The following is a 144,179-nucleotide window of genomic DNA, read 5'->3' on the forward strand; positions in this document are numbered from 1 at the left end:
ATGTATATATATATATATATATATATATATATATATATATATTTATATATATAAAATTTCAAAGATTTCTTTGAAATTGTACATATATATATATATATATGTAATTTATATATATATATATATATATATATATATATATATAAAATTTCAAAGATTTCTTTGAAATTGTACATATATATATATATATATATATATATATATATATATATATATATAAAATTTCAAAGATTTCTTTGAAATTGTACATATATATATATATATATATATATATATATATATATATATATATATATAATTTATATATATATATATATATATATATATATATATATATATATATATATATATGTGGGTGTGTATATCACTTACGTTACTAGTCCATTGTAGTACAAAGTCCTCTAACATTTCCTTCCACTTGCGTCTGTTTATGGGCTTTTCGTGATATTACATACCCTCAAATTTTATTAGTTCGGCAAGCCATTGCCTTCTCGTCCTTCCCCTGCTTACTTTACAATCTCAAGGGACCCATTCTGTTACTCTTTATGTCCATTTATTAGCTGTCGTTTTCATTATGTCCATTTCTTTTTTTTTTATGTTAAAATATTCTATACTTCAGTTTGCTCAGGTATCCATTTATATATATATATATATATATATATATATATATATATATATATATATATATATATATATATATATAATATATAATATATAATATATCATGTATCATGTATCATGTATCATGTATCATGTATCATGTATCATGTATCATGTATCATGTATTGTAGTATTTTATAGTATTGTAGTATTTTATAGTATTGTAGTATTTTATAGTATTGTAGTATTTTATAGTATTGTATATGTATGTATAGATATATATGTATGTATAGATATATATCATCATCTCCTACGCCTATTGACGCACAGGGCCTCTGTTAGATTTCGCCAGTCGTCTCTATCTTGAGCTTTCCATTCAATTCTTCTCCATCCATCATCTCCTACTTCGCGCTTTATAGTCCTAAGTCATATAGGCCTGGGTCTTCTAATTTTTCTAGTGCCTTGTGAACCCCAGTTAAACGTTTAGTGAACTAATCTCTCAGGGAATATATATATATATATTATATATATATATATATATATATATATATATATATATATATATAATATATATAATATATATAATATATAATACACTATATACATATATATACATATACACACATATATATATACATATATATACACACATATATATATATACATATGTATATATATATAAATATAAATATAAATATATATATATATGTATATATATATAGTGTATTATATATATTTATATATATACATAAATATATATCTTATACATATATATGTATGTATATGTATATATATAGATATATATATAATATACATATATATATATATATATATATATATATATATACATGCATATATATATTTATATATATTTATATATATATATACATATATATATATATATATATATATATATATATATATATATATATATATATATATATAGATGCACTGTATATGTGAGAGATCTTACAAGTTAGAAATCGAATCATAATGCTCCCAAGCACGTGTCAGCATCCTGACCTTAACGTTTATAGAGAACTTTCCCACGCCAAGTGTAATGCCAGGTGGCAGTCGCAAGAATTGCTCCCATGCTTAATTCATGATAGAACTAAGCTGAGCTGACATTTCAGCATCAGTTGCTATATTTTCATAGTTTTCTTTTACCCTTGTTACCTTACACATACTCGCATTTAATCTCATACTTCTTTTGCAAATGCTGTCAAATTCTTTTACTAGCGTCTGTATTTCTGTTTCCGAACTCCATCAGAAATTATTTGCAAACATCCATTCCAGTCTCCATTCACAAATTATTTTCTTGTTATCAAATATCTTTATACCTAAATCCAGGTGTATTTTCTGACTTCTCATGGTGCTGCATCAAAATCACATTACATCTTCATTTCCACCCTAACAACTTCATCTCTCTTCAACTTACCTTGCCTCTGTATTCACTTTAATTGTAATCTTTTAATGGGTACATGTGCCACATAAAGCTTTACTTTTTATCTTCAAATTTCTGACTTAACTGTTTCATAACACACTTGGTCCACTTACCACTTACCTCTTTTAGTCCTCTATTACTCCTAACTTAGTCCCAGTCAAGTTCCCAACCCTGATCTCCATATCACCTCTAGCCTGATATGGAAAGATCGTCAGTTCCCTCCTAAACTCCTAGTAGGTCTCCAAGATTATATCGGCAAACATAGTGTACAAAATCCACAGGTACTACTTATGCAACGTGCTTCGAACCTTTATGCTTGATATACTCGCTATGTGATATCTGCTTTGCACACAATTGCTTGGTTGTTCATTGTATATAACGTGTTCATGCATGTGCATGATCATCACTCTTCTAGCTTCTCTCGGCATGATCTGTTCATCTTGAAGAGTCCTTACGTATATGCCATGTTGCTGTATGAAATAAAACAAACCTTGACTCGATATCTTGTTTCTCCATCCCTGCAGTCATCTGTCTTCTTATGTAAGACATCATCTCATATCACCACCATATATATACTCTATCCATGGAATATGTAACCAGATCCTGGTTTATGGCTAGCCCGTCCCAAAATTTTAGAACGGACGTAAAATCATGTTGATGGCTCCTCCTTCCATCCTACACCGACACTGGTCTCAGGTAGCACTGATATTGGATTTTCGAAGCATAAGAGAATAACTATAAGTAGTATTTTTGCCAGCTGCTGATAGAAGGAAAATACTTTGACCATTGTTGCAATTGTTTCTCTCTCCTCTATTCTTACAGATATGAATGTTCATGGAGTCTATCCAAAAATGTATTCCTTTCTCCTCCATAAGGCAAAAATACTCTTGTGCAGCTGGTTTTTGAGGATATAGCCCCTTTGCTCAAAATTTCCCCATGAATGCCATCAAAACTGCAGATTTTTCCTTCATTGGTGCTTTGTACAGTTCTTGAAGCTTTTTAAGGTCCTGGATGAGCGGTAAGTTAGGCAGAGCAACAACAACCAACTCGTCTAAATGACATGTTGGCTCAGTGTAGCATAATTTTTGCTGGGTTCCTCTCATGTGGGAAATAAGGTACTAAGGTAGTGAACATGAAAGCTAACGAAGCTAACATAAATGGTCACCGTACATTAAAAACGAAAATTAGGTTATATAATTTAAGGAAATGGCAAAACAGGTTTCTGTATCTGCTCCTTGCCAATAATGAGAAGTATTAAGGTATTATGGTTTACAAATGTATACCAAATGTTGTCGTTTCAACGAGATTGGGAACTGTTTTTCTTGTTGCTTTCATAATTACCTCCGCCAACAAAACTGGAAGGAGGTTATGTTTTCGCCCCTGTTTGTGTGTGTGCTTGTTTGTTTGTAAACAGCTTTCTGACCACAATTTTAGTCGTACAGTAATAAAACTTGGTGCAGGTGAGGTTTCATCAGTAATTCTACAACTGAAATTTAAATGTGACGATGACAATTATTTTGTCTTTTTTCATCGTGGGTCAGCCACCTGGTAAGGTTTATAAGTACTCAAAGATTGCCAGATATACATAAGGACTAGCAAATACTGATATTTAGAGTTCTCTGTTTTTTCCATAAGCTTTAACTTAAAACGTTATAAGTAAAGTGTCTTGTCACTCCCATGATAATGCATTTACCTTGTTCACATGAAGGATAATCCGTATGTAACTTCTTTTTTTTTTTCAATTTCCGCCTAACTCTTACGAAAGGCGTAGTTGATTATTATACTTAATTAGACATTTCCTTAGGTCAAAACTCTTATGCCTGGAAATTTACTAACTATGAATAATAATCAGAAGGCAGGATTCCCTCTTTAAGCAGAAAATGGGAGTGGTGGCTGATGGGACCTATTGTTTAAATTGTTGGAATCCTATGGATGTAACAGTAACTGCCATGATCTTGAGAGAAAGGGGCTTTTGATCTATTTATGTATGGAGCATATTCTATGAAGAGGCACGCAAGAAACTCTTAAAGGAAAAAGGATCTGCAAATACCCACATTTCAGTCATGTGATAGATTTGACATTGATAATACTGTAGATTTTCCAACGCAGGCTCCTGCAGAATAGCAGGGTTAGTGTAATCATTAAAATCTGAAAGTGGGACACCGCACCCAATATAACATTTTTTTTTTTCAAGGAAGTTTACCGGAATGGACGTTATATAAACATGTTTTCAAGGAAAATTTCTCTTAATCTAAGTTTGATTTTGAATTTCTTTACCTTGACGGCTGCTTTTCCGGTCCCATACAGCAGGGGAACCCCACTCTCTACGGGACCTCCGCTGTCGTTTTACCTTGTTCATTCAGAGTATTTAAAATTTCATATCGCGTATTGTTCATTTACTGTTAAATCGTCACTGTTGTATGACTGTTTAAATAAGAGAGTCTTCAGTTTCCTCTTGAAAGCCTTAATGTCTTCAATCATTCGGATGTTTGGTGGGAGCTTATTATATAGTCTCGGGGCCGCATATCTAAAGGCTCTGGAGCTTAAAGTAGACATATATCTAGGTTCCAATAGTGTGAAGCCATTTGTAACTATTCTCGTGTCGACATGATTTGTTGGCTGCGCAATATGTAGCAATTCTCTTAAGTATTTTGGACTACCGGTTCTGATAACTTTGTGGGTTATTGTGCATATTTTAGATTTAATTCTCGCTTTTATCGCAGCCAGTGTAAATCAATTAGTATATTATGGGTGATCCTTTCTCTAGGTGGGACACCTTTTATCAGTCTTGCTCCTCTGTTTATTATGTTTTGTAATTTCTTAAGTTGCACTTTTGATAAATTGTAATAGTTGCAGTAGTCAATCCTGGTAATAACAGTTTATCACAAGTTTCTTTACAGAAATTTTTTCCAGGATCTTTTTAACATACATAGGCCTACATATACCAAAGGCACTTCCCCCAATTTTGGGGGGTAGCCGACATCAACAAGAAACAAAACTAGAGTGCGGGAAGCAGTCACTCTCCCCCCAGCTCCATCTCTTTGATGATGTCTTTTTAATAAATGCAATATTTCTTAGATGGTAACCAGCAGTTTTTATTACATTATTTATTTGGGCATTTAGAGACAGGTTACAGTCTAGATCTCGAACTTTACTAGATATCGGCAGTGAGTCATTATTTATGTTCATTTGAATATCACCCAAGTTTCTTACGCTGTTTCTCTTACCCACCACCATGAATTCAGTTTTGTTCTCATTTAATTTTAGTTGTTGAAATATCATCCATTCTCTAACACTATCAAGGATTCGGTTTAGAGTTTTTAGTAGTGTCATCTATATCATTTATGGAGAGGTATAATTGTATGTCATCCGCAAATAGTTTGAACTTCACACCATGACTTTGTAGTATTTTCGATGGACCAATAGTTTAGATGCAGAATAAGGTTGGGCCAAGTACACTCCCCTGGGGTACCACTCTGTTTAAGGGTTCATATGTTGAATAAGAGTGTCCAATTTGTACAACAGTAATTTCTACCAACCAAGTAGTCTTTTAGGTATTCAAAAGCTTGATCTTCAACGCCGATGGACCGTGGATCATTTAGTAGCAGTTCATACACAACTGTATCAAAAGCAGCACTGAGATCGAGCAATATTAAAATACCACATTTATTTTCATCCGTCATTTCCAGCATATCATTTAAAACAGGGCAGATGGCTGTCTCCGTAGAGTATAGTTTCTGTAAGCAGATTGGTTGTCAGGCAAAGCTTCTATTGCTCTAAGTGACTGACTAGTTGTTCAAGAATTACGTATTCAAGCACTTTTGAAACAAAGGATAGATTCAAAATAGCTCTATATGAGCTTAAATTCCAGTGTTTCCTGAGTCACTCCAATGGATTTTCAGTTGCCAAGCAAGTACTCGTGCACAACAGTATCAAAAGCAGCACTAAGATCTAACATAATCAAAATTCCACACTTTCCCTCATCAAGAAGACCTATAATATCATTCATTATTGAGCATAAGGTAGTTTCTGTAGAGTGATTAGCTCTGTAGGTCGATTGATTTTCCGGGAATACCTCTAACTCATCAATATGCGCCCATAATTGCTCATTTATGACTTTTTCAATAAGCTTCGACATGTAGGATAAATTTGAAATGGGCCTATATGAATTTAGTTCGTTTACATCACCTTTTCCTTTGTATATTGGTTTGATCAACGCAGTTTTTTTCACAGCTAGGAAAACAGGATTGTGATATACTTAGGTTAATTATGTTCAGGTAAATATTATATAAAACTTGCTTGTTTGGAGCTTCACTTATTGAACTGTTTTGGAAAGGGTCGTTTCCACAATATGTATTCATCTCTCTCATAACCTTTAACAAGTCGCACATATTTATTTCCTTAAATTTTATTAACTTCTTACCCTCTTCACTGGCATAACTGACTGCCCTTCCTAGTGATTTTGGGGGAAACCTCTAAAAATTTTATCAATTTTTTCATTGAAGAATATAGCAAATTTCTCTGCACAAACATTATCAGGCAAGATATATTTTTTCTTTATTCCCATCAAATCATCTAGGTTTTTGTGTAACTCTCTCATGTTATTAGTTTTTTACTTTCGAGGTTGTAGAATTTTCTTTTTGTTTTTTTTCTAAAAGGATGTTAGTCATTTCTGGCCTTATTATATAGTTTTCTGGCTTGTGAGGATTTGGCTCTTTTCCATCTAACTTCCATCTTACGTCTGTCCTTTTGCCCTTAATAGTCATTTTCCCAGATTTGGGAAACTTACATTCATCAATACTTGCATTTGCTATTCTCATTATCATTTCGGCTAGACTAGAAAAGTTTCTCTCCAATTACTTCCGATATTGGCATAGGATCGATCGCACAGTTTGTTTGCTCTCTTGATAATCCTGGTTATATCATCTTGTGTTATGTTGTTAAATCTTATTAATTTTTGCCGTGTGCCTGGTGTATCATTAATCTTATGTTTAGTATTTACAAATGACCTGGTTATATTTTCAATTTTGTTTTTAAAGAATACTAGAAAATTATTTGCTAGTTCCTGGTTACTGTATCGATCAGGTAGCTTCTTTTCTTTTACATTTCCCATTATACCTTTCAATAGACGATGTAACGTATTTATGTCTGTTGCTGCTTCGAGGATCTTTCTCTTATAGTATTCCCTTTTTTCCTTCCTAGTTGGTAGTAATATTGACACGTAGCAGTTTTGTATTCTACCCAAGTACTTTTAGTTTTTAACCTATTCCACTTTATTTCTTTACGTCTTTTTTTCACTCTATTTCACCAGAAGTCTCTCCATCAAACCAAGGAGATTGGTCTTTTACAGTTAGTCTTTTCCATCGGTGGGCGCATGGTATCATATTCACTTTTACGTACTTTATTATAAGTGGTCGTAAGACAGTAAACACACTTAGCTCCCAACAGGTCATCATGATCACAGGGAATGTTGATGGCATCATTTATTTTCTTTGTAACTTATTCAATAAATAAGGTAGGAGAAAAATTTGATTTATGTCTGTAGGGGTAGACAAGTTTGTGTACTGGGAGATAGTACATTTCTCTTCAACTTTTATATCAGGTACAATATTATTCATGTCATCACTTAAAACTAAGTCCAACGTATGCCCAGTAAAAGTAGTTGTACAGTCGACATTATTCACTAGTCGATATGGTTCTAATAACTGGCTAAATGCCAAAGCGTCAGGATTTGTAGCGTCATCCATCCAAAAATGGAAGTCTGCACAGATAACTTAATTAGTTTTTCTCCATGATAATCATCTCAATGAGAGCACGAAATTCTTCAAAAAAAAAAAAAAAAAAAAAGTTTGTTCTCGGAGGTTTGTAGATAACAAAGGATATATTTTTTTTTTTTTTTTTGCGTAAAGTTTATTTCTATACATTCAAAGCTTTAAAGCTTTCTATATTTATGAATTGATAAGATGATTTCTTTCTTATTGGAAAATATATTTTTCTGAAAAGATTGGTGCAGTTATAAACCAAATTAGATTCCCCATATCCTCATTCATTTCTTGCCTCGCTTCTTTTCTTCGCCTAATGATAAGAAAATCACGTGTCTCAGTTCCCAGAGCTATCTGTGATAGTTAAGCTAAAGAGGGATTATATACGTGTGGGATGTTGAGTTTTAAAGTAGTGTAAATTTGGCATACAGCATCAGTCAGTTTCTTGGGGTGAATATTTGGTTCCTGGAAAGTTGCCAAGAGGTCAAAAGCTCTGACATACAACGTGGCCTAGGCGCATTTTGATGACCGTAGTAGGGTTCAAGAAGGCAGGCACACACTTATAATAGTGAGTAAAAGGCAGAAAATTCTTTGCAGCTAAGACTGGGATTTGGATGAATTGTTGTGTAAGGTTGATTTTCAAGCTATTTATTTTTTTTTCTTAATAACATTAAAAAGTCAATGGTACCAGAACAACTCTAATCTCATGGTTTTCCCTGTTCTCACCCCTGTTCTTTCAATAAGGTACAGTAGGCCTACTTGATATTGGAGAAAGGAGACAGCTTGGCAATGCACTAATTTTGCACTAATTCGTAATATTCATGAACTAATTTGTAATAGTATATTTATGACTATCGGTTTGTGTGTATTTTGAAATTTATTAGTGTAAAAAGAAGGCATTGTTGAAAGTTCATAATTTGTTGTTCCATGTTTTTTGTGTTTAGGCTATTTGCACTTGCATGCACTCCAGGCAGATATATAAATTTCCAATAAGTCATTAAAAATTTTGTGGAAATAATAAGCTGTATTGTTGGCGTTACTCAGACAGAAATTGATCACAAGGATATAAAATATATGAAGATTCATCAAAGATATTTATGGCACTAAGAAACAGATTTAATTAACTTGACAAAAAAAGATGTAAGAGGAATATTTATTTTAAGTCGAGAAAATTACACAATTTTGTCAGTATCACATTATTCTTCATTTTTATCTAATTGCAGAACAGAATGTTTAAAGCAATTACGGTTACATGCATCTTGGCTCTTTTGGTTGAAGTGCATACTTTAGATAATGGTCTAGCTCTTACTCCGCCCATGGGATGGATGGCTTGGGAAAGATTTCGCTGTAACGTAGACTGTGAAAACGACCCAGACAACTGCATCAGGTAAGTTCGTTCGTTCGTTCGTAGTGTATTACAGCCAACTCTTCTTGTTGGCACGGGCTTTCCCTTGGTCGGCCCGTAGGTAACCTGTATAAAAATATAAGGTGGGTTATCACATTAAAGGAAAATTTAAAAGTTTTTTAGTGGTAGAGAAAGTTGTGGACAGGGTAAGGGTGATGGTGGCGGTAGTAGAGGGCCATCATTTCACGGATAGTAGTAGTATGAAAGTTGGGGGCGTAAGGCCTTTGAATGGTAGGGGAAAGGAGGCAGGTGGGGTTATCCAACCCTTTATTCCCTAGCCCTAGGGTTCCTGCGGAGAGATTTTAGTTGTAGGTTAAGTTTAGAAAGTACAGAGGATGATGTGAATAGGGCCTTACAATGAGGGGATGAGATGGTATGATGAGAATTTGAGGTCTTTACCTTGGTGGAGGTAGTCTTGAAAGCAATTGTGTGTGTCTATGCTTTCGACAATTGCCTTTGCCAGTTTGGCCGCAGCTTGCCCGGCCTGTGGTGTGTTGGTGTCTACTAGTACATCACCTCTCGCCTGTGCTGTTTCTCTGCATTCTAGTAAATGGTGCAAGAGGGCGTGTTGTGGTGTGACATCACAGTGATCACATGGTCTCTGAATGTTGTCTCTGATTTCCCAGTTTGTCTTGTATCCCAGTCTGAGCCTGTGTATACATACAGCCTGTTTCCTTGGGGTATATCTGTCTATGGGTGGAGGTTCTAGCTCCGTGGCCCATTTGTACCATGTGGCAGAGGGAGAGCCATTCTCTATCCACTTGTGTAGTTCCTTGATTAGGTTGTCCTTGACCTGTCTTTATTTTGTTTTTGATTTGTTGCAGTGCCGGCTGTATGTGCACCTGTACATTTTGGATGTGTCTGGTGCTTTTGGCTAGCTCATCAGCCTTTTCATTCCCTGGTATCCCGATGTGACTGGGGATCCAGCTTAGTGTTACAAGTCTCTCTTTCATTGTGCTGATATAGGAGGGATTTGATATCAGCTATCAGGGCCTTGTTTTCTTTATTTTTGTCCTGTTGCAGGGCTTGCATTGAGGATCGTGAATCAGTATGTATGACTACTGGTCCTTCATAATTTTCAATAGAATATTTTAGTGCTTGTTGTATTGCAACGAGCTCTGTCTGCAGGGTGGAGACATTGTTTGATGTTCTCCAGCATGCTGTGAATTTGCAGGTGAACTGCAGCTCCCGCTGTTTGGGTTCCAGGGTCTACTGTACCATCTGTATAGTAGATCTGTGCCCCTATTGTGTCTGCAAAGTGAATTGCTGCTTCTGCTGAATTTCCAAGTTCCTCTATTGTGGAGTTTTCTTTTGCCGTTGGGAGCTTGGTGTCAGGTAAGAAAAGCTCATCTCGTTATCAATGGAAGAAGGACTTACGGTAAAAAGTTGTCATAGGGTCACCGAATTTGACCCCGCAAGAAATTTCTGCCACTGATTTTGTGCCTTTGGTATTAAATTGTAAGCTAACAAATTTTGTTGACAAGAGTTGTTTTCTTTAAATAAGTATTTTTTCTGCTTAAAGGACCACAGCTTATCAGCTTAATTATGGATTATTTTTTTTCTAGACTACCTATTTAGACATGGTGAGTTTTGCTAAGCAATCTCTTGAAATGACAGATGAGTGTGAAATGCTGTTTAATTTAGACCGAGGAAATTTTCATTTTGTTGAATATCAGAAGCCTCAAACTATCTGTGGTGATTTATCAAACGGAAGTGGAAGCGCCACAGCCCTAAAACCATATGTTTAACAGTAGATAACTTTGAAAACGTTTGATAAATATATCAACCAAAGTTGTGTAAGCAGTTCAACACCAAATATCTGTAAGTAAAAGCTATTAGACATCACTTTATCCATCTTACTATTTAGTCTAGGGGCAAGTGTCATCCCGTAGGCTTCTTCAGTGTGCAAGTATGGGAGATATCTCATTTTCTTAGTTTTGGTGTCTAAAAAAAAATGAAATGGTGAAAGGGCCCAGAAATTTTTTTGAGTTGCCAAACCAAGATGGTTGCCAAAACGGCTACAGTAATATTTGAAATATATAGAAATTACTTATTTACGAGAAAATTAAGCATTTCAGAGGCTTTAGATTCCTTGCTACAATGTACCAATAATAAAATCTTAGATTGAAAGCAATTAAAGTTTTTTTAGGAATCGAAATCGAAGATAACGACCAAAAACAAAAAAGCAGGTAAAACATAAAATATGATATAAACAATTTTTCAGCAAGCAAAATGTCTTAAATCACAATATTCTAATAGATAGTTTGCAAAATTTTTAGATAAGACTGAGATATTCTCCTGGAGATCAAAAACCATATGGCACCCAGAATGGTTGCCCTCATGAAAAAAGCTAAGAAAAATTGAGCCGTCCTAGAGCGTGAAAGGCTAATTCTGTCCGAGGTCATCTATGTTGTAGTTTTATCACAAATCTAATAGGTTTTTTTTTTTTAATTGTAATCCAAAATCAAGATGGCTGCCATAATGACAGCATGAGAAAAAAAGAATGTAAAAAGCTAAGGATTAGGCGCAATTACAATATTATTGTCGCACGGATGTATTCATAAAAAATAAAATAATGTAATGAAATGAGCATTTCAACCCTGCCAAAGGTCTCATCAGGTGATTACTGGATTAGCCTAAAGGTCCATGGCTATTACTATGAACTCAAGGCATTTTTTTACTAAAAAAAAATTATAGAAATAACTGAAGCACCTACTTACAATAATGAATGAAAATATGCTTTTACCAAAGCAAAACCGATAGCGACACGTAAATAACTTTCAGGTTATAAATGTTCAGAGATTATACAAATTTAAGGTTATTCTTAAAACCTTTCTATTAAAAGATAAATATGTATTTGGTTGATAACGATGACGAGTCAGTAACTGAAAGGTCATCAAGCAAGTGAAAAAAAAATTAATGTTATATGAAAAGGAAAACTTACAAGGAAAAAACAAAATAATGAATTTATAAAATGTCTGAGAGGATATAAACATACTTATGACACTGTATCTGCGAGAATATGTGGCGTCGTTTTCTTAACTAATGTCAAATTCGCAAAGGTCATGATCGATGGTATTTTGGCAATAAATATCATCATCACCTTCATCATCTCCATTGAGGGTATCAACATTGTCACAAAATTCTGGATCGGCATTACAATAGCACATGTCAGTGTGTCTCAGTTTGTTAATACCGTAACATAAATACAGTTCTGAATAAATAGTTTTTGCTTGCAACCACACCCACTAATTTCTAAAATGGAAGACGGTTTTCTTGTCAATTAACAATAAACTTCCTTCAGTGTTCAATGCCACATTTGATAAAATCTTCAAAAATGTATCTGGTCAATTCATCTTTTGTTTTTCATGTAACAAGAACTTTCTTATTGTTGTATTAGAAATATTAGTCGTTGGTAATATCTTGTACCGAGTTCTACCAACAAATCTTTGTCTGTGGTCTCTAAAGCAGCTTTCGAAATTCCATCTATGTACGGATCAAATATAAGATGAACTTTTGAATACTGTTTGTATTCATCATCAATGACTTGGTAGAACAAAATTTAAAGTAAATCCTCAAATTCTTCACAAGAGATGACAGATGTTACTGGAGCTTGATGAACATAAACTGACTGACAGCTAGTGGTAGAGTTTGTATTAGTGCGAGTGTTGTAGGAAGATTTTCTAATATCGAGCACGTTTTTATTTGGCAAAGCAATGATGAATGCTCCTATCTTGAAAGAAGAAAAAAATGTGGAGAATTCATATTGAATTAGTCTTTGATCTGGAGGCTATAACATGTCAGGAGAACAAGGAAATGTTGGACTTTATTTCAATGACCTTTCATTCAAACCATAACTCTACCCTTTAGATCTTGAACTTTAACTTGAACTGGTTAGATGTTTAAGGTCCTGTTGGGACCTGTTCATCATTCTAAATAAATTTTATACTCTATTGAGTGGCATGCATGGCATTGAAACCTAGGAATTAACACTGGCAGGATGGGCTGTAAACACCTGGCAGGAGTCTCCAGTGGGCGTCAAGTCTACTCTTGAAGGTGTTCACCGTTGGTGCTTGCACCACAGTGTCTGGGAAATCATTCCATGTGTTGACCACCCTCTGGGAGAAAGTTCCTCTGCGGACATCTAGCCTACAGTGATTTTTGATGATTTTGAGACTATTACCTCTTGTTGCACTGTCTCTGGTGATTTCAAACTTTGGCCTGTCTGAATCATAGATCTTGTGTATGAATTTGTAAAGATCGATCATATCACCACGACATCTGCGAGGCTCAAGAGTGGGCAGTCCCAGTATTTCCAGTCTCTCAGAGTATGGCTTATCCCTCAGTGAAGCCAACAGCTTGGTTGCTCAACGCTGAACATCCTCTATTTCACTAAACAGGGTTTTGTGGTGCAGCTGCCATACTGAGTGGCCATACTCCAGGATAGGGCGCACAAGGCTTTTGTAGAGTTGTACGAAGAGATCATTGGTCTGGAAGTTAAAGGTACGCCGAATGATACCGACAACTCTATTGGCTTTTGCGGTTGCTTTAGCTACATGTTCTTTAGAGCTTAGCTTGTTGTCAATGTAGACGCCTAGATCTTTTTCATGTTCGTGCTCCTCCAGTGTTATTTTGCCAAGTGAGTTGTCATGCATGGTGTACTTTGCCTCAGATCTTTTGCTCCCAAGCTTCAGGACGCTGCACTTCTGTGGGTGGAAACGGAGCAACCAAACCTGTGACCAGTGTTGCAAGCTGTCAAGGTCAGCCTGTAGGTTGTCTGTTGCTCCGGAGATGTCACTGCGGGTAAACAGCTTTGTATCATCTGCAAACAACTTCACATCACTTGTGCAGACATTGGGCAGGTCATTGATGTAGATGACAAATAGAATCTGACCAATCACGCTTCCTTGTGGTATCCCACTCGTCACTGGTGCTGGTCATGATGTTGCTCCATTTACTGCTACACACTGCTGCCGATCTTTCAGAAAAGCCTGTATCCATTCGAGGACTTTGCCCTGGATGCCACACGACTTGATCTTTAACAAGAGGCGACGGTGTGACACAGAGTCAAACGCCTTCATAAAGTCCATGGATATAACGTCAACACTTCCTCCTGCATAGAGAGTTTCTGTCCAGGTATCCATAACATCCAGAAGTTGAGTTACACAGGATCTCCCTTGTACAAAGCCATGTTGCTCTCTGCTGATGAGTTGATTTTCCTCCAAATGTCTGATGACTACTTCTCTGAGTTTTCCCATCACCTTACAGAGTATGCATGTGAGGCTGACTGGTCTGTAATTGCTTGCTTGTAGGCAGTTTCCTTTCTTGAAAATAGGTGAGACCGTCGCTTTTCTCCAGTCCTGTGGTACTTGTCCCTCGTGCAAAGACTTGCGAAAGAGCAATGTTCCTGGGTGAGCCAATATGTCTGCAGCCTTTGAGAGAACAAGAGGGCTGATACCATCCGGTCCTGAAGCTTTGTTGGTCTTTAGAGTGTGGAGTAACTTCCGTACCTTTTCTTCGGAGATCTCAAAATTTTGCAAGGGTGTGTTGTACTCAGCAGTTGGTGGGTCGGGTAGCAGGCCATCATCTTGTGTGAAAACGCTCTGAAAGAAGTCGTTCAGTATCTCTACCTTTTCTATATCTGATGCTGCTGTGCTACCATCTTTCTTCTTTAGATCTCTTATTCCTGATTTTGTCGTTGTCTTGCTTTTGACATATGACCAAAAAGCTTTTGGATTACCTTTTGCTTCGGCTGCTACTTTAGCTTCTAATCCTCCTTTTGCTTTTTTGCATTTCTTGCTAGCTCTGTTCCTTGCTATGTAGTCTTCCTTTTCTCTGGTTTGTTGCCACCTTCTGAAGAGTGTGTTTCTTCCTTCCTGATTCCAGTGTTTCTGTCCATCCATTTTTTCGCATAGGCTCGGCCTACGGATTTGGTTGGTACTGAGTGTTGGATTGCCTGGTTGATTTTGTCTTTAATCAGTGTCCACATGTCATCCACATTCCTGCCCTCCAGCTCACTGTCCCAGTCTGTCTCCTGCAGTTCACTTCTAAGTTTGTCAAAGTCTGCCTTTGGGAAGTAGTCTTTTTTGCTGAGACGGAATTGCTTTGCAGTGATTTATTTTAATAATGAGCGTGTGATGGTCTCTTTTCCCCATTCCCGGTGCCACTGTGATTTCTTCTATGAGGTCTTCACGGTTTGTAAAGACCAGGTCCAGCACGTTGGATTTCTCCCCCTCTATACCTTGTAGGCTCTTTCTGATGCTGTACAAGGAAGGCATCCTGAGTAGCTTTCAGAAATATTGACGCTGGTTGGTCTGGGCCAACTGTGCTGATTTCTCGCTTCCAGTCTATGCTGGGGAAGTTGAAATCGCCAATCAGAAGTAGGTCTGGTGTGGTTGCCTCTGTAGCTTACCCCAACAGTTTATTTAGTTCCTTGTATTTTCTTCGCTGTTGCTTGGGCTTCTGTAGAAAAGACCTACAAGGAGGGAAGAGTTATTTGCCATGTTGCAGTCAACAAAAAGTGCCTCATTGAAATAACTAAGTGTCCACTCGATCACAAATGACTGGCTTCAAATCTTTCAAGACCAGCAAGCATATGCCTCGCCCATCTTGCTCAAGGGTATGGAACAGTTCATAGCCTTCTATATTAATTTCACACTCTTGAAGATTATATCTTGATCTTTTCAGCTTCAGTTCAGTTATGCCTAGAACTGCTGGCTGGTGCAACTCAACCACTGCATGAATTTCAGAAAGTTTTATAGTCACTGTATCCACATTGCAATAAATAAATGTTAAATCACCAATAACAGACTGCTCAAAAGAAAAATTTGGAGAGATGTTCATGTTTAAAACTGTACAGATTTGCTCTTTCTTTGTCTTTTATTGTTTCATTGGGCTCCGCCTTGCGGGCAGGGCCGGGTACTTCCAATGTTTACTACCCATCCGTCTCGTCGGACCCAATGGGCATGTGCGTCCCCCGAGTTTTTTTAATCCTCTCTCTTCTGCTTCAGTTCTTGGTAAAGGCCTCCTCCTCCTCTCTCTCCCTTGGTGTAAGGTCCTTCCGCAGTGTGATTTTGCCGACAATTTTTCTGATTGTCATGTCCTCTCCTTCAGACTGTTCTTGTTTCTTTGTTTTGTGAAAAGCTTTGACGATTTCATAGCGTGCGTTTTCTGAGGGGAAGGTCAATCTCAGAGGTCTTGTCTTTTTTGTGCTTCCAGCACCCTTATCTTCTTGTGGCCCATCTTTCTTTGTGTTGTAGAGTAGTTTTCCCAAACGACGAATTTCTGTTGGTTGATGCGCTCCTTTGATCACTCCCAGGATCTCCTGCACTGATTTTTCATCTTGTGCTTGACCATGTTCTTTCCCCTTGGATGTGTTTTCCTCAAGACCAAAGATAACTGTTGGTAACCCTTCTGGTACGGTCCCGAAACTCTGCTAATTCTTTCTTGGTTGCCTCGTTTGCTATTTCCTGCATAGTCGCCTCGTTTTTCACTCTGTCCTCAGTTTGTGGTTCATTTAGAGCCTTGACTGCATCACGCAAACCTTAAGGGAGGTCGCCCTCTTCCATTTTTTCACCCTTACTTTCAAGCTGTCAACATCCTCTGTCAGGTTATTCACTTTTCTTTCAAGATTAATCATGTTCAGCAGGAATTTGCTTGCTTGCATGGTCTAGGGCAGCTGATGTGCAAGTATTTAACGTCATTTTTTTGTCTTATCAAAATGGTTTGTAACTGGTTTCAAAGCGTTCTGTTACGAAATTCAAGGAAATTTTTTCACCAGTAGCTTTGACTTATCCCATATCATACTGTACTTCTGCAAGAAAGACTTCATGAGTGACTAAGTTAACCAGTTTGTTAGTTTGTTTGCGACAGCATTTATGGTAATTCCAAAGCCCTTTTCAGTACAATCACATTCTTATATTTATGATTCTACAGTTTCATAGAAGAACTATGATGTTGATTCCTTTCTACAGATGGACGTATCCCTACAAGAAAATAATCGGTCTCATTAACAATAAGCGTGAGTACTATATTAGGAAAAATGTTACCTGTGCTGACTCGTTAATAGTCAATCCTTCTTGCATTCTTATTACCCCATTTTCCTGTTCCAATATTTCATCAGTACCAAGGATGGAAAATGGAACAGTATACTTAATCACTATCCAATTTCCTTGCATGAACTCATTTCAGTTTAAAGGTGCTAGAGTTTCTAGATGAGCCATCTCTGAAAGTTAGAGTAATCATCTTTGCATAATTTTTTCGATCCATGGAAAAAAAATCACAAAACTTTTAAGAGCAGCTAAAGACAACAACTAGTCTGATTCTCGAACAGCTTTCACAAATAGTAAAATTAATCTCCACCATGTCCATTTAGGTACGAAAGAATTTAAACACTGGTTCATTCTTCGCCCGTCCATCACAAAATAGATGCAATTTTTTAGTAATCTTTCGAATTTGATAACAGCCTAGCATGAGCTTCCTTTGTGTCAGATTAGTCTTTCTTCAAAAAATCTTGATTTGCAACATGTTGTCGAATGAACTCTTTAAATAATAGCATTGTCAAGGCAGAAAGTTACAATATGATCTTTTAGGCCCTACAGACCTGCTTAATTTCAGAGATTTGCTAATGAGTAACTCTACTATAGAGATTGCTTCAATACACATTTCTGGAATATCATCACCTCGAATAAAATCTCCAATTGTGCACAATTTGGTAATGTTAATATGCAGTTTTCAGGGCTTTAGTATCCATATCCATTGTCTCTTCTGGCCGTTTCATGCTGTTTAAGAGGCTTATATTATGTTATTTCTACAGTAACTTTACTGCCAGATCCAAAAACCAGGTTATTGGCCTTCTTTATACACATCATAATAATGAACTGAACAGAATGATCTGTAGGCGAGACTGTGATCAATGATAGCATAGACACTTTTGATACAAGTTTCATTTCGTCTATTATTGACATGTATTTTGAGCAAGTGGGAGTGGAAATAAAATTCCTCTTGGAACAACCATAATCATCTTTATCCATTTCTTCAAGGATATACAATAAAGTTTCTTCTGAAATGAACTATACTCATTTTTTTTTTAATGAGACGCATTTGCACCGACTCGCTGTGGTGTCCTTTTAGCTCGGAAAAAGTTTCCTGCTACCCGATTGGTTAGAATTATCTTGTCCAACCAATCAGCGATCAGGAAAAATTTCAGAGCTAAAAGGGCACAGTTGCGAGTCGGTGCAAATCTGCCTCGCTAAAAAAAAATTGACTATAGTAACCAAGCAAGAATAGCGAGCCTTGCTTCATACACTATTGTTAAACCATATGGTTTCTCTTTATGAACTTGAGGTTCTGGTCAGCAAGCTGTCCAATTTAAGAGTTAATGAAAAGGAACCATGTCTGGTAGAACATCATTTACATTTGATAAAGACCTGTTGTTTGAGTATTTCAAAACCAAGTTATACAATATCATCATTTTCCTCCTTGACCTGATACATTGTCATTATAGCCCAATGTAATGTTATTTTACCATCCACTGTGTCCACACAAAACCTAAATTGTCTTCTGCACAATGTATAAATCTACCTAGTACTATATCTTGAGGCATGTATATTTCAGAATTTTCTCTTATCTTTTCGAGAACGCTTGATGAGTTCTGAGTTTCTTGTTCTACAGTAGAACTCTCAGATAATCAACAGAGCAACCCAATCCATGAAGCATTTCGATTAGTTTTCATTTCTGTTTGAACCATGTGTTAAGCCAACAGCCACTTGAAGAGGAGTTTCATTTATGGTGTGGAACTGTGAACTAGACATATGTGCAAGTTGTCTATCAGTGAGACATGATAACATTAAAAGATGAGATAACACTTCACTTTTATTCGTAATACCTTTACATTTCCACCTTCTGGTTTTGATATGTCAAATTGCATCAGGATGCACCATTTGAAAAACGTTTGCACTTCCTCTGGTATACACACTTTCATATCAAGAAAAATAGAGCCCGCAAAATATCAACGTTTGCTAAGCATAATTTTCTTTTTTAAAATGGTAGCTGCTTGATATAGAATAACTGACTCTTGTTCGTGTTATCAGTTTCATATTCAATATTTTCTTAGAGTCCGTCCCTCATACGTTTAACTGAAACTCTGTTGCTCATTCACTCTATTGGGATGACTAAACTCAATACCATCTTCTGATGATTTTATTTCTATGAAATTCTTGATTCATTTTCGATTCGTCATTTTGGCTTTACTGGCATCATTAACAGAGCAAAGGGACTTCAATACCTCCAAAGTTCCCATATCAAAAACATTCCCTCTCAGTTAAAACATCCGATAATGCTTCGATGAATGCAACTGTAGAGGTGGCATAGGTAATATTAATATCTATTTTAACTCCACCATCTTTAATTGTCTCTCTCTTAAGCACATTGATTACATGCTTCGTTCAACATTTATGATGGTACATGACATCTACTGCATGGGTATCTATTGGGTTAACCGCAGCATTAAGTCTGACACAAGTTCCCATTTCCACTTAACTGCACAGGCTTATTCAAAGTTTCCCTGCATTATCAGTCGTAACTTGCCAATTTTCTTCTTATATATGTCTTCTCTATCGCAGAAGAAACATTTAGATTTTACATAAAGTGGTATTTGAGTACGTGCTGCTATGTTTCCTTGCCTTTGTGAATGACCTGGCTCCTGTTCTTGTTCTCTTTCTTTTCTTTGAATATTATCTAAGTACTTTCGTAGCTTATCACAAACTTGCTTATGGGCGATCTACTAATAACAACTTCAATGAAATTTACCATTTCTACCTTTTAAACTGTTAACTGAAAATTCTTCAGTGACGAAGTAGCTTATTAAAAAGCATTTCTCATCACCCCATTCAGAACGATTCAAAGTACACTGTACATTTTTATTGTCACTACCGTCAGTTGGATTTACAACAAACGCATCTGAAGATTAGGACTGACATAAGAGATATAGAGAGCTATCAAAAGATTTCTTTCTCTTCGCCTCGGAGGCAATCTGTGAACATGGTGTCGCCATGATATAATATCTATTCATCAAGCCTGTATTTGAAAACAAACATCTTTTGAAATTTATAGCATTGAAATATTATTTAATACATTCTTTTCAATTTTTTTAAAAATTGTCTGAGACAAGTGCCATCCCGTGGGCTCCTTCAGTATGCAAGCATGGGAGATTTTTCATTTCTTTAGTTTTGGTGTCGAGAAAAAGAACTAAAATATTTTTTTTTTTCAACTTTTTTTAAAAATTTCATCATTGTTGTATGATAACTGGACCTTGAAATATTGAAGTTTGAACTTTGACCTATGAAATCAGTGACCTTTCCCTTTTACGTTATTGACCTCAACTCTCCCATATACAAGTCATTTTAGGCAATTATTTTATATCCTATATATACAACAAATTTGGTAATAATTACTCTAAAATCAATGTGGAAAAAAAAATGTTTTCCTACAATCATGATAAGACTTACACTGCGACTTTGGTTGCCATAATGGTTTTCAAACCAATATATCTTCGCGTTCATCATAAGGGTAAGTCATGATTCACATTTCAATATATATATGACTTCTGGACCTCTAACATCTGCATCATGGGTAATAATTGTACCATAAATTTCTTATTTTTACGTTGAAGCTATTTTAGCAGCCATCCTGATATTGGCGTACCTAACAGTTTTGTTTTGTTTTTTTAGCTAATCACCATCCATAATTATTATTTATAATCACCACAACAACAATAACAACAACAAACGAGACCTCTCCCACACTTGCATACTATTCCGATACCATATCAGATGGATGGTATCAGAAGTTAGATTTCTGTCCCTATTTATGGTACCTTGAAAAACGCCATGACTGGATTCATATTTTTTTACTATTTACTACTCATCTCCTTTTTTCACAAAATTCCTCATTGCGTATTTTTTTCTCGTTTGCGCGGAAAAGTGTAAAACCCTTTTCATGCTGTTTGTTATGAAACATAAAATATCCTTACCCATTGCATCAGAGTAATAATCAGTAATAAAAATCTATTACATTATGTTTTAAAGGAACTTTTATCGATGATTTGATTCTGGAGTAGGTTTTCTTCCTATTAAAAATTTTGCAGGTAACATAGAAGAATTTTGTAGCATTAATGGTAGAATTGCAGGATTGATTATCAAACTAAATATTATCACATGGTTTTGCTACTTCTTTTTGTAGCCTTATGGTGCAAATAGTAGAGCATTCTTGACTGAGAACTAAGTAGATATAGCGATGTCACTTAAAATTGCTGGGGGGAAAAACGGTAGAAACTAATGAATAAATTTGGCCAGTCATTTACCGTTTAAAAAACTGATATATTGACCTTAGGAGTGATATTACGGTCATCAACCCGTAAACGTTAATAACAAAGTAGGGTAAAAATTACGGTTACCTGTATCACTGAAATACGAGTGAGAACTGTATATTCTTACGGAGAATTTCAGATTAGAATAGTTTTTTTTTTTTTTTTATGTTGTGTAGGTGTCTTTGCTTAAAATCCAGTGAAATGTGTACCGGATTATAATGGAATGCTGTGGGTTGTCGTTGGAGCAATATAGAAATGACCAAAAGTTACAGTTGTATACCTTCACAGCACCGTTGAAATATGGGTTGGCCTCCTCGAGATAATTTTCCTTTATTCTCCATCCCACGTGGGTGAAACCCTTTGTCAGATAGTTTATCCTCTCCTAATATTCTTGCATATTGCTTAAATGTTTACAAAACAACTACATGTGGCAGCAGTAAAACTTACACTCAAGCCAAAGACAATTAATGAGGTTACTGTTAATACAGAATTCAGTTAGGTAAAGCTTGCCCATAGAAACACAAATCAAATAGATTTTTCATTATAATTTGGAAACCAGGTGTTAGGCTACCTTCGTTTGATAAACAATGGCTGAAGTGGTATAAGTGACTCAGTGTCCGTATGAAACCCTGCATGATTTTGTTTTCAGCCTATTGTACTCGTTGCAGTATTGGGAGGTGTTATTTTTTCTTTCTATAAGTGGAGGAGTTTTGTTTCATTTTGTTCTGGCGGGTTTATACCATGGCAGCTCAACAACACCGGGTGGTGTCCGATCCTACCAAGATCAGTTTCAAACTTAGGTGCTCGATGTTCGAGGCATATATTGAACATCAAAATATTTCAACTGCGCAAAAAAAAAAAAAAAAAAAAAAAAAACTATTGGTTTGGTTAGGATCAGATGTGTAATTAAGTCTGGGAATTGGAAGTGGTCATTATTTTTTGTGTTCACTCTACTCTATTGTGGGTTACTAATTGATAAAGAAGTTAGGTTAATAAATGAACAACAAAATATCTTGTAACAATAAGATAGGTAAAAATTATACTTATCCTAATATTTCCAATTTTTGGTTACTCTTTGTAAGGTCAGAGCTTCCTCCTAGTTAGGTGTGGATAACCAGAAGGCCATAATGCGGCCATAATACCTTTGGATACCTAAGGGGAAGTTTTTAAATTTTATAGCAATACCTATATAACTTCACCTTGGAAAAGATATGGAAACTTTGCAATTTATATCACTAGCAAGAGAATATAATTTCGTGAAATGGGTAAAAGAAAACTTGACATATAATTACAAACAAGATTTTTTTTTACTTCAATTTTGATTTTAATGGATTCCCTTTGATGGGAATTTTGTCTCAGTTGAGAATAAATTTGGAGCTTAGATCATCGACCCAACACGTGGCTTTACAGCAGGAAATTAGATAACAGTTAATATCTCACTATATGATAAGGTTATAGCAATACATTTCCAGATTTAAAGTCAAATAAAGTAAAATTAGTGAGATAAAGTCTGCTTTCAAAACTAAATGTATTATATTCATTGTTCATTACTTTTCTTGTAGTTTATTTATTTCCTTATTTTCTTTCCTCAATGGGTTATTTTCCTTGTTGGAGCCCTTAGAATGATAGCATCCTGCTTTTCCAGCTTAGCTTGTATCTTAGCTAGTAATGATAACAATAATAGCCTAGGAACTAGAATAGATTATCTCAGTGTAATCCAAAGGTGTGGCTAAATAACCACCACTGCTTTAGGAATGTTCACCTATAGATTATGCAACTCTAATTTTCGTCCATAGCTAACTTATTTAATTAACTGATGTGCCCATACGGGATTAGCATATGAATATTTATTTTGCAAGAAGTCCGATGCAATAAACAGGTAAAAAGTAAGGGATTTATCAATGCTATTGAAAACAACCAAATGTATTTTAAAAGGTGTTCTTTATATATTGAAAGGAACATATAAAAGAAACTATACCCTGTTTAAAAATAATGGAAGATATATTTTGTGTTTCTCTTTACGATATTTTCTTTTTATCTGGTAAGGAACTTTATTTAGAAATAATTTCTTAGTAACAATAAAGGTATGCATTTCTTTCTATGAAAATATTAGCATTATTTTCATCTATATTTAATTATTATCGAAAGTAACATTCCCTGATACAAATTCTTACCGCAAATCTTCCTTCTTTACCAGTGAATCTCTTTTCACGACCATGTCGGATCTGCTAGTGAGTGAAGGGTATGCTGATCTGGGATACAAGGTGGTCTCCCTTGATGACTGCTGGCTTGCAAATGAGCGCGATGCTGAAGGAAAACTACAACCAGATCCATTGCGTTTTCCATCTGGCCTGAAAGCCCTTGGAGATTATGTAAGTCCGCGGAGAAAGAGAATTATATGAGTTTGCAAACCTGTATTAACGTGATAATTTGATCGAAGTAAACAGATAAGTATCGAGTCAGAATACAGAGCTGTGATTTTAGACAGTGAAAAACATTCTTTATTAAACTGCAGTGAAAAAAAAAATCTTGGTTCAACAGGATAGAACTGCATAACATGTACATGAATCAGTGAAATGATATGGTGGAATTAATAGAGGCGATGTTGATCTATGATTGTTTAATATTAAATGGAAATGTGGGTGTTTGTGTATCTATTTGTATGTACCTACCTAACAAAGTTATTAGTTGATATTTTTGTGTTCTTGAAATCAATTCTGAACAACCAAGAGAAAAGTTTTGCACTTGCTCCTGTAAATTGATACCACTATTTCTTATAATAACTAGTTATAAAAGATCTATGAAAATTTATCAAAAGTAAATTTTGTTGCATGAATTTAAATGTTAAATATGTTAAGATTGTTTTTTTTTTTTACATGTTTTATATTTATCAAAGTCTTTGCCATTATCTCTCTGTCTCTCTCAGATTCATGCTAAAGGGTTACTGTTCGGTATGTACGAGGACTATGGCAACTACACTTGTGCGGGTTATCCGGGTATTTTAGGTCACCTAGAGGTTGATGCTAACACTTTTGCCGAGTGGGGTGTTGACTACCTTAAACTGGATGGCTGTTACGCTGACCCGGTTGAGATGGACATTGGTAAGTTATGCTTATCTTTTTTTATTGAACTTGAAACTGGACTGACTAAATGTATCAGTGGTTAAGATCAGAGTTGTAAAGAAGAGAGTTTTTTGGATTATTTCATAGTTCTTTTTATAACTTTCTGATCTGTAAGAGTAGCTTTATGCTGATTGTATTATTAAGAATTCGATAGCCAAATTAGAGCAGATTAAATGTTTAGGATTTATGGAAGTTAGGTGTTTGGGAGTATCAAGAGGTGTGCTTCCTCTGTTAATAGGGCAGCCACATCCTTATACCATGGCCCAAGAACACTGTTCACCATTGACACTTCAGCTCTCACAATTTTCTCCGAGTGCCACACCCTGGTATACCATTTTGACTAATGGGCTAAATTAAGTGAGCGTTATCGTTGCCTTGTGGGTTAATCTCTTGAGACAAAGGCTACAGATTCTTCCATGAAGAGGAAACTTGTATTTGGGACAGGCATTGAGGCGAGATTCAGGATACTTGCTTTTGTGACCCATAGTCAGTCCCATGCAGCTGAGTAGCTTATTTGGTTCTTTCTCTCCTACCGATCGCCATAGATTAAGAGCTTTAGACTTTGCCTCTGAATCAGGCTGTGAGCAAATCATAAATGAAGCTACTCACAGGTCTGGTAATTGCTTGGACCTCGTATACACTGACTCCCCTGGCGTTATAACTAGTAAGGTTGGTTCTCCAGTCGGGACATCTGATCATGCCTTGATTTCATTATTAGTGAAGACTGAGCAGCCTGTCCCTGATATATCATATTCTTGTAAAATTTATATGAAATCCAAAGCAGACTGGAATGGGATTTTACATGATCTTTTGTGCTTGAATTGGTCACAATTATATAGTGTAGATCCTGTTGTCCCTTTGAATGAGAATCTAGTCAACATAATTGATAGGCGTATCCCTTCTCGTGTGCTAAGGTATCGAGTGAAGGACAAACCGTGGTTCAATGATGATTGTAGACGTGCTTATTTGGAGAAACAGGAGGCCTATCATATTTGGAAGGGGAACAGATCAGATTTGACCTGGAACAACTATACTCAGCTTCGAGCTTTTGCTCAGAGAGTTTATGCCTCAACTGAAAAGTAGTACAATTTAACCATAAAAGAAACACTTTCTGGTACAACTCAGGAACATAAATGGTGGTCTACCCTTAAATCTGCACTCTTTGGTGTAGATGCAACAGTTCCTCCTTTACTTAAACCAGATGGCTCAGTCACTCACTGTCCAAAGGAAAAGGCAACCCTTTTGGCTGATGTTTTTGACAGTAAACAGAGTAATGAAAAACTTGAACTTCCTCATTCCTGTTTTCCTGAGGCTAAACTAACTAGTTTAGCTTTTCGATCTCGTGAGATTAAAGCTCTGTTGGTGGACCTTGATGCTTATGGAGGTGTAGACCCAAATGGTATTTTTCCTTTGTTTTTTATAAAGACAGCAGATTTCTTAGCTCCAAAGTTATCTGTTATTTTGCGCAAGTTAGCAAGAAGAGGAGCTTTTAGCACTAGTTGGAGAATTGGTAATGTTACTCCTCTATATAAATGTGTTTGTGGTAGCTCAAGTCCCACTGATTACCGCCCAATTTCCATAACTCCCATATTATCTAAAGTTTTTGAACGTCTTAATAGGTTTGCTGAAGGTAATCATCTACTCCCTAGTTTGCAATTTGGTTTTCGTAAAGGCCTTGGAGCATGTGATGCCCTTCTTACAATCTCCAATGCTGTACAGAAATCCCTTGATTGTGGTCGGGAAGTTCGTATGATTGGCCTTGATTTTAGTGCTGCCTTTGACCGTGTTAATCATGAGGCCCTTGTTTTCAAACTGAAATGGTTGGGAGTGGGTGGGTTGTTTCTTAGCATTATTATTGATTTTTTAAGTAATAGATCTCAAAGAGTTGTTGTTGATGGGCACCATAGTGATTATAGGAATGTGATATCCGGTGTTCCACAGGGTAGTGTTCTTGGCCCATTACTTTTCATACTATATACACATGACATGTGGTTTGGCCTAGAAAACAAGCTTGTTGCATATGCAGATGATGCTACTCTCTTTGCATCAATTCCATCCCCTGAATGTAGATCTAGGGTTGGTGAATCCCTTAATAGAGATTTAGCTAGAATTAGTGCATGGTGCAAATTATGGGGTATGAAGTTGAATCCTAACAAAACTCAAAGTATGATTGTAAGTAGGTCAAGGACGGTGGCTCCTCAACATCCGGATCTCAGTATTGATAATGTTTCTTTAAATATGTATGACTCTTTCAAAATTTTAGGTGTGATTCTCGACAGTAAATTTACTTTTGAGAAACATATAAGGTCTCTGTCTTCTTCAATTGCACAAAAAATAGGCTTATTGAGAAAGTCTTTCAAGATTTTCGGTGATCAATCTATACTGAAGAAGTGTTTTAATTCTTTCATTCTACCTTGTTTTGAGTATTGTTCTCCTGTTTGGTCTTCAGCTGCTGATTCTCATCCTAATTTGTTGGACAGAAACTTACGGTCTATTAAATTTCTTATTCCTGATCTAGATATTAATCTCTGGCACCGTCGTTCAATTAGTTCATTATGCATGTTGCATAAGATTTTTCATAACTCTGACCATCCTTTACATTCAGATCTCCCTGGACAATTCTATCCTGTTCGTAATACTAGGCAGGCAGTTAATTCTAATAGCCAGGCCTTCTCCATCACGAGACTCAATACTACGCAGTACTCTAGAAGTTTTATTCCAGCTGTTACCAAGTTGTGGAATGATCTTCCTAATCGGGTGGTTGAATCAGTAGAACTTCAAAAGTTCAAAGTTGGAGCAAATGCTTTTTTGTTGACCAGACGGACATGAGTCTTTTTATAGTTTATTTATGACATATTTGTTTTTGATGCTGTTAATAGTTTATATATGACATGTCTGTTTTGACGTTGTTACTGTTTTTAGAATGATTTATTGTTAATTTGTTCTCTTCATTTATTTATTTCCTTATTTCCTTTCCTCACTGGGCTATTTTTCCCTGTTGGAGCCCCTGGGCTTATAGCATCTTGCTTTTCCAACTAGGGTTGTAGCTTGGATAGTAATAATAATAATAATAGGTTTCTTCTTACCATCTGATATAAAGCAGTTCAGTTCATGAGACTAAGGCCATGCGCCTGTGCTTAATTAAATATGTATCTGATTCTGTGCTTTCTGAGACCCAGTTTAAGGAGAAGAGAGGGACCATCGACTGATTTTTACTCGGAGGCAGATACAGGGGAAATGTGAGGAAAATACAAATTTATAAATAGCCTGTATTGATCTTACCAATGCATTTGTCACAGATTCTTGTGAGATCCTCTGGTAGGCACTTACAAAAATTGGAATTCCTGGAAAATATCTTAAGATACATGGATGCTAAAGTCATCCTTCGCCGTGTTAGGCGATTCACCGTGCTAGGCGGTATATCTTAGCAATCCATGTTTGCCAACGGTTATACTCGTATAAGCGGATGAGCAACTTGGTGGAGTGATGAGAGTTTTGAGTGTGGAGGAAATGCCCCCCTAAATCTCTAAGTCACTGGCAGCAGGGTGATGGATTGGGTTTAAGGCGATGGACAAACTGTCTCTTCGGCTTTTACTCCTGATGCTTGGGAATTGATCTTACTAGAATTAGTATGGACCAGCAGAGGTCACTTACCTTAGTTATATAGGCACTGCGCATCACAAGGAACTGACTATCCTTTGAGGTATCTAGCCAATGAATCTTCTGTGGATTTAGTCAGCCATGATGAAGATGATGATGAAATCTTAATCCTCCCCTGTTGAAGTAGAAGTATGTCAGGGTGATGTTCTAACCCCTGTCCTTTTCAGTCTCTTCATCTACTCAATAATGACTTTATTGCAGCAAATTATTATAGAAGAAGTCGGGTCCAAGTAGAATATCTAATATCAGATGGTTGCAGACACCCTACATCTATATGTTTAAGGTAAATGGTTTCTATATAGATATAAGAAAAACAAAAGTCATATTACATAAAAGAAACCAAATCAGAATATCTTCATACTATACTAAATGCACAACTGTAGGTGATGCCATTTCTAAGTAATCTTAGCAACAATTTTCTTCACCCAATACCGAGATCGAAGAAGTGTGTAAAATAAGCAGAGCTTGCCATGCTTTTGGTAGGCTACAGACCGTAATTTTTCAGGAAAAATACCTGAGACTGGCCACTAAAATTGAAGTACAAAAAGAAATAAGTTGCTCAACTCTTCTCTTACTGCGGAAAAACCCGGATTCTATATCCCTGCCATCTCAAGCAATTGGATCTTTTTTAACATTTCCTCTTTGTAGAAAATTATGGGCCTCGTACAGAGATTCTAGAATGAATGGGATCCATAAGCACAGAAGCTATGCTCACCTAATGCCAGGTACCTTGGCTTGTTCACATGGTCTGTATAGCTGAAAAACCGATCCCAAAACATATTTTATCAAAAATTAAGAGAAAATACAAAGACCAAACCAAGTCAACCTTAATTAAATGCAGAATTTTACCAGCTGATCAGCAAACCTTTTGCTAGCGACCAAATGATCAGGAGAATGAGTGTTAATTAACATTACCCAAGAGTAGGGTTGAGCAGTGCATCTCACCTTAAAAAGGCTGCAGCAACTTGCCAGAAGAGAGGTCTCCAAGATATGCCTGATGAGTTATATTTACACTACATTTAATATCTATTGAGGAACTTTGAATGTCCTCATCGGTAATGATGGACTGCTACTACATTGTATTAAATTGAAGCAGTCATGGAAATGTTGACCACTGCTAAGAAGTACATATTTTCAGCATTGTTTTCTGGGCTATGTACAACCATTTTCTTATTTGGCCTTATGTTTTGGTTTGATTTGTAACAATCTGAAGATAATCCTATCAGCATATAGGTGATGGATCGCTCTGCAACAGGTGTAAAATCTGTGCATAGCTCACTCTCCAAACTTGAGTTAACAAGCATCTAGATCAAAGTAGACCCAAGTGATGGGGACCTGGCCAAGAGGCAATAGTTTTATGTTTTATGGACCTCTCATAAAAATCTATACACTAGATAGGAAATATCTAATCAAATAGAATGTATTCACAAGTAAGCTGTGGAGCTGCAATTATGATGATGTCATCAAGAAAGAAGAAATTACATCTAAACTAGTTATATATTTTTTTACTGTTAGGAGGAAGAGTAGCTTATAATTTAGGCTTTGTATTAGACGCTGTTAGGCTTTAGCAGTTGAGTCTATCTGAACTGAAGGCATGGATGTACTTTTTAAAGGGATGTAATGAAGCACAGTAGTGATACATCTGTCATTCTCCACAATATTTGAAAGAAAAGTATGGACATTAACCCTATGGAATCATCTGTAAAGTCTTTCCAATAATTTGATCTTGCTGATTAGTTCAAGGAGAAAAGATGCTTCTATCAGTCACTAATGCAAATTTTGGGACCGCAAAGGCCTCGAATGACTTTGATAATTCTACACCTACACAGATCTTTCAAAGATCCTCATATCTTTAAAGGTCACTTATGTGTGGCAGAGGCAAGGAACAGGTCATTCTCCTGTTACACAATATCCTAGAGACTGATAAAATGCACATGGTGAGTAAGCAGACCCATGTTATTTTGAAGTTTCACCATCATAGATTTTGGATCTCTCACTATGGTCCAATGCCGAACTTAGTCACTGCATTCAGTTTGAAAGTTAAAAGGCCACTCATGAAGGGCCGAGGCAAGGGAGGACCAGGCAATGGCTGCTGATAGCTTAATAGGTAGACCTATAGGCTCTCCCAAACCCCCCATCTGTAGCTCACAAGGATGGTGAGGTTGCAGACACTACAAGCAACTATAGAGTTCGGACTGGACTCTAACTCCTGTATGGTAGATCACCAGGCAAGGACGTTTCCAATAGGCCACTTCAATCAAAACATTATATCATCCATCCTTTTGTTCTCATCACTGCTGGTGAACAATAGGCAGATATCTACATTTCAATTATTCATGTGTTCAATTTCTCTTCAACTTCCTTCTGTACTAAGTCTTCACCTTAATTCTTTGCTCTCCCAGTGAGGTTTTTCATAAACTACAGTTTAGAAGGCCTAATTATTAATATTATTAATTTTTATTATTATTATCATCATTACTTTTTAAGCTGCAACCCTAGTTGGAGAAGCAGGATGATATAAGCCCAAGGGCTCCAACAGGAAAAATAGCCTAGTGAGGAAAGGAAATAAGGAAATCAATCGACTACAAGAGAAGTAATGAACAAATAAAATAAAATATTTTAAGAACAGTAACAACATTAATATTTCATATATAAACCATTAAACTTAAAAAAAAAAAGACAAGGAAGAGAAATAAGACAGAATAGTGTGCCTGAGTGTACCCTCAAGCAAGAGAACTCTACCCCAAGACAGTGGAAGACCATGGTACAGAGGATGGCACTATCCAAGGCTAGAAAACAATGATTTGATTTTGGAGCTTTCTTCTCTTAAACTGCTTACCGTGGCTGAAGAGTCTCTTTTACTCTCGCCCAGAAGAAAGTAGCCACTGAATAATGCAGTAGTTAGTGCCAAAAGAATTGTTTGGTAATTTCAGTGTTGTTAGATGTATGAGGATACCAGAATATTTGGTTTATGTGTAGGCAAAGGAAAAATGAGCTGTGACCGCAGAGAGGGTTCCAATATGGTACATACGAGCCAGTCAAAAGACCCAATAACTCTTTAACGGTAGTATCACAACAGGTGGTTCCTATAATTTCAATACTTTCATATTCTGCTAAGGGACAGGGAATTACTAATATTGACATTTCGGTATGTTTCTTCTTCCTAATTAATGTGTTCAAAGATTTAGCCAACCCTCATCCTTAATTACTTTTTTCTGTCTGGATCCACGTTAAAGATGGTTGTGTTCAGGCGTCTTTCTTCTTCGCAGATGATTACTGCTGCTTCGTCCACCTCCCTCTTATTGTACACTTTCAAGAAATTAGCGTGAAGAGTTTTAAATGCTCCACCAAAATTTACCTTGTATTCCATATAATGAAACACATATTTGGTTTCATAAGGCAATTTCTACTGGAACTTCAGCTTTTTTCTATTTTGGTTAATAGCACAAACACTTTCTGACTCATTCTAAACTGACATACTTGGCAGTCTTGTTGAAGTGATGCTTCTGATGCCCCTGTGCTTTATACAAACTTTTTTTCTGACTAGTTGATAAGTCTCTTCAAGGGATTTCCAGAGCTCCATCACCTTCAAATGCATCTCTTCCGTGAATTTAACAATATATAGGTTATCAAACTTTTATTTTTCACATTTTTTTTTCATTATCATAATATAAATGGTTGACATGTAAGTTAGAATCCAAATTCATTTGCATAATTTAGAAACTTAGCCGCATAAATATTTTATCCTTCTATAGAAAAGGAGTCAGTTACACCATTTATAGAAAGGCATTGGTACCTATCAATTTTAAATTAAGATTTGTTTTATATGGTGACTTCGTTATTAGAAAAGTCAATTTTTATATTTATCTAAGGTAGTTATTGATTACCAAAGTTTATGCTTTTTTCCTTCTGTTTTTTTTATCGTGTGGAGTCTCTGGTCTCGTAATTGATTCGTAAATTTTCTTGCTTTAGGGTATTAATTTCCCATTTTTTTCTAATATAAATGCTCATTTATCACATTCTTCAAACGTTTGGCTTTTTTTATTCACAGGTTATCCAGAATTTGGACAATATTTGAATGCAACAAAAAGGTCAATGGTGTATTCTTGTTCTTGGCCAGATTATCAGCGGGAGCTTGGAATAATTGTGAGTATTATTCGGTTTTTTAAAAAAAAACGTTCTTTTGATAAATAAAGTACTCGCTGATACACAATTGCAGTTTATAAATTCGGTCTGTTTCACCCATAAAGGAAGAAATACCAAGGAAGTAACGAGGTCTATTTATTTTACCCATTAATTTAAAGGTCCATCAAGGATTGCGGAAGTTTTATTCTCTCTCTCTCTCTCTCTCTCTCTCTCTCTCTCTCTCTCTCTCGCTCTCTCTCTCTCTCTCTCTCTCTCTCTCTCTCTCTCTCTCTCTCTCTCTCTCTCTCTTTTTGCGAGAGCGTGTAGAATGTGTTTTTAACAGAAAGCATTATTTACTCATAATATTTTTAAATTACACCATTTGAATAATATGATCCCTGTAATAAGTAATTGATTTAGTTCTCTTCAATATGTCTATATTTTTATATGAAATTGCTTTTGTATTAGCCTAGAATTTTGTTTTGATCTGCTTTTCTTGAACATTTTTGCTTTTATTACACTTATACTTATTTATTTACCTTTGTTACAGCCGGACTGGGAATCTATCATAAAGACTTGCAACCTTTGGAGGAATTTTGATGATATACAAGATTCTTGGGCATCTGTTACAAGCATCCTTGATTACTATGCTGATAATCAAGATAGCATTATTCCAAATGCAGGTCCTGGACACTGGAATGACCCTGATATGGTAAGATTAACTTTTAATTTGTGATTCGGTTGTATGAGTTATAGTAACTTGAAGTTTTACACAATTTTTTAATTTGTCTATTCTTGGGCATTCTTAAAAAAATTAAAAAAAGCCTGGAAGTAATGAGCCTTATTTAGAAGTTCTTGCATGGTTTGTTTTCCTAGAGCGTATTGTTCGTATAAATTTGCTTCCCTGGATTCTTTAACACTTTGCCAAAGGTTTGGACTTCTGGGAGCAGCGATTTAAGGTCGACAAATAGATCAGCCAACTATAGCAGCTCTTCTTACACTGGCAGGATTAAGTTTTAGATGATGACCTCTGTCAGTCAGTTCAATGGGATGCTGTAAGGACTGATGAATTCAGCAGCACCCTTCAGCGAAGGAATGAGATGCTGTCCATTTTATCTATGTTGTGTTACTCATATAGCATCACAAAAAACACATCAAGGGACTTAAAGAACTATTCAAGCATATAAGGGAAGCAGTTCTTACTATCGACCTTCCAAGTACTACAATAGATATGGTTTAAGGGTTGTAGGCCACTAATGAATGGCAGAGGCAAGGGACAGTGTCATTGCCTTATCAAGCAGAACAATGCCCTAGAGACTGACCATATATACATTTTAGCCCCCAAGACCCGTCTCCACCCAAGCTAGGACCAGGGAGAGCCAGGCAATAGCAACTGGTGACTTAACAGATAGACCTAAAGGCTCCCCCAAACTTGCAGCGACCAAAGGATCTAACGAGTTTTAGCGGGGCTCGAACCCCAGTCTGTCAATCACCATTCAGGGACATTACCCCATAGGCCACCACAGCCCTAACAATATATTCCTAGGATGCAAGGTAACATGTAAAAGTGCCCCGCTAAATTTTTGAAGTTCCAATATCCAAGTACAAGTGAGATAATGCCATGGACTAACAGGCTAATTGCGCAGTTCTTGCCACTGACTTAGCTAAAAAAGGACAACCGAATGAGGTGAAGCAGACTGAACCTCGAGAAAAAGCATATGGTAAATATAAGCATTCATTTTGAAATACAATGGTGCGACTAATCCAGATGTGCTACCATAACATAAAGAGGTAGAATGAGAATGGAAGGTGATTTCACTGACCCTTTGAACATAGAGATTGAACTGAAGCAGCAATGTTCATTATTGTGCCTCCTTTTCAATCTTGCGCTTGAATGGGTGATGAGGCAGATACCACTAGATGGAGATGAAGTAAGGATGACCAATGGGGTAACAAGTGACAGGATGGCGTATTCAGATGATGTGGATCGGCTAGATAAGGCCTTTGCAGAACGCGATAATCAAGTCAAAAAGTTTAGAAGAGCAGCAAAACAAGTTGGTTTAGAAATAAATGAAAATAAAACCAAGGTCATGAAAATTTTTAGTGGAGGAATCGAGCTGGTCTTTATGGAGCATGGAGGGTTACTTTTGGAGGTGGTGGTTCAGTTCAGATATATGGGCAAAACAATAACCATAAATAATGAGAAAAGAAGAAATTAAAATCAGAATCGTGGACCAGTTCGAGATGAACAGAATGGCGAATGGAGAAGAAGGCACAATATAGAACTGGTGGGCAGATCATGTTACAAGAATGGGGGATATTAGTTTGATTAAAGGACTGGAAATTAGTAGACCAGTATGGAGAGGACTTTTAAGCAGACTACACTTGAGATGGTCTAATAATATTAGAACAGACTTGAAGCAACTCTGAGTTGAGTATTCAGCATAGTGGTGTATGTTGGATTTGGACCGTGGGTAGTGGAGCCTTCTGGTGAAGGCATCGAAGGATCACGAGGTCCACCGGCAATGAAGTGAGTGAGTGATTTAGAAATCTGCTGATATTGCATCTATACTGTATGCAGTACCAGGCTTCGACAAGACTTGTATCATACGAAAACTGTGGTGCAGAGGGGGAGGGAGTAATTTTTGGAACTGTGCCATTTCTGGCAAGCATTTTTCCATATGAGCTAAAATTATGCAATGAAGGGTTATTATTGGAAGATATCGTGATTTTGGATTGAAATATGGTAATTAAGAACTAGTCATCTTTGTTAATTGTAAAGTTCTCTTTTAAATACCTAGAATGTAAAAATTTTGTTCTTGGTGACTAGCGTATATCGGAAGCAAATGTTAACTTTAGGGGGCCTTTTAAACTTAAAGATTTTTATCCAAGACAATCTAGACAGTTGTCATGAGTTAAGAAATGACTCATAAAACCATAAGATTTTCATATAAACTGGATAGTCAACGTGTTGGAGAATATTCATGCAACATCTTTCATTTATTTTTTGATGGAAGATACCCATTTTCAATCAATTGTTGTTGATTGTTCTTTCAGCCAACACAGACTTGCCCTGTTCAAGAACAAAGTCGATTGTAAGTTTTGAAGTAAGATAGGAAGTAAGTTGGCCGGTCATCAGCCAACCGTTGAAATACTACCGATAGAGAGTTAGAGGGTCCTTTGACTGGTCAGCCAGTACTACATTGGATCTTTCTCTCTGGTTACGGTCCACTTTCCTTTTGTCTACACATACACTGAATAGTATGGCCTATTGTTTACATATTCTTCTTTGTCCTCATAAACCTGACAACACCAAAAATTCTTCTTCTCTCAAGAGGTTAACTACTGCAGTGTAATTGTTCAGTGGATACTTTCCTCTTGGTAAGGGTAGAAGAGACTCTTTAGCTATGGAAGCAGCTCTTGTAGGAGAAGGACACTCTAAAATCAAACCATTGTTCTCTAGTCTTGGGTAGTGCCATAGCCTCTGTACCATGGTCTTCCACTGTCTTGGGTTAGTTATTTCTTGCTTGAGGGTACATTCGGGCACACAATTATATCTAATTTCTCTTCCTCTTGTTTTGTTAATTTTTATAGTTTATGTAGGAAATATTTATTTTAATGTTGCTGTTCTTAAGATATTTCATTTTTCATTGTTTCCTTTCCTCACTGGGCTATTTTCCCTGTTGGAGCCACTGGGCTTACCGCATCCTGCTTTTCCAATTTGGGTTGTAGCTTAGCAAGTAATAATAATAATAATAATAATAATAATAATAATAATAATAATACTTGGGAATATGACTTTTATTACTTATATTAGATCTCATTTATTTACCATCTCGATATCCCTGACATGACACAACCGCCGTCAGTTCCAATTTACACACCCGCAGAGAAATTATTTTGCTTCTCGCCATACCCAAATTATATTAGATATGAACTTCTGGTTTATTGAATTATGTCGATGAATGATTGAGGTTTTTCATGATACTTGTAAAGCACCTTTGTAAATCTTAAAAGTATTAAAAAGCGAATAAAACTTTAAAGTTATGCAAACTAAAAATATTTATTCAAATATTCATAACAAATATATATGTTAAAGGACTTATCATGTATGGAAATCGTATGGATGTGGCTGTAGCAATGATTTTCATAGATATCTGGTTGGTGATGAGCCGTGATTGATTACTAAATTCTATTCTTTTTTATGGTCAGCAATGATGTCATGTGTGAAGCTACATACGTTGATGGTTCATAACGTAATTAAAGAATGAAGATGAAAAGAAACTGATGTTACATTAGGAAAATGAATATATTTAGTATATAAAATAGATAAATGTGGTATGCTTAGTTATAGAAAAATAGCAATTGTAGAGCGAAGAGGGACAATATTTTTTATCCAACAAAGTTATTTTTATCAATTTTTTTTAATTTTTTCGTATACCATGTGAAAGGGAAAGGAATGCATTTTTAAATGACATATGAACATGACAATTGTAATCAATTTGTAAATGCACAAACACTTGTAGAAAACATTTTCTATTCATACGTAAAATTACGAATAAAATCTGGCATCAAGCGCTTTTACATTCAGCATACCTTCTTTGCCATTTTGTGTAATAAGTAAGTAATGAATAATGCTAGGAAATAGAATTGAGATAGCAATGGAAGGATGGGTAAGTTTTCTATATAGATCATCAATAATATATAAAGGTTTTGTCAGAAATAAATCGAGCAATCGTAGAGCAAAGACAGAAAATACATTTTTTATATTTATGCCATTGAATTTATGATAAATTTTTTACATCAATGTATTCATAGTTTTAAATTTTTTCTGTATACCATATGAAAGCAAAAATATCCTTTTAAATTTTACATGGAAAATAATATTTGAAATTATTTGCAGATGCACAGTCACAGATGAAATAATCTATGTATGCGTAAAATTTTCGTGAGAAAATGGTGTGACGGGCCGAGAGAAAGGGTTGTGAACTCAAAGGCAGTGTGAAAGTAACAGAGTTATTTTATTATAGAACACACTCCTTTATATACAAAACCTCAAGGCAACAGACATTTTCATGTTCACAAGACAGACAATGTAACAGAGGAAAACCGGAGACATGATTATTCAGGTTCATTTTAGTGTGAGGGAAGAGCGCAGATACAAGCATAATATATACAAAATAATTTATGTACGATCGTGTGACACACGGTTGGTACATGGCTCCCCCCCCCCCTAAAAATGACATACTGTACATGTTAAATAGGGCGCCCTGATCTAGAGAGGCGAACTGTAGGCGGGTCATCTGGCAGAAGATAAGCAGGTTTTAGATGATCAATGGAGAGACTGTCGTCTTTGCCACGAATGTTTAGTTGGAATGCTTTCGGACTGCGTCGGATCACAAGGAAAGGGCCCATGTAACGGGGCGTTAGTGGTGGCTTGCAAGTGTCGTTGCGCAGGAAGACGTGCGTTGCAGAGTGCAAATCCGTTGATATGTGATGCTTCGCTGAGGACTTGTGAGTCTGGCGGCATGGAGTAAATTTTCCCACGACGTGACGTATGCGCTGGAGATCGTCGGAGGAGGTTGTAGAAGGAAAAAATTCGGCAGGGACGACCAACTAGTCGCCATACACCATTTCAGCTGCCGAAACGTTGAGGGTGTCTTTAGGAGTGGTCCTTAGTCCCAGGAGGACCCAGGGAAGCTGAGTAAACCAGTTGGAATCCTTGTAGCGGGACAACAAAGCTGCTTTGAGGGTGCGATGAAAACGTTCAACCATTCCATTGGCAGCGGGGTTGTAGGCAGTTGTCTGATGTAGGGTGATGCCCAGGAGATTCGCTAATGATGTCCACAATTGAGAGGTGAAAGTGGTTCCCCTGTCAGAAGTAATATGCTCAGGGATACCAAATCTTGAAATCCATCCAGAGAGTAAGGCAGATGTACATGAGGCGGACGTTGCAGTTTCCATGGGAATGGCTTCAGGCCAACGAGTGGAGCGGTCGATGACGGTAAACAGGTAACAATGTCCTTGTGATGTGGGTAGGGGGCCTACAACGTCGACGTGAATGTGTGCGAAACGACGCTGAGGTTGAGGAAAGGTGCCCACTCCTGAATCAGTGTGTCGATGTACTTTGGAAGTTTGGCAAGAAGTACAGGCGCGGACCCAATCCTTAGCATCCTTAGAAATGCCGTGCCAAATGAACTTTGCCTTCAGCAGCTGTGCAGTAGAACGGCACGAGGGATGTGAAAGGCCGTGAATGAAATCAAACACCTGCCGTCGCATGGGATTAGGAAACCAAGGTCGCAGTCTACCAGTACTGACGTCACAGAGAAGGGTGGTGTTGGAGTCTTCGAGGGGAAAGTCTTCCCAATGGAGGGACATGCAGGATGTCCTACATGCTTGATACTCTGGATCCTGTCATTGGGCTTCAGCCAGGGCGTTGTAATCCAATCCCAGTTGAACGGCAGCCAACGTGTTTCTTGACAGGGCATCGGCAACGGGATTCGATTTCCCAGGGACATATTGAAGGGTGCAATTGTATTCAGCCACGGCGGAGAGATGTCGGCATTGACGGGCGGACCAGGCGTCAGACTGTCGAGTGAAGGCGTGCACCAGAGACATATGGTCTGTGCGAATGACGAAGGGCGTACCTTCTAAGAAATGGTGAAAGTGATGGACAGCTAAGTGCACCGCCAGCAATTCTCGATCGAAGGTAGAATAACCCGATTCTGCCTTGGACAGTTTTCTGCTGAAGAAGGCCAATGGGCGGGGCGAGCCGTTGACCACCTGCTCGAGTACTGCACCAATAGCTACGTCGCTGGCATCAGTGGAGAGAAGGAGAGGGGCGTGTGGGATAGGAAAAGTGAGCCGCAGCAGTTGATAGGGCCTTCTTTGCATTGCAGAAGGCTGCTTCTTGAAGGGGACCCCACTTCAGGTCCTTTGGCTTGCCCTTGAGGGAGGCGTAGAGGGGAGCAAGAGTGGCGGCAATGGCTGGCAGAAAACAGTGATAATAGTTGAACATGCCCAAGAATTCCTGCAGAGCTTTGATGGTCGATGGCGCGGGGAAGTTCTGAATGGCTGCTACCTTCTCAGGGAGGGGATGGACTCCTTCAGGAGTGATGCGGTGCCCTAAGAACAACACTTCATTGGCGCCAAAGGTACACTTGTCGTACCGGACTACGAGGCCGTTTTGTTGCAAGCGGTCGAGCACAATGCGCAGGTGACGGAGGTGTTCCTCTTTTGAGGAGGAGAACACAAGTATGTCGTCCACATAACATACACAGAAAGGGAGGTCCCCTAAGATGCCATCCATGAGATGTTGAAACGTGGCCCCAGCATTACGAAGGCCAAAACAGGAGTAATTGAAGGTGTATGTACCAAACGCAGTGGTGATGGCAGTCTTGGGGATGTCTTCTGGGTTCATAGGCACCTGATAATACCCCTTCAGGAGGTCGAGCGTAGAGAAAACCTTCGCTTTGTGCAGGTAGGAGGTCACGTCAGCAATGTTTGGGAGGGGGTAGTGATCCGGTTCTGTTTGCATGTTCAGGCGCATGTAATCCCCCCACGGACGGAGGGAGTCTTCAGAACGATGTGTAAGGGTGACGACCATGGGCTGGAGGCCTTTTGGCAAAGGCCCATTTCCTCCATTTCGGCGAACGTCTGTTTGGCGGCTGCCAATCGTTCCGGTGCCAGAAGTCTGAATTTTACGAAGACTGGGGGTCCCGTTGTCTTGATATGGTGATAAATACCATTCTTGGCAGGAACCGTGGGTGTTTGGCCAAGTTCTAGACGGAAAACCTCCGGGTACGACGTGAGGAGGTGGGCATAGGCATCCGTGGGTGGGCTGATGTGGAGAGCGAGTTTAGAGGGGCGGGTTGAAGAGGTGTCGACAAGTAAGAGTCTGCGTTGACCAATCGTCGGTGGGCGACATCAACCAGAAGGTGGAAATGAGAGGAAATCCGCACCGAGGATTGGCAATGTGACGTCAGCAACGAGAAACTTCCAATTGAATTTACTGTTTCCGAACGATAATGTGAGGTTCTCGTAACCGTAGGTGGGTATCGAAGATCCGTTGGCAGCTACCAAGCAGACGTCGGCAGATGTAGACAGACTACGTCGTGCCTTGAAGAGTTTCCTTGGCAAAAGAGAACGACAAGCACCCGTGTCTACCAAAAATCGCATGCCCGTTCCTGCATCCTGTAAAAAGAAAAGATTAGAAACACGGGAGGCCACCGCCACGAGCGATGGCCTACTTACACGTTTTTGGCCACTGACAATCCTTGGCACATTTCTTCATGGTTGCCCCGAATCTGAAGTGGTAGTAGCAAAACTGCGGCGGATGGGAGGTAGTAAGTGGCTGTAGAAGTTGTTCGTTTGGGCGCGAGCGATTGGTGGGTGATGGGCGGCTTTGTCGCTGCTTCGGCACGTTACGGGGTAGTCGTGTATGTCCTACGGCATTCATGTCAGCTTCGGTTGACGTTGAATAGGCATCCTCTTCGTCAGGGGTGATGGCGTTGATGGAGGTCTTGAAGTGGCTGTCCATAAGAGCGTCGGCTTTGGTCATCAAGTCCTTTATGAGTAAACTATCGACATCGGGTATGGCAGCGCGTATAGGTCCGGGTAAACGGCGTATCCAAAGGGCACGAAGTAGGTTCACCTCACGAGGAGAGCCGTCTGAGGCAGGTTGAAGGCGAGCGATACTTGTCATTTCCCTGAGGGCAAGCGAAGCCCTTTGGTCCCCCAACGGTTGTTGCGAGAACTGAAAAAGCTTTGCTATACGGGCGCCTGGCAATGGCGAGTACTGCTGCAGAAGGTATGTTTTGAGGGCGGTATACACTATTGGGGTGTCTCCTTGTTCACAAAGCCAGTCGGATATTTCCGGGAAGGTGTCCTCGGGTATCGCCGTGAGAACATAATCTGCTTTGGTGGTTGAGCGAGTCACGCCGTTGATGCGAAACTGGACTTCTGCGCGCTGAAACCAAGCAAACGCCTCTCCGCTGGCGAACGGTGAAAGTTTCAATGGGGCAGCCGCTGTCATAGTACCAACAATGGAGGGGTGGGGGTGGAAGGCGGTGGGAGCGAGTCGACTTCCGGAGTCACCAATGTGACGGGCCGAGAGAAAGGGTTGTGAACTCAAAGGCAGTGTGAAAGCAACTGAGTTACTTTATTATAGAACACTCTCCTTTACATACAAAACCTCAAGGCAACAGGCATTTTCATGTTCACAAGACAGACAATATTACAGAGGAAAACCGGAGACATGATTATTCAGGTTCATTTTAGTGCGAGGGAAGAGCGCAGATACAAGCATAATATATACAAAATAATTTATGTACGATCGTGTGACACACGGTAGGTACAATGGTCTAAAGGCAACTCGCCATAAGCATACACTCTTATCATTTTGCATAATGAAGAATCAATAATTAAAGCAAAAAAAATGAACATGCAATGGCAAGCTGAGTAAATTTCCAATACAATTTACTAATCAGATTTTTGTCAGCTAGAAATTGAGCAAATGTAGATCAAAGAGCGACAATACATTTGTATCTTTATGTAACTAAATTTACGATAGTTTCTTATATCTAAATGTTCATATTTTTTATAGTTTTTTTGTATGCCATGTTTAAATATAAGACATTTGTAATTATTTACAAAAGCACTAACTCATCGAAAAAAAAAATCTATACCAGGATATTCATTTATTTACTCTTTTTATACCATGTGAAAATAAAAGATATGCCCTTTCAAATAGTGTATAGATCATGAAAATTGAAATTATTTGCAAAAGCCCAAGCATGAAAAAAAAGTTACCTATGCATGCACCCAATTGTTAGTAAAAACGGACATAAAGCAGTTTTACATTGAGCATTCCTTCTCTACTATTTTGCGTAATAAATAGATAATGAATAACGCTAGAAAAAATGAAGGTTGTAATGGAAAGATAAATAGATTTATTAAATGCACTGTTAAAAAACCCGCAATTTTAATAGGAAATACTCCGTAATAATATATTGTTCTCAGTCGTATTACAGTAAAATACAGGCGTCCGTAATATTGACCCTACTTTGTTATTATCTTTTACGGGTTGGTGACCGTAATATCACTCCTTTACGTCAATATATCCGTTTTTAACACGGTAAATGCCTGCCAACATTTATTCCAGGATTTACACTTGGGAAGTATATTACATCTCGGGGAATGTTGGCTCTTACAAGGAGTTGCAGTTCATTGGACCACCTCCGGTGTGTCAAAGAGTACCACACATATGAATACCACTATCATACAACTTATGGGAATGGGCTGATACGAAGTTACAGTAATTGTGATTGAAGTTAAGTCCCACTATAAGCCTAAAATTATAAAACATAACCACTGCCAGCCTCTGCAATAATATACAACTGGATGCCTTATTTCATTGGCCTGCCAGTGTTTACACTCAGAACGTAAGTCTTCCCCTCCACAGCAGCTTCCCTTCATCAATTGGCAGCTTCTGCAAAGGGGTGTACACGTACACATCTCTGAACCGCGGTTGGAAGCATTCAAGGATAGTACACACTTCCATGAGATTATTAATGTTAATCTATGCATCACTAATCACGTGAAAGTACATTGCAACCTGGCAAAACCTCCGACGTTCCACTGTCCTTACAAATAATGGCGTATGTAGTATATAAATCATTGAGTAATAGTCCCACAATGATAGTTTTAATGACCCACACCTAGTCAGCATTTTTCTTATAAGGTTATGGTTGGTTTGATCCATCAACTACCGAAGCCCATTGTTTCTCTGGGGAACTTTAACAGTAGATGTCCCTATGAAGACACATTTTAACGTGTGAAAAATACAATATGATAGCTAATGTGGTGGAAAATTAAGGTATTTCTTCACATAACTTGGGAGAAGCTACCCATCACTTGAAAAGACATCAATTGTTACTTCTGAATCGTTAATTTATTCTAATTGAAATATATCAGAAAATTAGCATACTAATGACTACTCTCCGAATAATCCTGATAATCCACCAGTAGAGGGATCCCTCCAAGGAGGTTTTGGTAAAGGAGTTTATCAAAATGTACGCTTCACACTTCTGAAATGAATTTCAGAATTATTCTGTCGGCAATTAGAAGAGCAGTGAGTCAGTTTGACATAGCAATGACTAAAATCTTATGAATTACAGGAAATCCAGAGGCCAATATTATTTTTCAAATGAATGCAGTACATTGGTAATTATGGTTAACCGTTGTATCAAACATCAACAGCTGGACATCACAGGCAAAAATGGTAAAAAAGAGGAGAAAGATAACAGGCAAGTTCATTCCTAGCCCATTTGCAATTTTAAAGGTTAATGGATCTTATGTAAAAAGTCTTTCAAAATAAGTAATGGATTTGCTAGGTATTTTGCTAATAGCTCTCTTAAATGAGCTAATATCTCTCTTAAATGAAATAGCACTCCTAGATATCATTAGCCTACAATCAGAGATATGATCCATTTATTTTTAACTTAACGGCCAGCCAATAAGATTGAGTCATATTAGACTGGTTTGGTATTTGGAAAAGAAACTCGCCTGAATCTCTTTAATGTGGTTTCTCCCTACTAAAAAATAGATTTGTTAAACATTTTCACCTAAGCTTCAACCTGTGTCTGTATCTTTATGCTGAAAAGACACATGATAGGCTACTATGGGATCCTTTGAATTTCCTTAGCTCTTAGAGAGAAATGGAAATGCATAATTGGGTCTTTTTAGCTTGCCACTTCATTCGTGTTATGGTTGGAAATGTCTTATCTTAAAGTAAATGCCAAGGCTTGGAAAGTGCGATAAATGATGCCATATTATGAACTGTGATGAAGCAATCATAGTAACAGCCAGAAGGAACCTGCTACACCGATTTACCCCTTTGACTGGGTAAAGTCATTCCCAAGCTCCTTGTCATTAGTTGAGATTCTAGTAGGGGGAAGGGGAGTGAGGGTTCCCAGTGAGAAGGCTGGTCGACAGCGGTGCTTGCTTTGCAAAATTGCAACTGGTGGATAGCAGTAGGGAAGAATGAAATTTAGTGGCATTCGATGTAAAGTGGTTAACTTCTGTTGGCTTGTGGATATTTGCTAAATGTATCAAAGACAAATAATAACGCCTGTATAAGTAAAACACTATTAGAGACTTACTATGCATTTCTGGCATAAAAATAGTTTGTTTTTCTTTAATATGTCCCACACTAATTACTTTATCAGAATGGTACTTTGACACAGCACTTTATAGACCTTCCCCTAATTTTTTTATACTACTGTATAATGCATTGGGAAATCTCGTTAATTAAGGCGTTTACTCTTTTCCTAATAAAGCCTAGGCCAAGTGAATCGGGAAAGAAGGTAAAGCAATTCGAATACCTACACTCCCCTGTCCCTCCCCTTCCCACCCTCTGCCTTGACCCTCCTCCTATCCCTCCAGTGATCCTCTTTCCTAGTCTCTCCGACGTCGCTTTACCGTTTCTGTAAACTGTTATATTTCTTGATAACTGATAGAATTTATAAGTTGGATTCTTTTTATAACTGGTATTATCATTTCATGATATTGTTGTATTTCGTCAGTGTATCGGGAGTTTATATTAGTCTTTAGCCTACTTATCCAACTTGATGAACCCTCCCTGAGGGCTTCTAACTTTTGGAAAATAATGAAACGCAAGTTTTCCACAGGCAGGATTGATGAGCTTTACCGCCTTGAAATGCCTGTGAGGAAAACACAATAGCTGTAGAATACAAACAATTATATTATGACACAAATAGATATAGTATTTAAAACTATGATAAAAAAAAAATCTACGAACAAAATTTATTGGATTGACATGCACAATTACACATACATACACATACTGACACACACACACACACACACACACACACACATATATATATATATATATATATATATATATATATATATATATAAATATATATATATATATATATATATATATATATATATATATATATATATACATACATAAGGAGTGAATTATAGGGTAAATATTAAGATTTACTTATTCAGTAATATTCTTGTTTCTTATGACACAGTGTTATTGTGTGTCCAACAAACCTGAAGCTTCTCTTACCGGTTAACACTAATCCTTTGTTTATTGTTAGCTTGTTCCATTTTGTATACGGAATAGAGACGTAATGCAAATGTATTTCTGCGTTTACCGGGCCAAAGTAACATGCCAGTCATGAATGATATGGGAAAACCTCCTCGGTCAAACAAAAACTTCAAGTATAAACCATAATGGTTAAGTGAGGAAATACACCGTAAAATTTTCGGTCAACTTATATAACACTTGATTACATCTACTCTACCTTTCAACGGGGGTAAAGCTCATCAATCCTGCCTTTGGAAAACGAGTTTCATTATTTTTACACAGTTAGAAGAAGCCCTCAAGGAAGGTTCATCAATTTGGATAAATAGGCTAAAGGCTATAAACTCCTTTTACATCCTGACGAAATACAACAATATCATGAAATTTTAATAATCACTATAACAACTTCCAACATACAAATTCTATCAGTTATTAAAAAATATAACATTACAGAAAAGGTAGTAAGGAATGCTGGAGAGACTAGGAAAGGGGGTTACTGGAAAGATAGGAGGGGGGTCAAGACAGAGGGAGGGAAGGAGAGGGGAGGGACGGGGGAGTGTGAGTATTCAAATTGCTTTACCTACTTACCTGATTTACTTGGCCTGGGCTTTATTAGGAAAAGAGTAAAAGCCTTAAATAACGAATTTTCCAAATGCATTATAGTATCAAAAATTTGGGGGAGGTCCATATAGTGCTGTGTCAAGGTACCATTCTGATCAAGTATTTAGTATGGGAGATATTAAAGAGAAACACACTACCTTTTGCCAGAAATGCATAGAAGTCTTGAAGTGTATGCTTTGTTATCCAGGCCCATAGTATTCAATCGGATTTAGTCTCAAATTAGACGCTGGGAACAGTACTTGCCCAGTCATGAAGAAATTTTCTCCTTTTAGAATACTTGCCCTGCAAGCAAGTGAAAAATTGCATTCATCATATTTCAATCCTACATACAAATCTTTCACAGACTTTGGTACTCAAGTGTTCCTTTGGAAGCTGGTTAAGCTTGTAGAGGCTGCGCAGTAAGTGCAATCACTTGCGAAAACACCGAGCACAAAAAAATTACGACTTTGCGGGCAAGTCCAAACCAGAAGGATGACCTAGAAGGCATTCGTGTGGGTGACGGTGGCGTGGTCCAAGTGTGGTTTTTGGGGTCTTTGTTACGACCCTTCCCTTTGATGAAGGAGTTATCTAATTGGAAGACAGCCTGTGAATAGTGGTTTACACACGCCCCTGATGTATACACGACACTCACGAGGTGCTTGCGCGAGGGTAGTAACCTCTGCATTCCATGCTTTTAATTTTCTCTAGTATATTTGGAAGATTTACATCAGAAGTAGAAAGAAGGACTTTTTCACCGGCCGTCACAGGTCGACCCAGAAATTTTCTCTTTATGCAGTAATGTACATTTTATGTGTGCTTTACTAAATATCAAAATCAACTTGTACGCATAGTTTTCTATTTCACATTTTATATATTTTGATTCCAGCTACATGTATTTGTTATTTTTCAGTTGATAATTGGTAACTTTGGTCTAAGTTATGACCAAGCAAAGGCACAAATGGCATTGTGGGCTATCATGGCTGCACCTCTCATCATGTCTAACGACTTAAGAAATATGGATCCCAAATTTAAAGCTATTCTTCAGAACAAGGAAATAATTGCTGTTGATCAAGATGTACTTGGCATACAAGGAAGACGTCTTTCCAAGGTAAGTTGACTCTCTATTCGGGCAGTGTAAAAAAATAGTTTTTTTCATTAACAATAATGTCTTAAATGTTAGATTTTTCAGTTTTCTGACACTTTCCTACCGGTTAGTAAGTAACAGTTCTTTTGTCATAAAATAGGAGAACTAGTCATCTTGAATTTAATAGAACAGCAAAATTTTCATCCAAAAAGATTCATTTCTCGAGATTTTTTTTTTTTTTTTTTTTTTTTTTTTTCAATTTCCGTGTACTTACAATTATGGATTATGTCTCCCTGCATATTTTCTAGAATATTCAGCTTGGCAATTAAGCTTGGGAGCAAATTAGCAACCTAGATATATGCAAATTTAGATCCTTAAGAAGTTTTTAAATAAATATCAAAAGTTTGAGATGAAAATTGTTAATCACTATTAAGTGAACCCTATGTTCTGAAACCGCAAAAAGTACAGCTAATGGACACAATGAAAAAGAATTTAACAGACACAATATGATTAATAAGTTAAAATTTAATGAAATGAGATGTTAGAAGGAAATCATATTAAAGTAAAAATCAGAACAACTAAATTATACAATACATTAAACTTAATAATAGAATTAAATAGTCAAATCTTAAAAATTTGGGATTGTGAAAAGAATCGAATAAAACTCAAAATTAGCTTATTTAATATTATAAGATGATTTAGGATTTCATTAAGGAAAGGGTGAAAAAATAGGAGTTTGTATAATACTGTACAATTACTCTTAATATAACCTAATTAAAGAATTGAAGTTTGTATAGTAAGGGAAATGTATAAAATAGTGATTTTTCTCAAGCACTGCTTTATTTGCAGGAGCATGGAATAGAGATTTGGACACGTCCAATATCTCCAACAGAAGAAAATTTTTATTCTTATGCAGTAGCTATTCTTAGCCGAAGGGATGATGGCATGCCTTATAAGGTAAGATATAGCCTATGTTCCATAAAATGCTTACTAGTTTACTTACGTGTGGAATGTATTCAACTATTAATTCTCTTTCTTCTTAATTAGTAGATGCAGTATTGAAAAGTAGGAATTTGATTTTTTAAGTGTATTCGTTCCAACGTGAAAGCAAACTTTTCATCCTTTAAAAAAAAGTATACCCTTAGCGCAAGTTAGGATGGCCATTAAATCGTTAGCTAGGTAGTTATAACTACCAATGGGTTGTGCAACCTCCTTGGGTTGTATGGGGAAGCTCCGCCCACTGCAGCCCACCTATCAATTAGCTAGACTAGTCATTCTTTGTCCTGGCTGTGGCCACAAGTAGTATTCATGTACTCTTGCTGCCTCTTTAAATTTCAGCAAATTAATCTTTTTGTTTGACTCTCCTTGCAGTGTACACTGTTGATTATCATCATTTGTGTTAGCTTTGCCGAGGGAAACTGTTTGCAGTCGTCTCCCTGTAGCAAGTGCCATTCGAGGCCTCTTCTGCTGTGGGAAGAATTAATCGGCTTTGGGAACTCTGTGGCCCAAAATACTTTATGGTATTTTTTTCACTCTGTTGGAGCCCAATTCTCTGTTTTTCCTGCGAGAGCTTCACTGTCTTGTAACTCTTGTTCCTAGGAAAGTGCACATCGTAGAAAAGGAGAAATTGGATCACATTTGATGCGTTCTTTAGGAAGGTTGAAAGCGTCTCCTTCTCCTAATGAGAGGAATACTCCTTTATCACTTACTGAAAATTACCAGACTATTACATGAAGAGCCTGTGGCCTACTTTAGACATCACTGGAACACCATCTGTGACTATATGATTGCTACAAAGGACATGTTTCTAATGATGGTTTTCCCATGAGGTTCCTGTTGAATACGTCCCCGTGACGTCTTTTTTCTAGGGAGCATCGTTGTTGGTCACCAAGACCTTGACACTGAGGAAGGCTGGTAAAGGTTGGAAGCATGTCTGATTATCCCATTTGTTTTTCTTCCTTTTCCTCATTTTGACACTACTACTTCAATTAAGAAGTCAGAGAAGTCCAGGAGGACCAGGAGGCTCCCTGTACCAACTCTGCTGGAGAAGGTATCTTGGTTTGAATTAATGATGCCAATGCTCCTTCATGGTGTTTGGTCCTGTACAGGAGTGACCATGTACAGTGCTGATTGGGAAGGTGAAGGGTGCTACTCTTCTCCACCCTCCTCTCCTTGCTGGCTGAGAACCACTGTCTTTTTTTTTTTTTTTTTTTTTTTTTTTTTTTTTTTTTTTTTTTTTTTTTTTTTTTTTTTTTTTGAGATGGTGTTCACTTACAAGAACAGGGGGTGAAGGAAACCAATGAGCAATGAGACATCCCTTTTGTGTATACACTATCTTCTTGATCACTCATATTCATAAAAGTTTACATCATGGCTCTCAGGTCAGAGGAGAAGCTCCCACACACGCTCACAGTTGGGAGTATGATCACCTGTCACCCGACCGTCTCCTAAGTGCAATAGGGAGATTTCCACTCATAATAGGGAATAAAACCAGCCCAGCATCCAACCACTCTAAGCATTGCTCGTGCAAGCATAGAGAATCTCCCGTTCTTTCGCACAATCAAGATTAAGGTCCTACATGACATAGTGACCAGTTCCCACGTGGAGCTTAAAATCACTACTAGGGACCATGCACCACTGAACGCTCTTCAAAGAAGAAAGCATGGGGTGGTTCTGCTTCCTCTGAGTGTGTCGGTACCAAAGAGGGCTCTGCTTCCGATCAGAATCATTGATTGTTCACAATCAGGTGCTTCTAATTGTAACCTTGGTCTGAAGTGTACATACTTGAAGAGGAAGGATTATTTCCCGAGTGGTTTGTTGAGCCCTCTACTTTTTTAACAAGGTGGTAGCTCAAGGAGCAGTACCTTCAGAGGTGCCTAACCTCTGTCTAGTAGTAGAGGATGCAAAGAACCTTGAGCCAGAATGTTCCTCCATGAATTTACTTAATCTTACTTTTGATTGATTGATTTTAGGTTTTATGGCATCCTGTCATCGAAGGTCATTGGCACTGATATAATTTCTTATAAATGAATGATATGATTTTTTATAAATGAATAATGAATGGAAATTCAATTTAAAACCATAAAAGCAAACAGGTCAGTGTAAAAGTTGAATAGTTTTCAGAAGACCTGCTTCTGAAATAAATTTAAAATTGCCACTACTATTGTGGGATACATTCTGGTAAAGAATCTTGCCACGGACAAACATGTCATACCCACCTAGAGCCTCTAACAGATATCTATTTTTTAAGTACCCAAGAGTGGGCCATTCATTCAATAAATGCCTCACTTAAAAGGGGGTACCAAACAGTCATCTCAATATGGCTAATGTTAGCTAGTCAGCAAAAACTTGTATCGAACGAGTTTGACAGAGCGCAGCTGGCAAACCATAGTCTCCCACTTCCGGGGCATCATGTCACATAGCCAAGGAGAAATAACACTCGTTATTTCCCTCATCTTATTGCCGTGTAGGGTATCCAATGTTTCTGCTAAATAATATTAAACAACCTATTTATACCTGGTAAAAAATATCTTTACAAATGAGGGCATATCTTCTTGGAAACAATTCAGCTGCAGCTTCCTTTGCCACTCTATCTGCTCTTCATTTCCAGGTACACCTACGTATGCCACAACCCAGGAAACCTTAACTTGTATAATACTCAGCTTAATAATAAAGAGCCGCTAAAAAAAATCTTTAAAATTAGGGGGTTACATGAATCAAAAGCTTCTACAGCTTGTAGGACACTTTTTGTATCGCAAAAAATTGTAAAATGTCCCTCCTTCTTTAACAATATTTTTTTTTTCAATAGAAATCGGTATGCCATATGCTTCAGTAGTAAATATAGATGATGTTAGGGGAAGTGCATCTCGACAATTAAAAGTACTGCTATATACTGTACTCTGAATTCAATGCCAGCATCGGATTTGGAGCCATTAGTAAAGATAAAAGTCTAATTGCTATGTTCTTCATGTTCCGTAAAAAAGACCCGTCGTGTTTTTTATGCCAATAAAATATCTACAGAAAGACATCTCTGGTAATTTCCAGAGAGGTTGGTGATATTCTAAATGGTAGAACTTTACTTCTTGCTATATCGAACCTGTTTATCAATTGTTTTACCTGAAACCCATAAGGTTGAGGAGATTGTAGGTGCATCTTACAATCCTTACAATGCCTTAAAAGGTTTGCAGTCTGAAAGGCTAAAGAATAAGGAAGTCTCATTAGACCTTCAGTGTAGGTCTAAATTAAGGTATTCTCCACCATCAACAAGGAGGCTTGAGATCGGTGAAGTTCTAAAAGCTCCTGTGGCTATTCTAACATCGGTATGGTGTATAGAATCTACAATCTTTAATCGGCTTTGAGTGGCTGAGGAGTATATTTCACAGCCATAACTAGTTATTGAAAAAATAAAGCTTTGTGTAGTTTTAAAATAGTTTTGAGGTCTGTCCTCCAAACATTGAAAAGATTCAGAGTATCAAGACATTTTACTTTTAAGGCTTTCAAGTCAGGAACCCATGACAGCCTGCAGTCAAATATCAACCCTAAAAATCTGGCTTCACTTACACATGGAATCCATTGGCTAGAAGTATTTCACCTACAGTACTTTAATTTTAAAAATATCTATGTAAAATAAATACTTGAATGAACAATGGTAGCTCTACCCTCAATCCCAAATTATGAATGGCCTTTTCAAGATAAAAAAAAAAATTGTTGTATGGTACTGTTTGGAAGCAAAGGCTTCACAAAGAGAGGACTCGTGTCATACCAGTACATCAGTCATTGAGTGCATTTTCATAAAACCACACTGGTTAGGTGATAAAATACCTTTCTTCTCTAGAAATACAGAAATAAAAAGAAAAAAAAAGATATAAAAAGAAAACAAAATATTACTTATACAGTAGTTAGGACAGCAAGATGAAAGTTGTTGAGATTAGGAAGATGTTGAAGTAATGTTGAGAAGTAGAAATAGAACAGAGAGAGAAATTTAGATTTGAACTTCAACAAGGAAACTATACTCCGTTGAAGCAAAGTGACTACATCAAGGCATTTTCTCATTAATAGGGACATATTTCTTGGTGCAATTTTTGGGGTGGGTTGGCAACTGTGGTAGATGCTAATGATCAGTTCCTGGTGGAAAATTCAACTGGGGCTGGAAAGTCATTAATATCTCCCCTCGGAACAGGTTTTTTCCTCAAGTCCCATTCATCATGGAGACAATATATTCCATTCGTTCTGCATCAGAGAGGGGATTTCATGCTTTCGTTGGAACTGAAGTATGCATATTTCCAAATATCCATCTATCGATCCTCCATTTCTTCCTCAAGGGAGCGGTGTATCGGTCTTCCAGAATGTACCTCCACTTCTTCCTTAAGTACTTTATCAGCTCAAGACCATGTATTTTGTACTGTCCACCGATCCTCAGATGTTCTCTGATGTCAGCTTGGGCCCACTAGTAAGGGATATGTCTGTTTAGGTATATTGATAATTGGCTGATTCTGGCCTCCTCCAATAGGCAGTTGCTTCAGGATTGAGGTTGACTGTTCTTTAGTCGCTATCTGGGGAACATTTTAAATTCTGTAAAGTCAAGTCTAACTCCCAAGTAGGGAATGCAATATCTGGGCATGCTGATAGATACTGCAGGAGAGAGGGACTTTCTTTCAAATGATCAAACCAGCAGGCTCAGAAAGGCCGCACAACAGTTCTTGTACAAGAAGTAACTTCCAGCTTGGCTGTGGCAGCATCTTCTGGAATACTCTAGAAAGTCCAGGTATAATAGAACTCGGATGCCCAATAACCACATTCAATTATTAAATGAGAGCCATCATGATGTGAATATTAAAAGAGCCATCCCGAGATCAAAACATAAGAATTTGAACTGATAAATCCTTGACCTGTTCTCTAACCGAAGGAATTTCATTGATACTCAAAGAATAAGAATGTAAAAGCAAGCACCTGACAAGTTTATCATAAAATACCCATTTCCTTTCCTCACTGCTTGCAGTATTGTTAAAGGAGTTTCCATGGAAAACTTGCCGAGAACAATACTGTATATGTTTATAATCCAGAAATCTAGAACCAGCCTTCAACCCCAGCAACATCCAGATCTCAATATTGATAATGTTTCTTTAACTTTGTATGACTCTTTTAAAATTTTAGGTGTGATTCTCGACAGAAAATTTACTTTTGAGAAACACATTAGGTCTGTGTCTTCTTCAATTGCACAAAAAAAAAATGGCTTATTGAGAAAGTCTTAAGATTTTTGGTGATCAATCCATTCTGAAGAAGTGTTTTAATTTTTTCATTCTACCTTGTTTTGAGTATTGTTCTCCTGTCTGGTCTTCAGCTGCCGATTCTCATCTTAATTTGTTGGACAGAAACTTACGGTCTATTAAATTTCTTACTTAATTAATTATTAACTATTAATTATTTATTTAATAATTATTATTTAAATAATTATTAATTACTTAATTAATAATTATTAATTACTTAATTAATAATTATTAATTATTTAATTAATAATTATTAATTATTTAATTAATAATTATTAATTATTTAATTAATAATTATTAATTATTTAATTAATAATTATTAATTTAATTAATAATTATTAATTATTAAATTAATAATTATTAATTATTTAATTAATAATTATTAATTATTTAATTAATAATTATTAATTATTTAATTAATAATTATTAATTATTTAATTAATAATTACTAATTTTTGAATCAATAATTATTAATTATTTAATTAATAATTACTAATTATTTAATCAATAATTATTAATTAAATAATTAATAATTATTATTTATTTAATTAATAATTATTAATTAAATAATTAATAATTATTAATTAAATAATTAATAATTATTAATTAAATAATTAATAATTATTAATTAAATAATTATTAATTATTAATTATATAATTAATAATTATTAATTAAATAATTAATAATTATTGATTAAAAAATTAGTAATTATTGATTAAAAAATTAGTAATTATTAATTATTTAATTAATAATTATTAATTATTTAATTAATAATTATTAATTATTTAATTAATAATTATTAATTATTTAATTAATAATTATTAATTATTTAATTAATAATTATTAATTTAATTATAAATTATTAATTAAATAATAATTATTAATTATTTAATTATAAATTATTAATTAAATAATAATTATTAATTATTTAATTAATAATTATTAATTAAATAATAATTATTAATTAGATAATTAATAATTATTAATTAAATAATAATTATTAATTAGATAATTAATAATTATTAATTAAATAATAATTATTAATTATTTAATTAATAATTATTATTTAAATAATAATTATTAATTAGATAATTGATAATTATTAATCAAATAATAATTATTAATTAGATAATTAATAATTATTAATTAAAAAATTAATAATTATTAATTAAAAAATTAATAATTATTAATTGAAAAATTAATAATTATTAATTGAAAAATTAATAATTATCAATTGAAAAATTAATAATTATCAATTGAAAAATTAATAATTATCAATTGAAAAATTAATAATTATTAATTAAAAAATTAATAATTATTAATTAAAAAATTAATAATTATTAATTAAAAAATTAATAATTATTAATTAAAAAATTAATAATTATTAATTAAAAAATTAATAATTATTAATTAAAAAATTAATAATTATTAATTATTTAATTGATAATTATTAATTATTTAATTGATAATTAATAATTATTTAATTGATAATTATTAATTATTTAATTGATAATTAATAATTATTTAATTATTAATTATTTATTTAATAATTATTAATTATTTAATTGATAATTATTAATTATTTAATTGATAATTATTAATTATTTAATTGATAATTATTAATTATTTAATTGATAATTATTAATTATTTAATTGATAATTATTAATTATTTAATTGATAATTATTAATTATTTAATTGATAATTATTAGTTATTTAATTAATAATTATTAGTTATTTAATTAATAATTATTAGTTATTTAATTAATAATTATTAGTTATTTAATTAATAATTATTAGTTATTTAATTAATAATTATTAGTTATTTAATTAATAATTATTAGTTATTTAATTAATAATTATTAGTTATTTAATTAATAATTATTAGTTATTTAATTAATAATTATTAGTTATTTAATTAATAATTAATAATTAAATAATTAATAATTATTAATTAAATAATTAATAATTATTAATTAAATAATTAATAATTATTAATTAAATAATTAATAATTATTAATTAAATAATTAATAATTATTAATTAAAAAATTAATAATTATTAATTAAAAAATTAATAATTATTAATTAAAAAATTAATAATTATTAATTAAAAAATTAATAATTATTAATTAAAAAATTAATAATTATTAATTAAAAAATTAATAATTATTAATTAAAAAATTAATAATTATTAATTAAAAAATTAATAATTATTAATTAAAAAATTAATAATTATTAATTAAAAAATTAATAATTATTAATTAAAAAATTAATAATTATTAATTAAAAAATTATTAATTATTTAATTAATAATTATTAATTATTTAATTAATAATTATTAATTATTTAATTAATAATTATTAATTATTTAATTAATAATTATTAATTATTTAATTAATAATTATTAATTAAATAATTAATAATTATTAATTAAATAATTAATAATTATTAATTAAATAATTAATAATTATTAATTAAATAATTAATAATTATTAATTATTTAATTAATAATTATTAATTAAATAATTAATAATTATTAATTATTTAATTAATAATTATTAATTATTTAATTAATAATTATTAATTATTTAATTAATAATTATTAATTATTTAATTAATAATTATTAATTAAATAATTAATAATTATTAATTAAATAATTAATAATTATTAATTAAATAATTAATAATTATTAATTAAATAATTAATAATTATTAATTAAATAATTAATAATTATTAATTAAATAATTAATAATTATTAATTATTTAATTAATAATTATTAATTATTTAATTAATAATTATTAATTATTTAATTAATAATTATTATTTATTTAATTAATAATTATTATTTATTTAATTAATAATTATTAATTATTTAATTAATAATTATTAATTATTTAATTAATAATTATTAATTAATTAATTATTTAATCAATTAATTAATAATTATTAATTATTTAATTAATAATTATTAATTAAATAATTAATAATTATTAGTTATTTAATTAATAATTATTAGTTATTTAATTAATAATTATTAGTTATTTAATTAATAATTATTAATTAAATAATTAATAATTATTAATTAAATAATTAATAATTATTAATTAAATAATTAATAATTATTAATTTTTTAATTAATAATTATTAATTTTTTAATTAATAATTATTAATTTTTTAATTAATAATTATTAATTTTTTAATTAATAATTATTAATTTTTTAATTAATAATTATTAATTTTTTAATTAATAATTATTAATTAAATAACTAATAATTATTAATTAAATAACTAATAATTATTAATTAAATAATTAATAATTATTAATTAAATAACTAATAATTATTAATTAAATAATTAATAATTATTAATTAAATAACTAATAATTATTAATTAAATAATTAATAATTATTAATTAAATAATTAATAATTATTAATTAAATAATTAATAATTATTAATTAAATAATTAATAATTATTAATTAAATAATTAATAATTATTAATTTTTTAATTAATAATTATTAATTTTTTAATTAATAATTATTAATTTTTTAATTAATAATTATTAATTAAATAATTAATAATTATTAATTTTTTAATTAATAATTATTAATTAAATAACTAATAATTATTAATTAAATAACTAATAATTATTAATTAAATAACTAATAATTATTAATTAAATAACTAATAATTATTAATTAAATAACTAATAATTATTAATTATTTAATTAATAATTATTAATTATTTAATTAATAATTATTAATTATTTAATTAATAATTATTAATTATTTAATTAATAATTATTAATTATTTAATTAATAATTATTAGTTATTTAATTAATAATTATTAGTTATTTGATAATTATTATTAATTATTTGATAATTATTATTGATTATTTGATAATTATTATTGATTATTTGATAATTATTATTGATTATTTGATAATTATTATTGATGATTTGATAATTATTATTGATGATTTGATAATTATTATTGATGATTTGATAATTATTATTGATGATTTGATAATTATTATTGATGATTTGATAATTATTAATTGTTTATTATTTGATAATTATTAATTGTTTATTATTTGATAATTATTAATTGTTTATTATTTGATAATTATTAATTGTTTATTATTTGATAATTGTTAATTGTTTATTATTTGATAATTGTTAATTGTTTATTATTTGATAATTGTTAATTGTTTATTATTTGATAATTGTTAATTGTTTATTATTTGATTATTGTTAATTGTTTATTATTTGATTATTGTTAATTGTTTATTATTTGATTATTGTTAATTGTTTATTATTTGATTATTTGTTTATTATTTGATTATTTGATTATTAATTATGGATTATTTAATTATTAATTATTGATTATTTGATAATTTTGATAATTTTAATTTTAATAAGAGATTGTTCATCAAAAATCTTACAAGACTTACTCAATAAGAAAACTTTTTGCGCAATTGAAGAGATAGACCGAATGTGTTTCTCAAAAGTAAATTTGCTATCAAGAATCACACCTAAAATTGTAGAAGTCATACAGAGTTAAAAAAATCATTATCAATGCTCAATCCAGATGATGAGCTATTGCCCATACCTGCTTACACTCAATGAGTTTTGTTAGGGTTCAACTTCATGCCCTTAATTTGCACCATGCACTAATTTTAGCTAGTTCTATATTAAGGGATTCAGCAACCCCAGATATACTCTCAGGAGATGGAATTGATGCAGAGAGTAGCATCATCTGCATATGCAAGAAGCTTGTTTTCAAGATCCACCTGTCATGTGGAAGTACTGTAGTATGAAAAATAATGGGCCAAAAATACTACCCAGAGGAACACCAGCTATCACATTCCTATACTCACTAGGGTACCCATCAACAACTTTTTGCAATCTATTACTTAAAAGTTCCTAAATGTTGCTAAGAAAAATCCCACCCACTCCTAACTCTTGAGTTTAAAACTTTTAGAGGCTTCATGATTAACATGGACAAAGGCAGCACTATAATTGAGGCCAATCATACTAACACCCTGACCACAATCAAGGGATTTCTGTACAGCACTGAAGGTAGTGAGAAGGGCATCACATGCTACAAATCTTTTAGGATAGCCAAACCTTAGACTAGGGAACAGATGATTCACCTTCAGTAAAACTATACAGGTTTTACCATAAGATCTTCAAAAACTTCAGTTCAGGAAGTTATGGAAACACAGTGGTAGTCAGCAGGACTTGAGCTACCACAAACACATTTACACAATGAAGTAACATTACCCTTTCTCCAACAAGTGCAAAATGAACCTCATCTTGCCAACTTGTAGAAAGTAACAGATTTTGAAGTTAAGAACTCTGCAGTCTTATAAGAGACCATGATTAAAACTCTGTTTAGTTGAATAACGGGGCTTACCTGATACCTGCCAGTAGTTACAACTACTGTATCCCGTAAAATTTCTATTGGCCATTTCAGCTTGCTGAAGTCATACTCCTAATTAAAGGACCTTCGGTTGTAGTTACGAAAATTATAAACTACTGTACTGTAAAAAAATGTGATTTTTTAGTTTCCATAAAATACTGTAATTTATTCTAGGTACCGATAACACTCTCAAAATATGGCATGACGTACAGCTTGGGATATAAAGTCACCGATCTCTACGAAGGAATAGTTCTGGGTGAATTTGACCCTGATGCTGAATTTAGTGTTTTTGTAAACCCCAGTGGAGTGGTAGTGCTGCGCTGCGACCTCATTTTCTAATCACAAAATTATGCCTCTTTAGTAAGTTTATTTTTCACTTATTTTAAAGCTTACTGTATTTATCAAATTCTTTCTTGCATATTAAGTCAAGTAAAAATTGCAAGCAAAATAACCATGTGAGTTCATGATAACCTATGATGACTTTTGTTACTTTAATTACTTTCCCAAAAAGCAAATTAATGGTAAAATTAAATGACAAATTCATGAATGTTTTTAATTTACTAAAAAGCTTATCTGCTGCCACACTGTGAACACAATATCATTTCTGTACATAGAATTTTCTGAGTATTAACCTAAAATAACTGTACATTTTATACATTTGGCATTCATATTGCAATACAATATTTCAATGCCACAAATTAATACCTTTCCTGTTTAAGGGCTCCACAAACTTAGTTTAACATGTGGAACAATTGAAAAAAAAATCTAGTCAATAATCAACTGTCAGTTACATTGCATCCAATCCATTAATAATAAAAACACCCATAGAAGGAAAATCTTTAAATCCAAAGATTTCCTTCATTCATTCCTAGACTGGCAATGTTGTGCTCTAGACACCCTTTAATCCAGCTACTCCATTACAAGGATATTGCAGTTGCTTCACATCTTGAATTAATATGAACCCATGTCTGGCCAGAAGGCTCAGGCAATTAAAAAAAAAAAAGTTTTTTTTTAGCATAGCACCAATCATTGAAGAAAAAAGTAGCATTGATCTTACATATACAGTATTTTCCACAAGGTCCAATAACTAAGGGGTACCAGTTCAAATGTATGAATATTTCAATAACTATTGGCACTTCAAGAAATAACACCTGGAAACAGGCGTATTGATGTGCATGCCACAAAACAGTCACCAATCTAACTAAGTACTGTACACTACTTAGGTAACGCATTATAACTTCCAAAAGTATGCAAGTGTCCAAACAAGGCAACCTGTAACATTTAACAGGACTGAAGAACTTTTAAGGCAACAAAAACATACTTTTGCTTACATTGTAAATGGCACTTTACTTGGAATTTGTGTAAAAACATTTTTGAAAAAATAACTAAGTTGTGCAAAACTACTATCTACAAAATGAAAAGAAGAAAATATTCCTAATAACATTATTGTAAAAAAAAAGACAAAGTTTTGATCTTTCAGTCAATGGATCAGCACTTTTCACTAACTTTACTTTTTAGTAAATTTATTTGTCAAATAAAACTATTAATCAGTATCTGAATACAACACCATTACCCTTATCTGATCAAAGTAAAAATATTCTATTCAAAATAGTAATGGAAAAAATATCAAAATAATGAGAACTGCAACAACAACCTATGGTCTTATCAACTGTGCAAAAACATTCTTACTTAAAAAGACTACACATTGACAATAATTCAAGTTACTGCTCATAGAAGCCTGGAATTTGAAAGCTGGGATTTTTAGAAGTGCAGTCAGGCTAAACTATCATTACATCAAACAAAGAATTTATAAATGTGGAGTCAAAAGCCATTCAACAGCATTATCATCGACATAATTTTTAACAGTGAATCTATAAAGACACGTTTTTCAATATAACCAAAACATTACTATACTTAGTGTTCAATACTACTTAACCAGCATATGGCAAACATGAGAATAAGTATACTAAATAATAAATGAGATATTTCTTGATTGACAGACAAATAAGAAAAAGTAAAATTCTTATTTTGATGATGATACTCTTTCAAACAAATTTCAATGATATAATTAGCATATATCTTTTACAATTAACTTCAATATTTTAAGTCCGCCCATTTACGACTAAGTATTGTACGGTTGGATGTGACTGTAAAACAGAATTCTCTTGCCAGTCCAATAAATAGATTAATTATTCAGCTTACTTGTGAGAAAAACCAAACATTAAAGGACTTAGCCACAAATTGTATTAGTATTAGTTAATATAACCAGACCACATAGTCATACTTGACCATGGCTTGTCTGGAATAAAGCATTTCTATTTTAAACCTTTTCTATTAGATGGTGAGGGCTTTATAATCCAAAATCTGTTCAACAAAAGGTAAAAATACAAGGGAAAACTTTGCATCTGTCAAAGGAATTTCTAATTCACATTACTGTGATAGCAAAATATTAAGGCCACGCAATAACTAAGAGTTAAACTAATATGCATAATATAAAATGCATTGATAAAATTCTAGTATACATGGCATGAAAATTGAAAAAGTCTGCACAAGTATTTTCCATGCTAAATAGTGATTAGCATCTTCAGTGAATATTACAATTATAAATAGTTGTACATAGTAATACTGAAAATTACTTCCCTATAATTGTAGACCGAAATGTCCTTGATAATCCATTGTAACAGCTATTTACTTTTTATTTCTAGATTTAGGTGTAACTATGATGCCACCAGTTCCACTGTCTACAGATCTTTTATTAACATTTACAGGCTTCAATGGAATATTTCTTATGAACTGAAATGAAAGCTGGTAGCCTTCACATGACTTACAACAATAGCAAGATTCACGACTGATAACCCGAGTCCACTGAATATTTTAAACATTTAGGTATAGAGACAGTTTAACCACATCACCGAGGGAAAAATTTTAGCTCTCAAAGGGCTAGTCATACTGGGTCGATCTTTTTTTAATTACAGTTTTGCAAACCTCACAACCACACGTAGGGAGTTAGTGTTAGCACATGTCACATGGTACATTGTATGCATTGCTGAAGGGTCTTTGCAGCATCCCTTTAACCCTTTTACCCCCAAAGGACGTACTGGTACGTTTAAAAATCCCATCCCTTTACCCCCATGGACGTACCAGTACGTCCTTGCAAAAAAATGCTTTAAAAATATTTTTTTTAATTTTTTGAGAAAATTCAGACATTTTCCAAGAGAATGAGACCAACCTGACCTCTCTATGACAAAAATTAAGGCTGTTAGAGCAATTAAAATATACTACAAAATGTGCTGGGAAAAAAATAACCCCCTGGGTTTTAAGGGTTGGAAATTTCCAAAGAGCCTGGGGGTAAAAGGGTTAACCACAAGCTTTACCCATTTACTTTATGTTCCTACTTCCCTACATCACTCTTACTGTCCAATCTTTTTTAACTTTTAATTTCCAATACAACTACAGATATTGCTTCCCATCACCCCACACTGAATTGCTTCCTTGGCCCTGCTCTGGACCATATGGCTCAAACACCAAAGATCATAACTGTATTAGATAATGTTATATTCTTTTTTTATAGTTTGCATCCACGATTCTCATTTACAAGGTCAATGAGACCTACAAGTTGAAACTCAACTCTCCTAGTTTTCTCCACCCACTTTTTATCACTAAATGCTTTAATGAAGCAAACAATGTTTGATATGTATCTAACAAATCCAGAGATTTAAATTTCTGCACAAATAACTTAAATGCTGTTACTAAGCAGGTCTAAACAAATTTCGACCAATCCTCAAAGCTAAATACATTGCTGGCCTCATTTAGTTGCTGATGAACAACCGAATGAGGAGTTACCACAAAATTCAGGATAAATTAATTGTGATGAACAACCAAATGAGGAGTTACCACAAAATTCTGGATAAATTAAGTGTATGGTGTAACAAAGATTTTCTGCAGTACAAGTTGGTGGTTAAATCATAAGTATCCTACAAAACATTTTCACGAGGGGGGCTATTTCTACTTAACACTCCAAGTGTTTCTAATTATTCTGTGTACAAAATTATAAAGCTAAGATATTTTTAATGTTCAAACTGTTCTAACCTTAGATGTGGTTATTTCTGCTTCTAAAATGCTTTCATTCTTTCACCATTCACATTAAAAAAAATCAATATCTTGTTATTTAGACCTTCCATTTCTACTTAAAATCTGGAAGCTGTGATACTGTATCCAGAATTTTTACAACTTATCATCTTAGGTCATTGGAAAAGATGAGTTTCAAGACATAAATAAGTGAAAGCCTTTATGAAGTAACAAACAAAGTTGAAAGAGAGGGGCAAGCAGGGAAATACAATTATCTATTTTACAATAATTCTCAAATAATGAAGTTTAAATATTAGTTGAAGAAATATTTTTCCACAATCTTTGGCATAAATATTTGAAAACTTAAAAACACCTATAACTAAAGCCAAAGTAATTTCAGCAATTTTATCACTAATCAAATTTTTTGCAAGGTGTGATATACTATGACAATGATAAGGATTGCAAAATATTTGAGTAAATTTCCTGGGTGGTGACAAAAATGAAATAAGGTAAAAGAAGATTCTCGTTCAAGAACACAAATATAACATTGTACACCCATGTCACTATTACTTGTAATACATGGAATCTGCTTAGGAAATTTCTCACTATTACTTGAAAGTTAAAATTAAGTATATAATGATAAAATTATAAAGACCTGTTGGTTTTCTATGCTGTCAATAGAAACTATGACAATTGCAAATAATAAAACACACTAATAAAATATTGAAGTTGTTAAAATAACTCAGCATATGAAAAGCCCTTAAACAAACAAAAAGTAAATTAATGTTATTGAGTCATAAAGCTATAAATTCTAAATAAATCAATTGTTGCATATATGCTGTATATTATTCTTATGACTTAACCAACCCTACAATGCTTGGCATGAAGGCAAGATGGGGCAAGAATGTTACTAAAATTTGAAAGAAGCAGACTACGCAGTAAAACCTCACGCGCTGATTCAACTGTATGTTATTAAACTTTTGAAACCATTATAAAAAAAATATAAGTTGGTAAATCACTAAGTTATGGCTGTTAAACAGGAAGCACCGAACAAAATTTTTAAACAACCTATCAATACAGCAAAAACCCTTCAGTGGAGCAAGATGCCGACACGTGTGTGTTCCGAGTCTCTTTTAGCGTAACCAGCGTCAAAATGCCCACACTTTGCCTTGTGTCACTCTCAGTCTTATGTCTCAGCTTCTCTAGTGAGTGGGATATCATTGTCCGTGGTTGAGAAGGCCAATATTCTTGATTCCGAAAGTATGAAAAAAACAGTCTTCCAATCGGGAGATTTTTAAGAGGAAGGCGATACAATCATTGCTACTGTCCCAAGTACTGCTAAAGTAAGCTCTATGATAACGTGACAAGGTTCTAGTGAAAGAGGGGAGTATTAAACTTATGGATAAAAGACATGACAAAAAGGATACCCATCGATCTACTAGTTGCATTTAAAGGCATTAAGCTTCCAAAAGGTTTCTCAAGAACGCTTAATTTACAGTCTCGTAAAGTAATAAAATGACTGCTGTTAATGTGTTAAGATTACTGTGCAGTGCATATTTCAATATTGCACCTGGTTTTTATAAAATACTAGCAGGTTGTAAGTAATTTGTCGTCATTATAGGGAACATATGCCACATCATACCAGGGATTTTCAGCCTACATAAACAATTGACTACCTTGTTGTCTCCTGGAACCAATTCATGACACATGTCGGGGTATTACTGTATCCATGTAGCCTAGTTACTAAAATAGATTGCTCTGTAGTGTGTTTAGATCATGTATTTATATTTCTAGTGTGTTAATACATGTATTTACTGTATATTTCTTAATTGTTTATTACGTGTATTCCAGTATATTCTAAGAAATAGCATTAGGTACTGTTACATTAGAGTACATAAACTGAACATGAGCATTACATACATGTATACTGTGCATATTTTCATATGTACAGTACACTATATAAGCATATATTCTACAGTTACAATAAATTACTAGTGTAGTGTAACTGCAATTTTTGTAAAGTACAGCATGGGTTATATACGAGACAGATAGAGAACTCATAAACAGCCAAATTTTTGTTTGTAGAAATTACATACTGTAGAGTACTGTAAACTGTATTGCAAAACAGTGTTTTATATGCCTGCATACATACATACATACATACATACATATACCAAGGCACTTCCCCCAAATGAAACAAAAAGGGGACTTCTCATCTCAACATTCCTCCCAGCCTGACAAGGGACTCAACCGAGTTTGGCTGGTACTGCTAGGGTGCCACAGCCCACCCTCCCCCGTTATCCGAGTTTGGCTGGTACTGCTAGGGTGCCACAGCCCACCCTCCCCCGTTATCCACCACAGATGAAGCTTCATAACGCTGAATCCCCTACTGCTGCTACCTCCGCGGTCATCTAAGGCACCGGAGAAAGCAGCAGGGCCTACCGGAACTGCATCACAATCGCTCGCCATTCATTCCTATTTCTAGCATGCTCTCTTGCCTCTCTCACATCTATCCTCCTATCACCTAGAGCTTTCTTCACTCCATCCACCCACCCAAACCTTGGCCTTCTCCCATCAACTCTTGCACTCATCACCTTCTTTAGCAGACAGCCATTTTCCATTCTCTCAACATGGCCAAACCACCTCAACACATTCATATCCACTCTAGCTGCTAACTCATTTCTTACACCCGTTCTCACCCTCACCAATACAATATTATTAATGCTCTGTACAGTGAACTTTCATATAAATATTTTTTCCCACTTAGGGGCATACAGTACAGTAATGTATTTTATAGAAGGAATTTTTAAATAACCAAAAAACTTTACCTTGCCTATTAAACGTGAAATTCTAAAACCACTGGGGTCCTGAAATGTATTTCCTGCAGATAAGGAGGTTTTACTGTATCTATAGTTTACAACAAAAAGATTAAAAGCTCTTGAACACTGAAAAGGTCAAAATCAAAAAACAAAATTACCAAGTAACAATATCCACTTGCAAGCCATAGCATAGTTCTAAAATAGAAACTGGGAAGTAAACCTTCCATAAATAGTTCATAAATAATAATTACGATTCTAATTAAACTTAAAACCCTACTGTAGCTTTGGACAGTTTACCAATACAATTTCTTTTAGTAAGTATTTTATATACTACTGTACTTTCAAAAATTTTTAATGCGCATCAAAATATTTTTTTTGTGATAACCAGTATTGCTTTACCAAAAGTAGCCAATGGCAGAATGAGATTAAAAAACATCAAATTAAAGTCAATTCAATGAAAGAACCAATAGCTGAGACAAATTAAAGATAAGTGAATGAACCAGATTAAAGAGATCAATAGCAGAGCCAAATTAAAATTTAATGAATGAACCATATTAGAGACCAATAGCAAAGTGACATTAAAAAAAAGGTTAATGAATGAACCAGCTTAAAGAGATTAACAGAAAAGACATAGAAAGAGACCAATAGCAGAGTTAAATTGAAGGAAAAAACAACAAAAGAAACTGATGAGACCAACAAGATAGTCAAATTAAAGACCAAATGCATAGCCAAATTAGAGGAAAAGAGCATTGGAAAATAGACTAGAAAGATCAATAGTAGAATCAGATTCGAAAAGTTTAAAATTTACTCCAGAGAAACGGAAGGAGAGGTACAGGTAATTTTTCTGTTGCATTAATTTGGAGCCATGCAGCAGTTGCTGAGGACTCAAAACTTCAACAAGTGGACCTAGGAGCCCTATCAAAATACACATCCCTAGCTTAAGGGAACAGTAAAGAAGTTATTCTGACTGAGAAACGTATCAAACTGTGAGCAGGCCTTGAAATTAATCCTAAAAGACTGTGGAAGGATTGAGACAGTTTACAAAAAGGAGGAGGTAATACTTTAGTAAATATCATGAAACGGACACTGTAAAATGCATTATATAAGAAATTTATAAATAAGAACTAAATTACTTCTATCAATAAAACACGAACACAAAAAATTAAATACAGTACACATAAAATTAAGAGCCAAAATAAAAAAGTACATCATGAAATCTCATTAACTCAAGGGAATATGAACCATTGAAATAGCACAATTATATGCTAATTTAAGATCTGGCATAATAAAATTCATGAAGCAAAAATTACACCTGAATTCTACTTTCATCTTGAAACCATTCCAATTACTTATTATAACCGACATGCAGCATGTAAATTTCCTTTTTCCCAAACATGCATATAGAATTTTCTAATGCTATATAGGCATTAGCATGCTGACAATGCTCTCAAACAAACATTTTAGAAAACAACTTAACTGAATGTAATATTTGCCATCTTAGCAATTCTCAATGTTACAGAGTATTCAAATGAAGATATGAAAATACAGTATAGTCTGAAGTTTCAAGGTAACTCGTTCAAAAATCCTCACTTAATAGTCGCATACTATATATACTGTACTGTGCATCTAGATGGCACAAAAATTTCATAGATTGCTGTACTTATTTCGCTGTTTTTATTAGTCTCACTATGACATTACTTTCTGTTCAATAATGATTTATTAGCAAAGACCCCAATGCTTTATCTATTCAATACCAAAGTATAAATAAGAAGCAATTAAATAACCCCCCTGCCATAAGTCATAGATTCTTTACAAAACGTTTTCAGCGGTCCAAAATGTGATTCAAATAAAGGTAGATTTTTTTCCCCTTCACCTTTCCTTATCTATCTGGTCCCTTGAGAGCTGAGAATGATAGTTCGATGATTTTATAATCATTATACCTAATAATTTTACATAGGAGGGTTACCCTTAAAAGTAGTATTCACTGAACACAAAACATGTGAAATAATTGATAAAAGCTACAAGCAAATGCAGAATTAATGCTTTCAAGAACCCTTGAATACATATCTAAATATAAGAAATAGGATATAATGCAATACCAATATATATCTACCTAGTATTTAAATGCAAACAACATCCCGGAGTGCCATTCCCAATATGAAACTGATGCCATTACTTTGGCATTTATATGTTTCATATTTGACATTGGAGACAAAAAAGGAAGAAATAATCCTTTTTGACAAATCAATGTAGACAAAGATTTAAAGATAAAGGCTTAGAAATATCCCCAATCAGCTAAAATTTTCCATACATTTTAAAGTAAGAAGCAAAAAGTACCTTCTGAATTTTAATGTGTACTCAAGGTATTGGTAGATTACATACCACAGTGAGCAAAAGCAAAGCTTAGACCTTTAAATGAGATAACTGTAACACAAACACTAGATAAAATTACCACTAAATTATAAATGTCAAGGTATGAAGACCATTAACTCAACACAGATGTTTACCACCAAAGAATGACTAGAGAAGAAAAAAGTATTGAGCTTCGTACGAAACTCAGAACACAATCTACATTAAAACTTGCTAATTGTAAGCAATATCTTCCACAGATGAAATGCAGACCTGGTTATCAAAATGCACTGCACATTTTCTCAACATATACTCTTATTGCAAGATGTGTAAGCACCGTATGCTTGAAGTATTTTACTGAAAACTTTTCTGGAGTCTATGGGAAATGCACTTTTATCAGTAGTATATTCTGTATGGTATAAAATTCTCATCAGACACTACGAAAATTTACAACCTCAGTGGCAAATAAATGATAATGAAGCCAATATGTAATGAAATTGACTAACACAACTGAACACTAATTTTAAGAATTAGACAATACCACTACCTGCAAAAATTCACATTGAATACTGTTTTTACATAAGTAAAAATGTTCCTCCATACCTTTTTAAGGAATATTAACACTTTATCAGGTTTCAAAACTACAAAGCTTAAAGGTAATAATGTTTTAACCTTGTATAGGTAACACTAGGCACAAAAGATTGGGATACAGTAATACGAATGTATATGATATGCAGTAGTCAAGGTTAGCCTTGTATGATAGGTGTCAATGTGACAAAGAATCAGCATTGTAAAATTCCTAATATGACAAAATAAAAAAGGAATTAAAAGCACAGCCCCTATCAAACCATTTCAAAATAACTTTCAATATCAAAACAATTTTCAATGCCATTTTCATTCAACAAAAATCATGATATGTATAAGAATCAAACGTGACCACGCTCAAGTCTAATGCTTTCTTTATAAATACATTTATTATCTTTGGCTATATATAAAACTGTGTTGTTTAAACTGACTGTAGTACTTAGTAAACAAATAATACTGAATCATAAAAATACAAGTAAAAGATTCGAAAACTGCATCAACGGGAATTATACCAGGGAAAAATGTAGGTCAGTAGCCCAGAATAACTAGCTAAAATTATAAAAGTATATTAAGGGCCTCATCACATTCTAAATTTAAACACAGTATCTACATTGACCTTTTCAAAGCCAATCAGTCCAACACAATGAATTTCTTACCGCCAGCAAGGTTACCTTAGTCGAGTAATTATCAAACAAATAAAATCCATTCTAACACGAATCATTTGAACAGAACAGTATTTTAAAAGTCACCTGCATTCTGAAATAATGTGCATAATCCAGGAAAACAAAGCATCTTTGGTTGTAAATCTAACGTCACACTCTTATATTCTAAAGACATAGCCAATAAACAAAAAAAAGATTTCAACACAATTCTTTGGCGAGAGCAAAGTAACACCATCACCACAAGAACAAGTGAAATCTTAGAATTTGATCTTAAAAATAAATCTTCAAATAGCCAAGGTCACATTTAACAATATTTGAAAGTAAATAAGTAATGTGAAGATCTGCAGAAATATAGCTTCTGACTCTACACTTGTGCATGCGTAAAAATTCTTTAAAAAACTAATTCAACTTTAACTGGCATTACTCACTCTACAAGAAGCTAATCTCAAAATACCCTGAAAAATTTAGGTCACTTAAACTACTTATATGCATATATACAATTAGGTACATAATAAAGAATGTACATATGTATGTGCATTATTCATGAGCATGTGCATACATTGGTACCCATGTATATTTTACTATGCTATATATGTATATACAGTACACAGTAAACATGTTTATACAGCCTGTAATCATAATGTATCATAAACAAATACTGTATACAAAGATATGCTTTCGTCTTTGCATCAAAGGAAATATCATATTACATCCTGAACTATCAAATTCTTCACACTCTAAAAAGTATTTTCCGTTGCAATGGTGAACAGCATCTTACTCCTAATCGACGGAAGATTTAAGGCAGAATAAATAATGAAAATATTCTCACCAAACATTCTTACACCTAATCAAATTCATTAGTGATATTTTCCCTGTCATATCTTGCCTTTTACTAATCCTATAAAGTCTATGAAATCTACTTTTGTCTAAACCAGGGTAATCTAAGCTAATCTTTCCTCAAGTATGAAATCTAATCTTATCTACACCTCACTAATCTATCCTATCCTCCTCTAACAGAGAAACAGAATCGTGCTGGGCAGATAAATTTACTAGGTCTAATAAATACACACAAAAACCTCATTACAAGTAGTGCTGCGGAGAAATCCTGCAAGTAGAGGTTTACACCCACACTCCATGAGGATTCTTAGAGGTTGGCACTGCATTTTCTAGCTGTCTTGGGGAGCCAATCATCCGACGACTGCTTCCAGGCTTAGCTGCACCTGAAGTGCAATCCAAAGTCTTTATTTAACAATTTGAAAAACAATAAAAATATAAAAAGATTGAAATAAACCATATAAAAAACCCATTAACAAGCTTTTTTAAGACGAGTCTGAGTGAACTAATAATCACTTTCAAAATCAGGTCACCTACCTTCTCAGTTCCTATGAGCAGTTAATATTTTCTAATACAACTGCCCTTAACCCTATGTGAAGACAAACTCTAATACATATAAATAACATTACAATTAGGCCACCTACCATCTCATTTCACATGTTTAGTTACTCCCTCATAAAGTGATTTATATAAGTAAACATGCAATGCCACAACTCAACCACTTAAAACAACATTCAAAAGAAAAGAAAAATGTTATTTTGATTATAAAATAAATTTTTGAATATACTTACCCGGTGATTATAAATTAGCTATATAATCACCGGGTAAGTATATTCAAAAATTTATTTCATAATCAAAATAACATATTTACATTAAATACTGATGTGTACTGTACAGTATTTATAAAATTGCATGAAGAATAATCCTACTTCCAAACAGAATCTGGAGTAATAAGCTCATCAGCTTTGAAGTGATTGGAGTTAACAATATCGATAAAATGAGATTCTAAAACACATATTTTTTGGCTAAAAGGCCCAAGGAGGAGGAGCTTAAGAAACACAGCAGGCAACGGGGAAGAAGAGGCAGAGTTTTTTTTCAGAGGCATTCCAAAACATGTTGGCTTTTAATCTTTAACATATAAGATTTACTCTGCATCCAACCATTTCTACTCTCTTCAGCTCCATGGCATATTTGTCGTACATTAATTTTCTTTCTTTTATTATATATGGGTAAGAATATTTTACAGAATATGAAAAGAAAATTTACTTAGCTACAAGATGAGTTTTAAATTCCTAACTCTTATTGTTTATGTACCTAGATGAGATAACTAATATACCTCAAAACAAGTCCTGGTCTTAAATGATGATTCTGTTTGTGTAGCGTGAAATTGAAATTAAATGAATGCTGCCTTCTTTGCTTGGAAATCTCTGTACATGACATGGTGCTGCATGAATTCTTATGAGCTATTGATATATGAGAAGTGCCCAACAAACTTAAGCAGATTCATATGCTTATAATACATGCAAATATGACAAATTTGAAAGTAATTTGTATTTTTTCTAACGATATAAACCTTGGGCTATTTAAAGGGATTATACTTTTGGCTAAGCTGGACGACTAGCCATACGATTTTAGCGAGGTGTAACTACCCTACCGCTACTTAGCGGGCGGCAGGTAGCCGACTACTCCGCTCTCACACACACACACACACACCTGTGTTGTCTCGTCACTTTTTATTGCAGGCACGACTTATCGGGGGGACAGATGATTATTATTATTATTATTATTACTATCCAAGCTACAACCCTAGTTGGAAAAGCATGATGCTATAAGCCCAGGGGCTCCAACAGGGAAAAATAGCCCAGTGAGGAAAGGAAATAAGGAAATAAATAAATGAAGAGAACAAATTAACAATAAATCATTCTAAAAAATGTAACGTCAAAATAGACATGTCACATATAAACTATTAACAACATCAAAAACAAATATGTCATAAATAAACTATAAAAAGACTCATGCCCGCCTGGTCAACAAAAAAGCATTTGCTCCAACTTTGAACTTTTGAAGTTCTACTGATTCAACTACTCGATTAGGAAGATCATTCCACAACTTGGTAACAGCTGGAATAAAACTTCTACAGTACTGCGTAGTATTGAGCCTCATGATGGAGAAGGCCTGGCTATTAGAATTAACTGCCTGCCTAGTATTACGAACAGGATAGAATTGTCCAGGGAGATCTGAATGCAAAGGATGGTCAGAGTTATGAAAAATCTTATGCAACATACATGATGAACTAATTGAACGACGGTGCCAGAGATTAATATCTAGATCAGGAATAAGAAATTTAATAGACCGTAAGTTTCTGTCCAACAAATTAAGATGAGAATCAGCAGCTGAAGACCAGACAGAACAATACTCAAAACAAGGTAGAATGAAAGAATTAAAACACTTCAGAATAGATTGATCACCGAAAATCTTGAGAGAGTTTCTCATTAAGCCAATTTTTTGTACAATTGAAGAAGACACAGACCTTATATGTTCAGGATTTGAGCTGGATTTCCCCCTGAACTAATAGCAAGTTTCCTTTTCTGCCTTGAAGTTTCAATTTGGTCAGCAACTATAGAAACATACTTTTCCACAAGAGGCCTTGACAATCACCACAATGATGACGGGCCAATTTGTATAAATACCTGAAGGTTTGTGTCATTAGGAAAAGTACAAATTACTTTCAAAATTTGTCATTTGTTCCAACGTTAAATACAAATCCTTTCGCTATTTATAGGGATGACTCACCAATTAGGAGGGTGGAAGTCCAAATCAAGTGGTTGGTATTTGACACGGAGTTTTCCGGTACGTGCTCTGCATGTAACAGAGAAACTCTGACACCTAGCTAAATTCATGCAAAGCATGGTTAATGGCCTGAGCAATCTAAGTAATTGCGAGTTACTAGTAGTGTGACTAGTCTAGTTAAGAATTCTCAGAAACGAAGGAATCTTTAAATCAACCATAGACGTTACCCAATCCCATCTCACCTCACCCCCCTGGTGAGGGACATAGCAAGTATATACTGTATACTGTATTTCTATACCTGGTTACACACAGAAAATGGTTTTACCTGCAAACAGCAAAGGCCAGCTTTGCAGATTACTGTAGGTGCTGTTCTCCCACAGGGGTTATGATGAAAGAAAGAGTCAGTCATTCTTTATCATTCATTCCAGACTTAACCATGGTTAAACTCTGCCCTCCACCATCTTCTACTTGTCCCTCAAGGAGCCCGAGGTCGTTACGTCTCCATGTTCCTCGGGATCACGTCTTGAAGGAAGTGGGATGTGAAGATCGTTTGATGCTTCCTGTACACATCCGCTCGGGAGGCCTGCGTTCCAGAGTAGTTCTTTTTAAAGGGTAGGGACGCACTCCTGTCCCTAACGTTATGAGCTTAAGATCTCTATTGAGGAGAAGGATCAGGATTCAAAGCCCGGTCTATGACCTTGCGAATCCAAGCTGAAAACGTGTTCTTGGTGATCCTTCTTGTGACATTCCCCGAGCTGAAGAAGAGTGCTGACACTTGGTGGTAAACTCCTGTAGTTCTCTTAAGGTAGCACTTCAAGTTCTTACATGGCATAGTAGCTATTGATCTGGATCATTCGTCACTCTACAAAGGACATCTAATCCGAATAGTTTGAATTTGGGATCCAAGCTGCCAGGAACCAAGTGAAGTAATACCTTGCCCACTGCCATGAAAGAGAGATGCTGAAGGCGGACCATGGGATACGCCAACTCTCTTGGCTGAAGCAAACACAGGTGGGAGACCTGTCTTCAAGGCCAGGGGAAGATCTGCTGTTTGGCATCCTGGGTCGTCAGGGGGAACACTTCAGGGACTGAAGGACGCGAACCATGCTCTGTGGAGGAGGTGTAACTTCCAACTGACAGAAAATAGATGAGTTTTTAACCCCCAAAGGTATCCAAGAAAACTCCACAATGCTGGAAGTGGCAACGAAGGGGGGAGATAACCCTTCCATGACACCAATCACAGAAGGTAGACCACTAGACTGGTTACCGGCAACTGGAGAATTCTGGAGGTATACGGAGCATCCTTTTGCAACTGCTGTGAAAGCTTTTCCATGTAAGATGTTGGAAAGTGTCCAGGCATGAACGTATAAGGGACCTATGGTTCCGTGGATGATGATCGCATGTGGCTGTCTGAGTAGATCGTGTTGTAGAGACAGTTTACTCGGGACTTCAGTCAGCAGCTGAAGAAGGTACAGGAACCATCCTGCAGGCACCAAGTGGAGCTAAGATGTCATTGCTAGGTTGTGGATGATCTTGCTTTGTTAGGCACTCTTGTCATCAAGCAGGGCGGGGAAAAATGGCTAAAACGCCGATGCTGACCCGTCATTTTATAATGCATCCTGGCATAGAGCCTGGGGATCCGGGACTAGTGAATAGTAGAGCGGAAGCCCATTGTTCAGGGACGTCACGAAGAGATCCACTGTTGGGGAACCCCTCAAAATCAAGACTTTGTACACTACAGGATAATACAAAGACCGCTCGGGGACCACTATCTGAGCAGCTCTGCTCAGAAAACCACGAGCACTTTCTTACTTGTCAGGAATGAATCGAGTTGAGAAGGAAACAAGTTGCCTTCTGCCTATTTTAGCATACCATGCTAGTGCTGTGAAAAACCAGTACAGCCTTGTTCTATGTGAGCCACTTCTGTGGTGTTGTCGATCGCCAATACCACCAAGTGACTCGCCAGGGACTGATATATCTGTTGAAGGACTAGGAAGGCTGCCCTCATCTATAGATTTAAATAACAGTAACATTCCTGCTCTGACCAGAGCCCGGAGGCTGTGTGGTGCAGCATGTGGCTCCCCACCTCTTTCTTTTGATGCATCTGAAGGGAGCGTCAAGTTCGGGAAAGGGACAAGGGGGTCAATTTCTCAGCGGAGATTCTCATTTGTCAACTATCTTCTCAAGTCTGTCTTCAACCAGGTCCCATAGAGACTAGAGAAAAGGGGAGATCCCTCGTGCTGAACAACCTGGGATCTGGCTGCCCCTGAAGAGGTTGGATTCGAAGGAGTCCAAAGCGGGCTTGACAAACCAGAGGGAAATGGTAACCCATGAGATGTAACCATTGCAGGTTAAAAGTGCATCTTGTAGAAGGAAGAGACTTGCCACCATCTTCCGCCTTGAACCCAGTTGTTCTGAGGAAATTTCCGTAGGCCGAAGACAATGATCATGCCCAAGGATATGCGTCTCTAATAAGGAAGCAGGATATCTCTCAAGATTTACTTCAATCCTCAGATCGCTGTAAACTCAAGTTGTCTCGGTGGTGACGAAGCTAAGCCAACGAGTCTGTTAGGATCAGCCAGTCGTCCTGAAGTCTTCGGAGAACGATGCCGATCCTGTACGCCCAGGCTGACACTAGGGTAAAAACTAGTGAAAACCTGAGCTGCTGTCGAAACCGAAGCACCGCACCTTGAACTGGCACGATCAAAGATATGTACTCCTTGATGTCGGATGTCCTGGAATCCAGGGGTATGAGTCCTAGTGGTTGAACGTGCACAAGAAGTTCTATGGACTAACTGCTTGTTTGACCACATGCCTTCTCCTTGTTGAACAGAGTTTGGTGAACTAACTTGTTCCAGGAGAGGACGAAAACTGGAGGCTTTTATAGGAAAAAAACTGACTATAGAGGCTCGGAGATATCTTGATGAAATACGTTGTTCTGCAAAAAAGACGAAACGCAAGAGTCCGGGAGTCCGCCCGGATATGTGGATTCGCGTAGATTAGAGGGAGAACCCCCATCACACCTACACAGGTGGGTGGGATGAGATGTGCATGCTCTTTGTAGCTGAGCTGTGGATTCTCTGCCCTTGTCGAAAAGAGATGAGTACTCCGAACTCGTAAGCGGGTATTACCCACTATGGGGTAAACCCAACTCGAGGACAAGAAAGGAGTTACAGTGAACCCTCGCTACTTCGCGGTTCGACCATCGCGGATTCACCACTTCGCGGATTTTTTTCATAACCCATGTCTATACATATATTGCGGATTTTCCGGAAATATCGAAAATACCGCGATGTGACCGATGGTGCGAGATTGGAGAAAGTAAGGAAAATTGAATCATGATTGATTTTCAATATAAATGAAACTTTGAGGAGCAACAAAGATATCATTTGTTAGAGAGATAGAGAGAGGTAAGGAATGGGAGGTAGTGAAAAGTAGCCCACAGAGAGAGAGAGAGAGAGAGAGAGAGAGAGAGAGAGAGAGAGAGAGAGAGAGAGAGAGAGAGAGAGAGAGGGGGGTTTAAATGTAATAAACAAAAAAATTTGATAGGTTATAACACATTGGTGCTTATGTAATATCAATTGTATACTGTAGACGGTTTGAATAAGTTAAGAAATGGTATAAATGATACTTTGTTAGTGTATTCGTACACACTCAAGAGCGGCAGCTAGATGACAGCTGATCTAATCACACCCAAAAGTAAAAAAAAAAAAATCAACAATACTCGATTTTTAAAACACACCCGAAATTTAAAAACAAAAGTACACGCTTTCTTAATGTGCAATTAACTATTTAAAGAGTGGCAATTTTCTAGAATAAAATGATATTTCCCAAAAAATAGTGGTTTGCTGATGAAATCGGATGCCCTATTTTTAGCTATGATTGAAATGGATGTAGACTCGGCCTAATTATTTCGTTTCGTATTTAATTGACACTAAGAAAACTAATTTTAGTTTCTTCATCTAAATGTAAGTATTGTATAACACGAAGAGAGAGAGAGAGAGAGAGAGAGAGAGAGAGAGAGAGAGAGAGAGAGAGAGAGAGAGAGAGAGAATGAATCAGCTGTTGTAATCAAATGGCGTGTTTTTGTTTCGTGAGAATTTCATCGCCACGACTTTAACAACAACATACTGTACTGAACTTTACAGTATTATACAGACTACTGTAATATGATAAAGTAAAATATTTGTAATCTATTTTATATGAAATGGGGCTATTTTTGTTTTGTTTAAAATTTACATTTACGTATGTAAAACAACTCTCTCTCTCGTAGATTGTTTTCCTGCTTTGCTACGTATGTATGATTTTATATAGATATGGTAAATAATATTTGTAATAACATATTTTATAAAAGCTTTTACTGTAATATCATTATTTATCACTTTCATCATGCGGGTTAAATTCCTTAGTTTGTTTACTGAGCGTACTTTATGACGCCGTCGTTTCAGGCGGCGTCATAAAGAAAAAAATTTCATTTGGAAGTCCTAAGAAAAATTAAGTAAAACATTAGTAATAACCAAATCAACATACTGTACTGAATAATCAATATAATTGATGCAAAAACTAACCTATAAACAGATGTGTAAATGCGTCTGTTTCTTCATTAGGGTCAGAGATAAACGTAAACAAAACATTGGTTGCCATTTTTTATCGTGCTTTTTGGCGTGTTTAGGAAACGCATGATATAAAGTCGCCTTTAATATTTGTGCCTGTTTTAGTTTAGGGTACTGTATTACAGGCATTAAGTGTTCTGTACATTAAAGGGTAGTTTGTTAACAGTAGTACGTACAAGGGAAGGTTTTAAAAGTCTGAATATACATGTTAAATAAATAGGTAAATATGGTGTTACTACTTCGCGGATTTTCACCTATCGCGGCCGCGTCTGGAACCTATCTACCGCGATAAACGAGGGTTCACTGTATCTCAAAGAAGAACATTAGCCGATACTTCAGACAACGATCAATGGTTGGGCGAACTGATGCTGAGGGAGAGCGTCATTGTCAGAAGGTTGACGAACAATACCCAGGTCAACCTAAAGGTTGGTCATATAAGGCTCTCCTATGGAGGATCTGCGGATGGAGGGATGAGGTTGCTTATACAATTCCTGAGGGAGCGTAGGCCAACAGAGGCAGAAAGCAAGAGGAGAGGAATCCTCAAATCTAAGCCATAATCTTGGCACGAGCTGAATTCAATCCCCTAGAGGGAATGAAAATGGAACAACCCACAGGGTTATATATCCCGATGCAGGTGTGAGGGTCCTAGGATAAGATCCAAGGAATTGGCCCAAAACCGTGACAGAGATCCGACAAGTTCTTAAACTTGTGGAGAAAAGAGATTATGTTCACAAGATTCATTCCAAATAACAGGAGAAAGGTGGCAGAGAAAAGTGGTCGGAAGACTTCTATTGCGGCAACCTGTGTAGAACTATGTTCTACCTGCCTGGAGGCGGTGAAAGGTGAGAGCAAATGCGCAATTGACGAAGATCTTACCAATGAAAATGTCGGCTTATAAGGTAACTGACACCAAAAGTGACGAAAGAGAAGAGGTAGGGAGCAGAAGAGGCGACCTTGTCCCTAAGGCACATGGCACATCAGCCCACCAGTAGTTGAAGAAGTAGTATTAGTTGTGGTTGTGCTGCGAAGAAAACGTTTGTGAAGACTGCCAACTTCATACGCGGGCCCTTCGAAGCTCAAATGAAGAATACACCGGGAAATCAAAACCACTGTACTTGTGTAGAACAACAACTTCCAAATGGCAAGAGAGGGATTAAGCACCAAGGTTGAAACTTGTGCTTACCCCTCCCATCGATGGAGAGTTCTGTGTTAGGTTCCAAGAAGGAAGTGTGTGCTAAACTCACTCAACTGCAAATCATGGGAAGCACTACCGCTTAGCATGACTCACAGACAATGGATGATGATCTGTGTCGTCCAGATGAAGATACTCTCAGATGAACAAAGAAGAAGGAGAGTCTCGATGGGAAGAGCAGTGTGCTTGCTTGAAGTGAGGATCACAGCCTGTAGAGTTCTGCAATCCCTGGGCAGCCCTGGAGAAGTCGGAAAAACACACCATGGGACAATGCTTCAGAGATTCTTCAGTGGCCGGCGGCAAATCTACCCTCAAGCCAGAAGAGTAGTTCGTCAAAAGCAAGGGGCAACTTTACCTCAGATGGAAAAGTAGCATCTTGGGAAGTGTGACACTGAATAATGGTCACTACTAGAGGTTATGATGGCCAGTCTGTAGAGGCAGAAGAAGAATAGAACCGAGAAGAAACAGGAAACAAGCTGGTCTGTGTTACTTCGTTGTAGTACCTGAAGAACGGGCAAGCAGGAGTCGAGGAAACCGTCAGGTGTTGGAAGCAGTTGCTGGGACCCCATAAACCTGGAGAGCTGGAGAGCTGAAGAGCGATCGGAAACTGAAAAGCTATGGCTAGCTGACAGGCGATAGTGAGCGGACGTACGTTTGCGGGCTGGTGAGCGGACGTACGTTTGCGGGCTGGTGAGCGGACGTACGTTTGCGGGCTGGTGAGCGGACGTACGTTTGCGGGCTGGTGAGCGGACGTACGTTTGCGGGCTGATGTGCAAACGTGGGCGATGGCTAGCTAACGGGCGATAGAGGGCTGACTAGTGATTGCGGCCGATGGCAAGCTGACAGGAGATCATGAACGATCTAGGCGATTGTGAGCCGACGGGTGACAAGTAAGTTAGATAAGACAAGTCATCTGGGGGTGACAAGTCTGCTGGGTAAGACGAGATTGCGCGTGACGAGTCTGCCGGGTGTGACGAGACTGCTGGACGAGACAATCGAATAAATGCTCCAAAGAGCAAATTCAGGGCATAGACGTCGGAGAAATCCCCCAAAGAGAGAAACCAAAGAGATAAAGGAAGTCTCTCCCGCAGACAGGAAAGTTGACCAACCTCTGTTGCCGCTGTCGGCAATTCTCCCCACAAGCAGGAAGATTGTAGGCCAGCAGCTAGTGGAGGGACTCTCCCTCGGAAGGGAAAGTTCTAACACCTGGAGGTGAACCTCCGGGCACCATTGCCTCCTTCCCATGAACGAACTCTAGCACAGTTCCCTCGAAGGTGTTACTCGAAGAACTCCAAAGATTTCTAGTCAGCAATTGCTCCGGAGAGGAATGAATCCGCGTACAGTATAGGAAAGGCTGACGTCAGCATGATAATCAGGAACTGCCGAAAGAGCAGGTGAAGAAGGCAGTGACCAGGCAGGAGGAGCAGCTTCTCCTGGAACAGGAATATCTGACTTCACACTCCTTACGTCTGTTGACTAAGCCGAACGAAATAGTATGGCATCGCTAGCGCTGAGGAAAAACAAAAAAGAATGAAAAGCAAAAAGCCCCTCAGGAGAACAACTTGACCAGCAGACGGGAGAGGTGTCTCCCGAGAGGTAGAAGAACATGCTAAAGACTATAAAGGTACTCCCATCGCCAACTACTATCGCAGAACGGAGTGTGGCATTCTTAGAGATTTATTAAAGTTAGATAAAACAATTTTATCCAAAATCAATTGGCTGAATAAAAACAACTAGGGAGATCAACCTAACCCGCGAACGAGATAGGTGTTCCCCAAGAGGCACAGGAACATGCTCTAGACTATGTACTCCCTCTGCCGGCTGTCAGCATACAACGAGGGAGTACAGCATCGTCAGCGAAGAGGAACAAGACCGATGTCAAGCTCTGGGTAGGCCGCAAGCGGCCATCCCTCCAATGAACTCGTAGGGAGCAAGTAAAATCAACATCCAAAAGGAGAAGAATTATCCACATGAGAACGACTCCCCTGAATTTTGCACAAAATTCATTCAGGAACAAAATATAATAATTCTCAAATTCCTATCTATTGTACTTTGTTTTGGATGAACATTTTTATATAAGTAGCATTTTTAGCCCATATATCTCAAAAGATACTTTACACAAACAAAAAATAATTTTTGTCTTCAAGCTACAATATCTCAATTTTTTTGGGGAAAAACTATTACACTTTATCTACACATTTTCTATAGGAAATTCATTCACCTTTCCATTGTGTTATTCATTATAGTTAAATACAAATATGTTAGCGTAGATATGCACACTCAAGAGCCCTCCAAGCTTTGCCATTCAGCCTATGCTTAGGAAGTCATGGATAATTTTTCATAAGTGTATGAATAATTGCAAGGTTCATGTGTCATATACTATACTGTTTGCAAGGGATTTTTTTCCAAATGTATGTGGTATATGGCAAAATGTAAAAAATATAAATTTATATATAAAAAATACTACTGTATCATAAATCTACATAAAAAACAAGTCCTGTCTTTGGGCTACAATTGAGTAAATTTTTATGTGATAACACCTATTAATTTTATCTACCCATTATATATGAAAGTTATTCAGATTTACAGAGGCATTTTTACTTTTCTCATCACGTTATTTATTACAGGGTTATTTACAAAAACTTTAGATTAGATATGCACCATTGAGAGTCTGTAAAGCTAAGTGTCCACGTGTAAATAATTGCACTGTTGATGTTTCATATGCTGTGTGAAAGGAGATTCTTTGTATTTTCACATGGTGTATGGAAAAATAAAAAAAAATATGTATAGGTGTACAGTATATACATCAAATTTTACCGTAAATTCACTTTCTATAAAAAAATGTCTTTCGGCTACAATTGATCAACTTTTATTGAGAATTCTATTGATTTATCTGTATTCTAAATAGAAAATTTAATCAGCTTTTCATTTTCTTTATATTTATTTTATATTGTTATTTATTATGGAGTGATTCAGAAAAATGTAAGAATATATATATGCTATACATGTGAGCCCCAAGGTTTGGCCTTAGTTTAAACATGCACAAATAATCTATTTTAAGCATTTTTTCCATGTAGAAATAATTTCAATATTCATGTTTTATATAGCATTTGAAAAGCCATTCTCTATACTTTCCCATCGTACATTATCTTCGAACAAGAAAAGAAACTTGTTCTAAATCTAACACAAAATCTAACAATTGCTCAATAATTTGTCTAACAATACATATATATTTTATTCATGCTCTATACAGAAAATCTATGCAGCTTTCTAATTAAGACTTCAGTTTCTTTCTATCGTTATTTCTTAGTTAGGTACAATATGAAACGACCCTAAGTATGTTGAAAATTATCAAAATTGCAATCCCTAAAATTTACCGTTTTGTAATTAGCCACAGCTTTTCTCAAATTATTGTTTTGACATCCTGAAGAGTGCAAAAATCCTTCTACGCATGAAGGCCACTTTTTTCACTTTGGCAAAAGCATTATATCTCTTAGTATTAGTGGACCTTTCAAAAGTGCAGGGGTAAAGAGTAAAAGGGTATATAAAGTTAAACAAGGTAAGACTTGCTATTTCTAGAAAAGAAAATAGGGAAGTGTACCGTGTGTGAAACAATCAACTTGAATACAAATATTAAATGCAGAGTACAAATCCTAAACATAAAGCACTACAACGTACCAATAGCACATGCATCATAAAAAAACCAAAAGATTACACTAAAGCTGTAATTTTCTACAGTCAATGTAGTATAATTAATGCCTTAAATTTATATGAATACTTCAAGTTTCTAATAGTCAACTATCCTACGGCAACAATGAGGTAAAATTATGTATATAACTAGCTAGTAACTTGTGACCTCTCATAGATGGGTAAAATCACAAATCTGGCAAGGCTTTGGAACAAAAGATGCTGGAAAATACATCAAAGATAATTAAAAAAAGCAAAGCAAAGTGATAATGAAATGGGGATACAAATTTGATATTCAATTTATACAATATACTTAAAATGGTACTACTGTATATTATATAAGCCTTCAAAGATATAATTCTAAGAAAAATACTAAGCTATAATTTACATTTTTTTTTTTCAAAGCCAGGGCCTCTTTATAGGAAAATTCTATTAAACCATAAAGCTCTCTTCATGATAGTTTATGGTTACCTACATGCAGTGAACATAAATAAAAACAGAAATGTTGCAACTGTAACAAAATACTAAAACCTAAAAGAAACAACAACCTGACTGGTATGGTGATAGAGGTACATAAGCACCATACCTTTCTTACCCTCCAGAAGGTTGCGGATCTCCTCAGATGGCGTGATTGACAAGGACTCTAAATTAGCATCCTTCATTTCAGCAACAAGTTTTTCCACTTCCTTTTTCTTTTCAGCAATTAGCTTCTCAGAATCAGTCATCTAGAGAACAAAAAAAGATGAAAAGTGCTTTAATTCTTCTGGTTGTAGTACAACAGTTGTGTAATGATTGAGTAATGTATATAAAAAAAAAAAGAGAGAGAGAGAGAGAGAGAGAGAGAGAGAGAGAGAGAGAGAGAGAGAGAGAGGGGGGGGGGGCAAACAAAAGCATACAATAACTGAGCAATTTGTTGATTTAGAAGTAAAGATATAACATCCTATTAGCAGATGAAATTCAGTTACATGCTGTTGAAATAGAAAATAAAAATACAAGGTATTCCCAGACGAGAGAGATAGGAAAAGCTGACATACGTCTACTTATTTAGATTTAGACTTATCAGACTTATTTAGATTTAGACTTACCGTATTTATATTTTAACTTCCTTGTGTTGGTAAGACAATCTCCATGTGCTATTTATATGATCAAACCTGCCATAGTGACAGCTGCCATTTTAAGACAACACCATACGACTCAATCCAGTTAGCAACAGCCGACATTTTGAGACAATGCCCAGAAGAGAGGAATAAAAGGAAGAGGGACCCTGAATAGAGATCCAGCCGCTCCCCACCGAGCCAACCTAGGGTTGAGATTTTACAATAGGTCCCCATTCTTCGAGAAGGTTAGGTAACAGAGACAGGCACGAAAAGCGTGATTTTGCGTATATTTAGTGCCCTAGGGTGGGATGACTCCTAACATAACCTAACAACTCACTGCCCATTGTTTTACGCTCAGATAATTAACACTCCTAAGTACTGCCTGACATTGCTTTTACTTGGTTTCTATCAAAGTATAAGTGCTTTAAATTAAATGAATACATATTGAGAGAGAGAGAGAGAGAGAGAGAGAGAGAGAGAGAGAGAGATTTATACTGTGTACTATACGAGACAAATTTTTGTAAAGTAAAACTATGCTGTTTAAAATATAACAAAATATTGCCGACTCGTGAATAAAGTTAGGCTATTAACAGCCGATAAACGAATTCAGCCTACGTTTTCACTTGAACACCCAAAGGGAAAATTATAAGCTTATATATACTGTACTAACCAAACATAATGCTTTAACATACCATCATTAACACTACTATTAAAATTATTGGAAAGTTAGAGAAAGATAAAGATTGCCGAGATCGTAACCACAATTCTGTTTACATTTCATCAGCTGGACTCGCATAGTTAAGTTGACTTCATTGTTGATGTGGAATTTTATCCTTAAATAGGCTATTTATTATGAAATTATGTTAAACAGATGTAAGGTAAAAGTTGTTTTGTAACATTTATTATTAAACACCGTATTTAGGGCTACCAATATACTTAAAAAGGCAATAGATTTGATACATTTTGTAGTGCTTGACTCGCAGACTTTGAACAGCTTCGTAGATACAGAAAATTTATTTGTGAAAAATAGCGACCGCATAAATGGGGAATCTCATAATGCGAACATGCATAATTCGGAACCGTACTGTATTTGTAAATAAAAACAGCGAATTATAATCTTTTTCATTGTTTACTTTTATACTTTCGAAATCGGGTGGTTAAGGACATCTCATAATTCCTAAAATAAACAATTATTATTAACATATTCAGGTTTTTACTTTATAGAATAAGCTGAATTTCTGTTTAAGATGGTAATAAAAATGAAACAATTTGTGAGTTTTAGCACAATGATTACATAATAATTCCCTAAATGTTTACATATCAACAAACACCATCTACCAACCCCTCTTGGCATAAATGTAAACAATAGCCAGAGTACTATAAATACATGAAAGCTAAAATTTCTGGTAAATATTCTCATTTTACCTAAACATAAGACTATATACCGTAATTAAAATGAGTATATTGTATGATTTCAAGTCAATCCTTCCAAACTTCTACCTTATTAATGCAAATATACAATTAAAATACCCATAAACCAGTTTCATTCATGTTGCCGTATCACGATAATTTATAGTTTTTAGCTGTGTGGCACTTGATTACAAAGCTTAGGGATTACCTATATTGTGTTATGAAAAAACTATATTTGCACATTTATAGGTTCCCATCCCTTTTGTTTCCTAGTTAAGGATACAGTTTTCCCCATTCCCATACAGACTAGAGGCTATGAATATTGTTTGTTTTCTCGCCTTCATTTACAGCTTGTAGTTCTATCGTACGATGATTGAAATACAAGCATAACAGCTGATATCTGAGTCATTTCCTAACAGAAAAGATGTTTTTTGTTCAGTTGTTATTGCAGCTGTATGCGTTTACGCAATAATTATAACATTACTAACAATAGTTTTATCATTATCTTTTAATTCTTTATACCCTTGAAGAAGAAAATGGGATAAATATGATTATCAGGTTACTGTAGATGTCGGACAGATTCCCAACAATATTTAAGAACTTATAGATCTATCAAAGCCGATAAAGAAAATAATTACAACTTCTACTTATGCCTCTCGGAAGAGTTGGACGCATTCCTGAGGGGAATTGCTTGTTAGAAGGACTAAAGGAGCCATGAATTTGACCCTTAATGGAGAAAGTATTTCCATTTAACTGACCCACCCCTATTTAAGCCTATACTTCTAAATAAAGCCATGAACTGGGTTACAGCTCTCTTGGTAGCCCAGGATAGGAAAGAAGAGAATAACCACCAGAAGGAAAACCTATGAAGGAGAACAAGGGGAAAAACTTGGCCAGAGTGCAGAGACCATGAACGCAGTTGTTGAACAATAACTGTCAGAACACTGTTGGCATTGCTGTGAGAAAAGACCTGACAGCAGGAACTATGGAAGGTCAAAGATGTGTAGCATCTGCACGAGAAAATGAAACAGTCAAGAAAGATGTCCCCAACAGAGAACATATAACACATATTACCATTATGGGAAGGTAGGGCACATCACACATGTGTACTGTAGTAGTTCACCAGTCCCCAATACGGGAGCATCAATAAATTACCAAAGACAAGATGAAGGGAGGCAAGGACACCCTCCCCAACTTAATCCAGGTTATTCACCAATGGAGTTTCCAGCCACCGGCGCATCACACTAATATTAGCAGAAGAAAAGAATACCACTAGTCAACCCATCATCAACACCAAGATATTCGGTTGTATCTGTTCTGTACTCCTTAACAACAAGGTTGCTCTTTCTGTTATTTGTGATGACATAGTGCCAGTTCCAAGTACAGTATCAAGTCACTTGAGGTTATTAAATGTGGGATAGTAGGGGATAAAATGCTAATCGATAATACATTTTTCAGCCAACCTTTTGAACTACTTGACCTGTCAAGCATTCCCTGGATGATCCTGCTCCTTTTATACAGTCACACTATTCACTATCAGAGGATTTTTATGAGTTTTCTTTATCTTCAACCATAAATTTCCCACCAGGATCAGTACAAAAGCAAAGGGATCTCTTTCTTTCTCTCTTTTGTCGTCCAGCCACTCGGTAATGAAGTTATCATCACTCAGAATCAGAAAATAAATTGGCTCTGTCAATACAGCATCTTCATCACTGGATGATTCAGAACCAGCAGGGGCTGAAGGTACAGCACTGGGAGGAGGAAAAGGGAATAGATGCTGCTTCTCCTTGCCAGAAGTCAATGATGAGGATTTCTTGAGACCACAAAAGGGGAGGATCGGGGATCTTCTCCTTTGGAAGGCCAGAAATTGCCGACAGGCTTCTGCAGGTGGGGTGGCAGATGAGGAAGGCACTGCAGCAGAAGCCCTGGCAGGCATAGCATTATTAGCACCAGCTAAGACCTTCAGCAGCTTTGTGGATGGAATACATTCAGTGACTAAGGTGGGCCTACAGGTACTTAGGTTCAAGTCTATGGAAATGTTGTTGTCGATCTTTAAACCAGTTGACTCACTTCAGAGGGAAGGAGTCAATATTGTCAACTTAGCTATTTTCTCTTCTATGCGTTGGAGATGAATACAAGGATATTCATCTAATATATGAGGTAGTGCTTATGTCATGAAATGAAAATAAAAAAAATTACAAGGAAAAAATGCCCAATAAAATTTAACGTAATTTTCCCACAGAAAGCAGTATGTAAAAGTTACAGAAATGGAGAACTGGATTTACCTATCTAGTGAAAATCAATATTTGGTAATAGGATAAAAAGAACTTGAAACAATAAAATATATACCTCCTGCATAAGCTGCTGTGAGGCAAGTTGGGCATGTTCAGCCTGTGCAGTAGCTTCTGTTATTGCTGTCTGCAGTTTCTCAATTTCACGTTTCATTGCTTCTTGCTGAGCACGAGCTTCTTCCTGCCCCTTCTGTTTCTCATCATTCATTGTCTTCTCTAGATCTCTGAAAAAAAGATAAAACACATCATGAACTACTACATAATACTTTAAAAAAAAGATTCAAATGTTTTTTAGAATGCAATAATGTCTGCTAAAACTAGTGATTAGCCGATGAAATTGAATGTTGCGTTTTAAGCCTTAGCATATGATCGAAAATTACAAATTTGGAAGTCATTTGTATTTTAACCAACTATCCAAACCTGAGTTCTTCACATAGAAAAAACAATAGCAGCACAAGCTGGAATGCAGCTATAAAAGAGAAGCACCAGAACCCCACTTTGATTGCAGATGGGATTTCTGGAAGTTAGTGATAACAGGTTTATATTTTCAGGAAAAAACAAATTATTTCCAAATTTTCTATTTTTTTTCACCACTAATACAAACCATCGTTCTTTACATAGGAGACTCGCCCAACGGTAGATGTAATTCCTCTTTCTGACTGGCTGGAAGTTTTTTACCTGGAATCAGTACATCTGAGCATGGAAAAGTATAAGATGAGCATTCTGACACCTTGTGAACCCGTGGCTTGACACTGCCAGTGGGACAATGGGTTGTGCAAAGGTGGAAAGCGAGTGTAAGAACACCATCGTGACACTAAGAATAATATAAGCAATAGAATTGCAAATATACACATTGGAGTTTACCAAGACCTCATCTCTCCCTTATCAGGAGAATGAGGACATAATAAATATCACACGCAGTATAATAGCTACAAGCTATACTGGGCTTACTGCAGTTAATCTACATCTAGCTGACAGGGAAGACGGATGTTGTACCCCAAGGGGAGGGGAAGATGAAGAAAAGCCCAGTTATTCTTTCCATTTATCCCAAATTAAAACCATAACCTTAGTCCTTGAACAACTGCTAATAGTCCTATGAAGGATCAAAGGTAACTATACCAACAGGGCCTTGAGGAAACATATATATGGGCCTGTGTGTTGCTTCCTGCAGGTAGTGGGTTTTGAAGAAGGTTTCACACCTCTATACGGCCACTTGTAGTACCTGCATAACTGAAAGATTCTTTCTAAATGCCAAGGACGTACATCCAGAGCTCTGGGTCACACACTTTTTTGTCAAGAAGGGGATGGATTAATGGCTCTGCTAATGAACAACTTGATACACAAAAAGATAGTGTTCTAGTAATTCTCTTCTTGACCCTTCCAGTACTGTGCTGACAAACAAATGTTTCGTCTGGGGGAGAGCTTCCCGTGTATGCTTGATAGCACCTCAGAACTCTCGCAGGCACAAAAGCTGCCGATCAAGATCATCGATTATTTCCTGAAGACTCAAAAAACCTGAAAGGAACCAAACCTAGGGTCAGAAACTGCCGAATTTTGAGTCTTCACAACAAACTCAGAAAATCTCCCTCCACCACCTTGAATGGGCGAAGTAGGAAAGACCATGCAACTCGCTAACCCTCTTTAGCAGATGACAGGCCAAGCAAAATTAGTGTCTTGAGCAATAAGTCTTGGTCAGAAGCTCCATTTAAGTCCTTTCAGGGAAAACAAAATGGGTGATGTTCCAAGGTGGTCTAACTTCTGACTGGGGGGAAGTTTGCTCAAAAGCACGGTATGAGCATAGACAATTCCAACAAAGAGGAAGTACTGTATCAGGTACGGTAAGTCTAAAGACCTAACTCAAGGCTAAGTGACAGCCTTTTATGGCCGACACTGAGCAGAGTACTGTAAAAATTTGGCAGTTAAAAAGGAATGACAGCTCTGAAAAGTGCTGGACAAAACCCTGTCCAAACAACCTCTTTGAGGAAAACAAGGATCATGCCCAGACATCAAAAGAAAAGGTACTTACCTGACGACCGAAGAGCCCCATAACTCTCCCGACTCCCTCTCCTCAAGTAAAAGCAACACCCAGAGACAAACGACACACATAACTGGCTATGTAGACCATTGCTGAACACATTCTTGCAGGAGAACAAGACATAGAAATGACACAAAGATGTAATCAGTTTTAATTAGGAAACAAAACATTCCCTAAATAAAACCAAAGGCTATCAATAGTTACCAAATTCTCGAATGTATCGCCAAGAGAGACTCAGACATAGCTAAGACCCAATCCTTGAGGAGAGAGGATTGCATTGAAAGAGCTGCTATTTCCATTTAGGAGAATATCCCCCGACCCAGCTGGTCCAAAGAAGGTCTCAAAAGAAAGGAAACTGGACTCAAAATTGCAACCAAGAGCGCATATCCAGAACACAGTATAATTGAATGCTGACCATTCCTGAGAACTGATATCAATAGGAGAGGGGCAGGCATAGAGGCAACTCAAATCTCTGGAGAGAGTGCCCGTCTTACTGGATCAGTGTCCAGCGACATTGGGGGTCAACTCCACACAGCCAAGGTCGCCAACATGGATCAGCATACTACCTGTCACCTGCTTGTGAAGACGCTAATGCCCAAAGAAAACGCAATAGGTAGAAGGCAGCTCATTTTCTGGAATGAGTGCCTGGGCTGACTAATAGGATCATTGTTGGAAGACCTTAGGGTATGTCAACTGCAACCCAAGGTCACCACAACCGACCGAATTCCGCCTGCCACCTTACTCCTGAAGTAGTTGTTGCCAAATGGCTTTAGTAATGTGGGCTCGGGGCCTGACCTTCATGGTCCCCATGACTTCCAGACTTGACTACTAAGTCTCTCAGAAAGAAGGACACAGACTAGAGGGGCACTCAGTAAAGTGCAAACCTCCACCACAGTAGCGTTTTTCTCAACTTTTTGCTTGATCTTGATCTTGACCTTTGACCTAGGACTTTCAAAATTGAATCACTTCCACGTCTATACATAATAATTAATCCCTGAATGTTTCACTATACTATGAGTAAAATCGGGGCCGCTAAGTTGTTCACACACACACATGACCTTTTGCTCAACCTCGACCTTTGATCTAGGACTTTCAAAATTGAAACACTTCCACATCTCAACCTAATTCATTCCTGAAATTTTCACTGTTCTATGAGTAAAATTGTGGACAGAAAGTTGCCACGGCAGCTTATTTCTCGACCTTGACATATGACTGTCAAAATTGAATCACTTCCACTTCTCAACATAATTAATCCATGAAAGTTTCACAACTCTATGAGTAAAATTGTGGCCAGGAAGTTGTTCACATAAACAGAAAAACAGGGGCAAAAATATAACCTCCTCCCAAATTCATTGGCGGAGGTAATAATGGTGTCAAGGACTAACACAAAATTATTGACGAAGACAACTAGGAACATCAGCTACTTTAAGCAAGTAGATCGAAAGGGCTCTCAATGGAAAAATGTTATTTTCATTAGTAAAATAAATTTTTGAATATACTTACCCGATGATCATATAGCTGTCAGCTCTGCTGCCCGACAGAAAAACCTACGGGCGGAATACGCCAGCGATCGCTATACAGGTGGGGGTGTACATCAACAGCGCCATCTGTCAAGTAGGTACTCAAGTACTCGATGTCAACACAGAACCAATTTTCTCCTCGGTCCACTGGGTCTCTATTGGGGAGGACGGGTGGGTCCTTTAATTTATGATCATCGGGTAAGTATATTCAAAAATTTATTTTACTAATGAAAATAACATTTTTCAATATTAAACTTACCCGATGATCATATAGCTGATTCACACCCTGGGGGGTGGGTAGATACCAGCATTACATGTTGACATTATTGTGAGTTAAGTATTCCGTATTTCATTTTAGCAGTTATTCAAAATAACAAACATAAAATAAATAAGTACCTGGTAAGGAAGTCGACTTGAACAATTACTCTGCCTTTTTAAGTACGTCTTCCTTACTGAGCCTCGCGATCCTCATAGGATGCTGAGCGACTCCTAGGAGCTGAAGTATGAAGGGTTGCAACCCATACTAAAGGTCCTCATCAAAACCTCTAATCTAGGCGCTTCTCAAGAAATGACTTTGACCACCCGCCAAATCAAGTAGGATGCGAAAGGCTTCTTAGCCTTCCGGACAACCCAAAAACAATAATAAAACATTTCAAGAGAAAGATTAAAAAAGGTTATGGAATTAGGGAATTGTAGTGGTCGAGCCCTCACCACTACTGCACTCGTTGCTACGAATGGTCCCAGAGTGTAGCAGTTCTCGTAAAGAGACTGGACATTCTTAAGATAAAAGACGCGAACACTGATTTGCTTTTCCAATAGGTTGCGTCGAATATACTTTGCAGAGATCTATTTTGTTTAAAGGCCACGGAAGTTGCGACAGCTCTAACTTCGTGTGTCCTTACCTTCAGCAAAGCTTGGTCTTCCTCATTCAGATGGGAATGAGCTTCTCGTATTAACAGTCTGATAAAATAGGATAAAGCATTCTCTGACATAGGCAAAGATGGATTCTTACTGAACACCATAAAGCTTCAGACGGGCCTCGTAAAGGTTTTTAAATAGAACTTAAGAGCTCTTACAGGACATAATACTCTTTCTAGTTCATTTCCAACCATACGATAAGTTTGGAATATCGAACGATATTGGTCAAGGCCGAGAAGGCAGCTCGTGTTTGGCTAGAAAACCAAGTTGTAGAACATGTAGCCGTTTCGGATGAGAATCCGATGTTCTTGCTGAAGGCATGAATCTCACTGACTTTTTTAGCTGTGGTTAAGCATATCAGGAAAAGAGTCTTAAAGGTGAGATCTTTCAGGGAGGCTGATTGAAGCGGTTCGAACCTGTCTGACATAAGGAATCTTAGTACCACGTCTAAATTCCAACCAGGTGTAACCAAACGACGCTCCTTCGTGGTCTCAAAAGACTTAAGGAGGTCCTGTAGATCTTTATTGTTGGAAAGATCTAAGCCTCTGTGACGGAAGACTGATGCCAACATGCTTCTGTAACCCTTGATAGTGGGAGCTGAAAGAGATCGTTCTTTCCTCAGATATAAGAGAAAGTCAGCTATTTGAGTTACAGAGGTACTGGTCGAGGATACGGATACTGACTTGCACCAGTTCGGAAGATTTCCCACTTCGATTGGTAGATTCTAAGGGTGGATGTTCTCCTTGCTCTAGCAAACGCTCTGGTTGCCTCCTTCGAAAAGCCTCTAGCTCTCGAGAGTCTTTCGATAGTCTGAAGGCAGTCAGACGAAGAGCGTGGAGGCCTTGGTGTACCTTCTTTACGAGTGGCTGACGTATAAGGTCCACCCTTAGGGGAAGTGTTCTGGGAACGTCTACTAGCTATCGAAGTACCTCGGTGCGTCATTCTCTCGCGGGCCAGAGGGAAGCAACTAGCGTCAACCTTGTCCCTTCGTGAGAGGCGAACTTCTGCAGTACCTTGTTGACAATCTTGAACGGAGGGAATGCATATAGATCTAGATGTGACCAATCTAGTAGAAAGGCATCTATATGAACTACTGCTGGGTCCGGGATAGGTGAGCAAACTATTGGGAGCCTCTTGGTCATCGAGGTTGCGAAGAGATCTATGGTTGGCTGGCCCCAGGTGGCCCAAAGTCTCTTGCATACATCCTTGTGGAGGGTCCATTCTGTTGGAATTATTTGTCCCTTCCGACTGAGACAATCTGCTATGACATTCAAGTAGCCTTGGATGAACCTCGTTACTAGTGAAAAGTCTAGACCTTTTGACCAGGTGAGGAGGTCCCTTGCGATCTCGTACCATGTCAGAGAGTAGGTCCCTCCTTGCTTGGAGATGTACGTCAAAGCCGTGTGTTGTCCGAGTTCACCTCCACCACTTTGCCTTGAAGGAGAGACCTGAAGCTTTTCCAGGTCAGACGTACTGCCAGTAGCTTCTTGCAGTTGAAATGCATTGTCCTTTGACTCGAGTTCCATAATCCCGAGCATTCCCTACCGTCTAATGTCGCACCCCAGCCTACGTCCGATGCGTCCGAGAAGAGAACGTGGTTGGGAGTCTGAACAGTCAGGGGAAGACCCTTTCTAAGGTTGATAAAGTCCTTTCACCAAGTCAGACCAGACTTTATCTTTCCGGAAACCGGGATCGAGACCGCTTCTAGCGTCTTGTCCTTTCTCCAGTGAAAAGCTAGATGGTATAGAAGAGGACGGAGGAGTAGTCTTCCTAGTGACACAAAATGAACCACGGATGACAGTGTCCTTACCAGACTCATCCACAGCCTGACAGGGCAGCGCTCCTTCTTCAGCATCTTCTGGATGGATAGCAGGGCTGGGGGTTGATCGTCTTGTTCAGCAACGTCCTCATCAGAGGGTTCCTCATCCGAAACTGATGAGGAAACGGCAACGGAGTGGGCAACGTCTGACTCGCTGAATCCGGTCGCACTGGTGGATGCGTGACGGAGCCGGACGCAATATCATGGTACTGCTGCACAGACTGTGAACTGTCAACAACCATGGGGACGCGAGGAAGTACAGCGTCAACCCGAAACTGTCTAGACTGTCAGGGTTGTGCAGTCAACACCCTACCGGGTTGCTGAGGTTGACGCACTGCGTCACAACAAGTCACCTCTGCTGGTTGTTGAACGTCTTCCTAGTGACACACTGAACGTCAACAACCACCTCCGAGCGTCGCTTAACGTCAACGTGCGACTGGCAACCCACCCTGGGTCGCATCGGTGGAGGAACCACCTCAACTGGCGGACGCGAGTAGGCTCTATAAGCCAGATAAAAAGAAGGGAAATCAAAAGGTTGTATCCCTAAAACTCCTCCTGGTGCAAAAACCAGTCGCTTAGCCGACGTAACGCTCTCTAGGAGAGCGAGAGAGCACTAGCTTAACAACAACGGCTTCGAAGTAGCTAGGCCTAGTGTAAGTTCTGACGTGAGGCGAACGAGGAGCAGCAGTTACAAGATCCGGACGAAGATCCTTAAAAAATCATCATGATTTAATTAAAGTCCAAAGGAGGCTAAGCAGCTTAAGGCTCCTCTCCAAATGACAGAGTCCTCAAAGGAATATCAGTAGGAGGGAGAACAGCACTTTCTCATCTACAGGAACCTTGTCCGAGAAAAGCTAGGTTATCTCAGTGAGGGTCTCACTGGTGCATTAGCAGCAGACCAGAAGGCAACGTTATGTAACTGCTTGACAGTCTGTGAACTGTATAAAATCTGAACTGTCAACCACAACAGGTGCGTGAGGACATACAGCACTGGTGCATTAGTAGCAGACCAGAAGGCAACGTCATGTAACTGCTTGACAGTCTGTGAGCTGGCAACAACCAAAGCTGTGTGGGGAAGCCTCAACTCCTGACTGACTAGTCTGCTGCGGGCGAGTGGCGGTAACCACAGTGGGTTGCGGAGGCTGACGCACCGTGTCAAAACACGGCAGCCTAACTCCACCCTCCTGTTGTTGTGGTAGCTCACGCACGGCAACGGAGTGCTCCGTGCGTCTGTGGGAGTCAGCATGCGTCTGGCAGGGTCGACTGCGCATGGGTGGAGGAGCTCTCACAGCCGGAGTGTGGGAGCAGGCAGCCTCAGCGTCTGCTGGGCGCACAACCGTGGCAGGTTGTAGGCTAACGGGTGCAGCGTCAACCTTCTCCGCAGCCGGAGTGTGGGAGCAGGCAGCCTCAGCGTGAGCTGGGCGCACAACCGTGGTAGGTTGTAGGCTAACGGGAGCAGTGTCAACCTTCTCCACACGAAACTCCTGCATAACCGCAGCTAACTGAGTCTGCATAGACTGCAGTAAAGACCACTTAGGGTCTACAAAAGCGGCAACAGACGGAGCTACTGTCCGTTGTGACTGAGGGTCTAAAACAGCGGGTGCGGCAACAGACGGAGTTACTGCCTGTTGCGGTACCGCTTTACCTCTCTTAGGAGGTGTGCAGTCATCGGAAGACTGCAGCGAGTCCGAACTGACCCAGTGGCTACACCTGGGCCGTTGGACTTGCGCGGAAGGGACCGACTTGCACTTAATAAGCTGCGAGACCTTGGTCCAAGGTTTCTTACGAGAAACCTCTTCCGCAGACGAGAAGTAAATGGGCTCTCTCGTCTTTGTGTGGGTGGGGCGATCTTGGGTAGATACGCCCGAAACCACGGAGGGAAAAACGTCTGTTCGTTGATCAAGGCCTGACGAACCCATAAGTCGTTCGACATTACTTCTCCCCTGGGCTTGGGAGCTTGCAAGAGGTCCCGGACTAGGTGAACGACAGGCACGAACAGACGAACCCTCGGACGCAACACTGTAACACTTTGCGCATATCACTTTATCACTTTGATTTTCTGTTTTGCACTTATTTCACTGAAATCGAAACTTTTACTGATTTCTACCTGAAACACGCAATCCTACCCTTCATTAAAAGGTAGTAATTGCGAAAACAGTCGTATAATGCAACAGAAAACATATATAAAGATAAAGAATTCAGTGGCTGGGAAAGAGACTAAACACTAGTTCAAATAAACTACGTTTACAATCTCTCACCGCACATAGCCTGGGAACAAGAATAAAACCCTAGAAACGTTTTACCTTCTTCCCCTACAGCGACTAGGGAGGAGAGTAAAACGAGAACAACGTTACCCGCTTGAACGAAACGTTTTTTTTTTTTTTTTCCTCTCTCTCCCTCCGTCTCTATCTCTCTCTTTCTCTCTAGATTTCGCACCTGAGAGAAGAGCCCAATTATATATCGTCAAATCATGTTATTTGCTAAAGGAAAAAACTAAAAGGTTTTCCAAATAAAAAGTTCCTTGAATTTAGAATTTAAACCATTTAAGCTAAGAAAGAATGAACGAAACGCTAGAATCGGTTTACTCTTACTGCAAAGTGAAACCGTGATAAACTCTCTCTCTATCGTAACGATAGAGCGCATGTTGAACGTCCTGAACGTCAACAACTGCGTAGACTAAAAAACTAAACGTTAGTTCATCTTTGAAAACAGTACGAGACTATCAAAGAAATTCTTTCATAAAACATTAAATTTAAAAAGTTTTAAATTCTTTAAAGGTTAAATACGATATAACGGGCTCAACGTTGATTAACTTCGGTTCCAAGTTAGGACCGCCTATATCAGGAAAGGTCGCATATAAACAAAACATAAAAATTTATTTTTATATGTTTATAATAAAAGGAAAGTTAATCGAAGAGGCCTAATAAAGGCGGAGAGATATAAAATATATAGATCTATAACGTGTTAAGCAAAATTACTAAAAACCTAAACACACTTCTGTCTAAGGGAAGGGTCGGCCATTTAAAAGTGAAAGAGAGTCCATACTCTCTTTGTCACCATAATTAAATCTATCCAAAACGAGTTCAAGTTTTGAAATGAAGATAAAACCCCTGCATAGCGAAAGCTCAAAACTGGAATAGTGTACTTCACCAAATAGTTGTGAAAACAAATCCAGTTAGTAACAGCGTATTTAGTAGGTCTTGCCAGTGGCACGACAGAGAGAAAATTGGTTCTGTGTTGACATCGAGTACTTGAGTACCTACTTGACAGATGGCGCTGTTGATGTACAACCCCACCTGTATAGCGATCGCTGGCGTATTCCGCCCGTAGGTTTTTCTGTCGGGCAGCAGAGCTGACAGCTATATGATCATCGGGTAAGTTTAATATTGAAAAAACAATTCTTTGCAAGGATTCCACATTCAGCCTGGGAGAATTGCCAATGGAAGGATCATCCACCACTCAAGAGAAACCTTTGCAGAATTTAAGGAGGGAAGAAATTTTTTTTTCCCTTTACTAACCAAATTAGTGACTTTAGCAGAAACACTCGAACTGATCTGAGCAAATCTTTGAGCATTGGGAAAACGTAACAGGTTACGTGACTGCAACAGACCTTCCAGGAAGACACCATCGGTGATACAGCAAGAGGGAAGAGGGAGCTAAGTTTTTGGTTTAGCTTGAGGGGGAAAACCTAACTAAATCCAAAAAACTTTGTAAACTCTATATACTGACCCTTGACAAGAGGATTAGCAAAATCTGAATACCTAGATCTCACCTCATCATCCTCTTCCTCATTCAAATCGGAACCACAATGCTGACCTTCCCTTGCGGCCCTCCTTAAAAATTTATGACTACCTATCTTGGATCCAACACTTGGTCCCAAACCCTCTAACCTCACCTGAGTGCTCTCTGGCACTGTTACATAAACACTAGGGGATTTGGTAAATAATTTACTGTGAGGCACTGGTTAGGCTTGTTCCTCCCTAGTGCTTACAGGTACCTGACGGGGAGGTGAAAGAGGTTATTAAACATATGATTAAAAGCTAGTTCTAATTTTTGTCAATTCATTAAACTTGAGTTATATCTTTGTCTAAAGTTCTGCTGTAATTAATCTCATTTTTGACCCCAAGAAGATTCTAAAGAATTAAACCTTCACTCAATATCAGACAAGTCAATAAACAAAACAGTAAGTTGAGAGGGAGGGGGGGGAGTCGGGATCGAAATACCCCGTACTTGAGAGGGATGAACTGGACGCTCTAAAACATAGATCCAATAAATCTTCATTAAACGTGGACTTCTTATCTCTGAAAGCCCTCTTTCCCTGTAATGACTGTTAGATGTTTGACGTACGTAACCATATGTTTCCAGGTCATGAACAACACAATTTGCAGAGGGAAGAAAGATTGCAAACCTTAACTCTGCAATTAGTATAATTTTCATAGGGTCATTTCCCTTAAATCTCATGTGAATCCCATAAAAATGATGCAGGGCTGCACAAAAAACTACCAAATTAATGGCATTCCAACAAGGATGAAACAGCGCCACTAACACAGATAACAGATATAAAAAGAACCCACAAACACACAAATGCTTGAAGGAACTAAGAGCAAAATGGGTAATTGAAATTCAAAAGAATGGTAGACTGTTAACAGACCAGACACTTGCCAAACAACTGACGAGAGGGGTGATTTAACTCTCAGTTCACCCGCAAGTGTTACCAATGGCAGGGCAGAATAGTAGGGATCAGGGGTTACCAATGTGATAAAAATTTTGGCAGATTATTGGGATTCAGGGCTAGATAAATTATCCTAGGGTAATGTATATTAATAATTTAGTTATTGACAGCACTAATTCTATCTAATATTTACATTGAGAAATCATGAGCTCTTGAACATAATTCTACTTCCGCAACAGACACATCACATGCATTGAATACATACAGAACCCCAACATAATCTTACTGTGCTGACCTGACGGTCTCACTGTGGGTGGCAAGCTGGTTCTCACAATGAGCAAGTTGTGCCTGCAAAGCACTTATTTCTAACTTGACCTTTTCTTCGGCCAGACGAGCATTTTCAGCCTCCTGCTCTAGCTGTTGCAAATGTCCAACCTATGGGCAAAAACAGGAAAAAAATATTTAGAAATAGTTAACAATTTTCTTTATCTCATTAATATATGTTTGCAGGTCACATAGTGCTTACTTTAGTGAAGTGAGAAGAATGCATAAACTACAGTAGTTATATGAGTTTGAAAATAATGAGAGAATGTGAGCACAAAAAAAAAACCTTATGGCAAATGGAAATGAGAAAGGAATGAAGAGATGGGAAGAAGCATTGACTTATGGAAGTTAACATGAGGAAAGAAGAGGCAAGTCACCAAGACAGTTGACTTATGGAGGTTAACAGGAAGATAAAAGACACAAGTCACCAAAAGGAAGTTACAAAGGTAGTAAGAAGTGTGCAAGAGATTAAAAAGACAGGGAATATCCATAGCAGCCAAGGTAGGATTGAATGGAAGGATAGTCGAGTCAAGAATCTTTCATGGAAGTCAAATATGGATATCAAGTACAAATTAAAAAAAAAGGAGGATAAAGCTGTTGAGATAATATGTCTAAGAAGTACAGATAGTTTACAAAGAATTGAGAGGGAAACAAGAAGAAACACTTGAGAAGTAGTAAAAGAAAAACTAGCACAGTGGTCTAGGCATGTGAAACGAATGGGGGTTGATAGAATGGTGACAGGTGTGTATAATTCATTTTATGACTGAGATGAGACATAGGAAACCAGAGGATGGATGGTGTGAATGAGATGCTGGGAAGCAAGGGCCTTAGATGCAACTGTGTAAGATCGAGGTGAAAGGGCAGTGTATGAGGGGCCTGACTTACTTTTAATGAACATTATGCAAAGGTGTATCAAGTAGTTTATGATATTGACATTTTACATAAAGGGGTTATCCTTCATGAATTAGTAAATGGATTATAAATGAAGCAATCATCTAAGTAGAAATTTTACCACCAAACTCATATCCTCTTAGAGATATCACATCATTTTGATAAAAATAATTTTAATAATTACAAGACAACTTGTAACCTTTATTTTCATTCATAACATACTGTAGTATACACAATCAGTAATAAAGACTTCTATTTTCTATTTTTAATTCAATTTTGTTAAAAAAGTGATAAGCACAAACAAACGAGGAAGGACTGATAATATTCATTAAAACTCACTTCATCGTCAATTTGTTGTGCTAATTTCTCATGCTTCTCAATTTCAGACGTCACATATGCAAGTCGAGATTCATCTTCCCTAGAACGGCCTTCTAGATAGACAATTTCAGCCTCGTACTGAAGAAGAAAACAGACAATTAACGTAAAAAACCTTTGTACACCAGTTATTGAAAATTACAGAATTTATAAAACCAAGAGAGATAAAATTGTACAGTTCAAGTCCAATAAACATACATTTTACTTGAAATAAATCCAAAATACCACAAACTTTAAAATACAGTAATTTGTATTTTTCCTAGCTACACAAATCTGTGTCATTTAATATGGGTACATTCTAGCAGTTCTGATAGGCCCTGCTGCAGCTTTTGGTTGCCTTGGGGACCGCTGAGATAGCGGCAGTAGGGAATTCAGCAAATGAAGTTTAATTCAAGATTTACTTAGGGACCGAAGAACCTTAATCACTCTCCAAGTCACTTATATGTAACTCCTATAAATCAGTCTAGGAATAATTGTCGAAAAAAATATGGGGGAAAAGAAAATAGGCACCATATTTTTCTTCTGACCAGCAGTGTATTCTATTTCCAATGAATGTGTGAATCCGCTGTTGTGCTAAGAGACAAAGGTGCAGCTGAGATGAAGGCATAACTTGAGGTTCTATCAATGGTGTGCATTGACGTTTGATTCCTCAGTTATGATGACATCATCGTCACTATTGCACACTAGCGAGGAAATAAACAGCAACAGGAATGCTGTTACTAGGAACAAAAATTGTACAGTATATCGGCAGATTACAGAGAAACTACCAGGCAGCTATAGTTATTGGGAAAACTGCAAGATCTTTCGTCTTCATTAAATTCTTCGTACACAATAAAATGCTAACTATACATTTTTTAAAAAATTGAATTTAAATTGCTGGTTGATACCGTGGGGAGTTCGTCTGTATTCTCAGGCCACTATTATTATTATTATTATTATTATTATTATTATCATTAGCTAAGCTACAACCCTAGTTAGAAAAGCAGGATGCTATAAGTTCAAGGGCTCCAACAGGGAATAATAGCCCAGTAAGGAAAGGAAATAAACAAACTACAGTACAATAGAATTAATAAACTATTAAAATAAAATATTTTAACCTCTAGGTGATCCCATGATGCAATGACTCATGAAAATATCTATTGTCATAAGTAATCCGATGACGCAATGACTTGTGAAAATATTGCCGTAAGCGATCCGATAACGCGAATTGCCGCGTCGTACATGAGTTATTTTTGGGGAAAATTTGGCGCACAAGTCACACAAGAAAAACAAAGTCACACCACAAATGGGCAGATGTTTAAGGGACATGTGGAGCCTAAAAGAAAACGGGTAGCAGTAGCGTATGCATGGCAGGCCTATGTGGATCTCCAATGTGACCTCAATTTCAATTTACGCTCTAGTAGAAAAAAATTTTCAGACCGGTTTCTGCATAGCCTATGTAAATAATTGCCATGTACATGTCTTAAAAATGATTAGAGTCAATTCTTTGTACTTTGATATGGTTTGCAAGACAATATAAATAGCTCAATATCTTTTCATCATCATCTCCTGCTACGCCTACTGACGCAAAAGGGCCTCGGTTAGATTTCGCCAGTCGTCTCTATTTATCATCATCTACTTCGCGCTTCATAGTCCTCAACAATACATAAATTTTTTATTTATTCATTCTATAATAAATTTAAATGGCTTTACAATGATATCTTTAATTTTTTTATATCTTCTTTTTTTTGTTACTTTGTAACAATGAAAAACGTCAACATAAGTAGGTCTGAAAATCTAAAATTTTTACTATGGAAAAAAAAAAAAGCTATTATTAATTCTTACTAATGCATTTAATTGAAAAAGGTTGCATCCACATGAAAGACCTAGGGCCAGGTAGGAGTAGAAGCCAGCCACCCAGCTCACGCACACACCTGTTGTTTCATTACTTTTTATTTTTTTATTGCGGGCAGGACTTCTAGGGGGACAAGTGATGGTGGGCTGATTTGTATAAATAGCTACAGACTTGTATCGTTAGGAAATATACAAATTACTTCCAACTCTGTCATTTGTTTTGAATCTAATACAAACCCTCACTATTTATAGGGATTGACTCACACCTAAGGAGAGTGGGAGTCTGGACCAACTGGCTGGTCTTTGACCTGGGGTTTCCCAGTACGTGCTCTGCACGTAACCGGGAGAAACCCTGATATCTCGCAAACCAATTCGTGCAAAGCACAGTTAGTGGCCTGAGCAATCTGTGTGAATGTAAGATACTAGCAGGGTGACTAGTCCATGTGAAAATCTTAGAAACATAGGAATCTTAGAATAAACCATAGAAGTTACCCAATTCCACCTTGCTAGGGGATATGGGGATGTAACAAGTATATCTCTTTATACCAGGTTACACTACGGAAATGGTTTTACCTTTACACAGTGGAGGTTAGCTTTGCAGAGTACCGTAGGTGCTGTTACCCCTGGCAGGGGGAAGATGAAAGAAAGAAAGAGCCAGCCATTCTTTGTCATTCATCCCAGACTTAACCATGGTCAGACTCTGCCATCCCACAGCTGCTACTTGTCCATCAAGGAGCTTGAGGTGTTATAAGCCATTAATTATATAGCCACCACAGGGTCAATGGAGAGCTTCTTCATGCTCCTATGGGTCACGTCTTACAGGAAGTGGACGGGGAAGGTCAGTTGATGCTTTCACCCGCCCCCTGACAAGGCCTGCTTCAGAGTAGTTTCTATGAACACTAGGGGCGTACTCCTACTCCTAACCTTAAGAGCTCTGCGTCTCCTCTAGGAGGAGAAGGATCCGCATTCAATACTATGGACTACGGACTAAGTTACATCGCAAGGTTGCGCTGGTAGGTCTGCTGGTAGGATGATCAGGAACTAATGAGCAGAGTGATCCTCCGAAGAGGTGTCTCTATGAGTGGCCTCTCTCGCGAACGAGAGAGGTGAACACTTCGTAGAAGAGACTTGATGATGCCCCTGACGACGCACGTGAGGGCCGGTGGATCAGCAAGCTGACCTTCAACAGTAGCGATCCTCTGAAGAGGAGTCTCTATGAGTGGCCTCCTTCGCGAACAAGAGAGGTAAACACTTCGCAGAAGAGACTTGCCAAGACTGTGCTCCGCCCCTGAAAGAAGAGAGACTCAGCAAGGGGGAAGAGAAGTCTGGGCGAAAGCAGCAACAGCAGTTGGAGACGATGAATTTATTAAGATGTGGGAAGTTCTCTCTCAGAAGGGAGAAACAACCTCACACCTGGGGAGGAAACTTTCCCTCGGAAGGGAAGTTGTCCAAACCCTGGGGGCGAACCTCCTCGTTAGTGTTTCAAGATGATCTGAAGTGCTGGTCATGTTGTCACAGGAGTACTTCTAAGAAAAGGGATGATGCCCATGACGACGTCCTCTGAGGGACGGCAGTGACAGCAGATTCCCCAGGCATGAACAGAACAGCTCTGCTTCGTCGGTGCTCTTCGTCAAACGAAGAAAACTGCATATTTAATTGGGAAAAATAAAATCAATTATTTAACAGAAAAATTCCCTAGGGAGGAACTACGAAGAGGAACCCCGAGGGAACAACATGAAAATAAGTATTGCACCCTTCATACTCCTAAGAAAGTAGTTCGAGGTAAGTACTCCGTGTTGGAACAAATAAGTAATGCACCCTTCCTTCCCCAGTCGACATCAACAGGGGAAGGGAGGAGCGGAGTAACTGTAATAAAAACAGAATTACAATCATTAGTGAGAACCACTGATCCTGCGAAGGGAAATGTTCCCCACGGAGAAAAGCTGAAAAGTTAAAATTACAATTATAATTTCCCTAAAAATAATTGAGACAAACAATCGGAAGCGCAACCTAACCTGCGAACGGGAAAGAAGCTTTTCCCAATAGTATACTGTTGTTGAAAGGTGAATGACCTTGAGAAGAGAAAGACCGTAGTCAATCTCTGAGAGGCCACATTCCCTTCGCTCAGTAATCTATGTTTCCCGTAGGAAAAGGAAAAAGGCGAAGACAATAGTTGAATGAAGAGGGTCCAGGTGATGATGATTCCCCTGCGGCGGCCGAGTTAACGGTTATATGCCGACGGGAAGAAGGATGGACCAGAGAGGGAGAGGTCGTTCCCCACGAAGTGGAAGTGTGCTGGCCTTGTTCCAGTGCTAATGTACGCAAGTGTCGTTGTCGTATATGTATCACACGTACAGCACAAACACTGAAAAGGAAACTTATCACATTCCTACACACACATATATACATAAACATTAAGAATGTTTTCATATATATTGTATAAGAAAAAGTAAGTTAAAAGACAAAAATTAATGGCAGTCCAGAATAGGCAAGGAGGGAGAGCGGAAACAACCGCTCTCCATCCGAGACAAAAGTAAAAGTGGCTAAATCACAGGTGTGTGAATGAGAGTGGTAGCAAGCTAACCAACCCTTCTGTGGGTAGTTAACCCTCGCTAAATTTTAATGGCTCGTCATTTCAGCTCCACCGAAAGTATAACCCCTAATAAATAGTGTGGTTTGTATTCCAATTACAGAACAAATGGGTGTTTATGTGTATTTATGAGCATGTGGAAGACATCGAGTGACTTTCCTTTATTTTCTAATGGAATACAGTACAGTATATTGTTTTGGTTTACAAGCAAATTGGTTATGAGCTTATTATTGTAATGGATTTTACTTGTATAGCGAAGTACCACTGTATATGAAATAAAAATACAAACCTGAGAAAAGATGGAAATTATTTGGAAATAGCAAAATGATATTTTCATTATAAAATAAATTTTTGAACATACTTACCCGGTAGTTATATATATAGCTATACGTCTCTGATGTCCGGCAGAAATTTCAAAACTCGCGGCAATCGCAGATTGGGTAGCCAGGTGTACCACCTGTGCACCCCTAGCGAGGTACCTGGAAACATTCCATGATTCCTCAGACCTTCCATGCCTCTAGTCTCTAGAGGGGAGGAGGGTGGGAATTTAATTATATATAACTACCGGGTAAGTATGTTAAAAAATTTATTTTATGATGAAAATATCCTTTTTAAACATAAGACTTACCCGGTAGTTATATATATGGCCGATTAACACCTTTGGTGGAGGGTTAGAGACAGCCAACATTATTGGAATTTTACTTAAGAGTTAATAAACAAGCTTAAGGTTTCGTACCTGATAAGGAAGCTGACTTCAATAAATTCCTTCATTATGTCCGCTTTCCTTATGAGATCCAGCGATCCACCCAGGGGGCTGAAGACCTCTAGGAGCTGTCAAACCGGTCTAAAAACTTCCATGTGACAGGACTTCCTCCAATACCCTTGTTCCCGGGTGCTCTCAAGGAACAAAATGACCATCTGACTAAAGTCAATGATTGTGGAAGACTGTCGAAGTCTCCATGAACTACCATAAAAATACAAAAGTTCCAAGAGAAAAAAAGGGTATGAGGATTATGGGAATGTAGTGGTGGATCCTTCCACCACTACTGCACTCGTCGTTACGAATGGTCCCAGAGTGAAGCAGTCCTCATAGAGAGTCTGGACACATTTTAAATAATGTGAAGCGAACACAGATTTACTCCTCCCAAAGATTGTGTTCATAATACACTGCAATGATCTATGCTGCCTGAAGGCCACCAAAGTTGCTACAGTTCTAACTTCATGCGTCTGACTTAAAAACTCTTGCGGTCTGCCTTACTGCAATGCGCATGAGTTTCTTTTATTAAGAGCCTGATGAAGAATGAAAGTGCATTCTTCGACCTCTAACGAGGGCTTCTAGACCGAGCACCAAAGAGCTTCTGTCTTGCCTCGCAACTTTTCCGTTCAGTCCAGGAAGAACTTCAGGGCTCTTACAGGACACAGAACCCTTCTCGAACTCCTCGCCAACCACATCCGAAAGGTTCGGAAACTCAAAAGCCATTGGCGAGAAAGCCTAACTGCAATGAGCCGATAGCTTTGTATCTTGAGAAAATCAACGTTTTAACTAAAAGCATGAATCCCACTGACTCATTTAGCTGTCGCCAGACTGACCAAAAATAGTGTCTTCATCGTGACGTCCTTAAATGAAGCTGAATGCAAGGGCTCAAAGCTGTCACTCCTCATGAACTTCAGGCCTAAATCCAGATTCCAAGCTGGTGAATCCTGTAACTATTGCTTTGATGTTTCAAACGATTTGAGAAGTTCCTGTAGGTCTTAAACATTAGAAAGGTCCAAGTGTTGGCCTGAATACGGTTGCTAACATACTCTTGTATCCCTTGATGGTAGAGGATGAAAAAATTACGTTTCCTTCGAAGATATAACAGGAAGTCAGCAATCTGAGTTATAGAGGTACTGGATGAGGAAACAGAGTTGCCTCTGCACCACTCTCTAAAAACTTCCCACTTGGAGTAGTAAACCTAGACGGTACACATCCTTCTTGCTCTTGCAATAGCCCTAGGTGCTTCCTTCGAAAAACCTCAAACTATTGTGAGTTTTCCAATAATCTGAAGACAGTTAGATGAAGAGCTTGGAGATTGTTGAAGGTATCTTTCCAAGTGTGTTTGTTTGAGTAGAACTACTCTTAATGAAAAGCTTCTTGGAATGTTCACCATCCATTCCAGAACCTCTGTGAACCACTCTCTTGAGGGCCAAAAGTGGGCCACTAGAGTCCATCTGGTCCCTATGTGTGACCCAAACTTTTTGCATTACTTTGTAATGAATTTTGAACGGTGGAAAGCGTACATGTCCATGTCACGAGCTGTTCGACGTTCGACATCGCGTTCTGCTTGATGCTCGACGTCGCGTCCCGCTTGACACTTGATGTCACGTCTTGCAGGGCGCTCAACGTCACGTCTTACAGGACACTCGACGTCACGTCCTGCTGGACGCTCAACGTCCCGTTAAAGCAGGACACTCGACGTCACATCCTGCTGGATGCTCGACGTCACATCCTGCTGGACGCTCGACATCACATCTGGCTGCTTGACTCCTTTGATTAAAGTGGCTGAAACAGGCCATTTAACAATGGAGTTGTAAAGACGTTCGTCGTCAAGAACCTCTCGATTAGAAGACTTACGATGCTTGGCGTCCAGGTGTGAAGCCACCTGAAGCTCAGGGTCGAGGCCTGCTACTCTCTTGTTGTCCGCATGTTCATAAACTTGCACGAGCGAAGAGAGTTTCTGTTGTATATCTTGCAGCACAATAAAATTAGGGTCCACTTGTTGTGGTACAGGAGACGTCGCATCTACCACAAGCTCGCTTTATACGCCGTTTAAAGAGCGCACAGAGCGTCCAGAGGACGATAACCAGACTGATGGAGGAGGAGCATGAACCGAGGTCAAGCCAGGCTCAGACAACTGTCCTGCAACTGGGTGAGTTGGCATTTCTTGACAGTTGCTGACGTCCTTAAAAGGACGCTTGGCAGGAGAGCTTTCTTCGGTAGAATGAAAACGCTCAGAACTGCTCCAAAGCCTACAACCAGTAGCTTGCAGTGTCAGGATAGGACGCTGATTGACCATGTCCATCTTCCTTTTCAGAGGTCTGGAAGCTTGACACCAGCCTTGTCTGGGCGCTACGTCATCCGAAGATGATGAAAATACTTTAACCTCACCTTCCCTAAGAGAAGGCGAGCGTCTTGGAAGCCGTCAATAGGTATGCTCGCTCCTCGCCTGCTCGGGAGCTAAAGCATCTTGTTTCCTTTTGTCGTTCGACATTCCTTCTCCCAGGGGTAGGGGAGCTTGGAAGAGGTCTATGGTCGACATTCCTTCTCCCAGGGGTTGGGGAGCTTGGAAGAGGTCTATGGTTAAAACATTAAACATTCCTTCTCCCAGGGGTTGGGTAGCTTGGAAGAGGTCTATGGTTGACATTCCTTCTCCCAGGGGTTGGGGAGCTTGGAAGAGGTCTATGGTTGGAAGAACGACAGGTACTAGCAGACGCACCATCTATTGAGGGGTGGTGCTTAGGCCGAAACAAAGAGCCCAAAACTGGACAACTTCCTCCTATACACGAACCTTCAGGTATTACTTGAAGTTCAGATGGATGAAGATGTGGAAGAAAGCTTCCTGGAGGTCTAAAGAGACCATCCAGTCGTCCTTCCTAACTGCTACTAGGACTGATATCAAAGTCTCCATGGAGAACTTTGTGTTCTGAACGAAGGCATTGAGAGCACTTAAATCCAGGACTGGTCAATAGTCTCATTCTCCAAGAAGAGAGACATTTGATGTTGCATAGCCTGTCTCTTTGGCTCCTCTCTGTATCTGGCAGAGAGGTCTATCAGAGTTACTTTTAAAGGAGGTTTCACTAGCAAAAAGAATCCGCATCCCTCCTTTAGAAATAGTACTGACCAAAGGTCTACTCCTCTCCTCTCGCAGACTCGCCAGAAGTTGTTTAGTCTGTCTCTCTACTGTTGACTGTGCGGTTAGAGACAAAAAGAATGCAGAACCTTCTTGCTGATTTAGACACCAAATCCTGTGTGACCCTTAGGGCTAAAGTGGAAGAGACCTCTTTGACCAACTCTTGTGGGAGAAGAGAGGAAGAAAAAGGGGAGAGAGTGTACCTCAATTCTGACTTCTGAATGGGTGTAACCCCAATGGTCAGAAAAGAACACATTTGGGCTCTTTTCTTAGAGATCCCCGCTGAGAAAAGGACTGCTAACTCATTAGAACCGTTCTTTAAGGCTTTATCCATGCTTGACATAATGAGGCTGAGACTATCAGTGTCCACATCCTTCAAGGCAGAAACCTTCTTACCCAAGGCTCCCAGAGTCCAATCAAGGAAAAAGATTACTTCGGAAGCATTGAAGACGCCTTTGAGAGGATGATCAAGCTCTGACGTTGACCAGAGTATTGGTCCTTCTCAAGGCCATCTGATGCAGAGCGTCTACTAGACTCGAAAAAATCTCCTTGGGCAGAGGTGGAAACTCTCAATCTGAGAACTTCTCCCATCTCGAACCAAACACTAGAACTGGAGGCCAATTTAGCCGAGGGAAAAGGGAAAAACAGTAAACCCTGGATATTCTTGGATTGTATCCAGTCTCCCATCATCCTCAAAGCTCTATTAGATGATCAGGACAGCACCATCTTTGTAAACAGAGACTCCTTCGACAATTTCCCTAGCATAAACACTTTGGGCGGGGAACGAGCAGCAGCAGGCACAAAATAATTCGGAAACTCTTCAGAAAAAACTCTCGTGAGTATCTATAAGTCAACCGAAGGATGAAGGAACTTAGGATCTTCTCCTACGAGAATTCCTCTAAAAGATAAATAAGGGAAAGGTAATTGTCGATCCCTTCTTCCTACAATTCTCTAACCAAGGTAGAGACATCTTGTTTCCTAGGAGATAACTCCTCAAGGTTCTGTAATTCTGGCCTTAATGGGTCCAAGATCATTACTTACTTTTAGGGGCTTATTTCTCATCCTCCATTAGGCACCAAGGGTCTGTACAGGTGGGCCTTGGTGTGTGAAAATAATTCTTCCAGTTAATATTTTTCTCTGTATATTTTCAATTATAGGGCCTGGTACAACTCTGTTCCTACGCTAGACGCTCGCGGTCATTACGATCGGAAGTAAGACATTCGCGATCTCGACGTTCGGCTAGACTAGTGTAATCACGACATCCGAGTCCTGATGCTCGACGTCACGTCTACCTGCTTGACATTCGGCGTCACGTCTAACTGCTAGATGCTCAGCGTCAAGCTTGACACCCGACGTCAAGTCCAACTGCTGGACGCTTGACGCCATGCAACTGCTTGATACTCAGCGTCACGTCTAACTACTAGGCACTCGACGTCAAGTCCAACTGCTGGACGCTCGGCGCCACGTGACTCTCGGAACAATGACGTTCGCGACTAAACGCTCGTGATTTAGACGCTCGGAACTATGATTGACACTCGGTGTCACGTCCAACTGCTTGGCGCTCGACGTCACGTAACTGCTTGGCGCTCGACGTCACGTAACTGCTTGGCGCTCAACGTCACGTAACTGCTTGGCGCTCAACGTCACTAACTGCTTGGCGCTCGACGTCACGTAACTGCTTGGCGCTTGACGTCACGTAACTGCTTGACACTCGACGTCAAGTCCAACTGCAGGACGCTTGACGCCAAGCAACTGCTTGACGTTCGGTGCCACGTGACTTTCGGAACAATGGCGCTCGCGATTCAGATGCTCGGAACTATGACGTTCACGTCTAGAACATTCGCTCATCCAATAAGAGAGACAAAGAAGTTGCACTCAGTTCCAAACATCGTGTCAAACTCTTACAGCATCGTTAGTAGTGCTGGACGTTCGACGTCCAACTGGAAGCCCGATGACATCACGCTGGTTTCTACGCCGTTTAAAGAGCACGAAGCTCCATGACGTCACGCTTGTCATCCGACGTCCTGCTGGAAGCTCGATGACGTCACGCTCGGTGTTACGTGTCATGACTTCCAGATACTCAACGCTTGGAGTGATGTAGTCCATTCATTAACGCTTGGCGTCCAACTTGACACTAGCTTATTAATCTAGAAGGAAGTGAAATACGTAAGACACCAGCCCTGTCTGTGAGCCGAGTCAACACGGTGAAGATAAAATTTTACCTCGCCTTACCTACGGCAAGGGAGAGCGTCCTGGGAAGCGACAACAAGAACGCTCAAGGGAACGTCTGCTTGAGCGCTAACGCCCCTCATTTCCGTTCGCCGATCGACATTACTTCTCCCAGGGGTTGGGGAGCTTGGAAGAGGTCTAAGGCTAGGATAAAGACAGATTCGAGCAGACGCCCCCTCCACAGACTGATTAAATTCACTGCACTAATTTAGCACTGAAAATTGCACTTTTTAACATAGCGTAACTTTCATTGTACGCTAGATTTATTTGAACTCTGAAAATAGATCGATGATTCTCTAAATAAAGTATACTAATAGGACAAATATACTCTTAAAAATAATATATTCCTTTTATATTATAAGAGCTTAAATACTTTTGTTTTTAAATAGAATTTTACTTTTCATAAATAACGATAAAGTAATTTGTGATACTGTATCGATTGACAGAGAACTGCGCAGTGTAACTTTAACTGTACACTAGTTTATTTACTCCCTGAAAATAGGTCGATGATTATCTAAATAAAGAACACTAATAGGAAAAAATATATTCTTAAAAATAATATATTCCTTTTATATTATAAAAACTTAACTACCTTTATTTCAAGAAGAGTTTTACTTTCATTCACTGCATCGATAAACAAATGAAAATGCAACCCATACTACATAGTAATTACGTAGTTTACGTCATAGGATTGGCGGAGTGTTTACCTACTGCCATTATGTTTTTAAGAGTAGGTTCGTTATTTTTTCAGCAGGTGGAAAAAACTCCTAATCCTACCCCTTTCAAGTTATGAATATATCGATCATAACCCAACCACTACTCTCAGTTAAAATAAAACCAAACTAGCGAAAGCCAATAGTAAATTTTACATCACCAAGATGACTGCAAATATACAGGTTACAGCGAGTGAAAAATCCAACGATGTTGCCGCGTGAGCCGGCAGGGAAGATCTGAGGAATCATAGAATGTTTCCAGGTACCTCGCTAGGGGCGCACAAGTGGTACACCTGGCTACCCAATCTGCGATTGCCGCATGTTTTGAAATTTCTGCCGGACGTCAGGGACGTATAGCTATACTGTACAGTATATATAACTACCGGGTAAGTCTTGTTTAAAATTCTATTTATTAGTAAAGAACTAAGGCCAGAATACTTACAGGGAGTCAGCAAGTCATGATAATGAAATACAGTATCTAAATTTCAAATGAAGCAAAGCTAGACTTGACTGGATTTTTAAATTGGGGCTATATAGCTACACTCAAGTAAAACTAGGAGAAACCCTTCAGTTATACTATGAGGTCAAAGGTTATAGAAGTTGGACAGCAAGAAAGAAGGTGGGCATGGTGTGAGGTAAAGCTGGAAAACAACCTCCAACTGAAATGCAAGGTACGGAGACATGCGATACCATGAGCTGGGTAGCTTGTGTTACCAAATAATCCCAAGGTGCACAAGTATACAGTAAATGCTTTCTCATGTCTCCTACTAGAACATCAGAAACAAAATACAGTATCTGGGAAAACTGTGACTGCAACATGGGCTCAATATGAATGATAGTTTTGGTGGGAACAGTTTTAGATTTTTGTCTTTCATGTTCTTAAACCTTAATCACTGTTAAATAATGAACTTTTCTACATATAAGGGTTCTGTATTTGAGATTTGTATAATGTGCCTGAAGCATTTAACTTTGATAAAATAATGGAAATTAGAATGTTGTATGGCTTACCATTAACAATCGAACCACTTTCAGAGGATTTGAGTCTTCGAAAAAAAAAATTCCTATTTCTATACTGAAAATAATATCCCTATTAAGAGCAGAAGCATGTCTAATTAATAAAAATAGTAAGAACAGTAATCATTAACCATCAAAAATAAAAAAAAAATTATTAAAAGGTATTCTAAGCAACAGAAAAACATACTTTAAAACTACAAACTCTTACCTTGGTCATTTCAACCTGCTGAACATTAAGTTTTTCTCTTTGGATATTAATGAGTTTAATAAGATCTCTGTATCTTCCATCCATAACGACTTGTTCAACTTTGTTATTGCTCATTGCCATATTGTTGTTCATGTTGTGACTACTACAGCTGCCATCAACATTTGATGTACCATACTCCTAAAACATGAAAGAAATTTGCAATTAAACTCGCCTTCAAAGGATTTAAATGTCTAAATCAACTGGTATTTATCAACACCTGATAGAATGAGACAACACATCCGTATTATTATTATTATTATTATTATTATTACTAGCTAAGCTACAACCCTAGTTGGAAAAGCAAGATGCTATAAGCACAAGGGCTCCATCAGGGGAAAATAGCCTAGTGAGGAAAGGAAATAAGGAAATAAATAAATGATGAGGACAAATTAACAATAAATCATTCTACAAACAATAACAACGTCAAAACAGATATGTCATATATAAACTACAAAAAGACTTATGTCAGCCCGTTCAACATAAAAGCATTTGCTCCAACTTTGAACTTTTGATGTTCTGCTGATTCAACCACCCGATTAGGAAGATCATTCCACAACTTTGTCACAGCTGGAATGAAACTTCTTGAATACTGTGTAGTATTGAGCCTCATGATGGAGAAGGCCTGGCTATTAGAATTGACTGCCTGCCTAGTATTACAAACAGGATGGAATTGTCCAGGAAGATCTGAATGTAAAGGATGGTCAGAATTATGAAAAATTTTATGCAACATGCATAATAAACTAATTGAACTTATAACTAACAATAAATAATAACCATTACACAACTTCAATGAGAAGAATATTGAAATCTTGTTACATTATAAATGCAGATTTTCATGCTCAATGAGCGAGTAGGGATAAAATCACTATTGTACATGATATTTACTTGATTTATGAACTATGTGAGTTGCAGTTCTGTAATAGATATGACAATAGAAATACAGTTGTATGCATAACCAATTAGTGTAAATATTCATTGTTAATCATTTATTGCTTTTATAAACAAAGTTATTTATACACATGACAAACTGATATAAAAAGTACCCTTAAAATAATTTCCCTAACTAGTCCCATAAATCCATTTTCGATTGTTGGCTAAGGCTTAAACACGGCATTGAATTTCATCAACTGACCACTAGTTTTAGTAGACAACTTAATTGCATTCCAAAAAAATCATTATCTTTAATGTTAACTGTGCTTCATTACTGCAAGTTTCTGATGCAGAAGTTAATACTGGTAGGACCATCCTATTAATTTTTTTCTTTTCAGAAAAAGTGGCATTTTATCTTTCATAATACCAGTTTGTTTATCAAAAGTTCTCCATCCCCGCCTTATCCTCCTTTTATTTTTGGTCTCATTCTCTAGAAGTTCATCAACAACCCCTATCTATTCTCTCTTGCATTTTCATTGAACATTATCTTAGTTTTACTCATATTCATTTTTAGTCCTACATTTCTGTTTTCTCTATTCAAATCTTCCATTATGTTTTGCAATTCTTCCCATGATTCACTAAATACTACTATATCCTCTGCAAATCTCAAGTTGGTAAGGTATTCCCCATTAAAGTTAATTCCTGCATTCCCATAACCTAAATTCTTAAAAACCTCTCGGCACACTGAATAATTTATGAGAGATGATGTCTCCCTGACTAACTCCTTTTACAATTGGAATTTTCTCACTATCTTTAAGGTTTTAGGATTGCAGTACTTCCCGTATATCTTCAAATGTTCTAACATGCCTTGTCTTTGAAGGTCTTTCATTCCTGCTGAAGTTTTGACAAAAAAAAAGGTTTCTCAGTCTATAAATGCCCAAGTCAAGGTCCAGTGGACAGCAATACTGCTGTGTTAAACTAAATCTTCCTGTATTTTCCTCAGCCCTTCTTTTACAGGGATTGATTTTATAAATATATATCTTTGTGTCTGTGGAGACTACAATTTATATGGATACTTCTATACATATAAATGATATCCTTTCCCACTCTCTCTCATAATGATAATACCTCATAAGTTTGTTTACCAAACAAACAAATAGCAATCTTTATTCCTGATTCTATATTTTTAATCCAAATTACATATAGGTCTTATTAACTCTTCAAGCATCAACCCCTCAACAAAATAGTAGAGGTCAAAAATCAACAAAATAGTAGATGTGAAATACGGTCAATGGTGCCATAGGGATTAATACAGTTGGATTTAAAATTTGTGCAACGAGGCCTTGCTATTACTATGATGATGGAATATTTTTTTTAAACAGTTTCTCTGCCTAAAGTTAATTATTAAGCTGAATTAACATTTTGCCTAAAGGATGTAGCTGTTTGATTAATTCACAATTGAAGCTCCTTGAACTTGTGTTCCTCTGGGTAGAGATTTTCTCCAATTTTCAAATTATATATTCATATATGATTAGGCCTAGAAATTAAAGGTATTGTTTATGCATATAATGCTACTCTCTTGGCCTCTATCCCCTCTCTTGAGTGAGGTTGTTGAATACCTTAACAAAGATTTAGATAACATTAAGGCATACTGCAAATTATGATAGATGAAGTTAAACCCTAACAACATTCAAAATAGGATTGTAACAAGGTCCAAGTCATTGGATACTCCCCACATGGGTCATTACACTGATAATGCTTCTTTAAATGCAGCTCATTCAAAATTCTATGCATGATTCTAAATTGAAAATTCCCTTTTGGGAATCCTATCCAATCAGTCTTCTTCAATTACGCAAAATACTGGTTTATTGAGAAAGCCTTTCACAATATTTGGAGACCTATCTACCCTGAGGATATATTCATTTCCTTCATTTTACCCAGTCTTGGAATGTTTCCATCTCTAATCTCTAAAAGCCGACTCCTGTCTTTACTTGTTCAAAATAAACTTGCAGTTTATCAAGTTCCTTATCCATAAACTGTACATCAATCCGTAATCTTCAATTGGCTCTTTATGCATCCTTTACAGTAAAACGCTTTTCATAATTCTAACCATTCTTTACACTCAAATTTTTCCAGACTGTACCAACCACTACATTAACATAAAACCATTAATTTTAACAAAGAATCAACTTTCATTTCATAAGGATCAATACAACACAGCATCCTAGAAGTTCATTTCGGATGTGACTAAACTGAAGAACTATCTTCCTAATCAAAAAAGGAGAAACAGTTGAACCAAAGAAGTTTACACTTGATGCAAATTCTTTTTCTGTTGAGTAGATTGACAGGTGCCCTATTTCATAGTTTCAATATTAGTTACAGTATATCATGTATTGTTACATTTCTTGATATATTCTATTTTTTCTGTCTTATAGCTTATTCTTTGCTTCCCATTTCTTTTCTGCAATGGACTACTTTCGTTGTTAGGGTGCCTAGTTTGATTTGGCTAGTAATAAGAATAAAAATATTGCATGACAAAATAATTACAACTTACCCAAAAGCCACTTAACAAACACTCATTATTATGTTACAGTACATAAATTTCAATTATGCAACAAACATGAAGCAAAAATCTGTAGATTTGAAGAGAAGCATAAATATAAAGCAAATATGTGTTGTTAGCTAGAAAACATTTGTAATAATGTACTATAGGTTACTTGAACTTAAAATCTACAAACACAACTATAATTAAAACCAACGTAAGTGCAATTACCTTTACTGGACTACGGCGAGAATGTGGGGGCTTTCCAACATGATTGGTAAGTACGGAGTCAACAGATGAGTTTGGCCATTCATTCATTCTTGAGATTCCTAAGTCATTAGTTATCATCATGTCTTCAGATATACTACAGTGATCCATTGCCAACTTGTCTGTGCTCCCCTTACGATGATTCTTTAACAAAGCATCTGAATTTCCTTTTTCGATAGAATTATTTACTTGATCTACAAGAGGTGTATTATCAATTCTACAACCATCATCCTCCATTTTACTATTAATATCTTTCATGTTTATTGGTTCTTTCATCAGCTGATAGTCTGGCAGATAATTTTTCAGGACTTGATCGAATCCGCAGATCATCAGAATTGGAGTGCCGCAGAGAGACACTTTTTTACTGGACTATTTGAACGGTGCATGAGAATATGGGCCCCTAGATGGTGAGGAATGACGAGTTGGAGATGGCCTACGAGTAGGTGATGGTCGACGTGATGGAGATGATTGACGAGTTGGAGAAGGATGACGTATGGGGGATGACTGAGGAGAGGTACTAGACTGGTGGGGATTTGTTACTTTGCTAGATGTATGTGGCATATGTGTTGATGGCTGCGAAGGCAACTGCTTTGATGGAGACATCTGTGGAACAGTGGGAGACAGGGAATATTTGTAGCTTTCCTTGGTGAGCTTGAACCATGCATGGGTGAAGATTTTCTAGGAGATACAGGTGGGGGGTGGTGGGTGACGATAAGGTGGAAGCTCCCTTCCTTGTAATACATGTGGAGGTTTTGGTGGTGGTGGTCCATTATACATAGGATTAACTTGACTAGGTGGACCACACATGTTAAACTGGGGACCCAATGTATGACCAATAATTAGCACCTTGAGATGAATATCCAGGATATGGTGCACGGTCGACCATCACTGTATACAGGCTCTGTCTTAATAAGGACTGAGAGTCACTTCGCTGATCTCTTCTTGAAGTAGCATAAGCTGACTCATTTGCAGGAGACGTTCTACTTGGCGAATGATGAACAGCTGCAGGTGGTGAATAGTGGGGTTGGGTTGACGTGGAGTGAGACCCGGGCCGAGGGGTGGTCCAATGACTAGTGGTGGCTCGGACATTATCTACTCCTCTAGACACAACTGGAGGAGGTGGAGGAGGATTACCACGAACTAACTCGTATGGAGGCGGTGCAGGTGGCCTCCATGTTGGAGTTGATTGCTGATCTCGACCCCCCTTCTACAGTGCGTGTAATAGTTTCCCAATGAGATGCGACAAAAGCAGGGTCACCATGTCGAGAACCTGACTGATTCACTGGTCCTGACGGTGGCGGTCCGGATATTGATGGAGATGGTATGGTATCCTGACGACGAAGTTCTGCATGACCTCCACTGAATGTTAATGACTTCTTAAGATCCTTGTGTGCAAGATGTGGAGGCCTAGAACCTTCTGAAATAGTCTGAGTTCCAGAAGGAACTGTGGGACGACCAGAAGGATCTACTCTTTGAGGTCCACCTGGACGGGGACCAACCGGACCATTTGGTGTTTTAGGGTCAAGTGCTGATCGTTGCAAGATGAACTGTACATCATTGGAGTATTCTCCCCATTTCATTAATATCTGAAAATATAAAATAATTTTACTATATAACTACTGTATATATATGCAAAAAATTGTCAGATAAATATACTGTATATCAGGGTGATATATATATATATATATACATATATATATGAGAGAGAGAGAGAGAGAGAGAGAGAGAGAGAGAGAGAGAGAGAGAATTTTTCTTTTAACTGCAATGCATATTCATATTTTTAATCCGCATTACATATTACATATCAAATATTACTTATTTTAATTATTTTTAATACAGTACTGAATTAGAATGACTTTACAAATGATTCATCACTGGATAGTTTACATGCATTGCCTATAAAATTGGGCTCTTCTGTTTTGTGCAGTCGGTTTGAAAATGTTGGGCCAGTGAGAATACTTATCGCTAAACTGCTAATAGGTAGTTTGTATCACAAATGACCAAATATGCACATATCGAGGGCCAGCTAGCTGTATATACATATATGCAAACATCATATATTCTTTTAAAGCTTTCATTAGGAGATATGGAAGTAGCATGCTGAAGAAAAGTAAGAGTGCCTAATAAACCAAGGGAAAGGACATAAATGAAAGTCTATACAGGATGGGAATTTAGGCAAATGGTGCATAAATGATAACTCAGTTGTTACATATTACAAACACCCTACCTTCAGGGGGTACTCGTGTGGGGCAAGAAGACGTTCATTATTACGCCACCTTTCAATAAGTGTAAAACGACCAGTCTTCCCAGTAGCGTGGGCCAGCGCAAAAACCACATCCTAAGAATCAGAAATTTATTAGGCATTACTAAAGGTTTTTGGCTAGTTACATATATCAAGATGCAATGAATACTGGGAACATCAACTTACAGCATTCCAGTATAATAGTATGCCTCTGTATAATATAGAAAATCCTAATATCATATATGTAATACAGTAGTAGAAATAGAACCACCATATGAGGAATTTCATTTTGAGAAAAGGTTACATAAATGTACTGACACTGCCTTTAAAACACTTTAAAAGCTTCTACAAACAGATTGGTGGTAACTGTTATAAAGGAATTAAAAATGACAAATTCGGAGATAATTTGTATTTTTCCTAACCATACAAACCTTAGCTATTTACATAGGGTTTACTTTCGGCGTAGCTGAAATGACGAGCCATTAGAATTTTAACGAGGGTTAATTACCCCCGCGCTAGTTAGCAAGGGGGTAGGGGAGTGGTAGCTAGCTACCCCTCCCCCCCTCCCACACCGGTGAACTGCTTCACTTCACTTAGAGGTAGGACTTGTCTTGGGGGACAGGGCTGGCGGGGAAATATGTGTAAATAGCTAAGGTTTGTATGGTTAGGAAAAATACAAATTATCTCCGAATTTGTCATTTGTTCCGTAACCGAAATACAAACCACGCTTTTTACATAGAGTGACTTACCCTTAGGTAGGGTGGAAAGTCCCCAGCCTTACTGGCTTTGGCTTACTCGGGGACTCAGAATCCGAGTGACCAGCACTCGAGAAAAAGAGTCCCTGCACCTCGCAAGTTTCTTGCTACGCAAGAAACGTGCGGCCTACATAAGCTTGTGTGGAGGGAAGAAGTGTGACTTGTCCTAGGAAGTCGACCTGAAGTCCTTTAGCTGGAATTCTTGGCTAGGACGTTCCCAATACCACCCCGTCAGGGTATGGGGGACGCGACAGTATTAACTTAATACTACGAACACAAGGAAGCATGGTTTACCTGCAGAGGTTTGAGGTCAGCTATGCAGAGAACCCAGGATGCTGCTTTCCCCAAGAGAGGGGAGGATGAAGAAAGAAGTAAGGGCCAGACATACTTCTTTCATTCATGCAGTCTAAAAACGGGTAACAATGCCCTCAACCTTCTGCTACCTGTCCATTAAGGAGCCTGAGGTTAGACCAGCTGTTGTGCAGCCACCACAGGGCCGATAGAAAACGCATCGAGGCTCCTGTGGGTCACGTCCTGCAGGTAGTGGGCTGTGAAGGTCATTTGACGCTTCCAGACTCCGGCTTGTAGCACCTGCGTCACAGAGTAGTTCCTCTTGAAGGCCAGAGACGTTGCGATGCCTCTGACATAGTGTGCTCTAAGGCGACGTGATGGAGGAGGGTCTGGATTCAGGGCGTGATGGATGACCCTTTGAATCCAGGCTGAAAAGGCATTCTTGATGACCCTCCTCTCCGTCCTCCCTGTGCTCCCAAACAGAGCTTGCACGTGAGGAAGAACTGCAGCTGTTCTTTAAGATAACCCCTCCGACTCCTTACTGGGCATAGAAGGTCTGGGTCATCTGTTACAGAACGGAGACTCGAAATCCTGAAGGAGTCGAACCGAAGGTCAGGGACTCCAAGATTTTGAGTCTAGTAACCAACTCAGGGACGAACCTGAACGTTACCTCCGCCTATCCTCTTGAATGGGCGACGTCGTACGAGAGACCATGAAGTTCGCTACCACGCTTGGCCGAGGCCAGAGAGAGCAGGCGCACCGTCTTCCAAGACAGGTGACGATCAGAAGCCTGGCGTAATGGTTCGCAAGGAGATCTCTTAAGAGCCCTAAGAGCCCAAACCATGTTCCATGGAGGAGGTCTCACTTCCGACTAGGGGCAGGTAAGTTCGTAGTTTCGTATGAGCAAAGAAAGATCCAGAGAGGAGGAAATGTCTATTCCTTTCAGCCTGAAGGCAAGGCTTAAGGCTGAGCGATAGGCTTCCACCGCCGAAAGCGAAAGCGCATTTCCTCCTGCCGATATACAATAACTCCGCTATTGCTGGAATAGTGGCATCGAGGGGAGAGGTACCTTTCCCACGACACCAACCACAGAAGACTCTTCACTTCACCTGGTAGACCCCTGGGGATGACTTTCGCATGTGTAGAGACATCCGCTCTGCAACTTGTTGCGGAACGCCTCTCTCTGTGAGGAGATGCTGGATGGTCTCCAGGCGTGAAGCCGAAGCGATGCTACGGCTTGTGGTAGATGTTGCAGTGTGGTTGTTTGAGTAGCTCGTGTCATGAGGGAAGCTCTCTCAGGAGTTCCGTCAGGAGATGCAGAAGTTCCGGCACCCACTCTGCATGATGCCGCAGCGGAGCTATCAGTCATCGACAGGTTGACCGATAGTCTGGTCTTGAGCCCCTTCTCAACAGACAGAACGGTGGGAAGACGTAGACGTCGATGTTGTCCCACCGTTGTAGGAAGGCATCTTGCCAGAGTGCCTTGGGGTCTGGGACTGGGGAGTAGTACAGCGGCAGCTTGAAATTCAAGGCTGTCGCAAACAGGTCCACAAGGTCAGGACTTGTTGGCTACCAGGGGGGGGCCGAAGACCACTCGCTACTCTCTATCTGTGAGTCCCTGCTCAGACTGTCGGAGAGCCCATTCATTTGCCTGGAATGAAGTGAGCCGATAGGGTATTGAGTGGACTTTGGTTCATCTCAGTATCTCTACTGCGGGATGAGAAAGCTGTTATGAAAAGGTAACTTCCTGCTTGTTGAAAAAAGCCACTACCGTGGAGTTGTCGTTCACGGAGTGACTCGTCAGGGTCTGTTGGAAGTGTTGAAGGGCCAGAATACAGCCTTCATTCCTAGCAGATTGATGTGGAGGTACCCTTCTGGTTCCGACCATAGGCCTGATTCAGAACGTGGACCCCCCCCCCCCCTTTGTTTTGACGAGTCCGAGAACAGCATCAAATGCAGGGGAAGGACGAGAAGATCCATTCCCTTGCAAAGGTTTCCATAGGTCAACTACCACTGCAGGTCCCAAAGGGACCAGAGTATCCGGGGAATCGTTGTCTTGATTCCACCGGGACTTGGGCCGCCAATGCAGGGATCTCATCCTGAAGCAACCGTTTGGAACTAGCCTGGACAAGAAGGAAAGGTGACCTAGGAGGCGTAACCAAGATTGGGCTGGAAGCTCTCCTTGTCTGAGGAAAGGTTCTGCGACTCTCCTCAGCCTTGATATCCTGACATCTGATGGGAAGGCTTGGAGATTGGAGTCTAATATCATGCCTAGATATCCCAGTTGTTGAGATGGAAGCAGAGAAGACTTCTCGAGAATTACCATGATCCCTAGATCGTGGCAAAGTCCCAGAAGCTTGTCTCGGTGTCGAAGAAGGGTCGATTCTGAGACTGCCTGGGTTAGCCAGTCATCCAGAAAGCGAAGGAGACGGCTGCCGCTCCTGTGCGGCCATAAAATATCAGGGTGAACATTCTGGTGAACACCTGCGGTGCTGTGGAGAGATCGAAACACAGCACCTTGAACTGGTAAATCTTATTGTCTAGGCTGAATGTCAAGTACTTCCTGGAAGACGGATGGATTGGGATCTGGAAGTACCCGTCCTTCAGATCCAGTGTGCACATGAAGTCTTGTGGTCTCACTACAAGCCTGATCGACTCTGCTGTTCCACGCTGAACGAAGTTTGTTCGACAAACTTGTTCAGGGCTGAGAGGTCGATGACAGGTCTCCAGCCTTCAGACGCTTCCTTACAAGAAAAATCGACTGAGGAAGCGGGGGGGGGGGGGTTTGTGGTTGGGGGGGTGGTTGAGGGGGGGAGTCGATGACCTTTTGGAGAGCATCCTTCCAGAGCATGATCTCGATTTCTGCCCGAAGGGCTAGCCCCTTTGCCGATCCCATGGCATAGGAGCTCAGCGACACTGGATTTGCTGTCAGTGGAGGTAGAGATGTAAAGAACGGGACGCAATATCCTTGGCTGATCACGGAGATCGTGCAGGAATCGGCCCCGAGTTGCTGCCACCTGAACGCGCAACCTTAGGCGTCCCCCCACTGGGGACCATGCAGGGGGGTTGCCAATCCTAGCGTTTGCGGCCTCGGCCGCTCCCTCTAGGATTATTGCCTCCCCAGGAGGACATCCCGCCCTTCTTGTCTCCGACAGGAGGGGGCTGCTGTTTAGACACCTTGTCTTAGCTGCCGGGGCCGGTTCCGATGTCCTAGGCTGACGAAGCTGTTGTTGTTGAGGCGCTGGAGGCTTGTAGGGTCCGGATGTAAGCGCCTTTGGAGGAGCGAATCGTGATTCGACTTTCTCCACCTCTCAGTTGTCCGTTCCCCGTCCTTGGGCTCAAAACAAGGTCTTTCCAAGGATGGAAGAGTGGTTGAGCTTGCCGACATCCATGGTTGGGACTTCCGAGAGGAACCTCTCGGTCACTGCATCTCAATGCTTCAACATCGAGTTTGTGCACAAGTTCGAAACTTGGTGAGCCAGGAAACGATGGTGCTCGTGCCCGAGAGGAGGAAAGTTTCAATGACCTTCCTGGAGCTCTCCTTGGACAAATTCTCAGATCGCAACAGGATGCCCAGAGATCCAAGCTAGACGACCAGCCACGAAGTGGCCTGCATGGCACACTTTGCGGCTTTCTCCTGGCTTAAGATCTCCGAAGTCGAGAATGTCACCTGCCGGGCGGAGAATTTCTCGAGAGAAAAATTCCCTGGTAAGCCCCTTCCACGGAATAGTGGAGAGGAAGGGCTAAACCAGGTTCCCCCATGATCTCGAAGTACCTCCTCTGCTGACGGCTGACACACGCAGTGTCAGCGACTCCCGCTGGAGGGAAGGGGATCAGACGATCCTGAGGAGTAGAGATGATGGGGCCTGCCTGAAAAGAAGGAGAAGAATGTTGCCCAGACCTCTCTGAAGCTTCTTCCTGCTCCTGCACATGCGCTGCTTTGCGTCTACAGGTGAGAGATCATGCCGACAATGATCTGGAAGTACGCGCTCCAGAAGACTCGCCAGGTTGCCCGCGTTGCGAAACCCGACGGGAATCGCTGACGAAATCGTGCGATGGAAAACCGTTGGTTCGCACGCGGGCGAACATGGGTCGTATGTGCGCAGGCGCGCAGTCGTAAGGGCGAGCGCAGTCGTAAGGGCGAGCGCAGGCGGCCAGGAGACCGATGGCGCGTACACGAGCGATGGCTCGTAGGCGGGCGAAGGCGTGTTGGCGAGCGGTGGCGCGTAGCGACCGATCGCGTACGGGAGTGTTAACGCGTGGGCGCGTAGGAATCCTACGACGAATGAAGCGTTGGCGCGTTGAAAACGCTTGCGCGCAGGCGAAGAATCACGCGGGCGCTTAGGAGATCGCTGGCGCGCAAGGAGAGCCCAGGGGTGCCTGTGAGCGCCCGTGTGCTAGCTTAGGTGTCTCCTGAGCGGCGCGGTGTGAAGTGGAAGCGTGCTGGTGCGTTGGCGCGCTGGAACTGGAACCGCTCGTGGGCGCGCTTGGCGCGAAACTCCAGAAGAGCGCTGCGAGCCCAGAAGAACCTGTGAGCGCCTGTGCGCTAGCGTAGGAACTTCTTGAACTGCGCGCGACGAGGCAGGAACCGGGAGATCGTAGGCGCGTAGTTGCGTGGCCAGAAGATATCAGAGAGGGTGCAGAACCAGAGAGGTCGTCGGCAAGGAGGCGAAGGAATAAACTCCTTGCCTGCGCCCAGATCCGAAGATCGTGGTCGCGTGGGCGAACGTCGGCGCGTATTGCGCACATCAGGAAAGGGGGCACAGATGTGCGCTGGCGAGCAGGTGAAAGTGGAGTTCAGTGAAGAAATAATCTCCCTGCTTGCGCCCAGATCCGGAGATCGTGGGCGCGAGGGCGAACGTTGGCGCGCATTGCGCACAGCAGAAAAGGGCGATCAGATGTGCACCGGCGAGCAGGCGATCGTGGGCGTTCAGGAAACCGTAGGTGCACAAGGCGCGTAGCCGCACAGAAGGTCCCAGAAGCGTTGGCGATCAGGAGATCTACGGCGAGACTCAGCTACCGGAGATGGCTGGAGTGTTGATTCAGCAGAAGACTGGTCCACAGTAGGAGAGTATTTGCGAACTACTGTGGGCGAGCGCGCAGGAGAACGAGGTTGCACAGGTAAAAACTTGGCACTAAGGGACTTACTCACATTGTGAGATAAGCCCTTAGCCGCGAAGGGACCGGTGCCCGTCGGAAAAAGGGGTGGAGTGGCGCCCACTGCGCATCTGCGTCCAGGAACGGAGATGGGAGACAAGAAGGTCTGGCAGGTGTTGGAGATTGCGAACGATCTGCTGAAAGGTCTAGCGAAGCAGCTGTAACGGTCTGTTCTCGTCGAGGAGGATCCTCTGCGGCTGAAGATGAAGACGACCACAAACAGGAGCACCATCATCAGTCCTCCGAAGAGGAGTCTCTGTTAGTGAACTCCCCCGAGGGGGAGAGACACTCGAAGGAGAGACCGTTGGACTCGGCTGCCCCCTCGAAGGATGTTCGGAGGGGGGAACTGAGCCTTCAGCAACAACACCAACAACAGCAGGGGAATCCTCCGAAGAGGAGTCTCTAAGAGTGTCCTTCTCGTGAACGAGAGACTCTCTCGCGAACGAGAGAGGAGAACACTTCGTAGAAGAGACCAGAAGAACTGATGAAGGCGCCCCTTAGGGCCGTTGGATCAGCAAGCTGACCATAAGAGAAACCCTCCGAAGAGGAGCTCCTGCAGCTGCCCAGCCCCTTGAGCGTAGTTGCATGTGCGACCACTCAGCACCAAGAGCATACTCGCACGAATTCCATGGTCCGGCCTTGCAACCGCTCAGCCGAGGACCAGGAAAAAACCAACCAGGTAATTATTAAGGTAAGAGAAGTTGCCCCCCCTGAAGGGGAAAAAACTCATACCTGGGAAGGGAACCTCCCTCGGAAGGGAAGTTACCCACCCATGGAAGCGAACCTCCTGAGCGTTCTAAATGAACTAAGGAGCCGACAGATGGCATGGGAGAACTTCTAGAAGAAGGAAACACGCCCATGACGAAGTCGTAGAGGAGGCGGCAACAGCAGACTCCCCAGGCCCAAACAGGACAGCTCTGCTTCGTTGGCACATTAGGCAAACGAAAAAACTAAACAGTTAACTGTGAAAATAAAATAATTAGTTAACATCTATTCCCCCGGGGGAACTCCGAAGAGGAACCCCGACGGTAAAGAACATAAGAATTACGCACCAGGAATGCGCCCTCCTCCCCCACTGACACTCAGGGAAGGGGGGGAAGGCAGAGAACTGTAACAAAAACAGAATTATAACAATTATAATTATGTAATTCATCTAAGAATGTTCACTAATAGTAAGAACGAATGAACCCAGAAGGGAAGCGTTCTACACAGAAGCTGAAAAGTTAACAAATACAATTAGATTTGATTAAAAATAATTGAGACAAAATAAACGGAGTAGCAACTCAACCCGCAATGGGAAGGAAGCTACCGTAATACGAAGTAGTAATAAAAGGGTGAACGACCTCAAGAGAGAGAGAGAGAGACCGTAGTCAAACTAAACTCCCATGTTCCCTACGCTGATAGACCAAGTTCCCCGTAGGGAAGGAGGAACAGCAGAGAAACAGATAAATAAATAAAGTCCAGCGATGACGATTCCCCACGGCGCCCGCCGAAGGGAAGACCGAAGGACCAAGGGAGAGATCGCGACCCATGAAATGTCACCGTGGGGGCCTGGGACCACACGGAGATGTTGTCGTACAATTGAGTGGACTTCCTATATACACACACACACCACAAACACTGAAAAGGAAACTTACTGTATTTCTATACTCAAATATACAGTATACTTAAACATAAGAATGTTTACATATATATTAAGTATAAGAAAAGTAAGTAATTAAGTTAAAGACAAAACATTAATGGCTGCCATGCGAGGACGGGACAGAGACGTCTGTTCATCGTCAGAGCCAAAAGTGAAGTGAAGCAGTTCACCGGTGTGTGAGGGGGGAGGGGTAGCTAGCTACCACTCCCCTACCCCCTTGCTAACTAGCGCAGGGGTAATTAACCCTCGTTAAAATTTTAATAGCTCGTCATTTCAGCTACGCCAAAATTAAACCCTATGTAAATAGCGTGGTTTGTACAGTATTTCGGTTACGGAACAAATAGTATTTTCTCTCATAAGCATTGATGAACTAGTACTCGAAAGATAAACAATACAATGAATAATGAAATTAAAGGATTGACTAGTAAAAGGAATGTTGGGAATATTCTCCAAAGACTGCTTAACAAAGCAAAATCTGCAAACAATTCTTAGTTCAAGTTCGTTGTTGTGCATGCTAGTAGTAATTTATCTGTCTTCTTCTGTCTGGTTGACAAAAGGCTATCTAAACTGGTGACATTTCAAACTGGAAATACGGGTCACTACTGACTAATGACATTTAGGAAAACAAATCCTCCCTATACAGTAGTGTGTTATCAATCACTCTACTCTTTCATGGTAACATAAAATTTAAATTTTCAAATAGTAGAGGAGTTTTTTCATTAAAATAAAACATAGTAGTCAAGATCTTACCTGACAAGTGGTGGTGTCAGTAACACCACATACAATGCGCTGGATGCCCTCAACCCACACTTTCAGCTCCATCCCGGCCACCATGAATCCATCCTCCTGTAAAATTAAATGTGCAAAAAGGATTAAAGATAAAAAAGACTAAAAATATGTTTTTCAAAAAATAGATTTAAGTAACAAAGTAAAAATATTGTAATCTACTTAGAAATGGATGAATTAATTATCTAGTAAGTGTACTGCACTGAGTTTCTCAGATACATAATTTCATAGGTCATTGATGCCTCTACATATGTTTTTTCATCACCTGCATCGATGCTTTTTATAGGAAAAACCAAAAGAAATTTTTTAAATAATTTGTATTTCCCATATCTATACAAACCTTAGTTCTTTATATATTGGATAATTTCAGTACAAGCTCAAACATCTTTTCCCTTGTTAATGAGGTAGTTAGTTAACGCGAGGTGGAAAAGAAAAATCCTCGACTAAATGCTTGTCAAGAGACTAGCCACTTTTGACCTTAGGCCTAGCACTTCTGATGTTAGGTCCAGAAATGAGAGGAGTAGTTGAAGTGGGAGGTGTAACTTGAGACTTATATTAGAATATCTAGGAAAAAATCTAAAATTTTAAAAGTAATTAGTATTTTTCCTCAATATACTAACCATAGCCCTTTAATGAGAGTATGACTTCCGTGAAACTAAAAAGCCATTAAAATTTAGAGGTATTTCCAAGTAATGGGAGAGTCCCCACCCCCTTCAATATGCTCGATACTCACTTCTGACATTCAGGCCAAGGACTTGCAGGGTGGTGGTGGCAGGATGTATAACTTGAAAGACTTAAGATTTGTATAGCTAAGAAAATATGAATTACATACTGTATTTTTAAAATTTGGGATTTGTTTCTACATGAACTCTTTTATCCTGACAAACAGGTCACGAGGAGGAACTCTGCATGGTCATGAATAGATATATGATCGCATACTGCTGCGGTCGCGAGCTGATGCGTGGTCAATGGTCACGAACAGGAACATGGTCATGAGCTGTGAAACTTTGCTGTCTCGTTGACAAAGCTTCTACAGGCCATTATTTATGCAATCACTCTGGATTGTGTCGATCGTTACGGTTGACTGCTATGGGAATTGCGAGCTGGTGATGGTGAACACCCTGGCTCGCAATGGTCATCGTGTGCTCCTGGAATCTCAGGTCACACGTCGTCATCAAAGCTGCTTGTGCGTCACTCATCAGAACTCCCGTGGAGTTTGGTGGGCGATCCTGTGTGATCCTGCAACAAGAACTGTGATAATGATGCTGGAAGGACGAGTTGAACTGGTTGGGTGAGACATGTCGGCTAAGCAACAGACTCAGCCGCCACTCATGCTGACTTCAACGATCAACCCCTTGCAACTCCTCTCGCTCTCAGTGCCGCTCTAAGTAAAATTCTCATTGAGGTCACTGTAGTTTTGCCTCCATGTCCGTGTTCCACCTTGGAGACTGGGCATGGACCCTCTACGCAAGTAACGATCGCCATTGCAAGGACCGTTACGAGGACCCCACCTGCAACTGCGACTACTGCGAAGCATACCAGCAACGGAGAGTCCAACTTTTCACCATGGTTGGCCTCTGTACCACTGATGTTGAGGACAAGACCTTGCCAGCCCACCACATTCGACGCAACTGCAAGGGGTGCAAGATTGCATCCACCAAGATCTTGAAACACTTCTGATCTTCGCCAGCTACTTGGGAGGAGCCTACTCCCCTTCCAAAACGAAGAAGAGTCCCGATCGTCCTTCTCTAGCTCCTGTAGAGCCCCCACCGTCGCCCTTAGTAACACCAAGGACTGAGAGCTTTGCCTCGTCCTTCAACACCTACGCAGACAGCTCCAGTTACAGCCCCCACTCCTACTCCTACACCTACACCTGTGTCCTCCACCGCCATGGAGGTTGCTGGGACTCAAGGGGAACACTCAATGGACTGTAACTGTGTGGAATGTCTTCAGAGCCTTATTCAGGAGGCCACCGCCGTCGCTGCCAGCCTTCCAGCTTCTCAGCCTGAACCCAAGAGGCCACTCCTAAAGTTGAGGCTCTCTAACACCGATAGCTCCATATCCTACGCCTCAGTTGCTGCCATGGCTGCAAAGCCTGGCATGCAGCTCACCGCCAGACCCAACAGGAAAGGTGATTTAATTATCACCACCAAAGACCTTGAGACAGCCAGATCCCTCCAGGAGGAGCCATCTCTAACGCTGCTGGACCCTGCACTTGTCCGGAAGAAAGCAGTGATAACCAGGTATCCTGTTACGATGCCAATCTCCATTGCAACTTCATGCAGCAACATAGACTGTGCCGTTCGCTGCATGAGCAAAGACAACGTTCCTGTTCGACGACTCATCGCCACCTAAATCGGTCCAGTTCCCTCCTCGCTGGATCTAGGAGTCCTGGGTACATTCCCCACTGAGGAATACCCACAGGAGCCACTTCGATGTTACAGATGTCAACGTTTCGACCATCACAAGGAGGAATGTAAAGGCCCCATCGTCTGCAGTGTTTGCAGCCAGCGCCACTGCACAGAAGTGTGCATTAAAGCCCACAAAGAAGGCAAACAAACTACATCTAAGTGCCCTAACTGCTCCAGGCCTCACCATGCTTGGAATAGGCGCTGCCCAGAGCGATTGAAGAAGATAGCAGCTATGAAGAATACATCCTCTCCTAGAGAGCACAAACCAGCTTCAATCCAGCCACCCAAAGACTAGCGACCTCCTCACCAGAGGAGACAGCGACAACCACCCACTGCAGCTGTTCCTGCAACTGTCACCCAGCCGCAACCAGCACCAATTCCTAAACCCACATCCTCCAACCCACCTGAGTCTATGTCCTTTGAAGACCTTATCCCCATTGTCTTTAAAATCCTCACCCGAGTCCTTTCCTTAACCAAAACTCCACCTTTATGCAATTATTGCAACAATTTCAGCTCCAAACTACCGAGCAGGGATAAGTTTTTTTTGCTTAAACCTTCTCCTTTTCTCTCTGACTGCAGAAAAAAACTTCTCTCCTCTCCCAGTCTCTCCCACTTACTGGGACTTGCTGCTATCAACACTTTTTCTCTTACTAAAACTTTTCATTTCGTGGACCTGAAAAGGAGTCTCCTTTTTCGGGTTACTTCCCTTCCTTTCATGTCTTTGTCAAATCCCTCCTAAAGTCAATAATCCTCCAACTTTTCATGTTCCAGATAGCCCTTGCAAAACCAACCCTTGCTCTCTAATGTTGCAATTTTGGCCTCCTTTGGAGACCACCTCTTTTCAGAAGTGATATCCTCTTGTCCAATGACAAGAGCCCATGTCATGCTACAGGCATGGCAATCTACACCAGACCAAACCGGCTAAGCAAGTCATGCTGGTCAGACGAGTCAAGGTCGAAGATCGATGAGTACTGTACGTCTAACTAGCTGGCGAGGTATAGCAGCTGCAACCAGCCTAAATGCTACCTCATCATTTTGTTCCAACCTAACCCACGAGCAAGAAAAGTGCTCCCCTTTGAGTAGAGCAGAATGATGCTTCGAGGTAGCCAGAACTATCCCCTACACCCAAGCTAACCAGTGAGGGGGTAGTTATACATCGCTAAAGGTATTATAGCTAGTTTTCTAGCTTTGCCAAAAGTATATTCCCTGCTATTGTACCTTAAAGAGCGAAAGGATTTGTATTTGTGATGGAACAATTATAATTTAAAGGCCAGCATGGATAAAATAAGTTTATATTAATAAAAATTACTTAAATATCCTAGACCATGATTGTTGGTGCTTAACGTAACCTACAACTGGCATAACAGAATTAGCATGATTATGGTGCATTAGAGTACCAGTAATGAAACGCATAGTTTCCAGGAATAACTGACATACAAGACAATCATGGCGGTCCCTTTATCTTTGAGGCCATTAGATTGTTTTTGCCATTTCGGTTTTCTTAAGAGCTCCTATCAAGTTGCTAACACCTAAATTCTTGAGGATCTTCAATAAAGCTACTAATACAGTAAGCTACTTATTAAAAAGAGTACTTATTGGGAGCACTGAATGTGTTCGTAAAGTAAGAAACTTGAGTAGGACTGTTCTAGTCAGACCTTAGACAACTCCAAGAAGTTGAATACACTATATGAAGTTAGTCTAGGCTCAAGCCTGTCTTGTTGATCCAGTTTCTATAGGGGTTCAGCCAGGTATGTGCTTTAATTGTGAGGCTGCAAGATACTTACGTTGGCTCTTTAAATTCATGAGTCAGCTCTTTGAATTCTAAATCCATTTATTATGTTGGCTCTTTGAATTCACAAGTCAGCTCTTCAAATTCTAAATCCATTTATTATGTTGGCTCTTTGAATTCACAAGTCAGCTCTTCAAATTCTAAATCCATTTATTATGTTGGCTCTTTAAATTCACAAGTCAGCTCTTCAAATTCTAAATCCATTTATTATGTTGGCTCTTTGAATTCACAAGTCAGCTCTTCAAATTCTAAATCCATTTATTCTAGTCATGACCTCTAACATAAAGGTTCTTTGTATTTTTCAAGCTGTGATCAATAAATACTGACATCTTACCTCAGTTATTATGTCAAGATTTTAAGTTCTTATTTCCTCATGCACAGTAATGCCCAGATCTCGATTGACTTGTGTTTGTTTTGGGTAGAGACGTTCAACTGTATTACTGTACAGTTATTTTGTTTCCCTTACGTTTCCTTCGATATTCCAAAATAAAGGTAAAGACAAATTTGGACTCCCGCCTGCTGGTATACAGAATTCAATTTGGAATAATAATGGAAACTAATATTTTCATAACATAAATACAGTACTAGTTTAATGACTCATTTGTTGATATCAATCAATTATTGCACAAAATGCAAATTTTAGAAGGTACAGAAAATATTCATGTATACGTGTGAAATATACTGTTTCTTTCAGTATCACGCCCTTAACTAAAAAACAGCCCCTTTTCTTTATACTTTAGAATAATCAATTATCCTCAAGTACTATACTACTATGGTGCTGCATTGCATAGTTCCTAGCATCAGTACTCATACTGTATGTGTTATTGTATGACGATGAAAAAGTTATACAGTTAGGTTATGTTAGTGGTACAGTACAATGAAGGTATATGGACTTAAGTACATAGTAGCTTGTAAGTGAATGTCTAATCATAGAACATGTGCTTTAAATATCCATAGATTTATCAAATCCTCACAATAGCTTGAGGGGACCCTTAAAGTAAAGTGAGACATTAAATCATAATCACGGCTGCCACGTCTGTCTCAGTAATGTTAGAAGGCTGAATAAACTTTTAATAAATCTTTAATTTTGGTTAAGAACTGAATTTTGGAGTTGAAAATAATGGATCTAGAAGTAACTCATACTTTTCCTAACCATAACTACACAAGTCCTTTACAGAAAAGAATGACGACACCAAGCTGAAGCTGGAATACGATAGTTAAAATTCTATAACGAGGTGCAACTAGTTGGTCAGTGGTTACTTGCCAGCTCTCCTTACTAAGTCACTTTGATTGCAGCTGGGACTTTCTAGGGGGTCAGTGATGGCGGGAAAGTATGAGTAAAGGACTCAGCTTTGTATATTTAGTACTGTATTTAAAAAAAAAAAAAAAAAAAAAAAAATAATTACTTTCAAATTTGTTCTAGCATAAATACAAAACCCCCATTCTTTGCATAGGAGACTCATCCTTAGACGGGAAGAAGCTCCCTATTCCAACTGGCTGGAAAACTAGTCCCGGGATTCATAATCTAGGACCTTGTAAGTAGAGAAAGTTCAGGCCTCTTTTGTTTTTGTTGGCAATTTCAATGCTCACCATAGGGAGTGGTTGAATTCTGTTTCTCCAACTGATTCCCATGGCTTAAGAGCTTTGGAATTTACCTCTGAATCCAGCTGTGAGCATATCATAAGTGAGCTACTCACAGGTCTGGTAACTGCTTGGACCTAGTATGCACCGACACCCCTGGCATTATAACAGGTAAGGTTGGTTCTCCAGTTAGTACATCTAATCATGCCTATATTTCATTAGTGGTAAAGACTGAGCAGCCTGTCCCTGATGTATCATACTCATAAGATTCATATAAAATCTAATGCAGACTGGAATGGCTTTTTGAGTGATCTTTTGGGCTTGAATTGATCACATTTGTATAACAGTGTTGATTCTGTTGTTCCTTTGAAAGGAAAATCTAGTCAACGTAACTGAGAGGCATGCTAGACGTGTTTATTTGGACCATGCTAGACGTGTTTATTTGGACCATGCTAGACGTGTTTATTTGGACCATGCTAGACGTGTTTATTTGGACCATGCTAGACATGCTTGTTTGGAGAAGCAGGAGGCATATCATCTTCGGAAGTGTAACAGATCAGATTTGACTTGGAATAACTATACTGAGCTTAGACCTTTTTCTCAGAGTTTATGCTTCAATTGAAAAGGAATACAATTTAACCATAAAAGAAACCATTTCTGGTACAATCAAGGAACCGAAAGTGGTGGGCTACCCTTAAATCTGCACTCTCTGGTATAGATGCAACAGTTTCTAATTTACTTAAACCAGATGGCTCTGTCACTCACTCTCCAAAGGAAAAGGCAACCCTTTGGGCTAATGTGTTTGACAGTAAGCAGAGTAATGAGAAACTTAATCTTACGCATTCCTGTTTTACTAAGGCTAAACTAACTAGTTTAGCTTTTCTTTCTCATGAAATAAAAGCTTTTATTACTATTATCACTAGTACTTGCTAAGCTACAACCCTAGTTGGAAAAGCAGGATGCTATAAGCCCAAGGGCTTTATTATGGAAAATAGCCCAGTGAGGAAAGGAAATAAAAACTAAAAAAGGAAGTTTGTATTTCAGTCACAGAACAAAACAAAGTTTAAACAATACAAATAACAACGTAAGACCAGTACACTATATATTTTCAAGTGTTTAGAACGTTACTGAGAGCGGTTGTATAACGATGGACAGGAAAACATGCACAGCACACCTAAACTGACCTACAGGCCATATCTTTACCTACTTGCATAACGAGCGGGGGGAGGGGGGGGGCTTATAACTCCCCTCAGATTGCCATATTCTTACCTGTCTTCATACATACACCCCTTTATTGATCTCAATGGTAAAGTTGTATTGTATTACAGGGTGTGATTTCGAACAAAAAACATGTTTTCCTATAGTAAATAACGTGATTTAACCGAATTTGACCTTCATTTCAACCGCAAACAAACAGATCAACCAATTCAATTGGTTGCTGTTATTACGGATGAAATGAAGGTGAAAACCGGGTAAATCACGTTATTTTCTACAGGAAAACATATTTTCTGTTAAAATGGCTAAATATAATTACTGTTGTCATATATGTTGTGTTGAAATATTTAAATATAAGCACTTGTTCAACGGTGTCACTTCACTCACGAATGTACTGCGAACGATAACATTAGCAACGTTACCAATGATACACAGTGTTACCAACGATGTCTGGGATTGTTACGGTAATAGTACCGGTTACACAATATATAAAAGTACAAAAAGGGTATACAGTAGAACCTAACAAACCCACCTATCCTAACCTAGTAGTTGACAGGTCACAAACCTCAGGTATTTACTGAGAACGGTAAAATTAGCCATGATACGAATGATAAAGAGAGTTACCAACGATACGGTGACATTACTAGAGATGTAATGCTAGATATTTCCATACGTATTTTAAATAATTTTTCCATATATATAAGTTTTACACAATATATAAAAAGTACAAAAAGGGTACAGAACCTAACAAACCCACCTAACCTAACCTAGGAGTTCCCAGGTCACAAAACTCACGTATGTACTAGGAATGTTAAAATAAGCAACGTTACCAATGGTAAACAGTGTTATCAACATTACAAAGGCATTGCTAATGGTAGCAATGTTACGGTAATATTATCATGTGTATTTTAATGAATTGTTCCATATACACTTTACACAATATATAAAAAGATACAAAAAGGGTACAGAACCGAACAAACCCACCTAACCTAACCTAGAAGTAAACAGGTCACAAAACACATGTAATGACTTTTGTTGAATGACTTGCCTTTATGAAGGGTACGTTGAAACTTGCGGGACACGGGAGGGCGAGACTGAATGCTTAACTTTAAATAATATCTTCCATTGGGGTAGGCGACTTTTTCCCAAAAATCTACCTTTATAAGAAGTAACGGTATAATGACAGCGACGTTTCTTTTTGGTTTTAGGCATCTTGGTTTCGGTATTACAATAAAACACGTGAATGTCTTTCCTGTAAGATAGGAGGGAACGGCACTTGGGGCACTGTAAACGTTGAGGAATTACATTGTGTGATTTAAGGAAATTATCAACATTGGATGAAGAATCACAAAAATCACCATGGAATTTAGCAAAATGCTTTTAGGTACGGAATACTGAAGACGTTACAAGTTTCTATAACTTCCTCCATCGCAAAATACGAAAAAAATAAATTTCATTTGAAATGACGGACACCTTACTGGGACAAAGGTTTCCAGGGAAAAGGATTTGGTGGAAGGGGTATGAATAGACCACTTAAAGAGATAAAAGAAGGGGGTAGGGAAATATTAACTGACAACCCCCTGTTTAAACTTTGAATACGTATAGGTTCGTGATTGGTTAACGGGAAAACAACGGAGTCTAGAGGGTAAACATGAATGAACTGGATAGGGAAACTTGTATAGGGCAAGTATTTATGTGAAATAGGGGTGTGACAAAGAAATAACAAAAGGAATAAAACCAATATAGGAAGATAAAATGCAATGTATGATAAATAATATTGAATGGGAATATAAAATGAGTTGATTTTATAAAGTATAGGATAATAAAACAAGTAATACTGGGGTCAAAAGTAATATGTATACGGGGGTATTACATAAGTAATCATGTAATAGACTTGAACAGAGCTGGTAGCGAGACGAAGTGTTTCATTTCACGGTTAGGGAAGAAGAAATCCTATTGGTGGGGGAAAAGTTTCTGCGCAGAAGATCGAAAACTGGTATGTACGGACGTATGTACGAGAGCATGCTAATGTTAGCGTGGAATGCTAACATTTTTCTTCATCAGACATTGGCAGCACTGATTACAGTATTTTTTCATGAGGCATAGACTTTTCAACGGCGCCTCCAAAGTTTATCCAGTTATACTGTTTTGTCTTTTCATCCGGTTATTATAAACCCAAGAAGGTAATGTATGGAGAAGAAAATGTTTGTTTTACAGTTATATATCGTTTCCTCAGTATGTTTTCCCCACCCACAACCCCAGAGTTCCCACTGGGGGTCCCCCATTACTGTAGGATATAGATATGTATATTTCTGAAACTATTCATTTGCGACGGGAACTTGTGTCATTTTCAAAGAGCGTAATTTTTTCTACAAGAAAAAGTAGTTGTTTTACTAGGTTACACTGCCCTGTAATACACTACAATAATACCATATCGGTACCTAGCGCAAACCCGTCACTTTTCAGCTATGGCTGTTGACCCACCAAGACAATGGTTTTCTGCCAGATATCATTATCAATAAACCTTCAAAGAACCACAAAAAATATGCTGCATAAATTTTACTTTCTCGGGTTTATTGTACTATTCTATAATTTTACCGATTGGTCCCTTTTTATCAAGAGGCAAAAGGTGTTCCGTCACTGACCGCTGGCTGCACTGTCTTGGGTTAGAGTTCTCTTGCTTGAGGGTACACTCGGGCACATTACTCTCTAATTTCTCTTCTTGTTTTGTTAAAGTTTAAATAGTTTATACAGCAAATTTTTATTTTAATGCTGTTATTGATCTTAAAATATTTTATTTTTCCTTCTTTCCTTTCCTCACTGGGTTATTTTCACTGTTGGGGCCTTTGGGCTTATAGCATCCTGCTTTTCCAACTAGGGTTGTAGGATAGCAATTTATAATATCAATAATAATAATAATTAGTAAGGCATAGACGGCCCAGGGCATCACCTTATTCAACTTCCTTGACAGACTATTCGTACTTTTTCGTTTCCTTTGGGTTGTGAAGGATACTTACAGTGCAAATAGATCAAATAACTATAAAACAAAAAAATATTCCCATACCTCTTATTAAAGTATGAACTTGGGCTAGCACTGTATTAAATCTAAGTAAAACTCAAATTAAGGATAAATAAACAGAAAATACAAGTAGGGGGCGTGTAATGCCTTGACTAAGCTTTGTAATTTCCTTGAGAAACAACGAGCTAATAATCATATAAATATGATAAACCAATGGTTACGATAATAAATCTTTTAACAAGCATACTCTTACCTAAAATGACAAACAGGAACAATCAGTAAAGAGAAGGAGGTTCAAAGCGCCAATATATAGTTACTTATCCACTTGGCCTCCGCCATGTTTGTTGATCTTCGGAGATGTGTTGACAATCGAGATACGGAGTGCGCACAAAATCATTCCTTGTTATTAACGGTCTCCACTTCCGTGTTATTATATCAAATTAGCTTATATAATATCATTCTACACCTTGTAATAATATACCATACCATATTATAATTAGATAATATTATCGATTCATACCTCAGTGAATTCAAACTCAAGTAGCGGCTTGTTTGTTTACTTCAATGCCTCCAACTGTTGGCACGATGCCAAATTCTCTGTCTGTGCACTCTGCAATATCTCTCCTACCGGCGCACGGTAAAGTAATAGATGATGCTAGGCATGTCTGGAGCTATTCTGAATATGTGCGTGAGATTACTGAAGTAAACGAGATTAGCATGGATAGGGCGTAATCCTTGGCAGGTGGGAGAGTTCACGTATTGAAAATAGATTTATAAAAGAACAAAATATATGCCTCGACTGCATGAAGAGCAAATTAACCATTGAAAGTCAAACCTTAATAATGCATTCTAACTGCAAGTCTGCAACTAGATCACTAACTTGTGTTCTATGAATTATCCTTTCCGCTTTGGTTTTCGGGACTATTTGTAATTCATTACTAGCTAAGCTATAACTATAAACCTAGCTGGAAAAGCAGGATGTTATAAGCCCAAGGGCTACAAGAGGGAAAAAAATAGCCCAGAGAGGAAAGGAAATAAACTCCAATAGAAGTAATAAATCAAAATAAAAGATTTTAAGATCAGTAACAACATTGAATTAGATCTTTCATATATAAAATGTAAAAACTAAGAAAAAAATGCGAGGAAGATATATATGATAGTACAACGTGCCCTGGTGTACCCTCAAGCAAGAGAATATTACAATTATACTATTTTCTTTGCAATGGCAAGGTTTAGTTACTGAGGGAAAAAATCTTTATAAACATTTATTATCATGTCGATATTGTAATTATGAGTCTGAACATTACAATACTTCTGTTTTATTTTCGTTACAATAGCCTATGCGCAAAAAAAAAAAAAAAAAAAAAAAAAAAAAAACGATATCGATAGTATTGTGATAGTATCGGGAATGCAGTCACTGCAGCTACTTCACTTGGTGAACCGTAAGAGTATAACAGAATGCCGTTGTTGTAACTTAATTGCAAAGCGTCTCGATTCACTCGCTTAAAAGAGAAAAAACAAATCTTTAACTTTACCTTCGTTCCCGTTTTCTTTAATCTTAATGCCCAACATCTCTCAACTTTTAATAGCGCAACTACTGCACTGAATTTTCCTGATATGAATGGTCTCCCGGTCCCAGTTCTCATTAATCTCTTCTTCTTCTTCTTCTTCTTCTTCTTCGTGCGACCGTATTAGTCCACCTGTATACCAGGGCCAGCAGCTCGAGTCAACTCTCTTCATCTATTTCTATTTCTATTTCTTGCATCTTCTTTCCCATGTCTTACCTCACCCTCCTCATTAATTGTTCCAATTCAAATAAATCACTGAATCTAAAACGTATAACTTTTGCACGAAGATATTCTAAGGTTATAACATTTAAGGGAGATAGCTGTAATATAAATAGTGTGTATTTGCATCATCACATTTCAGTCCAAATATCTCAACTGATGCAACGCTGTATCTGCAAAAACAATTATTATTATTATTATTATTATTATTATTATTATTATTATTATTATTATTATTATTATTATTATTATTATTATTATTTCAAGCCAAGCTGTAACCCTAATTGGTTAAGTAAGATGCTATAAGCCCAAGGGCTTCAGCAGGGAAAAGTAGCCCAGTGAGGAAAGGAAATAAACTACAAGAGAAGTATTAAACATTCAAAATAAAATATTCTAAGAACAGTAACAACATTAGATTAGATCTTTCATGTATAGACTAAGAAAAACATTAAGAAAACAAGAGGAAGAAAAATGAGATAGAACAGCGTGTCCGAGTAGCATCCTCAATTAAGATAACTCTAATCCAAGACAGTGGAAGGCCATGATAAAGAGGTTATGGCACTACCTAAGACTAGAGAACAATGGTTTGATTTTGGAGTGTCCTTCTCCTAGAAGAATTGCTTACCATAGTTAAAAAGTCTCATCTACCCTTGCCAAGAAGAAAGTAGCCACTAAACAATTACAGTGCAGTAGTTAACCCTTTGAGCGAAGAAGAATTGTTTGGTAATCTTGGTGTTGTTAGGTGTATGAAGGCAGATGAGGATGTTGAATGAATAGGCCAGACTATTCGATGTAAGTGTAGGCAAAGACAAAAGGAGCCGTAACCAGAGACAGGGATCCAATGTGATACTGTCTGGCCAGTCAAAGGACCCATTAACTCTCCGGTGATAGTAACTCAACCACCAGTTGAGATACTAGCACCAGTGTTTTTATCACTACATCGCAAAGTAAAGTATTTTACCACCTCCCCATACATTTTATACGGTGGCTGACAGAACGGGAAACCAAATCTAGGGCAGACAGTGAACCAAGGAAAATACTTCGAATCCAAGAAAAGATGAAATCTTTTCTTAAAAAGGGAAGCTGGTTAACGAAATTGGGGTCAAGAGACACCGGTAGAAAAGGTCATATATTACTACTTATGACGTTTATGAATTTTTGAATTAATAAAGGAAGTGGAGAGAAAGCTCACCGGACTGAGCAATTTTCAATAGTGATTAGAAGCTGTTGTGGCCTGGCCATGAGCATTTACTATTTCATGCCCATACCAGTCAATATTAAAGGTTAAAGGTGTCTGGTTTCAGTTCCAGTTCCATCAGAATAGATGCTCACCAGAACGTTAGCCGGACAAGCCCTACCACGGCAGTAGCCTCCCCAGTAAACAGCTTAAACTCATGGCCCTGGGCGGAGATCGATCTCTTGCCACGCGAATGCGAGGCAAACACGTTACCACTGTACTAACCAGGAGCCTTAATAGTTCATTAGATATAGGCTCATGGCTAGCTTACATGTTTTCCTTGTCTGTTACTTTGTCTGTCATCACACTTTAGTTGCCATCACAATTCTCAATGTTCAACATATTACAAATATACCTCATGCAAAAGTAGGTCGTTGTGCAGAGATGTGCAAGCGGGCAAACAATTCAGCTGTTCTGGTTGTTACTATCAGCTATTTTTAAGTCTTGGTCTTAAAGTTTAAACAATGTCAAAATCCACGAAATTGGGAGTGAAATTTGACCTGTTAGCATAGTTTGATTATATATATATATATATATATATATATATATATATATATATATATATATATATATATATATATATATATCTTTACGGTCACGCTCAGTTCTCCCCATCCCTCGGGTAGGGGAGAGGGAGTGAAAGTACCCCAGTGAGATGGGGTGCATGTGTGCATATCTATCTAAATATTTAGCCATCACTTTTAACGGGTCGCATACACTACAGTATATATATATATATATATATATATATATATATATATATATATATATATATATATATATATATATACATTTTTACGAAGGTGGTGTAGTGAAGAGTAAATATTGTAGTTTATTAATAATCTTATTTATATTTCATACATTGTTTTCATTTGTGCATTGAAGAAATGATAACCAGCCCGTAAATTGAGCTCCTCTCATGTAAATATAAGTATTTTATGCAAAATACGTAAGACTTTCGTTGTTAATTTTATTGTACTTTTTTATTCAAGTCAACATACGTAATTTTATGTTATTTTTTAAGAATTAACTTTTTATTTCATGTATGTTTGCTAAGAAGTCTTACGTAGTCTATTTGAAAGTGTTGTAGGATTCGTGCAAGATAGGAGTAAGGGCTTAGGTAAGGTTCTTTTATATTTTATGAAGTATTGCATCATGTTAGAGAGCAAATGTTCAGTGACATGTGCTTTGGAAGATTCTTTACCATGTGCTTTAAATTAGAAACTTCGTGAAGGCCCGGTGAGAAGATGCTATCTTTTTTATTTATTTCAGGGACAATAGGTGGGCGGAGCTAGCTGGGAAGTCATCTCGCGGGTGCGTTGATGTGTATCTGAGAGTTGCCTGAAACCCCCTTGATTCGCCTCTTAGCATTTTTATCTAGTTGTAAACTGTGACGCCCTTAGGTACAGGCCCCATGCTACCAGAACTAGATCCTGGAAGGTTCTGGAAATAGTATTTAAGTTGCATATAAAAGGTGACCTAGGTTAGGTTACTGGAGAAAGTTAGAATTGCAGCCTGAAAATAGCCTCCTTCCCCTCTCTCTCTCTCTCGCGCACATAATCCAGTTTATTTGTCAAAAGTGTTCAGTGCGTTTTAGTCTGTCCTCTCTTAAGTGACTCTGTGCCCCAAAGCAAAGCGTGTGTCAAAAAAATATGCAAGACTAAAAGGTAATTTTGGATTCATTGTATTAAGGTGAGTGCTGGCATTGTATAACGTTTTTTGTAAACGGATCTGGAGGCAGGACAGGTTATGTGAAGTGATCTGGTTAACTATTATTCATTAAGAGTCAAACTTAAACATTGTATTATTTAAGATTTCAAGCATTTGTATTATTTTCATTGCATTATTTCTTTTCTTAGATTAAGGTTTATTCAGATATATTAGTTCAAGTCAAGTTATTTTATAATTTCATATCGTAACATTTTTATCTTATTCTACGTTTTTTTCAGAATTAAATTTTTCTAGTGACTTATTTTTGTTATGTAAATTCTTTTCAAAGTGTTGCAATTAATATAGAATATATATATTTTTGTAAAGAGTGTATTATTCCAATCATCATTATTTAAGACCAGATTCCGCTCGATTCCTGTTAAGAACCACAGTGAGTAAAATAAGTCTAAATAATACTTAAGAGTAATTACCCAGTTTGGTTTTGAGTGTGCTTAAGAGACCTTTGGATATTCATTGTTTTATATATTGCTGTCTGCGAGTTATTTAACGGTCTCCGAATTCGTGTATTAATATTTTAAGGGTAACAGTTTTAATGTAAAAGCAAACAAGGGAGTTTAGAATTTGAGAGGTTGATTAACTTGGTAGTCATAGTATATATAATATTATATGTTTGGTTCCCAGTCACGAGGCATAGCATAATATATTTAGTTAGTGCCCAGACCAGAGAGCAATATCATATAATAATACATAGATTATGCTAGAGCAAAATTTTATTCCCAATTCTGTGGAGTTTTGGGCATTTTTTAAACTATAAGAGATGGAGTCTTATATGTGTCATACATACTTTAGAATGTAATTTGTAATGGCTAGATAGTATATTCGATCTTGAGAGAATAATATAAAGTCTTCCACCTAATCAGTATTTCGTTTGTTAATTGAAGTCTTTGAATACCTCTTTTTTTATGTTGCGAAAGATTATCCCATATTTTTTACGAGTTGTTCTCAAAGGCCTCTTAATTAAACTATTTCATCGGCATCTCCTTAGTTTTCTTCTTAGTTCCATTTCTTTGATCTTCTTTTTCCCTTTTTCCATATTTGGTATATTCTTTTCTTTATTCATATTCCTTCCTTCTTAAATAAAACACTTCCTAAAATTATCTTCTTTTCCTCTTCCTATGTTAACAGGCTGACTTGAGTCTCTGTTCATAGTGTATATATGACATACTTGTTTTAATTAACGTTGTTCCTGATCTTAAGTAAATTTCATATTCTTTATTCATTACTTTTCATATACCGGTAGTCATTAGTCTATTAATTTACTTTCCTCCCAGGCCAATTGTTCCCTGTTGGAGCTCTTGGGCTTCAAGTATCCTGCTTTTCCAACTAGGGTTGTAGCTTAGCTAATAATAATAATAATAATAATAATAATAATAATAATAATAATAATAATAATAATAATAATAATAATAATAATAATAGGGCTGCTGCAATTCTTTTGTCTCTTTTCTCTCTTCTCTCTTCTCTCTTCGCTGAGTTCCTGACAGTTAAGTAAGAAATGGGTGAGGCCTTCTATCGCTGCCCCGCACAGATTACCCTTTACACTTCTCTCTTCATCTCTTTTTCTATCATTTAATCTTAATAGTTAGTTCTATCTATGTACATACCTGTACTAACTGAGTCTGGTTTGTTATCATAAAACATTATTTTCTTCTCATACCTGACCTTTTTCTTGTGCATATATTTCTAAAGTACTTTTTATTTAATCTCTTCCTTGCAATTTTTATTACACTGTATCCTCCTTTCCCAGTCTCCTGAAAATTCTATTATTATTATTATTATTATTATTATTATTATTATTATTATTATTATTATTATTACTACTACTATCTAAGCTACAACCCTAGTTGGAAAAGCAAGATGCTATAAGCCCAGGGGCCCCAATAGGGAAAAATAGCCCAGTGAGGAAAGGAAATAAGGAAATAAATAAATGAAGAGAACAAGTTAACAATAAATCATTCTAAAAAAGGCAACAACGTCAAAACAGATGTGTCATATATAAACTATTAACAACGTCAAAAACAAATATGTCATATATAAACTATAAAAAGACTCATGTCCGCCTGGTCAACAAAAAAGCATTTGCTCCAACTTTGAACTTTTGAAGTTCTACTGATTCAACTACCCGATTAGGAAGATCATTCCACAACTTGGTAACAGCTGGAATAAAACTTCTAGAGTACTGCGTAGTATTGAGCCTCAGGATGGAGAAGGCGTGGCTATTAGAATTAACTGCTTGCCTAGTATTACGAACAGGATAGAATTGTCCAGGGAGATCTGAATGTAAAGGATGGTCAGAGTTATGAAAAATCTTATGCAACATGCATGTCTTTCATAAATTTCCAAGCCTCTTTCCATCCTCTTTAATTTCTTTCAATAGATTCTTCAACACATCATTTCTTCCCTCTT

General features: G+C 37.8%; 1 protein-coding gene and 1 pseudogene across 3 annotated transcripts; one reads left to right on the forward strand and one right to left on the reverse strand.

Moving 5' to 3' along the window:
* Positions 1–8,198: 8,198 nt before the first annotated feature.
* Positions 8,199–62,086, forward strand: LOC137647082 (alpha-N-acetylgalactosaminidase-like). Of its 3 annotated transcripts, XM_068380285.1 has the most exons (10): positions 8,403–8,429; positions 9,027–9,190; positions 23,773–23,947; positions 24,502–24,676; positions 32,409–32,503; positions 33,033–33,194; positions 47,116–47,313; positions 48,139–48,246; positions 59,159–59,344; positions 61,753–62,086. In XM_068380285.1, exons 1-9 carry the CDS (start codon positions 8,418–8,420, stop codon positions 59,321–59,323), a joined length of 1,254 nt encoding a protein of 417 aa, XP_068236386.1. In that variant the 5' UTR covers positions 8,403–8,417; the 3' UTR covers positions 59,324–59,344; positions 61,753–62,086. The 3 variants fall into 3 exon arrangements, with proteins under 3 accessions (XP_068236397.1, XP_068236386.1, XP_068236375.1); XM_068380296.1 differs by lacking the exons at positions 8,403–8,429; positions 61,753–62,086 and adding an exon at positions 8,199–8,371 and having other exon boundaries at positions 59,159–59,531; XM_068380274.1 differs by lacking the exon at positions 61,753–62,086 and having other exon boundaries at positions 59,159–59,531.
* A 5,864-nt stretch (positions 62,087–67,950) lies between these two features.
* On the reverse strand, positions 67,951–137,495 carry LOC137647081 (uncharacterized; annotated as a pseudogene).
* Positions 137,496–144,179: the final 6,684 nt, after the last annotated feature.

This window comes from Palaemon carinicauda, chromosome 1 (genome assembly GCF_036898095.1).
Source record: "Palaemon carinicauda isolate YSFRI2023 chromosome 1, ASM3689809v2, whole genome shotgun sequence".
NCBI classification, from domain to species: Eukaryota; Metazoa; Arthropoda; class Malacostraca; order Decapoda; family Palaemonidae; genus Palaemon; species Palaemon carinicauda.

What these genes read in the sequence shown, in the direction of transcription:
- LOC137647082 (XM_068380285.1), top strand. An exon ending in TGAAAGCCCTTGGAGATTAT is followed by an intron (nt 23,948 to 24,501) that starts GTAAGTCCGCGG and finishes TGTCTCTCTCAG; the next exon opens with ATTCATGCTAAAGGGTTACT. An exon ending in CCCGGTTGAGATGGACATTG is followed by an intron (nt 24,677 to 32,408) that starts GTAAGTTATGCT and finishes TTTTATTCACAG; the next exon opens with GTTATCCAGAATTTGGACAA.